A 122,880-nucleotide genomic window follows, 5' to 3' on the forward strand; every position below is an offset into this window, starting at 1 on the left:
CAAAATAAGTTAAAATATGAACTTGTGAAGAAATTTATCATAGGAATGATATGATGTCTAAATGTAAAATTAAATTATTTTGTGCCTTGTATTCAGATAAAATTAACCCCAAATTAATTTGAATTTGTTTGCTATGGAAGTCCCGCATATTTTGTCTCTTGTAATCAGATAGAATTAACCCTAAATTAATTTGAATCTGTTTGCTATGTAAGTCCCACATATTTGTTGCTAGTAACTAGTGACCAATTCATACTAAGATCATCAAACATGCACATGAAAATTTAAAAAGTCTGGTATGAACTGGCTAAATTCATACTACGGTCAGGAAGCATGCTGTATAATAAAGTTGAATGTTGGAGTGCAGCTGCTTCTCCTTCATCATCGAACTACCTCAACAATTTAGTTTTCTTGGGAAGAAAAGAAAAACCATCATCTTTTTCTTCTTGATTTGTGCAACTTACTATCGCCAACTTCCTCTTTCTTGAATCAAATTGAGAGGGGGAGTGGTGATGATCATTTTCTTCGAACCGTGTTGGAAATTTATGTGGAGATAAATGAAACAAGAACAACAATGTGAATACTTTGTGTAGAAAACTCTTGTTGAATACTTGAATGAATAATGAGTACAAGGATCATCCTATTTATACTAGCGTAGGAATGAACTAGTTGGATGAACCTACACAAATACATGTATCATAATTAAAGTAATACATAGAATTAATAATAGAAGTTGGACCATTGGTTCATGAATCTAGGAAATACATTTATCTTCAATACTCCTCCTTAATGTTATCCCAATAACTCCAAGCTTCTCTCTCAAAAGCTGAAATTTTGCTTTCGGAAGGACTGCAATACCTGAGTTGGTTTCTCCACTTTCATCCACTTCCCTTATATAATGATACATGATAGAGATGTGCTTAGTTCGACTGTGATGAACCGGATTCTTTGTGATTGCAATGGCCGACTTGTTGTCACACAGTATAACTCTATCGAGCCTTGTTTCTTCTTTCCCATGTCATTCAGAATTCTTTTAAGCCAAATTGTTTGTTTTGCAGCCTCTGCAGCAGCAACATACTCAGCTTCAGCAGTAGATTGTGCTACACTATCTTGTTTCTTTGACATCCATGAAGTTACGCTTGATCCATGACTAAAACAATATGCGGATGCAGATTGTGGAAGCTCTAAGGCTACAAATAGATGGTCCATGAGTAAGTAATGTCGTACTTTGTTGGGCTATTGAAACTCGCTTTTTACGCGTTCTGTAAGTAAACAAGTAGAAATGCAAACATGTCAAGCAGATGTACCAAACCAAATTGGTCAAGCAAACCCAGACCTACTCGCGTGTCGTCGGACGCGCTATAAGAGCTGCTATCAAAACCTTACCCATAATACTATTAGCTAGTATATGGAAGTAAGGATCGATCCCACGAGGAAGATGATGTTAAGCATGTATTCGGATGTCTTGGGAAGGTTTTTGGCTGCTGCCACGCAATCTAAGGGGGTTAAGCTTAAATCTACACGACTAGTCGGAATGCTCTAAACTCTATCTAACTGACCTACTAGACGGATTACGTACGGACACTTGCATGATGACTACTCAAGGTAACATGTGAACTGAAGTTTAAACAACCATGAACAGCTGCATCTAAAGGGGTATGCTGGCACTTTCCTAAAATGGATAGACAATATGCAAAAGTAAAGTGGGGACCATTTTTTCCCAATCTGGCTAAGGTGGCAGAAAAGCTGAAAAAGCGAAAAAGTGTAAAGCAAATTGCATATCCGAATCCTAACAACCAACTACTTCATCTTCTTCATGTAACTCATCTAAGAACAAAGAATGGAACTATCGTCAATAAGAAGAAACAAAGCATGCTTCAAAACAAGAGTGAAAACGAGAAATTAAATTGCTAATAACTAGATCTAAGCTAACGGAGCAAGCAGAATAGTGTACGCACAACAGACCATAATCATGCAGATCTGAAACTACGAACAACAGATCCGAGAAATCAAAACTCGAGCAAACAAGGATCCATGGAATCGGACGTCAAATAAGCTAGATCTACTGGATCCTAACCACTAATAGTTGCGAAAAGCGCCCAATCAACACAAATCAACTCAGCATCAAGAGATCTACATAGAACTTCAACAAAATCTTCCATAGCATAGGAAATAAACCAAATCCAGCAAGGTTCAACACCGATATTCAAAACAACAGCAAAACCAACTACAAAATTCAATATTAAGAGTTTCACACACCAACAACTTGCAAACGAAATTAAAAGAGTAGCAAAACAGTAAATGAAATTGTTTCTTCGCTCCTTAGAGCGGTGGGACACGATTACAACTTGAGAAAGAAACCAGCCGGAACAAGAACCCCCTCCTTCCAAGTGTGCGGCAGAATGGGAACATAGAGTATTGAAGTGGAGTGAGCTCGGAGCTAGGAAAGACTAAGGGAGCTCCCTTCTTCTTCTACCTTCATTCCTTTTTATAAGGAGGCTTGTGGCTCAAATCCCTAGGGCACGCTTCCCTTGATTTGACCATTGTACCCTCAAAAGTAAGGTTATCTTCAGGTTTTAGCTCCTCTCTTCCCACTCCATGCTACAGTCTTTATCTGCTTCGATTCTCCTAGGTCGGCTTGGTGGCATACAACAATTTCACTCCAATTCCACTCATTTCGCATCTACTCGAGCCAGTTATCACGATATTTTGGACCTAGTAGATTTCTACACACCTAAACTCAAATTCACGCATTAGCTCCCAGAAAATATAGAAATTCACCCAATAACCAATGCATGAAACGAGCCTTATTAGCTATCTCATCCACATAGTACAGTCTGTTTTGTTCAGTGCCACGCCCAGCTATCATCCCCATTTTGATATCCCGTAACATGCAAAAACGAGGTTGCATTAGTAATTTACAATTAAGTTCCCTCGCTGACAGATAGCAACTTATGAGATACGGTAGGTAGTGGTGGCTGTTCTTGAGTTTTTGGTGGTATATTGATCTTCATGAGGAACTTGGTCAATTGGGCAGCGAATTACCATGAGAAATTCATCAATGGTTGGTTGATGTTTGTAGCTTCTGAGTCAGATCCTAACATGGCTATTTTCTGATTTTTTTTGCAGGTTTAAAAAGGGTCGGGAAAGGTTTGACTAGGACAATGATGAGAATTTTCTGAGTCCCACACCGTTGCAACCTGCTATGATACCATTTTAAAGATGGTAATCTAGAGAGGCATTGTATAGAAGATAGAACATGGTGGTTTAAACCCTAAAGTAGGAAAAGTGATTTGATTGTATTTTCTATTGTGTGTAAAAGAGTTACAAGAGCTCCATTTTATAGGATAATACAACCATGGAAAACATCCTCTTTCACTCTAGGAACTACCAATTGTTTCATGGTCCTAGGTAATGCAATATTATTTATTTTTGTAATAATTATCAATTAGCTAGTTGGTAAATGGTACTAGCCGTTAGGTGCTTCTTGACAACGCCGTCGTCTTCGGCAGCATTGTCAAATTTCACAGAAGGAGACGGTGATTTACTCATGAATTTGGGGAGCTCATAGAATATATCCTCGTCGTATACGGGCTTATCATACACCGACATCAATAATATATCCTCATCGTATACGGGCTTATCATACACCGACATCGACAATATATTGTTGTTACTATTCTTCGGTGTTTCGGCCGCATCAGATGATGTGAAGATTGAATCTTAGTCAAAATTGCTATGCTATTAATGCCGAAGAAGTTTGAGTTGGACTTTGATTGGCCACCGCAGACGTCCCTACTAAGTTGAGTCGTATTTCTTTTTGGGATGTCCAACTAAGTTGAGTCGTATTCCTTTTTGGGATGTCCCAACTAAGTTGAGTAATTTCCTTTTATGACAAAAAAATAAAACATCCAATCAATCTTACTTTATTTCATTACCTACTTTACTCTCTCTTTATCTCTTGTATTTTATTCTTTCTCTCATACTTTTCAACACGATTTCTTAATCTCCGTGTCCAAAAGTTTTGTACCAACCTACTTGGGACGGAGGGTGTAAGAGTGATAGATAGAGTAAAGTAATAGAGAGAATAAAGTTTTTACAAAAAAAAGAAATGACTCAATTACCTTGGGACAAATGAAAAAGGAATACGACTCAACTGCCTTGGAATGGAGGGAGTATCATTTTTGTCTCGACTCAACTTAGATTTCTATTATTTCAAAATTTAATTCAATTCCCGAAAAAAGTTCTTCCCTCCATCTCTTAGTGTTTAGTTCATCATTTTTATTTTTGGGATGTCTCTACAGTTTGTCCAATCACTTTTATTATTTTTAATAACGAATTATATATTTTATTAGCTTATTTTATTCATATTTTATTACTATAAAATTAATAGCTAGTATATAAAAGTAAAATTAATTTTTTATTATTACCTCTTAAAACGCTTGCTAGGTCCAAGTAAGATAAATTTTAGGGGAGAAAGGAACCATTATTTTTATAAGATAGATACTACCTCTATTCCATTATTATTTCTTTGCATGTCCCACTAATATATTGAATTATATTTCTTTCTAGATATTCCATTATAATCGAATTATTTTTTCTATTCAAGATCCAACACAGTTATTTTAATATAGGAGTAGTATTCTGAGTACTAGTATTTTATTCTCTTATTATTTGTCTATTTTATTTTTTACTCCTATGTATAAAATATCAAGAAAGCGGGGACTAATGAGCTTACAATCACTTTTATTATACGGTTTATTTTTTATTTGTCTATTATTTGGGATGTCTATACGGTTTCTCCAATCACTTTTATTATTTTTAACAACGAATTATATATTTTATTAGCTTATTTTATTTTTTTACTATAAACTTAATATATAAAAGTAAAATTAATTTTTTAATTATTTTCTTTTATAATTCTTGAAACTCGTGCTAGGTCCAAGTTTCATAAATTTTAGGGGAGAAAGGAACCAGGGGAGGGGATTCGGTCGGTTCGGTTAGAACCGGACCGATAAATCGGTTAACCGAATCCATTTTTTTCCAAATTCAAGAACCGGAACCAAACCTTAAGTCGGTTGGGTTATTTGAGGAACCGATCGATCCTAACCGACAGGTTATTCGGTTCTACCGAAGGAACCGAAATTCAGTGACAAGCAATAAAAAATTTGTTTGCATTTGATCCATAATGTTCCATCTTCAAATTAAGACTTAAAATTGTAAACATTAAATACAAAATTCCTAAATCGTAATCACATATTCATATTGGTAGAATACTAATGGTTTAAATAATAGTTAAACATTAATATCATCACAAACATAAACTACAAAATTTAAATACTAAAATATTCATATTGGCAGAATATGCTAATTGCCTAATCGGGCGACGAACGATTCTACTTATATAGGTAGGTTTTTAATTTTTCATTTCTTTTTTTACTTTTCAAAACTGAAATAACAAAACTAAAATCAATATATAAAAAGTTATATATCAAATATTAAAAAATATCGGTTATTCGGTTCTAACCTCTCGGTTCTCGGTTAGAACCGATAACTGAGATCAGCTTAAATCTACTAACCGAAGCCGAACCCTAATATTATTTTTTCGGTTCAAGGTTAATCGAGAACCGAAAAAATAAGGTTCGGTTCTCGGTTAACCGAGATGCGAGAACCGTTTCCCCATGCCTAAAAGGAACCATTTTTTTTATAAGATACTATCTCTATTCCATTATTATTTCTTTGTATGTCCCACTAATATTAAATTATAGTATTTCTTTCTAGATATTCCATTATAATCGAATTATTTTTTCTATTCAATTGAATATCCAACATAGTTATTTTTATTATAGTGGAGTAGTATTCTGACTACTAGTATTTTATTCTCTTATTATTTGTCTATTTTATTTTTTAGTCATATGTAATATGTACTCCATCCGTCCCATTGAAGATGACCCATTTTCCTTTTTAGTTTGTCCCAACCAAGATGACTTATTACCAAAAATGGAAACCCCTTTATCTCTATTGTATCCCTCTCTCTTACTTTACTTTCTCCACTTAACATACAAAATAAAGTTGCATAAAATCCCGTGCCGCCCAAGAAAGGGGTCATCTTCCTTGGGACGGAGGGAGTATAAAATATCAAGAAAGCGGGGACTAATGAGCTTACAAAATACAATTTAAGTTGACTAATCTGTGGACTTACAACAATAAATAGGGAAGCAATGTATAGAGTTGTGAGAACATAAACAAAGAAATATGGAGTATTTTGTTCTTTTAATCGTGGCCTTGATAGCAGCAGCATGGTCTACCGTTGTACTCTCACGGCGGCGGCGAGGCCCCGGTGTCAAGTTCCCTCCAGGGCCTCGTCCCCTGCCGATAGTCGGCAACATCTTCCAACTCAGCGCCGACCCCCACAAGTCCTTGGCCAAGCTCGCCAAAACCCACGGCCCGCTGATATCCCTCCGCCTCGGTAACCAATTCACCGTTGTCGTCTCCTCGCCGGAGATGGCGGCAGAGATACTCCAGAAGCATGGGAACTCCTTCTCGAACAGATCCATCCCAGCCGCAGTCTACATATACGGATTCGACAAGGCCTCGTGGAACACCATGCCCACTGACTCGGCCGGGTGGAAAAAAGTCCGCCGGATCGGGCGAGAGCAGCTCTTCTCTCACCAGGCGCTTCAGAAAACCGAGGGGCAGCGCCAAGAGACGCTGCGGAAGCTTGCTAAACACGTGCGCGGGTTCAGCGAGCGGGGCCAGGTGATGAACGTCGGGGAGGCGACGTTCACCACCATGACGGACCTCGTCTTCTCGACGCTCTTCTCTATCAATCTCACCGATTACGGCGCTGCCGATTCGCTAGCGAATAAGGAGTTCAGGGAGCATGTTAATGGCTTCACCAGGTATATTGGGGTTCCGAATATTTCTGATTTTTACCCCTTCTTAGCGCCGTTGGATCTGCATGGGATCCGACGGAAGATCGGGCATCATCTCCGGAGCTTGCTGGGTTTAGTCGAGGGCATGGTCGAGAGGCGAATGCGTCAACGGAGGGACTCCGATTACAAGAAAATGAATGATTTTCTGGATACGCTTCTTGACATAGCGGAACAAAATCACTATGAGTTGACCATCAAAGAAATCGTACATATATGTTTGGTGAGCATATATATATATATAATATATATATATATATATATATATATATATATATATATACTAGGGGTGCACTAGGGTGCCACCATAGATAGGATAATACCATACCACCAATATAGTCCGTTAGATCTCGTTTATGGACGCCTAGGATTAAGTTTCGTGAAAAAACACGGGTTTGCAGTGTACAATATTAGATATTGCAGTCTATTGTATTAGATATTGCAGTCGTGGTAAACTGCAATATTGCTATGGTAAGACTGCAATATTTAATGAACAGCACTGCAATCTGGTAACGTAAAATTAGAAATTTCCTATTTTACCCCTCCGTGTTTTTACACGTGGCAGCATGACAAGCACACGATTTTCAGATCCAATGGCCTAAAATGGTGGTATGGTGTTACAATAAAGAGGGTTGTCATCTTAATACATCCCTATAATACTATATAATATCTCCATAATATGCGAACTAATTTTAAAGTGATATCGTACAACCAATCACGTGGTGCCACGTGGCACGAAAAATGCAATATTGTAAAACTGGATTGATATTTTTTGCTGATGTTATTTTGTCATCTTTTGACATTTTTTAATGGTCCAGATCATAGTTTGGAGAGTTTGGAGGTTGTACAATATATAGAGTTTATATTTGATCACATCCACATACACATATAATATATAGAGTTTGTATTTGATCACATCCACACACACATATATATATATATATACTACTCCCTCCGTCCCAAGGAAGATGACCCCTTTCTTGGGTGGCACGGGATTTTATGCAACTTTATTTTGTATGTTGAGAGGAGAGAGTAAAGTAAGAGAGAGAATAAAATAGAGATAAAAGTATTTCCATTTTAAGTAATGGGTCATCTTAGTTGGGACAAACTGAAAAGGAAAGTGGGTCACATCTTCAATGGGACGGAGGGAGTAGTATATATTCAAATACACTTCTAGTTACTCATTTAATTTACTTTCCTAGGACATAATTATTGCCGGATCAGACACTACTGCAGCCTCAACGGAATGGGCGATGGTAGAATTACTACTCAACCCTGACAAATTGGCAAAGCTTAAAGCAGAACTTAAGAGTGTTCTTGGAGATAAAAGCATTGTGGAAGGATCCGACATCTCCAGACTCCCATATTTGCAAGCCACAATGAATGAAGTGTTCCGGTTTCATCCGGTTGCACCTATACTAGGTCCACGTGAGGCTGGTGAGGAAACGCAGGTAAATGGCTACACAATTCCCAAGAATGCAAAGATAATCATCAACTTTTGGGCAATTGCTAGAGATCCAAATACATGGCAGAATCCCGAGTCATTTGAGCCTGAAAGGTTTCTTGGCAAGGATATAAATTTTGAGGGCCAACATTTCGAGTTGATTCCATTTGGATCAGGAAAGAGAATTTGCCCTGGCATGCCACTAGCTAGTCGCATGCTGTTCTGCATGTTGGCAACATTGTGTCATAACTTTGATTGGGAACTTGAGGGAGGGACCGACACTAAAGCCAAACTACTGCAAAGAGAAGATGTGTTTGGACTAGCATTGCAGAAGAAATCACCACTTTATGCCAAACCCATCAAGGTTTGATGGTTTCGTAAGATTTGAATGATTTCGCTTCTCGTTGTGTTATAAATAAATGTACGAATAAAAAGTGAAATATTGTTGTAATAAGTGTCCATGAATGTATAATAAATGTATTCTAAACAAATGTGTAAGTGTCCATGAATGTATATCATGCAAATCTTTTTTCTTTTTAACGAATCAGATTCTTATTATAATAGGGAATATGGAGATGCTAACTGAGACGCATTTTAACACGAAATGCATAGCTGCAATTTATGAATTATTTCCACGAATTATATATGAAATCTATCGCAGATGTAATTTGAGAGGAGAACGTAGAAGATTCAACAATGAAGTGTGAAAATTTTGAAAACTTCGAGACAAATACGTATACAGTATACTGCCTATCTGCTATAGCAGAGAAAAATGAACTAAATACCAATATCCAGCGGCGGAGACAGGATTTTGACATCGGGAAGTTCAGTTCTAGGATATATTTTAAATGTCGGTGTTGCCAAAAAGTTTCGACATTATAAATATGCGAAAGAGATGAGTAATGAGATAAAAATAATTAAGCAATATGGAAACTAGAGATATTTATGGATTTATTATTATTAATTATGAATAATATTTTAAATAAGTTAGTCATGAAGTAGAAGCAAAAAACATAAACTTTTTTTTACCTAATTGATTCACTTGGATTTTACATTGTTTTAGAGGGTAGTTTTACTTGGTTTTGATCATATATTATATACTCTGAGACATGGTTATAGATACTTCTCTATTATGTTGGTATTTAGACCATTTTATGAAGATTGTGTAGAAAAACGTACAAAATATGTGGATTTGCAGCAGCTTTAGTTCGAGACAGTTTTTCTGGAGATTTTGAAGTCCAATTCGCCTATAATGCATACCATTCTCTTCTTCTTCGAAAGAGCTTCGCGTGGATATCTTAAACATCTCATTCGGAGTTTGGTAGAAGAAGTTATGGCCATTTTACCAAGACTGCACAGAGTAGTGACATAGCTGGCGACCCGCCAGCAAAACACGAAAAAAAATGTTATGCAGCGGCGACTTGCCAGCTTCGACGCACACCCACCTGGCAACCCGCCAGCTTCGTCGGACAGCTTACTTCAGGACCAAAGTCAACCCTAGGTATATATATGCCTAGGAAACGCCTCTCAACACAACTTACACGCCACCTACCCCAAAAATACCACTTTTTCACCTAGGAAGAAGAGAAGAACGAGCAGAGGACGAGTATTCATCGCAAGATTGAAGACGAGGCCTCCAATCCGCCCAATCCAATTCTAGGAGTTTCTACTTTTAGTTTTATTCATGTTCAAACAAGGTTTTTTTATATTTCTTTGAATATTTCTTTGACTTTTGTGTTGAACATGAGTAGCTAAATTCTTTGTAGAGTTCTACGGGGGAGGTGCAATGATTCTTATGTTTAATTGATTTCCTTTTTCTATGTCTTGGCTCATGTGATTATTTTGATTTCTTTTGTGCTTATACATTTATTTGTCTGATCACCTTATAAATGCATGTGGATTTTACTACAAGAACTGAGAAGTGTGTAGTTTAATTTGAAAGAGAAGAAATTGTCATCTTTGCCAATATAATCGAGAGATTTGAGCCTTTGAATGAAGCTAAGTATCTTAGGAGCTATTAGGAGTTGTTTCCTTAGTTTTAGGAATGAGACTTTGGTTCTAGGTAGCAATCTACAAATTATATGCTTTGAGAAAAGATATAGTTTAACCTTAGTGATAGCTTAATAACCCTTGAGACCCTTTGTTGGCATAGTTTGGAAGTTAATTGATGCATAGGATAGTTGTTATCAATCCCGTAGGATTCTACCCTTCTCATCCTTGATCTACATCCGTTTCCTCTTATTTAATTTTAGTTCTCTAGTTGTTTTTAATTGCTTTTACCTTGCTTTTAAGTAGATTTATAAAACAAAAACTTTTCGAATCATCTAGATAGTAGTTGAGGTTGATTCTGTAATTAGGTTGACACTCATTGTCTCTGTGGATACGATGCTCTTTGCTTACTATTTGCTACATTAGCCATGTACACTTGCGGGTATACTTGTGTTAAAAATAAGTTGAGTCAAGTTTTTGGCGTCGTTGCCGGGGACAATTTTGTGTTACTATAGCCTAATATCGTGATAAAAATTAAGATTACTAATCTAGATTTACTTGCTTTATTTTTTTTCTTTTTTTTTTTTAGTTATTCTCACTTTTGTGTTTTTCTTTTCAGGTTGTATGCTCACTCGCTCTAAGGGGCAACCATTAGAGTTATTCGATGCTGAGATCGAAGCATCCAACCGAAGGAGAAACGCTCAGAGTAGGCTCAACCAAAGGCGATCACTTTCGCCTCTTAAGAGAGAACCGCCTACTTCTGTTGTAATAACCATGGCGAACAATGAAGAGAACAATGCACCACATCCAGATCCGGTAGTCCAACATCTCCAATTACAACTTGCAGACGTGGTGAAACAGCTGAAAGAAAAAGAGGAACAACAAGCCACAATGCCATTGCAAAACATGTACGCTTACAAAGATGTGGAGGACCCACCAATTGGCAACGATGGGATCGATGCCAATCATTTTGAGCTCAAGCCAGGATTGCTTATTATGGCTGAGGCTAATGCTTTTGGGGGGAAGGCCAATAAAGATCCCAACAAGCATCTCACCAAGTTTATTCAAATCAGTAACACGGTTAAGCTTAATGGGGTGAGAGATGAGCAAATCAGACTAAGGCTATTCCCATTTTCCTTGAGAGATGATGCTAGAAACTAGTACGACAGCATGGGGTCAGGATCTGTTAAAACGTGGGATGCCATGGTAGACTTATTTTTGGAGAAATACTTCCCACCCAGCGAAGTTTTAAAGAGGCAAGCAGAGATAATTCAGTTCCAGATGAAACCTCATGAGACAATCCGAGAAGCATGGGCTAGATTCAAGACACTGCTGAAAAGATGCCCCAAGCATGGTCTAAGTCCGGGACACCAAGTCATAACTTTTTTACAGGGGGTGTACTCCAGATGCAATGCGTGAACTGGATTGGAGTGCAGGAGGAGCACTCCTTCAATTAGGAGAGAATGATGTCATGCAAGTGATTGAGAGAGTAGCTTCCACTGATGAAGGATGGAATAATGAAAGAAATAAGTCATACAGGGTGGCCTCTGCTACAGAAGATGATAGGATAGACAGAATGTCAAAGCAGCTAGATCTTTTGACCACTCAACTGGGGATCAAGGAGATGAGACAACCTGGACTAGAACTGCAAGGAGGAGTTGAATGTGTCAACTATGTGCACCAAGGAGAGAATAACATGAACTTCAACAACTATCACCCAACCAAGGTGGTGGTAACTATAACAACTATGGTAACAAAGTGCATCCCAATCTGTCATATGGGAATCCAAACAATGCTCTTAAACCACCGCCAGGATTCACAGTGTCTAATGGGGTGGTAGAACAGCAGAAAAAGCCTACTACTGAAGATATCTTGGCAGCATTCATGAATCAAACTACCAAGTACATGGAGAAAACTGACAAGTACATGGAAAGCACTAGTCAAAGGTTGGGGAAGGTTGAAAACGATGTGCAAAGCCTGAATGTGCATATGAAGAGCATTGATACTCATATTAGTCAAATTTCTCAAGCTGTAGGTGTCCAACATCAGCCAGAGCAATTTCCAGCACAGACCATAAACAATCCCAAAGACAACAAGGCCATACACTTGAGAGGTGGTAAAAGCTATGAAGGACCTTCCATGCTTGTAGAGGAAAAGAAGAGTACTCTAGAGGTAGATGTCAAAGCAGATGAGAATTCCAAGGGAAAGAATAAGGTGGACATTCAGACCAAGAAAGACGCAATACTAGAAAAGTTTCCCCCTCCCTCCATTCCTACGACAGTTAGAGTGCCCTTCCCATTTGCGGTGAAAAAGAAGAAGAAGTTGGATGAGCAATTCTCCAAATTTCTCGTTATTTTTAGGAAGGTGCACATTATTATACCATATGTGGAAGCTCTGCCAGAGATGCCTACGTATGCAAAGTTCCTAAAAGATGTGCTCTCCGAGAAGAAGAAGTGGATTGATTATGAGACGGTGCACATATCTGAAAACTGTAGTGCGATAATTCAAAAGAAGCTACCTGCCAAGCTTAAAGATCCTGGGAGTTTCAATATCTCATGCGTCATTAGAAATGACAGACAGACAAAGGCACTGTGTGATCTGGGGGCGAGCATAAATTTGATGCCATTATCATTTTTCAGAAAGATGAAGATCGACACTCTCAAGCCGACTACGATCACACTGCAGATATCAGATAGATCAGTCACCTATCCTAAAGGAATTGTTGAGGATGTTCTGGTGAAGGTACACGAATTCATATTTCCCGTCGATTTTGTAGTGTTGGATATGGAGGAAGACATGAATGTGCCGCTTATCCTAGGGCGTCCATTCATATCAACGGGAAAAGCATTGATAGATATAGCAAAGGGAGAGCTCACTCTTCGTATGGGCAACAAACGACTATCTATAATGCTATGAAAAGTCGTGAAGATGAGGAACTTGTTATGAAGATGGAGTGCGAAGCTGTGCATGTTGTAGAGGTCCAAAAGACACAAGAAATTGAGTCCACATTGGGGGATTTTTCATTGCCGCGGTGGATGTTTGGTTCATGTGGTGGATCACTTTCTAAAGAAGAGACTGCACCAAATTCTAAAGTGAAAGAGAAGAAAACAAAAGCTGCAAATTAACCCAAAGTGGAAATCAAAATTTGTGATGGAGCTTTGAAAACTACTTGGTGGAAGAAGAGATTAGCTAGATCATATGCTTCCAAGATTGATAGAAAATCCAACACCACCATTTATGGCGTGAAATGATTGAAGGGGTTGGCAGCGGAAGCGCATGCATAAATCAATTACATAATAATCAGATCTATTTAGCGGATTATTAGACAAATTCTATTCGCGTAATCATCTCACGTATCATGCTCATAACTCAAATAATCACATGCTTTAAATTAAATGAAATCTAAAACATGCTGTTCCAGGGTTTAGCCATTATACCTTGATGATTCTCCAAAGAATCGAAGATAGCTAGCGCCTTCTCCTCGTAAAGATCTTTAGTACAAAACCACGGATCTTCTGACTGGTTCCCGGACTGTGAACTGATATCAGGGTGGGCTGATCTCACCAGCGCACTAGGACTTAAATAGAGAAGACAGAAATCCTTTCCCCGGTAGGAGAAGAATTCGACCACTACAAGAAGTAGGAGGGGCCGAAAATTTTAGATAAAATTAAGTGTTAATTCTGTCTCCTCTATTCTCCTATTTATAATAAGTCACATATTGGGCCCAGACAGGGATCTATGGAAGGCTTTGGATATGGGCTCCTCCAATTAGCTTTTTACTAATTAAATTAAACCCAATTTAATATAAGCTTAAAATTGGAATATTACGAGCAGCCACTACAGAAGTAATACTGCACTCCCCATCCAAATCCGAAATTACAAGTACTTCGGGTTTCCAATACTTTATATTTATTTCCCGCACTTAAGATAGAAACATCCATTAATTAATTATTGTCTGCTATGGACTTAATTAATTAATATCTTATTTATTCCAAGAGAGGACTCAGCAAGAAAATCTTATTTATTATTCATAGAGTAATTAAACTCCAACTAGCTAGGTTCCGAATAATAAAACCTTATTTCAAGCTTCTCTTGAGGATGTTATCAAACGAGACTCACCTCGCGCAAGATTCAACATAATAGCAATCCTAGCACCGCTAGATACTAATCACCACTACCCAATATACCAGGCTTATTGGGTTACGAAAAACCCGCACCATTTGGTAAGTCAAAGTAGTACATAATCAATACCGTATGCTCAATGCTAACGTACATTGATTTAGAAATAATTTACGAGACCTCGTCTTTCAGTAGATAGCATAAAGACTGTCTCGCTGTTAGATCCATTCAGTGCTATACCACACCAACGTCATCTTATTTCAGTAAGGCTTAGAAATAATCGGACTGACATTGCAACCTTTCACGATAGGTAGTCTAAGCCTATCTAGGTTGTGAAATTCTTCTTTTTCTTTGTTTAGAACTGACCGTGTTACCTTAAAGTGGACGACGCCCACAACCGGTCTACTAAAACAAAGACTTAGACTTTGTTAAATTACTTATACATTTAAATATGCAATTAACATCCATTAAATGTAAAATATAACAACATTATGACAAAAATAATCTGTTTATTCATTTGAAAAATAAAATAAGAGTTTTAACAGTATTCAATCACTCGAAAGGTGATTTCTAGTATACAAACTCTAACAATGATGCAGCTCATAGAGGACGTCGAGCCAACGACGATAACCAAGGGCACTGTAGGGGAGGTAACCCCTAGTAGGTAACTTTTAATTTTATCGTTTCTTTTTGTTTTTGGTATGTTGTTTGTGTTGCTTGCATACCATGTAAGTCTTCATTCTCCACCAACTTTTCAAACTTATTCTTTGCTTAGCTTTGAATAAGTTTGTGGGGATGATATAGTGGATAGGGACACTAACGAGGTACGTATCTTATTTCTTTTGTTGCTTTATTTTGTTTTAGGATAGAATTATTTTGTTAGAACTCCTTGAATGCTTGCTTTGATTGGTTGGGTTTTGAAATTGAATTGAAAAATTTGGTAGTAATTTGGGTGAAGACTAGTCGTCTATGATAAAAGAATCATCCACTTTGAGCTATCACTTGACCATTGACTTAAGAGTTTGAGTAATAGGATGCATAAGTAACGAAATGCTTGTTTGCCTTGATTCATGCTATTTGCCCAGTGAGGTTTGAGCTTTTAATTATTTCATGTGTGATTTATCATCAATTGTGATGTGTATCTAGAACTTGCTCCTTGTCTTCTTGAGTTTACATAGTGACCTTAAAGATAGGGGAAGATGTTAGGCCATCGTTGTTAGCCTCATTTTTACCTAAACACTAACCTTATTATATAATACCCTTGATAGCCAAGTTTGAGCCTATTGCCCTTTCTTTTGTCAGGCTAATCAAAGGGGTTGGGAATCCTAGACTCTAGAATTGTTGAGCTATGAAAAGAAGAATTTGGAGAGTTTAGTTGTTGAAAGAAATTGGTTGTGTTTAGCTTATCAAGTTGGTAATTGGTTGTACTTTAAAAAAAAAATTGGTAATTGGTTGTTGAAAGAAATTGGTTGTACTTAAAGAAAAAAAAAAGAAAAAAAGAGAGAAAAAGAAAAAAAAAGAAAAAAAAAATTGTACACGGAGAATAATTTGAGGTCTTTGGAAGTTGAGAAGAAATTAGACAAAGTCTAGTTATTATCGAGAAGTGTTTTGAGAATGATTGAAGTTAAAAGTTGAAGGTTGTGATTTCTTGGGATTTTAACTTATTGGGAATTTAGTCACTTTAGCCAAATATTACCCCACCTTACCAAAGAACCTACATTATAACCTAAATAAAAGACCTTTCAGACTCTAGATTTATTGTCACACGAAGTAGATGAGAGGTTAGACATTGAGCAAGCCTATGGTAAACCATGCATTTTTTATTGATTAGAGTGTTACTTGATATCCTATACACTTTGAGTGAGGTGAATATGCACACATATACATCCCGAGTGAAGCATGAATCCAAGGTAATATACGAGTTAGTAGTAAAAGTGCATTCGACGGCTTAACTTGATGGAATTTGTATTATGATATGCTCCTTTATTCCGTATTATTTGAGATGATGATGATGTCTAAAACTCTTTTGAATCCAAGTTTCTTCTAGTTCTTTTTCTTCATTGCTCAAGGACTAGCAATTGTTTAAGTTTGGGGGAGTTGATTCACTTGGATTTTACATGGTTTTAAAGGGTAGTTTTACTTGGTTTTGATCATATATTTTATACTTTGAGACATGGTTATAGCTACTTCACTAGTATGTTGGTATTTTGACCATTTTGTGAAGATTGTGTAGAAAAATGTACAAAATATGTGGATGTGCAGCAGCTTTAGTTCGAGACAGTTTTTCTGGATATTTTGAAGTCCAATTCGCCTATAATGCATACCATTCTGTTCGTCTTCGAAAGAGCTTCGCATGGATATCTTAAACATCTCAGTCGGAGTTCGGTAAAAGAAGTTATGGCCGTTTTACCAAGACTGCGCAGAGCAGTGACATAGCTGGCGACCCCCCTGGTTCGCATGCAAACAGACCTAGCGACCCGCCAGCAAAACACGCAAAAAATGTCGTATGCAGCTGGCGACTCGCCAGCTTCGACGCACACCCAACCTGGCGACCCGCCAGTTTCGTCGGATAGCTTATTTCGGGCCCAAAGTCAACCCTATGTATATATATGCCTAGGAAACGCCTCCCAACACAACTTACGCGCCTCCTACCCCAAAAATACCACTTTTTTACCTAGGAAGAAGAGAAGAACGAGCAGAGGACGAGTATTCATCGCAAGATTGAAGACGAGGCCTCCAATCCGCCCAATCCAATTTTAGGAGTTTCTACTTTTAGTTTTATTCTTGTTCAAACAATGTTTTTAAATATTTCTTTGAATATTTCTTTGACTTTTGTGTTGAACATGAGTAGCTAAATCCTTTGTAGAGTTCTACGGGGGAGATACAATGATTCTTATGTTTAATTGATTTCCTTTTTCTATGCCTTGACTCATGTGGTTATTTTGATTTCTTCTGTGCTTATACATTTATTTGTCTGATCACCTTATAAATGCATGTGGATTTTACTACAAGAACTGAGAAGTGAGTAGTTTAATTTGAAAGAGAAGAAATTGACGTCTTTGCCAATATAATCGAGAGATTTGAGCCTTTGAATGAAGCTAAGTATCTTAGGATCTATTAGGAGTTGTTGCCTTAGTTCTAGGAAGGAGACTTCGGTTCTAGGTAGCAATCTACAAATTATATGCTTTGAGAAAAGATATAGTTTTACCTTAGTGATAGCTTAATAACCCTTGAGACCCTTTGTTGGCATAGTTTGGAAGTTAATTGATGCATAGGATAGTTGTTATCAATCCCGTAGGATTCTACCCTTCTCATCCTTGATCTACATCCGTTTTTCTCTTATTTGATTTTAGTTCTCTAGTTGTTATTAATTGTTTTTACCTTACTTTTAAGTAGATTTAGAAAACCAAAACTTTCCGAATCATCTCGATAGTAGTTGAGGTTGGTTCGTGGTAATTAGGTTTACACCATTGTCTCTGTGGATACGATACTCTTTGCTCACTAATTGCTACATTAACCCCGTACACTTGCGGATATACTTGTGTTAAAAATAAGTTGAGTCACTAATAGTTGTAAGAAAAATAAAAAATAATACGAAAAAATAGCCAAAAGACAAATAGAAATATTAAAAGTCAAAGAGGACTCAAGTGGCTAGGCCCAATGACTAGCCACTTGTGCTGATTAGCGAATTTTGATAAGCCATGACTATACATAGTATAAATAGTGAAATTGTTGGGGGTTTCATGGGACCTCTAGACCCTTTCGTAGGTCCGCCTCTGCCAATACCAACCATCAGTATCAACATATTACTATCTATCATATTATAGCAATATAATACCCCATCCGTCTACGAAAAATAGTGCACATTTGTCATTTTTTGTTGTCCACCAAAAATAGAGCACATTTAAAAAAAGAGAGTTTTCAATAACTTCTCTCTTACTAACAACTAGTATTGACCCACGTGCAATGCACGACCCAGATAATTCTACTTGCACTAATTTGTATTTGAATTCACATTCATAAAATGAGGAACAATATTGTTATATCAAGTTCTAAACTCATACAATAACCATTTACTCTACCACTAAAAACTCGTATAGTCAAATAAGTTTTTTAAACAATAAATTGCTTCCATAACACGTGTCAATAAAATACTTTTCTTTCTCTTCTACAAAAATATCAACCACGAACACATGTTAATCACAATTTTATACTCCCTCTGTCCCCGATTAAAAATCACACTTTTCCATTCGTTCCATCCCCAATTAAGAGTCATACTTCATTTTTACCATAAATAGTAAGTAGGTCCCACATTCCACTAACTCAATTTACTCACATTTTATTATAAAACCAATATAAAAAAATAGGTCCCACATTCCACTAACTTTTTCAACCAACTTTTCTTTACATTTCTTAAAACTCGTGCTCAGTCAAAGTGTGACTCTTAATCGGGGTACGAAGGGAGTAGTATTTAATTTTTCACATTAGTATATTTTACATTTTAAGAAAACAATAGTTTTATTTATATTTTCAATTTTATAATTTTTATTTAGAATTTGTATTATAAATATATTAAATTATATATTTTGTCTAAACCCTAAATTATGTGTGCATGTTTTATACAGGGAGATATATAATTATACATATCGACATTAATCTTATTTTATAAAATATCAATTTAAAGAATAAATAATTAGTATGTGTTGTGTTCATGTCATATACTTTAGATATATATTTCAACATAAAAATAATACATTATAACATTTGTAACTGTGTGCAAAATAGGAACACAAATAAGCAAAAATAATAATAAATCAATATATAAAATAATAAATTTACAAAAAAAAAATCAAATAACAACCTGATATTCATCACCCTTAATATTATTTTTTTCACCCCACTATTCCCGTCGATATCGATATTCATCATCCTTATTGGGTAGTGATAAAATGCAAACTTATATATTGTACAAACTCAAAACTCCTCAACACAGCTTCAACACAGTTTCAATATAATATCAACACAGTGTAAAATTTAAATATTTTAATGTCAACACAGTATCAATACAATATCAACATAGCATCAATCATTGATTACCGTTGAAATTCTGTTGACATTGGTCTGGTGATCTGTTGACATTTTTCAATGGTTCAGATCATAGTTTTGAGTTTGTACAACATTTAGAGTTTTCATTTGATCACATCCCCATCCTTAATATTTATTTTTTTTCACCCCACTATTACGTCAATATACAACGATTACCAACCTATTCCGACTCGCAACACAACAACGAAGTAGCCGAAGCTATAACTCCCAATAAACACACGGACAATGCCGATAGTCCTACCTAAAGTCCATCTTCACCATCTGATCAATTGGAAAACAAAGTCAAAGTTTAATATCAAAAAATAAAGAACAATTCACAGTCACAAACCAACTGTGAATGCGAATCGAGGACACAAAACAAAAAAAGGAATCATAAAATAGAAAATTGACTTCATGATATATATAATAATATAGATGAAGAAGGGGAAGAATACCAAGTGAATAAATTTCAGCAGAAATTTCAACGAATAGTGTAATGAAAAAAAATGTAGGAACGTGTGGATTATAACGTAACAAATACCATGTATTTATAGTAAAAAAAAAGTTACGTAAGTCTTCTAAACTTTTCACTTTTACCCATTTAGAATTAGAATACGAATAAAATTAATTTTTTTTAACTTTCCTAATATCAAAATTTGTAAATATCAAAATGTAAAAGATGATATTAATATTGGGTCCAATTAGTTATACGACATAAGTTAAATATTTATGAGTTAATAACGGTTACATGTCTCTATACATAACAACATTTGATAGAATTTTCAATTTTATGATTGTGCATTAAATTTTAAAATTTATGATTATACATTAAATGTAAAATTGGCATTTTCTAATTTTTTACTCCCTTTGTCCCATTAGAAATGAAACGTTTTCCTTTTTTATTTGTCCCATTGATAAGGCTAATTTCATGCATTGGTTACGGGGTTAAATTCTATAATTTTCCCAGTCTGACAAGGTTTTGTAAGCTAGGTGTGTAGAGAAAATGCCAGAACCAGGAAGAAGGAGAAGATCGCCTGGAGACGGAGGCTGGCAGAGAAAGTGAGCAGGAAAGAAGAAGAATGACAAAGGAGCGTCCTAGAAAAGGGCAGAATGGGGATTACAAGGAAGAATCTAGAAGCTCCATTACTTATAAATAAGAGCACGCGGCGTACATGAAGATCATCATCCATCATCTTTAGCTCTTAGCTCATTTTTCTCACACTCTACACACACACTTGGGGAAATCGATTTGGGGGGGTTTTACGGTTCAAAGTTTCATCAGAGTTGTGCAACACCGTCTCTACGAGAGGCGAAGATACAATCTACTTTCTGTTTTAAATTTATGTTTCTGAATTTCCTGAGACTTCGCTGTTCGAAACTCGGCCGTATTTTGTTAAATATCTGTTGGATCTGCACTCGTTTAGCTATGAAAGTTATTTGCTACGGTTTTGTTTCATGTTATTGATACTTTTCTGTTTACTTTGGATGCTTTTAGCGATTGATCTGATTTTTGAGTTGAATTGTGTGGAGATCGTAGTTGATCGGTTGGATCTGGTTGAATCTGTGTGATCGAAGATGAGATTTGCCGTGGTATGTTGTGGATGGCTTGGATCCGGAGTGGATGAAGCATCCAGTGTTTGGATCTGTTCATATCTGCATGGTTTTGATGTTTAGTTTTTGTTTTCTCATTTACCTCGTGTAGGGATAGTAGATCTGCTTAAGTATCAGTAGTTAATCGGTTTAATTTAGCTTGCTTTGTTTCATTTTATAGTTTGCTCTGTTTTCCTCTGCATTTTGTGATTTAGGATCGCTAGAGAAGATGAAGCTGGTAATTAATTGAACCTTTAGTTAGTTATTTTGCAGCCTTTCATTCGTACTTTGCTAATTTGGGAAATGTCCACGATCTGTTATTCCTCTGTCTAGGTTAATTTTAGGAAGTCGTTTACTAGGTCTGGTAAATTGTTTTCGCTGGAGAGTGATCTTGTGCGCGTATTGTTTTCTAGTCATGCATGTTTCCGTTATATTCACCTAGGTCTAGCTGTTAGAATAGAGCATTTCATTTCCCAAGTCTAGTAGTTAAGTCTCAACCCACAAAATGTGTGGAAGCAGCCAAAACAAGTGTCCAAATTCTCTTGCATGTTTACTTACGCATCCATCTCTGTCGGATTCGATCCCTACTTCCTTATGCTATTTTTAGTACAGTGGGTTGAGGGTTTTGAAAAACAAGGGTAAGATTGTGTGCCCAACGACCGAGGTTTCAACGATTCTCTGAGTTCCTGGACCTCGTGATCTAGTGGATTCTCTGGATCTGAGAAGTCTGAATATTTTACACACGACACTACTTCTTACTACCACTTTTCAAATGGCGCTGTTGCCGGGGATGGATGGCGTAGTTTGTTTGCGTGTTTAGAGATTTGGCGTATATAGTTTAATTTCCTTTTATTTGTTTTTCCTTTTCAGTTTATGAACAGAGGCTCACGATTTGGAAACTGGAGTTACTCATCTGGGTCAAGGAACGCTCAATTCAGGTGGCAGGTTAAGGAGTCAACATCCACAGTCACCACCAGATCGGGGTTAACAACCGGAGATCCATTTCCGTTTGGCTCAGAGAGTGACGAGGACTGGAATTCGCCAGGCAGAGAGGACCCGAAGTCATCGTCAGAAACAAAACACTCATAAACAGAGGAGGAAGCAGACGTTGATATGGCAAACCTAGTAGATCCTGATCCTGAGATCGGTTCGCTCACTGCACATCTAGATGGCGGACCAGCCCATGCTATTGTCTCGAATCAGCGTCAGAGGTCCATCGACATTAAAACGAACGTGCTAGGCGTTCTACCCAATTTTTCAGGACGGAGGAATGAATGTCCCTATGAGTTCCTAAATGAGTTCAGGAAGCTATGCAGCATTCAAAAGAGGCCAAATGATGCGACTAAGGAGGACTATCGCCTGCACCCAGTCCCATTCGCTTTGAAAGGAGAGGCTAACACATGGCTGTTGAGGTTACCACTGGACTCAATTCATACCTGGAAGGATTTTAAATTGGAATTTCTGGACTACTTATTCCCGTCAAACAAAACTAATGCCCTCAAAAAGGAGATCCAGGAGTGTAAACAGGACTATGATGAGTCCTTAAGTCAGTATTGGTCACGGTTTAAGGGGCTACTCGATGCTTGCCCAAATCACAGGATGATGGAGGCTGAGATCTACTACCTATTTTATGAGAGAGCAAATCTTGAGTCTAAGGATCTGATGAATTCCTCGAGCGGGGGAAATTTCACCAAGAACAAGGCAAGTGAAGCACGAGAAACCCTGGGGAGATTGATCGATGCAAAGAAGGCTTATGACAACCCGCACACTCTTATGAGAAGAAGTTCAACAAATGCAGTGAAAGAGCAAGAAGGAGAAGGAGTTGGGGACAGGATAGATCGATTGGAGAAGGCATTTCTAAGCGCGATTGAAAAGAAGAATTCCCCTGCCTCGCAGGAGAAAGAGAAGCCGCCTGGTCAAGAGGAAAATCAACTCCAACTCTATTATGGTCCACCACCCGATGGAGAATTCCAAGCCCAGGTGAACGTTGTGGGGAATTGGAATCAGAATAATCAGAACACAAGCTGGAACTAGTGGAAGATTAAAGAGGCCCCAAGGAGAGACAACCCCTGTTTCAGATGGGCTGATGGGAACCAACAGCTTCAACTGCAAAAGTCTGCCATGGACATGTTGTGGTGCATAAAATTCTAGCCAACAATGATGTGGTGCATAAAATTCAAGATGCACAATAGGAGCAAAATTCTGCCATGGACATGTTGGCTAAGCAAATGTCTCAATTAGCAACTTCGTTGAGTGAGATGAGGGGAAACGAAGGGAGGATACCAGCCTCGGTGAAACTACCTGACCGGGCAAACATCAGTCAGATCACCCTGAGGTCAGGACGTGGTTATGAAGGTCCAGTAATGAAGAATGATGAGAATGTGCCCTCCATGATAAAAAAGGAGGATGAGGGTTTTGTCCCTGACCAAAGAAGTACTGAGATTAGAAGCACCAGAGTAGAAGACGATTTTTGAAAGGGTGATCTGGAAAAACTGTTACCCCATATGGCTGATCCATTTTTCCTAGACCCAGAGCCAAAGGTGGAGAGTGAGGAGACTAGGAAAGAAACTGGAGAACCCTCAGCTCGAGGTTCCGTTGGAACATTGAAGCGCATTAAGCCGTTTCCTTACCGAGTGGAGGCCAAGAAGAAGAAGGATGATACCAAATACTTCATGGAGATTTTTAGAAAATTAGAGATAAACTTGTCGTTTCTGCAAGCCCTGAAGCTGCCTACCTTTAGCAAGTTTATCAAGGAGTTCATTGCTTGAAAAACCAAACCTGATGGTAAGATAGTGATTGGAGAGAACGTGTCAGCTGTGATACAGAAGAGGAGAATGCCTTCAAAATGCACAGACCCAGGTATGTTCACCCTACCTATTTCTCTGGGATACATAAAGATTGACCATGCTATGTATGATCTAGGAGCATCAATAAATGTTTTACCGCTATCAATATATAAGAAGTTGATAGGGGTAAGTCTATTTGACACGAAGCTGGTAATTCAGTTGGCTGATAGAACATGTATTTCACCCGAAGGTGTGCTGGAAAACGTGATAGTTAAAGTGCATGATTTCCCGTACCCAGCTGATTTTCATGTGATAAAAATGAGTGATAATGAATCTGCTGAGTCTAGCGGAGTGCTTTTAGGGAGACCGTTTTTACGCACTGCTAAGACTATAATTGATGTGTTTGGTGGGACCATATGTCTTGATTATCATGGGGAGAAATACACATTTAGCATTGATGAAGCTATGCAAAAACCATTGGATGTTGAAAATTTGCATGCTATCGATGTTATTTACCCCCTGGTCCAGGAATATCTTGAGACTGAGTTAATGTAGGAGCAGTTCAACAATTCGGAATTGAGACACTCTATTGAAAAAGAGGTAGTAGGGTGGTCTGAAACTCTATTGACTCGGGCATGACAGACGAGCAGATAAACAAAGCGATCATGGCATTCTTCCACCAACCATTATCATTCAAGTCAACTTGTTCTGTTCAAGCAAAAGGCCCAGACGAGGCAACCGACTTCGGGGAAATGGCAACCAGGATCTTGGGGAAAAATCCCCTGCAGAAGCCATCACACCCAAGAATGAGCTAAAGAAATTGCCCGAGAGTCTTAAGTATGCCTACCTTGGGGAAGATGAAACTTTCCTAGTAATAATAAACAACCAATTGACAAAGAAACATGAGAGTGAGTTGCAGGGGGTAATCAAAAGGAACAAGAAGGCCATAGGATTGACTCTCTCAGACCTAGTAGGAATTAGTCCCGATCTGCATGCACCATATCAGATTGGAAGAAGGTGCGAAGGCCCATAGGGATCCGCAGCGTAAGCTGAATCCGAACATGAGGGAGGAAGTACTGAAGGAAGTTTTGAAGCTGCTGTCCCTGGGGATTTATTTACTCAATTCCAGATAGTGAATGGTTCAGCCCAGTCCACATGGTACCCAAGAAGTCAGGGATACAGGTGATCAAGAACGATAAAAATGAATTGGTGCCGACTCGGCTGTCGACTGGATGGAGAATGTGCATTGACTATCGGAAGCTGAATGAAGCCACTAGAAAGGATCACTTTCCATTGCCTTTCATCGATCAGATGTTAGAGCGACTGGCTAGGAAACATTATTTTTGTTTCCTTGATGGATACAGTGGGTACTTTCAAATCTATGTAGACCCCGACGACCAAGAGAAGACTACTTTCACATGCCCGTTTGGTACGTATGCATACCGTAGAATGCCATTTGGCTTGTGCAATGCACCTGGCACCTTCCAGCGTTGCATGATGAGTATCTTCTCAGATCTATTGGAGGTGTGTATTGAGATCTTTATGGATGATTTCACTGTGTATGGGAATTCTTTTGATTCTTTTTTGGCCAACCTAGACCTAGTGTTGAGAAGATGTCAGGAGAAGAATTTGGTTCTAAACTTTGAGAAGTGCCATTTCATGGTGCCAGAGGGAATTTTCCTAGGCCATGTAGTCTCGGATAGAGGTATTCAAGTGGATAGAGCCAAAGTTGATGTGATCTCGAAATTACCATACCCTACAAACCAGAAAGAAGTCAGAGGATTCCTGGGCCATGCAGGATTTTATAGAGATTCATTAAGGACTTCGCAAAAGTTGCTCAGCCACTTACTCATCTCCTGCACAATGATGTGGAATTCGCTTTTAATGAAGTCTGCAAGAAGGAATTTCAAATGTTGAAGGATAAGCTTGTCTCTGCTCCAATAACCAGAGCACCAGATTGGAATCACCCCTTTAAGGTGATGTGCGATGTGAGTGATTTTGCGGTAGGAGCAGTCCTGGTTCAGAAGATCGAGGAGAAGAATTATGTCATCTTTTATGCCTCAAAGACCCTCAACCAGAGAAAAAGATGTTGGCCATGGTGTACTCATTTGAAAATTTTCGACCGTACTTACTGGGGTCGAAGGCGATAGTTTACACTGACCACACAGCAATCAAATATCTCCCAGCCAAGAAAGAGTCAAAGCCAAGGTTGATGTGGCCACTCCCCAGCACAGGAAGTCACAGAGAATCTCTTCCGTCAAGGAAGCAGAAACACTGTCCCGTGCACCATTAAAAGTTCCTGCACCTGGTAGCCAAGGGGTTGAAAGCGAACCGGATGACGAGTCTGAAGAAGAGGAGGTCTAAAACTACGGAGGTATGGCTTACCAAAAATCTTTTGGGATCGATGGCCAAGTTCAACGACTCTAGGCCAGCACAAACCTACAAGGAAAGAAGCGCAGTGGGAAAGCTGGCAAAATCTTGAAAACGTTATGACCTGGAGTCCTTGCAGCACATCGAGTCAGAGGAGGAGTTCATCGCCCATATTAGGGACATAGGGTTTCAGTGGCTACTGCACCACAGCGAGCAAGAGGTGCCTCTAGTAGCAGCAAGGGAGTTCTTCTCCACATTCTGCTTCAAAGAAACCACCGACCCAGACGCCGACTCGATCTCATTCCGCCTCTTCAACATCGAGCACACGATGAGTGTCAGAGAGTGGTCCCTCAGGATGGGATTGTTTACAAACGCCGAGGATGACGAGGAGATCTGGAACGACGGGATGTTTGGCCCGCCAAGGAATACGCCAAGATTCACACCGCAGACAGCATGGGAGGCCATAACGCATGGCAGAAACGGATATTTTAAGACCAGTGTGTCCAAGGGAATCCACATCATGAATCACCTCCTTCGGTTCGCGCAAGAATTTATCGACTATAGCCTCATGGGTACAGCCAGTTCAAGCCTCAGTACCACCGAGCTCTATTTTACCTGGTGCATGTCGAGAAGGATCAAAGTCTACCTTGGCTACTGGCTAGCCCAAGCCTGCCACCTAATGTATGCCAACCCATCACGCCACATGTATACCTGCCACCTGCTAGGCGCCTACATTCAACGGAATTTTATAATGAAATTTGGGAAGGCAGAGCCTGATGTGATGATGTGCGAGCCTCCAAAACTGTTCAGTCTGGAGTATTTCTTGAATAAGGGGCTCCTCTTCATGGAAGGGTAGGATGTGTGCTTCTACAATGTGGGGGCAGTGGTGGAGAAAGGCTTGGCAGGTGTGAAGAGAAAAACAGAGGAGGAGGTGTTGAGTGCAGATGTGGAAGAATTGAAGAAGGAGGTCGCCGCGATGCGTGAGGAGCGAGGAGGGGCCAGGAGGGAGTTGCAGGCCATCAGAGGAAGTATCAATGTCCTGGCCGAGAGGTCATCAGCCCAAAACGAAAGGATGACCGATGCGGTCAGGTTAATGAAAAAGATGGCAGAATGGTTGGAGGAGAAGCTTTCCCAGACCCAGTAGAAGCTGCCCTCTGGACCCGGTAATGCAGCCAGACAGCCCGGTCATGGAAGCTCGTCACTCCAGCGACCCCCAGCCCGTTGGTAGCCCCACTTACATCACCGTCCCTTGCGTCTGTATCAGTGAAGAAGCCCCTGTCAAAACAACCCATGGTAGAAGAAGGAGAGTCGGCGTCACCGGCTAAAAAAAAGTGAAGTTGAACCGCCCCAACGTACCATCCAGGTCTGTCTCCTAAGGGGGCCAGACACTGAATTGATACCCCCCATTGACAAAGTAAATTTTACAATTCAGTTTTTTTTATCAGTATTTTCTTTCTTTTGTATTATTGTGTTTTATTCGTGCTGAGCACGTTACAGTTGTTGTTATGTGTATTCTCCCACTTAGCCCAATCCTTGGTCTAAGTGTGAGGAGTTTTTGTTTAAGTTAAGCATGCTAATTTTTTTTTTTTTGTAATTCTGCTTTCTCCCACTTTGCCCAATACTTGGTCTAAGTGTGAGTAGTTTATGTTTATATTCAGCATGTTGTTTTTATATCTTTGTCTTCTCCCACTTAGCCCGGTGCCCGGTCTAAATGTGAGAAGTTTTCTTCTTGTGTTTTGAATGCGTTTGTTTTCTGTGTTTTGTTTTGATTGTGTGCACCAACTTCCCTATTTCCCCCCTTCACTGGGATGACTTGGAGACAAGCTGGAGTGAAGTGGGAGGGGGAAGAGAGTTAGTGCAATATGTGCTCAGCATGCGTAAGAGTCATTAGGTCTAGGAGTTAGTTTTTATTAGGATTTGTGTGTTATTGTATGTTTTAAGAATGAACTAGCAAGGATAATAAGGCAAGATTCCCTTAGGAAGATTAATTGAAGATAGGATGCACTATAACTTTGAGGCCTCTTTCCTTAATAAGCTAAAATTGGTTTGGAAGAAGTAAGAAAGATAGGATGCACTATAACTTTGAGGCATCTTTCCTTAATAAGCTAAAATTAGCTGACCTAGTTGAGAAGCCCCATAATATAAGTGACTTATAAGCCTGAACACTGAGTGCTAACATGTAAAAAAGCTGATGCTTAGGGAGAAGAATATAGAAAGGAAAAATAGTGGAAGAAAAGAAAAAATATATATCTGGAGGAATAAGCTGGACGAAGTCCAGGAAAACAAGGAGGTATAAGCTGGACGAAGTCCAGGTAAACAAGGAGGTAAAAGCTGGACGAAGTCCAGGAGAAAAAAAAAAGAGAGAGAGAGAAAAGGAGGTTAGAAGGAGGAATTCTCATAACCCAAGGCATCAGTGGCAGAAAATAACTTAGAGTGATTGATCCTAACATCCATGGTGAGGAATGAGTGATCGAGTGAATCCAACAACTGGTAAGGCTAAAGGCTATCTGGACGAGATGACAAATCGACTAGGTGGACGAAGGGAAGGGGAGGATTTGGAGAGTGTAGAATATTTGATTGACCTTAAAATTGTGGGGACGACTGCTTAAAAGTTTAAACTAATTCATGCCTATGTGTTTTTGTTTTCTTTGAGTTTTTCTTGTGAGTCAGTAGAATGTCTAGGTCTAGGTGTCTAGTGTCTTAGGGGTCGGTCATAAAATAACCATGCATTGAAATTCGCCTTATTTCTTTTTCTTGTCTTTATACTTGAGGACAAGTATGGTTTAACTGTGAGCAGTTTGATAAGGCTAATTTCATGCATTGGTTATGGGGTTAAATTCTGTAATCTCATGGGTCTGACAAGGATTCCTAAGCCAGGTGTGTAGAGAAAATGCCAGATCCAGGAAGAAGGAGAAGATCGCCTGGAGACGGAGGCTGGCAGAGAAAGTGAGCAGAAAAGAAAAAGAATTTACCAGACGAAGGAGCATCCTAGAAAAGGGCAGATTGGGGATTACAAGGAAGAATCTAGAAGCTCCATTACTTATAAATAAGAGCACGAGGCGTACATGAAGATCATCATCCATCATCTTTGGCTCTTAGCTCATTTTTCTCACACTCTACACACACACTTGGGGAAATCGGTTTGGGGGGGTTTTACGGTTCAAAGTTTCATCAGAGTTGTGCAACACCGTCTCTACGAGAGGCGAAGATACAATCTACTTTCTGTTTTAAATTTATGTTTCTGAATTTCCCGAGACTTCGCTGTTCGAAACTCGGCCGTATTTTGTTAAATATCTGTTGGATCTGCACTCGTTTAGCTATGAAAGTTATTTGCTATGGTTTTGTTTCATGTTATTGCAGCTTTTCTGTTTACTTTGGATGCTTTTAGCGATTGATCTGATTTTTGAGTTGAATTGTGTGGAGATCGTAGTTGATCGGTTGGATCTGGTTGAATCTGTGTGATCGGAGATGAGATTTGCCGTGGTATGTTGTGGATGGCTTGGATCCGGAGTGGATGAAGCATCCAGTGTTTGGATCTGTTCATATCTGCATGGTTTTGATGTTTAGTTTTTGTTTTCTCATTTACCTCGTCTAGGGATAGTAGATCTGCTTAAGTATCAGTAGTTAATCGTAGTTAATCGGTTTAATTTAGCTTGCTCTGTTTCGTTTTTTTTGTTTGCTCTGTTTTCCTCTGCATTTCGTGATTTAGGATCGCAAGAGAAGATGAAGCTGGTAGTTAATTGAACCTTTAGTTAGTTATTTTGCAGCCTTTCATTTGTACTTTGCTAATTTGGGAAATGTTCCCCACGATCTGTTTTTCCTCTGTCTAGGCTAATTTTAGGAAGTTGTTTACTAGGTCCGGTAAATTGTTTCCGCTAGAGAGTGATCTTGTGCGCGTATTGTTTTCTAGTCATGCATATTTCTGTTATATTCGCCTAGGTCTAGCTATTAGAATAGAGTATTTCATTTCCCAAGTCTAGTAGTTAAGTCTCAACCCCACAAAATGCGTGGCAACAGCCAAAACAAGTGTCCAAATTCTCTTGCATGTTTACTTACGCATCTATCTCTGTGGGATTCGATCCCTACTTTCTTATACTAGTTTTTAGTACAATGGGTTGAGGGTTTTGAAAAGCAAGGGTAAGATTGTGTGCCCAACGACCGAGGTTTCAACGATTCTCTGAGTTCCTGGACCCCGTGATCTAGTGGATTATCTGGATCTAAGAAGTCTGACTATTTTACACACGACACTACTTCTTACTACCACTTTTCACCCATTAAAAATGAAACGTGTCTAAAAAAAGAATAAACACTCTCTACTTTTTCTTTTCTCTTACTTTACTCTCTCTTCATTAACTCACAAAACAACACTACATAAAATCTTGTGCCGGAAACCAAATGTTGCATATTTAATGGGACGGGGGGAGTATTTCCTAACAACGTTTGATTGTTTTAGTTCTGTTAAAACTAATTATCTAAATTAGATGATTAGAATTTGCCTTTATTTATATATTTATTGCGTATGTTGATCTAATCCACTCTGAAATAGAAATCTCATAGCAATTTGCCTATTTTTTATGTAATAACAATTTTATGGAGTATCTATCATAGAGGTTAATGGTATACATCTAGTTCAAAATATGAAGTTCATGGTCGTTACTATAGTTAAATCCTTGAGCTCATTATGTAAATATTCATGATAGCCCATTCAAAATTTCGGCAATTTCATCGTCAATTTCATGAAAAGAGACATTTATTCCCAAATTCCTCATGAAACATTAAAATAGACGCCATTAATAGCAAATTTTTTAACAGAAACACGTTTCATCAATTTTAATGAAGATGGACATTTCAAAATATATAAATATTTAAATTGATGCCCAAAACTTGTAAATATTCAAAATTAAGGCCAAAACTCGGTTTTTATATATGTATAGATATGGACCACATATTCCACTATCATTACTTCTTTCTTACCTTTTTTCATTTTCTCTTACTAATAATATGGACCAACATTCTACTAACACTACTGATGCACTATTTATTAGCACTAAAAATACCTGCAAGTATACAGTGTAGATCTAGTATAGCTGAAGGTCAGTACCGGATTGTCGAACATGGGGAATAAGATCACCGATTGGGTACCTCCTACTAAGCTTCTTTTACTATTTGGAGAAACAGAGAATTTTTGGAAAACAATTAAATTGAAAGCAGTAAATGGATGAATGCAACACAAACTAGAGGTCGAATAAATGAGATAAGAGAATTCCAGGGAAGTGCGTTCACAATTATGGTTATACAAATTCCTACTACAATACCCTAGCACAGTTTATACTTCGATAGAACGAGACACATAAGTTTTTCCCACGCGGTACAAGCGTAGATTACTAACACTAGGGTTGTCAATCCTAGATACGTAACTCCTAGAAGCTCCTAAGACCCTTGAAAAGTCCTCACTCTCAATTAACAGTGTCGTTTTAAGGGAGTTAATTGTAGTGTCTATTAAGTGGATCTAACTCGCCAACCTCCTCTCACGATTATGTAGCAAGTTATATTAAATCAACATCGAATGTGTCACTCAAGCATGCAGTATTACGGAACAACTTAAGGAAGAAACGAAGTATAAACAAAACGGATATTAAATAGAAAACGAAATTTGTATAAACCAAAAAGAGTTACTAATACATCTCTAGAATCCTATGAGTTTAGTTACACATGATAGAATAATCTAAAAACATAGTTTGAAGGGAAAACAATGTAAACATAAGAACTAAAGTGATAAAACCCAAAGGTAGAATCATGTAGCCTTGATCTTCACTTGACTTCGTCTTCAACCTCTTGCGCAGCGAAGAACTCTCAAATATCTTGCTCTAGAATTATGAGGCAAAGAGTGTAAAAAGTGTCTCTCAATGAAGAGGTTTAAGGGGGTATATATAGGGAGTAAGTCGAATCCTATGGATGGAAGGAAAAGGTTGGCTAATTTAGGTAAAATCTGGAGAAAATCTAGGTAAATTCGTGCACCGCCTCTTCGTAGCGGACCGCTGCACCTTGGCCAACGGCCGCTGTGCAATGTCCGAAGCCAATGCGGATTTGGGTAGCGGTCGCTGCATATCCTGCAGCGGTCACTGTGGATTAGTCTGGTGGCTACGGAATTTCTCGAGCGGTCGCTGCACACGTCCTAGCGGTCACTGGGCGTCTTCAGACTTTTCAGCACAACTTTTCCGGAGCGAACCGCTTCAGATGTAGCGGTCGTTGTGGGCCAGCGGTCGCTGCGACACACGCAGCGGGCCGCTGGGAGTCTTGAACGCTCTAGAACTTCATCTTTGACTTTTTCCTATCTTTTTTACTCAAATATGCACAATTCACAGAAAACATGTCAAAATACCAAAATAGATAAAACATGTGAAATATGGACATGAATTGCGATTTAGACACTAAAAACAGACCAAATAAGGGCCCTAAAACAGTGCAAAATACGAGCGTATCAACTACTTCTGTAACGACCCGCCCATTTAGGGTATAATAAATGCGGCGTTCGCTAACTAGGTAGACTTAAATGCATCAAAGAATCATAGGCTAGGGTTTCATTTACAAGGGATTTGGCCAAAGCATTAGATGAACAATTAAGTAGAGTAAGAATCATGCCTTAGCAAAGGAATCCAACAAAAGACTTATTTAAAATAAAAGCTTAACAAAGTTTTCAAGATAATATCTCTAACTGTTCATACCCCAAAATATACCCACGAAAAGAAAGAATAGAAGTATTTATCCCAACAAAAGATCACAGTTTTCATAATCAATAGCGGAAGCGACCAAGAAAGAAGTGAGGCTATGTATGAGGACACAACGACACCTTAAGTACCAACAGATCATTTTATTATTCTCTACTCAACACCGCCGCCCGCTCGTTTCCACTCAACCTGCACATAAGGAAAACACATGCAGGGCTGAGTACGATAAACATACTCAATGGGCTCATTGCCGAAAATAGTTTTATCACAAATATAGTCATTATCATGCCATTTTCAAGTGTCTGTCGGGGTTTTAACTTTAGAAAGACCCGAGGCACCAAAATATCTTCTTTCTCAAATATCACGGTCGCGCAACCATTTTTCTCATAGACGTTTACCATATCCTCATTCTACATGACAAGGAATGCGGCCGCAATCCAGGTCACTAGACCGGCCAACCCGTACGCTGACTCTCGGTCTAACATTGGTGTACACTAACCCAAGTAGAGTTTGCGGCTCTACAAGGATCCGAATTCGATTAAATCAATAGTGGCATAGCCACGAGGGATAGGCACGACAAAACAAATCAAGGCATGATAACACATCTTTCATTCTCATCAATATCATTTTAGGACAATGTCCTTATTTTAAAAGAAAGCCCACCTCGTAGGTTTAGCTCGATAGAATTCTCTTCTCCTCGTTTATCACGCTGAGAGCGCGAAGTATCACCTTTAAATTAGGCGTATCACAAATCAGTTTCAATCATGGATCAATATTATGCATGATCTCACGTTTTCCCTTTTTCCCCTCGATTATTTTCAAAATCATTACTATCAAAATCAAAGTATGATTAACATACCATTTTTATTTAAATAAACATTCCAAAATCACCAACAAATCGTGTCACGCATGAGTGTTCCACACACACAACACACGCACACGAACATCACACTTGTGCACGCACGCCGAGGCGTGCGCGCGCGCACACACACACGGTCATATACACACACACATCCATGCATCGCAAAAATCACCAATTAAAACCCCTTTCACTCGTTCTAGATGCATGTGGATTCAAGAACACCGATTGATCGGTAGAAGAAGAGAAGATCAATATTTAAAGTACCTTTTTCCAAAAGAATGAACGGTAGAAACAAGGAATTAGTCTTGATTCTTCAATAATCTCTTGAATTTCACTTGAATTCTTCTCAATTGATGAAGAAATCTTGAAGAAAACTTGAAGAAAACTTAGAGAGAGTGGGGGAGAGAATTTCGAAAATTATGAAGAGTGGGAGGCGCCGGTTTTGATCTCTAGGGTTAGGGTTTCTCTCCTATTTATAGAGTCACAAATAATAATATCCCAAATAATTAAATAAATCAAGATTTGGAAGATATGGAGAGATTTGTTGGTTGTAGAGGCCGAAAATTTGGAGGATGGTTAGGAGAGAATTTCGAATTCTAGGCTATTGACTTAGCCTATGATTTAAATTCAAATATTTCACGGAGTAGAATAATATATCACGGAGCAAGAAAATAATAATCAAATCTCCCAAGTATAGCCAAAAGTGGCGTGTAAAAATCAAATCTTCCAAGGGATTTGAATTTCAAATCCTAATTTAATTAGGATATGCAATATCTTCTTAGATTTGGCAAGATATTCTAGGATATTCTAGCATATTTATATTTATTCATGGAATAGAATAAATAAGAGGTCAAATAAATAAATAATTCCCTCTTCTCCAATATATGAGATTTTCGAAAATCTCATGGGAAAATCAAAGGTGGAGTTCGAAAATTCCATGTAGGAATTATAGAGTATTTGGACTTTGGATTTAATTTGGATAATTATCCCAAACAAATAATTAAATCCAAGAATAATATTATTTCTTCTCCAATAATCATGATGGCCGAAAATTCCACCAACAAATAATGAATAATCGGACTTTGGATTTAATTTGGAAAATTCTTCCAACCAAATAATTAAATCCAAGAAAAATAGGATTTCTTCTCCAAATAAAAATAGTGGCCGAAAAATTCCACATGATTTAAATAAATGCTCCTATTATTTTTCTCACTCATCCCTTAGCAAAATAAATAATAATTTCCCCACAATTATATTTCTCCGCATCAAAATATTCACATATTCCAAATCAATCATCTCTTCACTTTCACTTCATTTTCTCATCGCATTGACCTTTCAACGGCCACGTCATTTTTCCACATCTTTGACTATTCAATAGCCACGTCAACATTTCAACAAGTTGACTATTCAACTCAATTAAAATTCACATATGCAATTAGGTCACATAGACACTATGCAATTAATTACTCATCAAATAATTCACATATCATAGCATTTAAGGCATTTAATGCAAAAATTTTATAACCCGAAAATTAGGGTTTGAAAAAGTGGGGCGTTACAACTTCTCTCTTACTTTTTTCCCTTCTCTATTACTTTACCAATTCCACAATAAAACCCGTGTCATTCACAATGTGTCCTATTTTTCGTGGACGGAGGGAGTATGTTCACATATATATTATAAACATATATATACACACAAAAGTTATATTCTCTTTGTTCTAGAGTAGTAAAGTCATTTTTTTCATTTTAGATATCAATAGTAATATAATCATTTCCTTTTTTAGTAAAAGGTATTCCTTCGTCCGGCATTATATGCCCCATTTTTCCTTACTGTTCGTTCGGCAATAAATGTCTCATTTCACTTTTATTACATTTGGTAAGTGGATCGTACATTCCACTAACTCATTTCAATCACATTTTATTATAAAATCAATATGTAAAAGTACGTCTCACATTCCATTACATTTTTTCACCTACTTTACTTTATAAAGTCTAACAATTTCTTAAAACTCATGCCAGTCAAACAAGGGTCATTTAATCATGGACGGAGTTCTCCCTTTTACTTTTCTCTCTCTCCTTCTTAGTTTATTCTCTCTACTTTTTACTCTCTTCTAATTTATCTTTTAATTAATACTTTACACACTTTTTTCTTCATTTTCGTATTGAAAAGAAATGTCTCCATGAAGGTGACGAAGAGAGCACAATACATTTTTAGTATTTCACAGTCATGTTAGGTTTGGTATACTGAAAAGCATGTTTCGAGCATGTTTCGCTCGAATAGAATCTCACTTGTATACGTAAAACTCTATAATCCACTTTTAACCCGATTCAGTATTACTCGAGCAGTTTCGCACGAATAAACTCATTATATTATTACTTGCTTGTGCATTTATAAGATGTTTTATAAACATTTAAATGTATAAGAAGCAAACAAAGTCTAAGTGAAATTATTTTCTTCTTTTATGTGAAATGTTCTTCAATCCCACGCAGCGTAGCTAGTTTGGTACGTTGTTGTTTTCATATATATATATATATATATATATATATATTTATATTTATATTATAGAGCTGGCAATTTTCAACACGACATGATAATCCGACACGAATCCGCACGAAATTATTGGGTTGAGGTCAAGTTTTATTGGGTTAGTGTCTTTATCAGGATGCAGGTCGGATAAGAGTAACCCATTAAGAAATAATATTATTATTTTAAAAAATATATATTACTTTAATTTTTCAATTTCTTATAAATTAGGTTAAGTAGTATAAAACAAATTTTAATTGTGTAAATTAGGTTAAAAATTAAGGTTTAATCGTAATATCAGGTTTGGGCCGTTATCGTGTCGTGTCAGCCCATATTATATCGTGTCGATAACGGATTCGTGTTCGGATTTACGGTTTTCTTAACCGGTCGAATTCGGATTAGGCTTTATTGAGTTGGGTCGTTATCAGATTGACCCGATAACGAACCAATCCGCGCGATTTGTCAAATTTATAATATGATTAGCTTGCTATTATAGTCTATTGGGATTTAATTATATTATTTGGAAGGTGAGTCATATTATTTGCGAAGATAGTCGATTCTTCTTCATTAAAACTGGAATAAACTATCCAGATTTTTTATATGTTTACAAATTAATTTTGGCGATTGACTTTAATTGGTCATTTTCACATTTTCTTATATTTTTCTTCCAACTGCATTATACAAAAAAATGACTTTTTTACAATTTTTATATTTATTTTATTTTAAAAAAAATTTACAATAAAATACGAAATATTTAGAGGTTGTAGTAAGTATTAGATAAGTGTAATAAAAACTTTTTAATAAATAATAAAAATATTATTTATCTTATTTTAACTTTTATTATGCAAAAAAATACTCCTTCCATTAGTGAACTAATTTCACATTTTTCATTTTAATACACATATACTGCCTTTTTTGGACAAGTAAACCCCACATGCTATTCTATCATTACATTTATATTTATTATGAAATTAATATATAAAAGTGGTACATACTCTACTAATCATACTAGTATATTTGTTTTCCACTAACACAGTAAGCCAAAACAGGATTTTCAGTCATGGACGTGTGAGGTATACAGTAGCCAGTAGAGTCACTACCAAAATAAATTTTTGCGTCCGTGATTGTCCATGTAAAATGGTTGTAACTTTGTAATGCGAATACCAATAATTATGTAAATGCGTAAGATTTATATTGAATGCATTGTGTCAAAAATCACACATAATAAACAATTGAAAAAACAGAATTTGAACACTATTTAACATGGGACAATTAACATAAAAGTTTTTCTTTTATGTGAAAAGTCTTCGATCCCACGCAGCGTAGTAGTTTAGTACATTGACGTTTTCATATATCAGTTTTATAACTCGGTTAGCTTGCTATTGGAGTCCATTGAGATTTAATTATATTATTTGCAAGGAGGGTCATTTAACAAACTCTACATTTTTTAAGGACGAAAAAATCGAAACGCAAACTCTTGCATTGAAAATTTATAAAATAATACCCTCCAATCCCTAAAGAATATGCACTTTGGAGACAACACGAGTTTTAATGTAAAATTGGTAAAGTAAGAGACATATAAATCGAAAAAAGTAAATAAAGTTTTGTTAGTGGAGAATGAGTCACACCTCATTAGAGAGAAGAGACTTTCCAAATTTAGAAAGTGCATATGCTTGTGGGACAGACCAAATAGGAAAGAGTGCATATTTTTGTGGGACGAAGGGAGTAATAATTTATGACGCAAAAGAAAACGTTCATAAGTTAAGGATAAATTAACCTAATCATAATGCTTTCATTTGCAACCTCTAATTTTAGTTGTGACACCAATAATAAGGATGTTTTTTCAAGCGTTGGTGATATATATATATATATATATATATATATATATATATATAAGTTGTGATCAATGTCGAACCAATTTTAAAGACCGAACTAGAGACCAAATCTGGGCCATTAGATCTAGTTTTTATGATGAGATGTGCTGCTGTGAAAATTTTTTCTGCTTCATTACTAACCCATTTTACTTCATTGTATAGGTTTATTACTTCATTCTGTACCTAATACCTTGAAACTACAACATGTTTTTACTTACTTCCAGTAGGTTTTGAAATGATTCAACATATGTTTCATTCAAATTCATTGACGTGGGTTTTTGCTTGATTAACATTTAAAAATGCAATTTATTCAAGTGAGTTTATTACTTCATTCAGGAACGTTATTACTTCATTGGATAAGATTTTTACTTCATTCCAGTAGGACTTCAAATGCTTCTACACATACTTCATTCCAATAATTTATTACATTATTTCATGTGTTTATTAAACCAATATTAGCGCCATGGCGGTGGTGATAGATATTGTAGAGAGAAAGAACGGCACGCGACGGCGAAACCACATTTACGTACTGGAATGAAGTAAAAATCTACTGGAATGAAGTAAAAACCTACTAGAATGAAGTAAAAACCTAATAGAATGAAGTAATATATTCTGGAACGAAGTTAAATCTTCGTAACATGTTAGTATGACTTATTTACCTTCGGATGAATTAAAATAGGCTCGTGATGAAGGCGAAAATAATTTATAAATTTATGTATCTTATCCATAAAAAACTAGATCTAAAAGCCCTAATTTGGTAGGGTTCAGTGGTTCGGTCTTTAAGAGTGGATTTGTGGATAATGGGACCCTATATTTATATATATATATATATATATATATATATATATATAGGGATGTATTCACATCCTTACACTATATATTTGGAAAACGCAACACTAAATACAACCGTTGGATATTCCCATCTAATGTCCCTAATTATGCCAGGTGGAAATTACAAAAACAATATAAAAAAAACGAAAAGGGTGCTTTAGGAAATCTGCATTTGGAATTGGTTCAAATGTTCCTAATTTCACGCCACCCACATTAAAATCAGTTATTCTAATTACCATATCTTTTCATAATGAAGATCTTTCCACATCACGTATAATTTCTTTAATTATAAATCATATCAACAAATGATAATTCTTTCTTTGATTAAGTTGATTTTTTTATTATGATATACCATATCCATATGACGTATTATTCACGCCACCCACATTAGGCATGATTTTTGTTTTTTTTTTTTTTTTTTTTTGCATGAACCAATATGACATGTACATTGTTTCATGTTTTTTTCGTCTAATGTACATGTTGCGTTCTAATAATGTATATAAATATTTGATATGGATGTGAACTATTATGTACGCCAAATGGCCTTTAATGTACATGTGTAATACTAAATGATGTACATGTGCAAGTATTTAATGTTTGGCGAGAGTTGAATTCATATCCTTTGGGTTTAGCAATCCATGGGGCTAGGTTGTAGTACACATTCACAAAATAAACCATCACCAAGGGCATCACCAAGGGCAGGGAGTTTGAATCATTCCCCTTGGGTTTAGCAACCCATAGGGCTATAGTACCACCACATGAATTAAATTTTATTTTTTAATGTGTGTTTTAGATTTGGTACAGTAAATAACGTACCAATAGTATCTAATAATGTACATTCGTAACACTGAATAATGTACAGATTGAAGAGAATAATGTTGAAATGAACTTTAATTTAAGCCTTTTGGGTTTAGCAATCCATGGGGCTAGGTTGTAGTACCCACTCACAAACGAAACTCTCACCAAGGGTAGTGAGTTTGAATCATTCCCCTTGGATTTAGCAATCCATGGGGCTAATCATACATTAACAATCCGTATTCGTACATTAATTTATGTATGAAACCAAAAACACAAAAGTAAAAATATAAATTACAGGAAAGTGTTGGTAATACGCCCTAAATGATGTATCGCAACTTAAAATAAGCAAATAAACATTTCTTCAGGCATTTCTTGCCGCAGCCGATGCACTAATGCAATGGGAATGTCATCGTCGAAGTCATCGTAATCGACTTTGACCTGTTTGTACATATTCAGAAAATTAAACATTGATTAGTTATAATATTACATTACTAGCAAACACAGAATTGCATTACTCATCGAATTAGAGCTTAAATTAACAAGGTAACTCAAACAGTATAGAGATGTGTATTAGGACCATAATGCACCCCTATATATATATATATATATATATATGGATGTATTCAGGTCAGAACGCTAAGTATAAGTAAAACTCAAAACACTTGCAGTCCATTGGATCTTATGATCTAACGGTTAGATTAATGCCACGTGTCATCTAATGATGTAGAATTTTAGACTAATAATGTAGCTCGGATAATAATGTAGCATTTTAGTTTAATAATGTACAGTTTTAGTCTTACAATGTACATTTCTAGTCTAATAATGTACCTCGGCTAATAATGTAGATTTTTAGTATGATAATGTAACTAATCACAACCATCCAATCTAATGATCCAAGGGTTGTGATTAGTGCTGTGTTTTACACTAAGATGCTGTAAGGACCCTAACACACACACACATATATATATATATATATATAGATGTGTTAAATGATAACACCATACCACCATTTCTAGCCAATCATTTTTACACGTGGACGAATAATCAGCTGCCATGTGGCAATCATAAAAAATTCGTCAGGGTGAATTTACGCGGACTGCAATATCCAATATGCTAGACTGCAATATCCAACTGCAAGGTGACGCGGCTTGCAATATCCAATACACTAGACTGCAATCTATAGATTGTTGTAGATTGTTTTCTGGCGTTTGTACTATTGCAGTCTAGCATATATAATATTGCAGTCTAGCGTAATGTTACAGTGTCATTTTAAGAATGTTGTCATTTTAACGCACCCTTATATATATATAAACACAAATTAGCGTTCTTTGCATTAAAAAAAATGTTCTTAATCGATTTTTTGTTGTAGTGAATTAGTCTGCAGTTCACAAAACTAATTAAGAAAAACAAAATTGAAAAATTGCTATTCATTACTAAAAGATCATTTGATTTAAATATAACAAATAAAAAGTTGACCTTCAAGAATGGTCCAGCCTCTGTATTTAAATCATGAGCCCTCTGTCCTATCGTAAATAATCACTTCCCTTTTTAGTTTGTATCACTTAAGATGATCTATCACAAAAAAACAGAAATTAATATCTCTTCTTTATTTTATTTTTTTGACTTTGTTCTCTCCATCTAACACATTTACCATTTTTTGCCGTCCACAAAAAATATATCACATTCAGAAAGTTGTTGACAAATAATAACCTTACACATCATTCCACTAACACTACTTTTTACTTACTTTTTCTCCTTCTCTCTTAATTTTTTTCTCTTCTCTCTTACTTTATCAATTCTACATTAAAACCAATGTCATACATCACTTGTTCTATTTTTAGTAGACGGAGGGAATATATTGTACTGATCATGAAAGGGATCATTTTTCTTCGGACGGAGGGAGGAGTATATTTTAACACTTTCCTGATTTTTTTTCATAGTACATTGGGTATGTATTGTATTTTATCTTATCATTTTACATGGTCTCACCTTTCCGCATTTTTTTATATTATTGCACAGTTGCACTTAATACTCCGTATCTTATTTTCTTCTCTTGCACATGGACATAATACCTACTACCTATTTATATAGGTCGCTTAAACTGACTAGTGTATTATTAATTACTTTATTAAATTTGTAATGGACGTTGCTCGTTTAAAAAATAATCTCGTCATGGCCAGGTAATAGGCATGGAATATAAACCCAATTCACAATCACGACCAATTAAAAAATGTTTACTTTGTCGCATTAAAAATAGGGTTTTTGGCTTTTTAAACCAAAACCTTTTCCCGAATTCTGGTTTTTCCCATGAATTATAAGATTTATTTTTAAAACCACGAACTTTCATTTCGTTAGAATTTTCCCAACTCGACCCGAATAGCACATTTCCGACCCGAATAGCATAATTCAAAATGTTGAAGTTGTGTTTTGTTTATTCAAAAGTTGTCATTTGTTATGTAATAATTGTGACTGTATGTATTATTGTGCCAAATAGGATCCAAGTAATCAATTTAGTGACAAATAGGATTAACATTGACATGTAGACAACCCGGGTTTCGTCGTTGCCCCGCCGGGGAAAAATCCTAACGAAATGAAAGTTCGTGGTTTTAAAAACAAATCTCATAGTTCATGGGAAAAACTGGAATTCGGGGAAAGGTTTTGGTTTAAAGCCAAAAACCCTTAAAAATAAAGTATTTGTTTTTTAGTCAAAGATTTATAAGTATTGTTTTGTTTGTCCCATTAAAAGTAAAGTATTTGTTTTTCAATCAAAGATTTATACAGTATTGATTTGTTTAGGCCTGTAAATTTGGATACCCGCGGTACCAAAATTCGAAAATTCGGATACCCGAATCCGAAATCTTATAAATATCATATCCAATACTTGACCCGTATGTGAATTCGAGTACCCTAAACTTCAATTCTAATGCTTTAGCTTTCTTTAGAAATAGACCGTTTGGGATTGATACGAGTATATAATAGACATTAGTCAAGTAGACACTACTTAATTTTAAAATAAAGAAATTTTTGGCATAAATTTACATGTGATTAAATAATTTTACCCTACGGGTCATAGGTCCTATACTAAATAAAAATATTTACCACAAATACATAATTAATCGGGTTTAATCGGGTATTAGTCGGGTACCCTAACATGGATTTTGGGTACCCTAAACCCGAAAAATCCTAACATTAACTACCCAAACCCGTATCCGAACCCATAATTTCGGGTTTCAGGTACCCAAAACCCGTCGAAAATTTGGTCGGGATCGGGTATACCCGAAACCCGCAGACTAAATTTGCAGGACTAGTTTTGTTAGTTAATGAAGAGAGAATAAAGTAAGAAATATGAAAAAGTAGAGATGATGTTGTTTCCATTTTAGAACACGTTTCATTTTTAATGTGACAATTCAAAAAGGAAATGTTTCATTTTAATTGGAACGGTTGAAGTAAAAACTAAACAATTTTCTTATGATTTACTCCCACTACAAAAAAAAATTATCTTTTATTGACATAAAAATTGAGACGCAATTACTTGTGTTGGAAAATTTTAAAAATAACAATTTAGGACACAAAAGAAAGTGTTCATAAATTAAAAGACAAATTAACTTAATATTTTGCTTTTTTACGACGCTTCCATTTGCGTCCTCTAATTTTAATTGGGACACCAACAATAAGGACATTTATTTGAAGTGTTGATGGAATATTTAGAAACATAAATTAGCGTCCTTAATTGCATTAAAATCGCCACTCTCAAGCCGACTTGAATCACGCTCCAAATGGCCGATAGATCTGTCACCTATCCTGAAGGAATCATTGAAGATGTGTTGGTGCGGGTAAATGACTTTATATTTTCCGTTGATTTTGTTGTGCTTGACATGGAAGAAGATAGGAATGTTCCGCTTATTCTTAGTCGGCCTTTCTTGGCGACCGGGAAAGCGTTGATCGATGTGTCAGGGGGAGAGCTTACCATCCGCATGGGAACCAAAACACCATATCTTGTCCATCTACAATGCCATGAAGAGTTCTTAGGTGGAAGAGATTGCTATGAAGAAAGAGTCCAAAGTTGTGCACGTTGTAGAGGTTCAGAAGGCTCAAGTGACAAAACCCAAGTTCGAGAATATTTCCTTATCACAGTGTCTATTTGGCCCATGTGATGGATCAACTCATTGCAACGGAAGACAGAGAGAGCCCAAGAAGGCGAAGGAAAAGGAAGCAGGAATATCGATCACACCGTCGGATATTGGGTCGGGATCGGGTGTACCCGAAACCCGCAGACTAAATTTGCAAGACTAGTTTTGTTAGTTAATGGGGAGAGAAATGAAAAAGTAGAGATGATGTTGTTTCCATTTTAGAACACGTTTCATTTTTAATGTGACAATTCAAAAAGGAAACGTTTCATTTTTAATGGAACAATTGAAGTAAAAACTAAACAATTTTCTTATGATTTACTCCCACTACAAAAAAAATTATCTTTTAAAGACATAAAAATTGAGACGCAAGTACTTATGTTGGAAAATTTTAAAAACAACAATTTAGGACACAAAAGAAAGTGTTCATAAATTAAAAGACAGATTAACTTATTGCTTTTTTACGACGCTTCCATTTGCGTCCTCTAATTTTAATTGGGACACCAACAATAAGGACATTTTTTTGAAGTGTTGATGGAATATTTAGAAACATAAATTAGCGTCCTTAATTGCATTAAAAGTGTCTTAAGCGATTTTTTTTTTATTGTAGTGTCCCACCTCCATTATATTGAGAGGTTTCTTTCCGGAATGGTAATTTTAAAAAAGATATTTTATTGTGATAAGTGGATAAATAATACTAAGAGAGAAAATAAAGTAGAGGAGTTAAATAAGAGATGATAAAATTGAAGTGAGAAGAAAACAGGATAGAGAATACTACTCCCTACTTCCGTGAAAGTTTGTTACACTTCTTTTCTATACTCGTTTTTAAAAATAATACTTAATAAATAGTTAAAGTGGAGAGAGAGTAATTTAGTTTAGACTTCACTCTACATTATTCTCTCTCTTACTTTCCACTTTCTTCACTTTAACTATTTATTATTCGCTTTGTTTGATAGCCGTGGTGTCATTTTATCATTTTTGTACGTTCCATAGTAGTGGAGTCATATCTCTTTTTGGTAAAAGTCAACACATTTCTTATCATCTACTTTTCTCTCTCTTTTATTTTTTCCTTTCTTTCACTTTATTATCTTTTTATTTAATACATTAAACATTTTTTTTTAAGAGTAAATGCCATTTTTGGTCCTAAACATATGGCCGAAATACCAATTTGATCTAAAACATTCACTTTTGGAAAAACGGGTCCATAACATATGAAATTCGTGTCATTTACGTCCATTTTTTATGGTGCCGTCAATTTTTTACGGTCAACCGTCTATTAACACAATTTTGACCCGATTAAGCTAATTTTGACCCGAATAAGCTTATTATTATTTTATTTTTTTTAAATTGAAAATGCAAAATTGAATATGAAAACATAAAATTAAAACCGAAGTATCGCGATTTCTCCCTTTCTTTCTTCTCTTTCTTTCTCAAGAACCCTACTTCAGCTCTTTCTCTGCAACACCACCATACGTCGTCCGACCCATCGGATATGGCCAAGTCAAGGTGCAGTAGGGGTTCCGGCGATAGTGGTGACTCACGAGATCTTCGATTTAGTTACGTTTTCTACAATTGCAAGAAGGTGGCGTCACTTCGTATAGTCACCAACCAAGCAAAACCGACATGGGGGGAGCTTTACTTTGTATGTGAGAGCAAGTAATGTTGTTTCTTCAAGTGGTGCGGCCAATTCATGAAGTCGAAGGCTGTTCTTCGTCAACCTCAGTGGGTGGTTCCGATTTTGAGGGTTTAGCACTAAATTTATCCGAAATAAAGGATAAAATTGAGAAATTGGTGAGTGTTGTGTCTTATTGTCTATGGTTTGTTGTTGTTGTAACAATTGTTTGTGTATGCAAGTGTTGATGGATTTGAATGCAAAATCTTTATTTTGAATGATGAATTTTGGATTTTAAATGTATTTTGAATCTGAATTGAATTTAGAATTGATTTTTGAATGATGAATTTTGGATTTTGAATCTGAATTGATTTTGAATGCAAGAAAACATACAACTTCATAAATGTCAAACTAGTCCATGATATTCATAATCAATATCAAATCGATCCTGAAAAAAAATAATAATAAGCTTAATCTGGTCAAAATTAGCTTAATTGGGTCAAAATTGTGTTAATCAACGGTTGACCGTCAAAATTTGACGGCACCGTAAAAAATAGACGTAAATAACACGAATTTCATATGTTATGGACCCGTTTTTCAAAAAGTGAATGTTTTAACCAAATTGGTATTTCGGTCATATGTTTAGGACCAAAAATAACCTTTATTCTTTTTTTAATCTTCGTGCTGAAAATAAATGTCTCAACTACTATGGAATGGAGGGAGTATTATTTTTACAAAATGAGTGCAGAAAAGAAGTGTGACAAAATTTTAGGGACGGATGGTATGTTAATTATTAAGTATCATACTATAGTGTATTTTTCAATTGGATTTTTGAGTTTATTCCTCTTCTTAATTTAGGTTTTGACAATTTTGCAAGTATTAGTACTCCCTCTATTTTTTAAAAATAGCAACTCTTTGCATTTTAGTATGTTCCATAAAATAGCAATTTTCAAACTTTCTATTTTAAGAAATTTTTACATTCCTATTCATCAATTTATTTACAACTAATAAAGTGGACCTCATAATCCACTAACATTAATTCCATTACTTTTTTTTCCCTCTCTTATTTTACTAATTTTTTTCTCCCATTTTCTTACTTTACCAAATAGTGCATTAAACCCGTGTTTTTTTTTTAAATGTTTCTATTTTTGAAAAAGGAGGGAGTAGTATTCTATTCTTTGGCATTGTCGATGATAAAGTAATATCACCATTCTAGAAGCTTTATAAATTCAGTAAATATCAACATAGAGACCAAAAGTGAACCGGGCTTCAACTGGCCCATCGATGTAAGCAGTCTCCATTAATTAAGCCTCTTTGAAACCCATGACCATCCTAGACCCAAGCGAGCCCATGATAATGTCCACCACCGTTTACCTTGTATTTTAATTATTTATATCATAATTTAAATTATTTTTACTCTATGCATTTAAGTTTTATTCAAATACTCCATTCTTCAATTCCTTGAAGCCTGCTAATGAGAGGCCCGCCTTGTTCACACTAAATGGGCAAGAATTGAAATCTTGATAATAGGTTAGATTTATTTGTGTATTAGGCCCTCCACCAAAATTTGGACTTGATTTAACACATTTGACCTACCTTTCCTCATCATTACATTCTCTCTCACTCTTTCGGGGGTTAAATTTGTCAATCCCTAATTTGATTAGGTCAAAGTCAACATTTAGGGTTACTATCTCGGTCATATTTGAAATTAATTCTTGTACACTGAACAGTGGGGCATAGAATTACATATGTGTATAATTCTCCCTCAATTCGTGAAAGATTTCAATTCTTGGAAATGTTAGAATTATAATTTTTCTAAAGTGAACATGCCCTAAGGATGAAACATGGTCATGATAAAATGCATATAATATACAATCCACAACTAAGACCAATCCTAAACAATTAGATCTTAAAATGAGTGGATGAGATTAAAGGTCACGAGTTTCAATAAATAGTACTCCCTCCGTCCCTAAAAATTTGTCACCTATTTCTTTTTCCGTCCGTCCCTAAAAATTTGCCGCCTTTCACTTTTACCATTTTTAGTAGTGGACCATACATTCCACTAACTCATTCACACTCACAATTTATTATAAAACTAATATATAAAATTAGGACCCACATGGCACCAACTTTTTCAGCTCACTTTCTATTACATTTCTTAAAACTCGTGTCGGGTCAAATGGTGACGAATTATTAGGGACGGATGGAGTAGATAAAATATCAATAAAAGGGTAAAATAGCCAATCTGTTATAACATACTCCTTTCGTTCTCTCATAGTTGAGTCATTCTTTCATTCTTATAGTTGAGACATTTTTCACGATTTTTTTGTATCAACATAATGACATGAGAATTTCAACACAAATACCTGAAAATATCAACACAGTTTTATTGATATTGTACATGCATTATATTGAAATTTATTAATATAAAATCTGATAATCAATATATACAAAAATTGAAACAAAAATTATAAAATTTCATCATCCGGTTATCGTCAGAACATATGCAATTGAGATCTCGTTAGAATCTGCGTTATGAAAAATAATTTAAATCGATAATGTTACGTAAATTTAAAGTTTTAAGATAATTATGATGAGAGAGAAAGTGTGTTTTGTTATGACAAATAGGGCAATTGTGAATCGAGAAACAAAAGAACGTAAATAGACACAGAATTTACGTGGTTCACCAACATTGTGTTGGCTACGTCGACAGGCAAAAACGGAGAACAAATTGTATTATGACTGCAGTTTTCAGATACAGATCATGTGCTCTACTCTCATATATATAGGCACACATTAGACAGACTGGGCCTAAGAAACATAACCCTATCCCAATTAGGAAACCTAATCCTATACAAATTCAAGGCATACTAACAAATCTCCACCTTGACTTGAATTCTCCCTTGCAGACGCATCATCATAACACCAGACGAACAAACTTCTCCATTCTTGCCTCAGATTTGCCCTCCACGGGCAACTAACAGCTCATGACATTAAGCAAGTCCAAACAATGTTGGAACTTGCTCTGCTGGACTGACTTGGTGAACATATCAGCAGGATTATCAGCAGTACCTACTTTCTTCACCTCAATTCTCTTCTCATCTCTTAGAAAATGATACCTCACATCAATATGCTTAGTCCTCTCATGATGGACTTGATCCTTGGCTAAACAAATAGCGTTCTGACTGTCACAGAACACAACAGCTTGATCTTGATGTAAACCAAGATCACCAACTAGCCCTTGCAACCATATTCCCTCTTTAGCAGCTTCTGTCAACGCCATATACTCTGCTTCAGTAGTAGACAAAGTAATTGCAGCCTGCAAAGTTGCTTTCCAACTAACAATAAAACCACTAAGAGTGAAAACATAACCGGTCATAGATCTTCTACTATCAACATCTCCAGCGTAGTCAGAATAAGAATAACCAGTCACTAAACAGTGAGTATCACCTCCATCAATGAGACCAACATCAGACGTACCTCTCAAGTAACGAAAAATCCTCTTCACAGCCTGCCAGTGCTCCTTTCCAGGATTTCCCATGAACCTGCTAACAACGCTGATAGCATGCGCTATATCTGGCCTAGTACAGACCATGGCATACATCAAACTCCCTACTGCATTAGAGTACAGGATTCGAGACATGTACTCCTCCTCAACTTCGAATTTCAGTGCAAGATCAGATGACAAATGAATGTTTGTGTCACTTGGAGTATCAATAGCCTTAGATGCAGACATGCCAAATCTTGACAAAATCTTCTCAATGTAGCTCTTCTGTGACAGAGAAAGCTTTTTCTTTTCTCTATCTCTAGAAATCTCCATGCCCAAAATTTTCTTCGCAACACCCAAATCCTTCATATCAAACTCAGCACTAAGCTGAGCTTTCAACTTCTGTACTTCAGACTTCGACTTCGCAGCTATGAGCATATCTTCCACATATAGAACAAGATAGACCATAGAACCATCGTCAGCTTTGTTGTGATAGACACAACAATCATACGGACTCCTGCTGAATCCCAGCTTGATCATGTAACTGTCAAACCTCTTATACCACTGCCTCGGAGACTGCTTTAGTCCATACAAGGGCTTCTTCAACTTGCACACATAATCCTCCTTGTCCGGAACCACAAATCCCTCTGGCTAAGTCATGTAGAAATCCTCCTCAAGTAATCCGTGTAGGAAAGCCGTCTTCACATCTAGTTGCTCAAGCTCCAAATCATAATGTGCAACTATCGCAAGTAACACTCTGATGGAAGTGTGTCTGACCACTGGTGAGAATATCTCATTATAGTCAACCCCTTCCTTTTGCGTGAACCCTCTTGCAACTAGACGAGCCTTGTATCTAATGCCCTCATCTGGTCTAGTGCCTTCTTTCTTCTTGAAAATCCATTTGCAAGTGACAATCTTTCTCCCCTTAGGTCGTGGAACCAATTCCCAAGTCAGGTTCTTTAAAAGTGATTCTATCTCTTCTTGCATTGCAGCGAGCCACTTGGCACGCTCACTGCCTGAAATAGCTTCCTTGTAGGTAGGTGGTTCATCTGCCGAAGGCTCATCTTCGACCTCATTGGAAACCTGCAATGCATATGCCATCATATCCTCAAAACCATACCTCAACGGAGGCTTCACATTTGTCCTCCTAGCTCTGTCAATAGCAATGCTTCTCTGACGAGCTTGTGGATGAACATCCGAACTAGAAGTATCGGCGGCTTAAGCAGTAGTGTGTTGATCTTCTCCACCTTGGAGTTGTGATTCACTCACATCGTGAGTGACTTGCAGCTCCACCTGTTCATCAAGACCATCCAAATCCTCTGTAGCAATAGTCTTCACAGTAGAGTTAAGCATAGAATTTTCATCAAATACCACATTCTGACTGAGAATAATTCTATCCTCTGAAGATGACCAAATTCTGTACCCCTTAACTCCATCTCCATAACCAACAAATACTCTCTTCTTAGCTCTTGGCTCCAATTTACCTTCACTCACATGATAGTAAACAGTACTCCCAAAAACTCTCAACATAGAGTAATCTGCATGTGAATCAGACCATACCTCGTACGGTGTCGTGCAGTCAATGCCAGTGTGAGGTCCACGGTTGATCAGATTCAAGCCGTGTTTACTGCCTCTGCCCAAAACTTCCTAGTCAAACCGGCTTGGAAGAGCATGCATCTCTCTCTCCAACAACGTCTGATTCATGCGTTCTGCCACACCATTCTGCTGTGGTGTATGTCTAACGGTGTGATGGCGAACGATCCCTTCACTCCTACAAAACTCATCGAACTCAAACGAACAAAATTCCAGACTGTTATCTGTTCTCAATCGCTTGATCTTCTTCCCAGTCTGGTTTTCAATTAGAGTCTTCCACTCTTTGAACTTCTTGAATGCCTCACCTTTATGCTTCATCATAAACACCCAAGTCATTCTCGAGTAGTCATCAATCATCGACACAAAATACTTGTGTCCTCCAATAGACTCAACACGTGAGGGACCCCAACAATCCATATGAATGTAGTCAAGTGTCCCCTTCGTTCGATTAACACCCTTCTTTGGAAACTTGCTGCGATGAAGCTTCCCCAACACACAGTGTTCGCAGAAATCAAGTTTCTGCACCTTATGGCCCGAAAAAAAATCACGATTCAGCATGATTCTCATGCCACGTTCTCCCATATGACCGAGCCTCATATGCCACAGCTTGGTCATATCCTAGGTTGCAACCTCGGATGATGCAATATCAGCAGAATTTGCCACGATGGAACCTCTCAGAACATACAAGGTACCTCGTTTCAAAGCTGTCAGAACCACCTTCGAACCTTTCAAAATACGCATTACTCCACCTTCACCTTTGAAACTGAACCCCTTACTATCAAATGTACTCAGGGATATCAGATTCTTCGTCATCTGTGGAACATGCCTAACATCATTCAAGGTGCAGAAGACCCCATCATGAGTCCTAAACCTGATTGAGCCGATGCCAACCACCTTGCAGACAGCACTGTTGGCCATGGTAACGTTGCCCCCATCTATCTGCTCATAAGTGTTGAAATACTCCCTGTATTTCATGTTGGTTAGAGACTTCGTCATGTATAGACTCTCCAACTTCGCCCAAAGAGCAGCAGCCGTCTCCTAATCCGCAACTTCGATGATAACATCGTCAGACAGGCTCAATATGATGGTCGAGTGGGCCTTTCGTCTAGGGTTGTCCACTCCATATCATCCTCCGTAGCCTTCTTTGTTTTGAGCGGCTCCCACAAACCCTGCTGCTTCAGCAGAGGTCGCATCTTGATCTGCCATAAACCAAAACTATTTCTCCCGGTGAATTTGTCAACCTTCACGTTCAGAGCAAACATCTCGATTTACCAGAAAAAACCCTCGCAGCGGAATTCAAAACCCTAGTTCGAAAACCAAGGCTCTAGATACCAGTTTGTTATGACAAATAGGGCAATTGTGAATCGAGAAACAAAAGAACGTAAATAGACACAGAATTTACGTGGTTCACCAACGTTGTGTTGGCTACGTCCACGGGTAAAAACGGAGAACAAATTGTATTATGACTGCAGTTTTCAGATACAGATCATGTGCTCTACTCCAATATATATAGGCACACATTAGACAGACTGGGCCTAGGAAACATAATCTTATCCCAATTAGGAAACCTAATCCTATACAAATTCAAGGCATACTAACATGTTTAGTTTTAACTACCATATATAAGAATCGACAATAATACCCTTTAAGTTTATTTAATAATTTTTTTTAATATTAAATATAACTTGGCATTATTTTAACCACCAGATCTTCTAATTTAATGACTAAGATTTTGTCTTAATTTAGAATTATTAATTAGTTAGCAATTGATCACAACCCGAATGAAACAATATACACATATAATGTATAAATAAATTCAAAAAAGTTTTTACTATATGAGATATATACATAAAAAAAATTTAAAAAAAAGAAAGAGTTATTTATAATACTCCCTCCTTCCCTTAAATTTTCTCACATTTTTCCATTTCAGTCCATCACATAAAATTTGTCACATTTCACTTTTTACTATTTTTTATTGTGGATATCATATTCCACTAACTCATTACAACTCACATTTTATTATAAAACTAATATATAAAAGTAGGACTCACTCTCCAATGACTTTTTCAACTCATCTTGTTATTATCCTAGAGTGAAAGGGAAAGGGAATGTTATTAATTATCCTAAAGCAAAAGGGAAAGGGGAATTAGAACTCCCCTATATATTAACCTTAATTAATCTTGAAATACCTTCATTAACACAATTCATCATAATACATTTGAAGCAAAGCATCAATCACGTTGACAATCGGCTAGTAATCAACACAATTCATATATTAAGATGTTGCGCGGAATTCCAACCGGTTGCTCACGTAGATCTGATTGGTTATTTGACGAAAGAGGAGATAAGAAGAGAGTATAGAAGAAGAAATTTTCTAAGGGTGGTGACGAGGGAAACAAATAACATATTGCACTTAAAGAGGTGCCCTAGTTTTTGTTGGAAAGAAATCAAAGGAGATCAAATTAAGGGAGAATAAATTAAGGATAATTGTAATTGATTATGTGAATATTTTTACCGTAAATTAGGCTAGCAAACTAGGGTAAATCTTTACCTTAATTATTGTATTCCTAAGCCTATTTAAAGGCGTGTAAACATTGGAGAACATAAGTTGAATGAGAATGATAATTCGACATGGCATCAGAGTAAGGCTTAGAAAATCATCATAGCCCAAAAAAATATACAGTTCTCTCGGCCATTAAACAATGGCAGACGACGAGATCAAACCAAGAATAGATGATTCCAAGTTGAAGGTGAGCAAGAGTGTTACAGTTGCAATCAGGCTCGAAGGAACGAATTATCCGATATGGGCCTGATTGATGAAAATCCAGATCGGAAGTAGAATGGTGCTCAAACACATCACCGCCAAACCACCACCACCAAAAACAGGGGAGGCTGAATACTCCGACTGGGAGGAAATGGACTTGATCGTTTTCTCATGGATATTAGATACCATCGAACCTAATATCATGATCGACTTCGCCCATCACCAAACTGCCCAAGCTTTGTGGGAAAGCTTGGCCGTGACTTTCGAAAGCTCCTCCGATCCCTACTTGTTGTACGACCTAGAGGAGAAAGCAGGACAAATAACAAAAGGAGAACAAGATCTCGAAACATATTGGCGACACTTACACGGGACATGGATAGATGTGGATCGATGCCAACATCAACCCGTCGACTGCTGCTACAAGGGAATCGGGAAGTTCCGACGGTATATTGGAACGCGGCGATTGTTCAAGTTCCGAACCGGCCTCCACCCACGATACAACCCGTTAAAACGAGACATACTCAAAGACACTCCTTGGCCCTCAGCGGAGATCGCATACGGAACGATCAAGAGGGAAGCCGCTCGGCTCAAACTTATGCCGGCAACGACCACAGATCCAACCGGCGCAACCAACGATTCCACTACATCATCGGGCGGGATCGGTCTCGGTTTTGCAGCCCGAAACCAGCAACGGATGATAACTCCGCCTCTACGCCCCGGAGCGACATCCGCCACCCACCGCCGCCCGTTCAAACAAGACAAATCGAAGCTTTGGTGTTCCCATTGTGGAAAACAGAAACATACAAAGGATTCGTGCTTCCTTCTCGTCGGATTCTCGGAATGGTGGGACGAGAATCAAAAAGCCAAGGCAACATTGGCAATTGGGGTGAACGACGGCGGAGGGGGTTTATTTCCAGCAACCGGAGCGGGCAACCAGGAGGTCGCCGACGCTCCTGGACGGCAAGGGGCAGCGGTCAGAGAAGTGGCATTCGCCGATTTTCAAAGAGGAGGCGGTGGGATTCATGGAGGCGGCGGGAGTCATGGAGGTAAGTAAAGGATTAGGATTAAAAAATCCTAATCCTATTTCCGAATGTTCATTTGAGTCCCAAAGTTCTGGTTACCCCATGCTTTGCCTACATGTCCCTTGAAATCTGAAAAATTATATTTTATCATATCGAATTGTCTTTATGTGCCGAAATTGTCTCACAAATTAATGTCTATTAGTCATGTGACTAAGAAGCTAAATTGTACTCTTTGATGCAACCAAATTTTTGTGTTTTACATGATATGAGGACGAGGAGGATAATTGGGTGTGGCACTAAGCGTCAAGGCCTCTATTACGTGGACGAGATAGCTCACCAAGGTGGCGCCGCAATGCTTGCTCACGGATCTGTTGACAGAGAAGCTTGGTTGTGGCACTGAAGAATGGGTTATCCATCTGCAGGTTATTTTAAATTGCTTTTTCCCAAATTTTCCAGTTTAAAGACATTTCTTGTGAGTCTTGTGTGTTGGCTAAAAATCTTAGACAGTCTTTTAAATCCAATGATACGCGTGTTAAAAATATTTTTTCTCTAGTTCATGCTGATGTGTGGGCCCTGCGCCTATTACTGGTGATCATGGCTTTAAATATTTTTGGTTATTCGTTGATGACTGCACTAGTATGTCTTGGGTATATTTTTTGAGAAATAAATCTGAAGTTTTTGAGAAGTTTGTCATCTTTTTTCAAAATGATACAAACACAGTTTCACAAAACCGTCTCTATCCTTAGGTTTGATAATGGTAGATAATTTGTTAATGGGAATATGGAAACCTTTTTTAAAACACAAGGGTTGATTCATCAAACAACTTGCCCCTACACACCTGAACAAAATGGGGTAGCTGAAAGGAAAAATTGGATTCTTCTTGAAATAACTCGGGCCTTATTTTTTGACTCAAACGTCCCAAAAACCTAGTCGGCACCTCAGCCAAGTAACTCCGAGGCGGAACCAACAGAACAAGCTAGTGCCACCGCCGAGCAGGTCACGTCCACTATAGAACCTCCTCAATCAACCACGTCACAATCTAATTCTCCTCCAGTGATATCCGAGGTAAATCCTAGACCCGATCATGAAAGTACAGTTACTGCTTCTGACGATTCTGGTGTAGATGAGATCACCGCAATTGATGGTGATATTGGTCGGTATATTGACATACTTGGATTTTACATGGTTTTAGAGGATGGTTTTATATGAATTTGAGCATATTTCGTCTATTATTAGGCGTGTTTATATCTACTTCTCTATTATGTTGGTATGTTGACCATTTTGTTAAGAATGTGTAGAAAAAAGTATAAAATATGTGGATGTGCAGCAGCCTTGGTTTGAGACAATATTTACTGGTGATTTTGAAGTCCAATCAGCCTCTAATAATTTTCAATCTCTTCGACTTCGAAAGAGCTTCGCGTGGGTATCTCGCACGCCTCAATCGGAGTTCGGTAGAAGAAGTTATGGCCGTTATACGAACACTGCGCTGTCCAGAAAATCTCATGCGGCCGGGTGGAATTATTAATTAATCTTGAGATATGAAAAGAAGAGTTGGGAGAGTATAATTGAAGAAGGTTGGTAGAGTTTGTACTCAGAGAGAAAAAAAAGTGTGGATGAAAAAAAAAAGAAAAAGAAAAAAAAGAAAAAGAGAAAAAAATTGTATATAGAGAATAATTTGAGGTCTTTGGAAGTTGGGAAGAAATTCGACAAAGTCTAGTTATTATCAAGAAGTGTTTTGAAAATGGTTGAAGTTAAAAGTTGATTGTTGTGATTTCTTGGGATTTTACATTTTGGGTTTCAGTCAGTTTAGCCAAATATTTCCTCACCTTACCAAATAGCCTACATTATAACCTAAATAAAATACCTTCCAGACTCTTGATTTATTGTCACACGAGGTAGAGGAGAGGTTAGACATTGAGCAAGTTTATGGTAAACCATGCATTTTTGCTTGAGTTGAGCGACTACTTGATAACTTATACACTTTTGAGTGGGGTGAATAAACACACATATATACATACGAGTGAAACATGAATCCAAGGTGATATATGAGTTAGTAGTAAAAGTGCATTCGACAGCTTAACTTGATGGAATTCGTATTGTGATATGCTCCTTTATTCCGTATTCTTTGAGACGATGATGATGTCTAAAATCCCTTTAAATCCAAGTCTTCTTTTAGTTCTTTTTTCTTCATTGCTCGAGGATAGCAATTATGTAAGTTTGGGGGAGTTGACATACTTGGATTTTACATGGTTTTAGAGGGTGGTTTTATATGAATTTGAGCATATTTCGTCCATTATTAGGCGTGTTTATATCTACTTCTCTATTATGTTGATATGTTGACCAATTTATTAAGAATGTGTCGAAAAAGGTACAGAATATGTGGATGTGCAGCAGCCTTGGTTTGAGACAATATTTACTGGAACTTTTGAAGTTCAATCAGCCCCTAATACATATCAATCTCTTCGTCTTCAAAAGAGCTTCACATGGGTATCTCGCACGCCTCAATCGGAGTTTGGTAGAAGAAGTTATGGCCGTTATACGAACACTGCGTTGTCCAGAAAATCTCACGCGGCCGGGTGAATTATTACCCTATAGTTCCACCTGGCCGGGTGGCATGCTTAAGCCTGCGAGAGTCCAGAAACTTTCACCCGGTCGGGTGAATTTCCAGTGGATTAATTCCACCCGGCCGGGTCCGTCATTTTGGCGTGTTTTAGAGATGAAACGCAATTTTCTGAAGAGGAAATAAAAAGGAAGAATTAGGTCAATTCTAGGCATTCTCGACAAGTGACAAAACACACGCTCTCTCTTTGTGAAGAACTCTTGGAAGAAGATTGAAGATTCAAGTTTCAATTCCTCCACCAATTGCGATTCGCATCATGATTTCCATTGTTTTCCTTAGTTTAGACTTGTTTTCTTCCATGAATATAACTTCTTTTATGTAGAATTCTTGGTGAAGATGCATTGATTCATAGTTTTAATCCAATTGATTTCATTTTTATCTAACTCTTTTAATTGTTTGGTTTATTCCTGTGCTGTTTCCTATCAATTGCTTGATCACCAATTGGTAGTGTTAGGGTTTCTTAGAGTAATCGGGAGATGAAATAATTAATCTTGAAATAGGAATAATTCACAGCTTTATTCAATAAAACTCGGGAGAGTTGAGATTCTGAGTGGGGTCATTAATCTAATCGATCTGTTAGGAGTTAAGTCTAAGAATTAGAAGGGGACTTCAATTGTTACACTTAATCTGCGGATTTCTCACCTTGGGAAATGGTTAAATTCATATATGTTACTGATTCAGCAATTCTAGGGACTTTAAATGGTAATTTATTTTCAATTAGGTTAGGCTATAAGTTTTGCATCGGATCATTGAATTTTGCATATTTCTTCATCTCTGTCTGCAACTTGCTTCTTTGTTCTCTTGTTTAAGTGTTTTATTTCAATCTCTGAATTTATATGCTTTCAGTAGTTGATAGTTTCAAAACCAAAATTGATCGTCTGGATAGTAGTCGAAATTGTTTCGTGGTACTTAGTTCTACATTTAATTGTCTCTGTGGGATACGATATACTCTTGCTTGCTATTTTCTACAATAACCCTGTACACTTGCAGGTATTATTTGCAATAACTATGTGGGATTGATGTATTGCTTCAGAAAATTTTTCAAAACAAGTTCGAAGGTAGGAAACATACACAAATCAACCAAACATTAATTGAAGCTACTGTCTCGTACATCACCTGGTACCAATGCTCTCACGGGGTTTTAGGAGTGTGATTTTCTCCCTTTTTCATTTTCCCTCTCACTCAAGTGTATAAGAGGTGATATAAACACTCAAATCAAGTAACATGTAATGCTTACAATAGGCTTGCTCGACGTCAAACATCTCCTCTGTTCTGATGTGAAAGTGAACTTAAGATCAAAAAGGTCTTTATTTGGGTTGTAATGTAGGCTCTTTGGATGGTAGGGTAAATTTAGGCTATAGTGACTAAAGAATATAATGAAACACACATCTCCAAAACAACCATTCGCCAAAATAATTCTCTATCAAAGCTTCCTCCGAACTTCCAAGACCCACTTATTCAAGAGCCCCATCACACTTTTCATTTAGTTACACTACTTATCTCTTTTTTTTTCTTTCTTTTTCTTCTAGACTTCGTCTAGTTTAACCTCCATTTTTTTTTGTTTTTTTTTATTTTTATATTTATTTTTTTATTATTTTTATATTTATTTTTTTATTATTTTTTTTATCATATCCCTTCCTATCTTTTGTACATTTTGCTTTTCTCCCCTCTTATAGGTTTTCATTTTAGAGAGTGGTTTAGAACATTTCTCTTCAACTATCAAACACATTTTTGGCTATGAAGGCTAACTAGGGATATTGTAAGTGTATGAGGATAATCAAAGAATGCCTAACTTCATCCCTTAAGTTCACATCCACTATATAGACTCGATATGACGAGGAGCAAGTTCTAGAAACAAAAGCGAGTACCCAATCAAATCACACATGAACAAAGTATGGCTCAAATCTCACCAGGATTAGCATTGACCAAGCAAACAAGCACTTCACTCGCAATTAAATCATGAATTGATCACGCAAGTCCCTAACCATACTAACCACAATTTTTAAGATAAAAACAATTATCATCATAAGCCATCAACCCCCGTACTTAGCATCAATTATCTTACATTCATCCATATTCGAATTTGAGTCCCACATGCGGGACTTACACCAAATGACACCAAATAAAACAATAAAAAGAAAGCTAAAAATAGTCTCAAGAACACAAGTACACATCATTAGCAAGTGGAGAAAGGAGCAATCAATCCACATCAGAATCCCCCCCCTAAACTTATTCAAGACAGAGTATAGAATAAGTTTGAAGAGAAGTGGATGGTTGAGATGCCTCTATTCGGCCAGCGGCGGGAACCTCGTGTAGTACGCATGGTAAAAGGCCTGGCGCTCGGCATCACTAGTATCGAAACGAGTCTGCAGCTGTTGAAGCTGCTCTCCATAATGATCCAGCCGAGTACCAAAGTTGTCAAGTCGGGTGTCACACTGGGCCCCTCCATGCCATGGCGTCCGCGTTCCACTGCTGCGCCTGGATCCACCGGGCCTCCTGTTGGTCTTGGTTCACCTGAAGTGATCTAACTCCTGCCGCAATTTTCGCCAAGTAACTGTCCTTGGATGGCCTCCCTCGTGGTCGGCTCCTCTTGGCCCGGCTGCCCTGGCCTTCTTCATACTCCGTGGCGGGCTCTTCGTCATCCTCGTTCATAGTTGCTGGAGTAGTCTCTGTCTGCATGGGCTCCTCGGGGATATGCGGTTGCGGAAGATAGTCGGGGTTGACATAATTCGGCACGGCATCAGCGGCTCCTTCCCCTTGAGGGTGGTCATTCTCGATCTTCTCCAAGTGGTCTGAAGTATCCATCTTCCAATTGGTCTTGTAGCCCCATCCGCCGACCGCGAAAGTTGTGGGTCGGGGAACCTAATGCACGTGTTTGGGTCAATTCTGAAGTACCCTGCGCCCCATCTATCAACCAGAATGATGTTGGACCTCTTAAGTGTGTCCCAGTCCAATATCATGGGACCGGGATCTGGGGTTCTTCCCCCAAAGCTTACTCCAAATTTGAAGGCCAAAGCTGCTACAATTCCGCCGCAACACAGCTTGCCGCCCTGTTTCTTTGACTGCCTCTCCAGGTTTTTGATTATATAATGGCTGATGTTGATCCTCCTTCGTTTGAGCATTCCCCACAATACAAATAGTATTCCATGGACATGTTGCCTGTTTCTGTGTGCGCTAAAGGGAAGTAGACCAGGGCCTTTGCCATGTACCGAATGACAGAATAATCTGATTGTGTTAATCTTGGCTCTGGATGGGGTGAACACCGCTTCGCTGCTGATCAAGCTCCAGAACTCGTTTCTATTATAATCCTCAGACTAGGGATCCTTGAGAATGTCTTCCTCACCTTCTTCCATCAGTTGGAAAAGTTCATTGAACTCTTCGACAGAAATTGTGTGTTCTTCGTTAACGAGGAGGAAGGACATTGACTTGATGTTCCTCCCCGAGTACTCCACTGTGAGGGTAGTGAAGAACTCCACCGTGAGGGCCTTGTAGGACCCGAGCTTCAAGGAGAACAAATGTTGAAGGTGTCCAGCTTGGACAAGGACATCCCAGGATTGCTGGATTCCGAGCCCGTTGAGAGTGCCCCAATTTGGATATCCGGACGGTAGGTTGTCTAGTGCTGCCAAAGCCTCCCATTTTCTGTTTTCCCCTTTCGAAGAGTGACGCCAACCTTCTGTTGTTTGAGAGTCTTTGGGGCCATTCGGAGTAGGTACCTAGAATAAAAATGTTAGTAGCTCCCCCAAACTCAAGTCACAATCAAAAGTGTAGGAAGATAGACTCAATTCTAACATCCTCAATATCAATCACAACATATAGGGCACACAAGCAATCTAGCTAGAAATTAGAAAGATAAACTCGATTTCTAAAATCTATAAACTTGACTAAAGTAGGGAGATAGACTCAATCCCTATGCCCATTGTTCACCAAAATCCTTGTAGGGAGATAGACTCAATCCCTAAACTCACAAAAATCATCAATTTCACCCCCCATCATGTAGTCAATGCTCAATCAACAAATCCAACAACATTATTCTCACAACTAAAGAATAGCAACAATTTTCATGCCCAACCTCAACTTCAACTCAAGCAAGACAATGTAGTCTCTCCACTCAACAATGCATACTTAATGGCTTCACCACAAGCAAAATTCATACCAAAACCCATACAATTTCACAAATTAAGCACAAGACTATCATCAATTCAACTTGTAAAGGCTATAAACTTGATACCCATCACACATTGCACATCATATCCATGGATAGAGAGGATTAGAGGTGAAGAACATACATTTGTTGCTTATAGTGAGAGAATTTCAAAATTTAGGGCTCTTTCCTGAGTTTGTGAGCACAACTCCTCCAAATACACACATTATCGGACCAAAACATTCTAGCAAGTGGGAATTGAAGATGGGTGGATGGAATTTGTGTTGGGTGTGAAATTTGAGTGAATTTGTGTGTGTAAAGTGAAGAAATTCGAGGGAGGGGGGGGGAGACGGGTGAGAGAGGCGGGTAAGAGTGGAAAACAAAACACATGTACCTGCTTTATACATAGGGCACGCGTCGACGGACCGGCTGGGTGGATATTTTCAGCTGGAAATTCACCCGGTCGGGTGGAGGAAATTTTATGCTCACTGGACACTCGACGTTGTTTGGCTCAGACCCGGCCGGGTGAACTCTTTCGACCCCTCTCTGGAACATTCCTTCACAACTTGGACGACCCGGTCGGGTGGAATTTTTTTTTTGGCAGTAAACTCACCCGGCCGGGTGAGCCTTTCTAGGCAGATTTTTTTATTCTCATTCCGAGTTTACACTCCCTTTTAACTAGTGTTTACAACTCAATCCTACAAAACGTCAGTTTCGAAGCAAAACCAACTCCACATTCCAATGAGATACTTGAGAAAAAACAAAGAGACTAAAGGTACAAGAACCAAAAGAATGAAGGAAAAACAAACACACCCAAAAATAAACGAAAGAAAAGTCACACAAAAAGCGATAAAGTTACCTACTAGGGGTTGCTTCCCCTAAAGCGCTTTTGGTTAAAGTCGTTAGCTCGACATCTCCATAGTGCGTCACTTCACCTCCAAACAGAGCCGGAACACCTCTTCCTTTTGCTCCATAGAGTGGAACTTCTTCACATTCTGACCATTGGTCGTGAACACTCGTCCATCATCAGCTTCGAGCTCCAAAGCTCCATTCTTCATTACCGTTTTGACTTTGAAGGGGCCGGACCACCTTGACTTGAGCTTTCCGAGGAAGAGTTTTAGACGTGCATTTAACAGTAGCACCAAATCTCCGGAGAAAAACTCCATCTTCTCTATCATCTTGTCATGGTACGTCTTAAGGTGCTCCTTGTAGATTGCCGAGTTCTCAAACGCCTCATTCTTAAACTCATCAAGCAAGTTCAGATAGGCTTGCCTATAGTAGTCAGCATTCAACTGCTTCACCGCCCAATATGATTTGTGCTCAAGCTCCACGGGAAGATGGCAAGATTTCTCAAACACCAACTGATAAGGTAACATGCTGATCGGCGTTTTATAAGCCGTTCTATATGCCCAAAGTGCATCATCGAGCTTCAAAGCCCAATCCTGTTGGCATTCACCGTCTTCTCCAAGATGCCTTTGATTTCTCGATTGGCCAATTCAGTTTGACCATTGGCTTGAGGATGATAAGGGGAAGTGATTCGATGCTTGACACCATATTTTCTCAACACAACTTCCAGCCACTTGTTCTTGAAATGAGACCCCCCATCACTAAGCAAGGCTCTCGGCATCCCGAACCTCGTGAAAATGTTCTTTTTCACAAAGTTGATCACCACCTTGGAGGAATTGACCAGAGTAGGGATTGCCTCGACCCAACGGGAGACATAGTCAATCGCCAATAGGATGTATTGATGGCCGGAGAATGGCAGGAAGGGACCCATGAAGTCGATCCCACATACATCGAAAAGCTCTATCTCCATAATAGTAGTCATCGGCATTTCCTTCTTCTTAGAGATACCCCCCGTCCTCTGGCATTCATTGCAGTGGAGAACAAACTTCTGACAGTCTCCATAAATGCTTGGCCAATAAAATCCACACTGGAGCACCTTCATCGCCGTCCGGTTTGCTCCAAAATGACCTCCGGTGGGGCTTGAATGGCAGTTACTGATCACAGCTTCCCATTGTTCATCAGGGGTACACCTTCTAATGACCATGTCTGCACACCTTCTGAATAGGAGCGGCTCATCCCAAAAATAAAATTTAATATCATGAAAGAACTTCCTCGTTTGATACTTGTTGAGGCCTTCTGGGACCACCTTGGCTACTAGGAAATTCACGATGTCCGCATACCATGGCGACGAGCTTTGAGCATAGAAGAGGTGCTCATCGGGGAACTCCTCATTTATCGGCTTCTTCAAATTCTCTCCTTCGAAGCAGTGCTCTAATCTAGACAAGTGGTCGGCTACCACATTCTCACACCCCTTTCGATCCCGGATCTCCAAGTCGAATTCTTGTAGCAAAAGAACCCAACGAATCAGTCGAGGCTTGGCATCCACCTTAGAAAACAAGTAGCGGATGGCGGCATGATCAGTGAACACAATAGTTTTCGCTCCAATGAGGTATGGGCAAAATTTGTCGAAAGAATACACCACAGCCAGCATCTCCTTCTCTATGGTGGTATAATTCGCCTGAGCTGGATCTAGAGTCCGGCTTGCGTAATAAATCACTCTCAACACCTTATCTCTTTTCTGCCCTAATGACGAGCCCACAGCCACATCACTGGCGTCGCACATGATCTCGAAACGTTGAGACCAGTCTGGAGCTATAAGCATGGGGGCACTCACCAACGCCTTCTTCAGAATTTCGAAGGCTTGTAAACACTCTGCGGAGAAATGGAACTTGACATTCTTGGCTAGCAGGCTGGACAGAGGGCGAGCTATCTGAGAGAATTCCTTAATGAATCGCCTATAAAATCCCGCGTGCCCCAAGAAGCTCCTCACAGCTTTCTCATTAGACGGTGGTGGCATTTGCTCAATCGCCGCTATCTTGGCTCTATCAACTTCTAGACCTGCAGCGGATATTTTGTGCCCAAGCACAATACCATCACGTACCATGAAGTGGCACTTCTCCCAGATGAGCACTAAGTTGGTCTCCTCGCATCTTTGCAATACTCTCGTCAGATTATCCAAGCACTGATCATAAGAAGACCCGAAGACCAAGAAGTCATCCATGAACACTTCCATAATATCTTCCACCATGTCATGAAAGATAGACGTCATACATCTCTGAAATGTGGTCGGGGCGTTGCAAAGCCCAAAAGACATCTTTCGGAAGGTATAGACACCGTACGGACAAATTAAGGCCGACTTGTACTGGTCCTCTAGGGCGATCAAGATCTGATTGTATCCAGAATATCCATCTAGGAAGCAGTAGTACTCATACCCCCCCCCCCAATCAGTCAAGCATCTGATCAATAAACGGGAGAGGGAAATGGTCCTTCCTCGTGGCTGCATTAAGTGTCCTATAGTCTATGCAAACTCGCCACCCGGTCACCAATCTTGTGGCTATCATCTCATCATTGCCACCTTGTATAACAGTCATCACTGTCAGATATCGCGTATATGATTCCGGCTTTCAACCACTTCAATACCTCCTTTCTGACCACCTCTTGCATTATCGGATTTAGCCTCATTTGATTATGTGCCTTAAGCTTGGATCCTTCCTCCAATAAAATTATGTGCATGCAAACAATAGGGTTGATTCCTTTGAGGTCCGAGATGGACTACCCTATAGCTCCCTTATGCTTCCTAAGCACGCGCAACAGCTTATCGAGTTCAATAGGAGTAAGTGATGAAGAGACAATTACCGGATACGTCTCATTCTCTCCTAGAAAGGCATACTTGAGGTGTGAAGGCAACGGCTTAAGTTCCTCCTTCTTCTCTTCTTTCTCTTCTTCCTCCGCCGGATCTTTGAGTGATAGAAATTTGTTGTTCCTTCTTGGAATCTCTACACCAAAATCAAGGGCTCCCACAAAATGAAGTAGCTCCTCAGTGAACTCGGGCGCTTGCAGATAGTCTGAAGCTAGCATAGACTGTGATAGGCATTACTCCAATCTGTCCTGACACGAGATAACATGGGCTACTCATCACACGCAATCATCAATCACCTCGATCATTTTGCACTGCCTGAACCTCCAAGCATCCTCATCATCATATCTCAGCATTGCGTCATAAATGGAGAATGTGATGCTCTCCTCATTCAATCGAAGAGTGAGTTCTCCCTTGTGGACATCAATAAGTGTTCTCCCTGTAGCTAAGAAAGGTCAACCAAGGATAAGTGGGACGTGCTTATCTTCTTCCATATCTAGAACCACAAAGTCGGCTGGAAAAATAAATTCCCCGACCTTGACTAGGATGTCTTCAACAATCCCTTTCAGGTACGGCACTGTTCTGTCCGCCATCTGCAGTGAAATAGTAGTGGGCTTGAGCACTCCAATCTTCAACTTCTGAAAGAAAGAATACGGCATCAGACAGATGCTTGCACCCATATCACATAGAGCTCTTCCCTCTTGACAATCTCCTACTATGCAGGATATGGTAAAACTCCCGGGATCCTTCAACTTAGCCGGCAGCTTCTTCTGAATAATGGCGCTGCAGCTCTCAATCAGATTAATCGTCTCATAGTCCATCCATCTTCTCTTGTTGGAGACCACATCCTTTAGAAACTTAGCACAACTGGGCATCTGCTTAATGACTCCACCAGTGGGATGTTGATCTGCACCTTTCTGAATATATCCAAGAACCTCGAAAATTGTGCATCTGTCTTCTTCTTCTGCACCCGTTGAGGATAAGGAATCCTCACTTCAGTAGGAGTGTGAGCTGCAGGTGGTGTAGGTGGAGCTGGAAATGCGTTCTCCTTAGGTGGAGTGGTGACCTGAATCGTCCCCGTTTCATCTTCCTCAACTAATCCCTCCTCTTCAATAAACTTCTCTGGTACTTTCCCTTCATTTCCTGAGGGCATTGAGGGTCCCTCATAGCTCGTCCCACTCCGCAAGTTTATAGCTTTGCAGTCCTTGGGATTGACAATGGTGGTAAAAGGGAATTTTCCTGGTTGAGTAAGAGTACTCACAGTCTGGGAAATCTGGCTAATCTGAACATCAATGTTCTTCAAATGAGTGGCCATTCCGTGTACATCCGTCTCGACCTTCTCCATCCTCTGATTGTTCTGCTCCATGACCTTATTAGATTGTAGCATGAAGGACTTGAGTATATCCTTTGTGGTCATCTTCTTTGGGTCGTTCACCATCCCATCAGAAACTGTGAATCCCGGAGGAGGCTGCAGAGCATTATTGGGGTTCCCATAAGAGAGATTGGGATGCCCCTTGTTCCCATACTGGTTGTATCTTGCACATAATTCGCATCCTCCATATTTCTTTGGGGCTCTTGAGACGGTTGCCCCATCGCCATGCAGTCGAACTTCATGGTTAAGGTATCCAGCTTGTCAGATAAGGTGCTCATTGTATCATGATCCGTGGTAGAAGCCACCCTATGCACCTTACTTCTTTCGTTGCTCCATCCTTCATCACTGGATGCAAGCTCTTCAATCACCTCCATCGCCTCCTCCTCTCATTTCATGAGAAGATTACCTTCCGCGCTAAGATTTAACTCCTGTTGTGCTTCAGGTATACATCCATTGAAGAATGTAATGACTTGCACTGTTGGGGACAGACCATGATTGGGACACCTCTTCAGCAAGGCTTTGAATCTCCCCCATGCATCTCTGATAGTCTCCGCAGGAATCATCTGAAAGGCGAAAACTCTTGAAAGCCATGAATGTAATAGGATATAGAGTCGGACGTAATTAAGTCCCTTTCCGGGTTTTCTATGTGGTTCTTTCCCGGATCGCAAAAGAGAGTCGAACCACCCTAGGGTCCTTAGTATAAATAGAGACTTAATTTGTATGACTTATTCCTTTAAGAAATATTAATTAAGCTCTATTTTTAATTCTCTTGTGTCCTCACTGAACCAAGTTGATCGACGCTGCTGGACTCACATTTGTTAGCAGAATATGATAAAGGTGGCTTCCTCTTTCTTGAGTGATAGAGTAATATAAACTCTTTTCAAGCAGAAATTCCTTATCTGCTTCCTCATTTATATCCATTTCTTGTTTGTTCTCGCCCTTCAATCTGTTTTTGACTCATTTCTATTAGTTGGAAGCGTGGCTTCCTCTTTTCTCTAGTACAAGATGCTTTTTTTGTATTACTAAAAATGAAATTAACTACAACTCAACGTCGGCTGATTGTTCAATTATTTTTATGATGAATTAGTTAAAGAGAAGAGTAAAAGAAGGGAATAAGCCAGTCTTGGTGGTGTAATCGGTTATCACGCTAGTCTCACACACTGGAGGTCCCCGGTTGGAGGCTTAGACGTTTTTTTTTTGGTTTTATAACTTTCATTCAAACTACTGTTGATAACTTGGTAGAGCCCCGATTCAATCCCGGGTCAGGCATTTTCACTTTCATTTATTTTTCTTCTCCTTTTCTTTGCATTATTGGTAGAGTTTCACTGGTTTTTAGTAATTAGTTTAATTTAGCTATAACTTAGTTGAAAAATAGGTTAAAGTATGAACTTATGAAGACATTTAATTTGTTATAGGAAATTAGGAATTATATGATCAGATAGAATTAACCCTAAATTGATTTGAATTTGTTTACTATACATACTTGTTGGTAGTAACTAGTAAACAATTTGATGCAGAAACGTATGAGAATGACTGAACTGGTAGATAAAGAACTCAAACTAATTGAGAATTTCGGAGTATAAAAACTCAATGCAAAATTATATATTCAAAGTCTGTCTAATAAGTTCAACAATGAGGCCTTTATATAGGCAAAGAGAAATCCTAAACTTATAGAAAATAAAACTAGAAGGAAAATAACTATAAGGAAAATAAGCAAAATAGTAAAACCTAATTTGTAAAAGAAAAAATAATTACTTCTAATATTTTTCCATCTACTAATTATATTAACTAGGAAATAAATAAAAAACCAAAAATATAACTCTTCCAATACTGCATCATACTCCCCTCCTTGAAAAGGACTTGTCCTTGAGTCCGTCCTTGAGTCTGCTTTATTGAAATAACATCTTAACCCATTCAAAATTTCTCCAACTACAAACCGATCATCGTATGCACCAAGCCCCTTGAGCTTATCATCTTCCAACTCCATATACCAGGCGGGGATACGATGGATCAACCAAATCTGCCTTAAAATGCACCAATCACGGATGTTTTCAAGCCATCTTTGCCATTCAACAACATATTGTTTGGGTACAATCCGGAACTCTAGATGTGCATCACCAATGGCAGCATTCAGACCATGTTCTGCCATGCCATTGCAGTTCACATACCACTGCAGCTTTACAAAGTACTAGTGTTACCACCTGTGCTATGCACGGACCAAATAAGTTTCAAAAAATAAGAGGAATTAAATCAAATTAAAAAGTATATAGAAGAAAATGTAAAAATTATGGCAAATCAAGAATAGAAACTATTTAAACTTTGTATTCATAAGATTATAAAGATTTAAAAAACATACTTCTACTTCTACATCTATCAATTTATCAATCCACTATAACGAAAGGACATGAGGGAAAAAATATAAATAGAATCGGATATACAAACAAACGATTGAGAAATACTAACATATAAAATTGAGATATAGTTCACAATTTTTATTGAAAAATTCACATAATCACAATTAACATAAATAATTATGAATCCCCGTAAAAAGCCATACTTGATATTGTTCTTAAATAACTTAACAAAGAGAATGTGTCAAATGTTATGTATGATTCATTTAATTGAGATACGCATTTTTTTCTCAAAACTGTAATGCAGAAAAAATGATACTAACGTGCTCCAACTTAACAAAGAGAGACACCACGGTTATGTAAACGATTACACTATTAAATAATTTAATACAATAAATTTATTATTATATTTTTAATGTTAGATTAGTAACTTAACATTCTCAATTAATCAACTAAAATGAGGAAAATGTTATTTGCTTGAAAACCCTCCATTATGATAGTTGGCATGTTTCCCTTGGGAATGTTTGAGTCATGTAAACATTTTATAAAATGAATTTTGAATTGTAAAGTAAAAATTATAAGTTTATATAAATATCATAAATTTGTAATGGTTATGCTAATTACTCTCTCGTCCATGAAAAGTATGAATTATAATTTTTTTAGTCCGTCTATGATAAGTATGAATTTTCTAGTTTTGAAAACTCATTTCTCTTTAATAATGAGACTCATTCTTCATTAACAGTACTTTAAAAAAAATCGATCTTTCTCTTACTTTTCCAGTTATGTATTAAACCAGTGCCAAATCAAATGTTTATACTCTATAGGGACGAGGGATGAAGTATTTATAATAAACATCATCCGAATATTACAATAAAATAAAATAAAAACAATTTTATAGTAATAGTAATAAAGAATACTAAATTACATTTATAACTTAATAATTAATATCATACTTACTTACTAACTATCCTACGTGCGCATGTAAACAATCACAAAATGATAACAGTAGAATCTGAAAATAAAAAGTTTTTTGGTAATGCAAAGCGTTAATTAGCATTAATATTGGTGATAAATATATTTATGTACAATGAGTAACGTTTCCATTTTCAAATGTATGATTATATTATCGGCTTTCTCCCTATTTAGTTTCCCACATCAAGTTCTAATATATAAATCAAAATTTGAAAAGAAAAGATTTTGTGAAAAATAATTGGAAGTGGAAGGTTTTCAAGAAAAATTAACTATTGGAATACAAAACTTTAAACATTAAAATTAATACTTAGTTTTAATTCATATATTTCATAATTAATTAAATTCTACTCCTTATGTTCTAGCACACATTAATGTCATTAATATTTTATACTACCTCTTTCAATTTTTATTGCTCTCTAACAATCACAACTTCATACGCACACTCAACAATGAAGAATTTGATCGAAATTCTTCGTTCGCCCACAAATATCATAGATCGGCGACAAACATCACATGTTATTAAGAGTAAAAACTCAACTAATATAAAAGAAATGGAGTTTATAAATTTTTATAAACTTGCTTATACATAACATTAAGAGTGGTATTTTTAATACTTAATGTGTGATATAATATGTATGTTTAAAGCATTATATTTTTGGTAACCTTGTCATATCTATTTAATTTTATTTGATATTTTGCACAAAGAGTACAATTACAACACAAATTATTTTGTTATATTATTCGATGAGTACCATCTCCCAAATAATATCATTTTGTTATTTATTTGAAAGAATTTCATTTTAAAAATGCATATGCAAAGTCTAATAAATGAAGTTTTGAAATTGAACCTATAAATTATGACATAGTAACAAAGCAAAACACCCAAATTAAACTCTATTTACCATTAAACTTTAAATATAAAAAATAGAGTACATTTAAAGCTTAATAAAGCCCAAATATTACTCCCTCCGTCCACAAAAAATAGATCACCTTTGTCATTTTGAGACGTCCACAAAAAATAGCACCATTTCTAAAAATGGAAAGTTTATCTCTCATACATTTTCCACTTTTTCTTCCCTCTCTTGTACTTTACTCACTTTTTCTCCCTATCTCTCTTACTTTTTGTTTTTTGTACTTTTTCTCCTCTCTCTTGTACTTTACTCACTTTTTCTCCCTATCTCTCTTACTTTTTGTACTTTTTCTCCTCTCTTACTTTACCAATTCTACATTAAAACTCGTGCCATACACAAAGTGATCTATTTTTTATGGACGGAAATAAATCCTTAAAGCCCTAAATAAAGCCCAAATACTAACATAAATTAATAAATTCTCAAACCCTAAAAGTGGCGCCCCATCTCTCTCTCCTCTCTATCTTTCCCGCTTGCCCCGCATCTCTCTGTTTTATCTCCCTAATCGGCGCCGACACGCCATCGCCGTGCCTCGCCATTTCTTCAGCGAGCTTCACGCCCGCCCGCCCGCCGCCGCCCACTGCTATCGGCGCCGACACGACCACAACGCCCGCCCCGCCCTACCTCACCAGCTAGTCCGCGAGCTTCATGCCCGCCTGCTGACCTCGGTCAAACGCTCGCCGCCGTCCACTGCTCTCTCTTCTTCTCTCTCAAATCGGCGGCCTCCACAACCACCGCTCTGCCTCACCAGTTCTCGATCAGCCACCCACCACCCTGCCTCATCAATTCTTCCAGCTCTACTGCCAGTTCTGCCACCGTCAAATCGCATCGACAAATCGCACCGACGGCGATGCGGAGAGGATTCCGGTGACTGCATAGCCGGCGTCGCTGGCTCTCTTTTTTCTTCCTCTCATTTTTCTTCTTCTCACCTTCTCTCTCTCATCTGCAATCAAAAATCACAAAATCAATCCACAGCAATAGTTCTCAAAATTGCAGATTCAACTAATGATTTATCAATATATGTTTAATCTCTACAAGAAGCCACCATTTAATTGCACCAATTTTTTATCCAATAATATTTCTTATTATTTTGTCAATGAATGATTTTCCCGACCAAACAACTTTTTAATGGCATTTTTGTTAATTTCTCAACTGCCCCTTTAGTTATAGATTCCACCACTTCTTAGCTTCTCGAACAAATTTTAAGGAGCATCTCATTATTTTTACCACTTCTATAATGTCCCTTTGCTTTTAAAACTTGGAAACGTGGCATTCCTTCTAATTCTTCACCACCACCGCTATTTATTTTCCCATCAAAACTAAATGTTGTCTCCCAACTCCAAGATTTGTTGGCTGCTGCCTGTGGCCTAACGTAATTAATGAGCATAAAACACTTGCATGAAATCCAACTTATGAGCTCTCTTAATTTTATAAAAATGAAATGAGTGCGTCGACGCGCAGTGCTCAAACAACGAACTGCACGAACGGTAAACTGAGTCGTAGAAGAGACAAAGCAGGTCTGAACAATCCTCCTCTGCATCGTCATCAATGGCAAAGCCGCCGCCGTCGACTTTTAAAAACTGCCCATTGTAAAGATATTTCAAACAAATAATTTTCAAAGAATCAGCAGCTGGCCCAAATGCATCAGCCGCAGCTGCGTCAATCATTCCTTGCAATAGCTTGACCGAGAGCTCTTCCCGCAATCCGCAATTCTCGATCAACGCGTTCATCCCTTTAGCCCCAAAAGGGTAAGACCCACACGAGAATTTATGCAGATTTTTGCAATTTGGGGAAAAAATCGACATCACTTCATTGGTGAGCTCGCGGTAGTCGCAGAGCTTAGAATCAGCGCCTCGACATCGCCGATGCTGACGGATCTGTGGTCGCATTTAAGCGCGAGCTTCGTGACAGATTCGAAGCGGGGGAAGGCTGTGGAGAGCTCCTCATCGTCATCGACAACATCGTCAAATTTCACGGACGGGGGCGGGTATTTCCTTAACCCATATAATGCAGAGTTCACCGCATTATGCTCATTAGTCTCTGCGATCTCTTGAATCTCCAAGGATGTATCAGTAAGCTCAATTAAACACTCCCACTCACACGGTTCCCTCCTCTTCTTCTTCTTCTTCTTTTTCTTCTCTATAACCCAATATATTTCCCGGTTAGTCTTTTGTGATTTTATAGAAACGTCAGCAAGACTCACGCGGCTCAGCCCATTCCATCCTCGTTTTCTTGACTGTATAGAATCCTCAGATCCCGTGATGAACCTCGCCTAAATGCATCAGAATTCAGAACCAACAGTCGTGCACTTATTACCTTTCAATAAATCCACATCTTCAGAAAAATCAACAACCTCAATGTCTGTGACCTCTCTTTGCGGCATAGCCACAATTTCCTCCAACTCCTCATCGTCATTGATGGCAACATCCTCAACTTCGGCAGCGTCGTCAAATTTCACGGAAGGAGGTGGAGATTTGCTCACCAATCCAGGGAGCTCATAGAATATATCCTCAGCTTATCATACATCGGCATTGACAATATATCTCCGTCATCAGTGACGGATCCAGAAATTTAAACAAGCCGGTGCTAAAATATTACTCGCTCCACCCCCTATTAATTGTCCACTTTGGTTTCGACACAGATTTTAAGAAATATAAAGGAAAGTGGATTAAAAAATTAGTGAAATATGAGTCTCACTTTTATTTATTAGTTTTATAATAAAAAGTGAATGAAATAAGTTAGTGAATGCGGGACCTACTTATCATTTATGGTAAAGTGAAAGTGGACAATTAACGAGGGAGACGGACGAAAATGACAAAAGTGAACAATTAATGGAGGACGTGGGGAGTATCAAAATATTAATACTTATAAAGTATTCCACTTTACATATAAAATCTTTACAAAATTAAAACAAACCACAATATAATATTTCCTCATATGACACCATCCCAAAACTTTAGGACACGTTTTGGTAACAACAAAATTTTTAATATTATCATTCAATGTAAAATTATAAAATTTATAATTTATTTTATTGTATTTATTTAGTGAAAAATTTTCTCTCCAAGGATCGTCATTAATATTCAACATAAGGCAATTTATATAACAAATAGAAAATGAAAGAAAATGCCACCTAATAATACACGTAATAAATACATAAATTGATGTTATGAATTATTAAATTAACGCACAGATATATGGATTGGAATTTAGAAATGAGTGCTGATAAACAACTAAATTTGTACAACCAAAATAAGGCTATATTAATAATTTGATGTATTAATTATATATTTAATAATAAATATAGTAAGTGAACAAGTTAAAAAGACTTTTTAGCATTTAACCTCATTTTTTATTTTTATATTTAAATTTCCTTCCTATTTTTTTAAAAATTTGAATAAAAGTATGCACTAATTACATTTATAGTTCTTAAAAATTAAAAAAATTATACACAAATCATAAATATATGACCACAATATTATACATTTTCCATGTACTATATATGCATACATATACTTTAATTAAATGCATAAATAAACCTATTTTTTTTTCAAATAAACTAGTTTTTGGTTGTACAAAATTTGGTCACATAGATTTGTTGTTTAGGAATTGGTAGTATAAAACTGTAGCAATTAATGAAAAAAAAGAAATAAATAAATGGCTTAGAGTTAGAGAACTGTAGACGCCTAGTCTATTAAATATTATTGGGCTCTGGGCCTTTTAGTTTTTTATTACTCCCTCCGTCCCGGCTAAGATGACACATTGCTTAGCCGGCACGGGATTTTAGGAGTTTTTGGTTAAAGTGTTTAATTGGACAGAGAGAAGGTGAATGTAAGTATTAAAATAGAGAGATAAAGAAAGATGGATATTTTAATAAGAGTGAGAAAAAGGGGTTGAGTGTATTAATTGGAGAGAGAAAGTTACCAAAAAAGGAAATGTGTCATCTTAGTTGGGACAAACTAAAAAGGAAAACGTGTCATCTTAAGCGGGACGGAGGAAGTATTAAGTTCACCAATCAAATTTAAAACCCAAACTGCTCATCTTCTTCTTCATTTAATTTCTGCAACAGCTTCTTCAACCTGAGCGTGGCGCCCCTATAAGGTTGTAATCTCCGGTAGTCTTAGCAGTCTGGCTCCGGCCAAGCCCCCGCTGGAGCAGTGGCTTGGCCTGAGCTGGATCTGTCACTGCTCGTCATAGACGGGCTCATCATACACCAGCATGACAACATATCCTCGTCGTATATGGGCGTATCATACACCGGCATCGACAATATATTGTTGTTACAATTCTTCGACAGTTCATCCGTGTCAGATGATGTGAAGATCGAATCATGGTCGAAATCGCGATGCTTGTTAAAGCCGCTGAAGTTTGAACTGGACTTTGGCTGGCTACTGCAGACGTCGTCAAATACTGGATCACCCATCAAACGACGTTACGACGCATTAGACCTCTTTGGTTTGGATTTCTGATGACGCTCTTCCTGTCGCTGGAGGTCTCGAACCTGTCGTCGCAGATCATCGATCTCGATGTCGCGCTGGAGTCTCAAACCTGTTGTCTCAGATCATCAATCTCGATGTCGCGCAGATCACGTTTCCGTACAGCCTCTTCGTTTGGGAGATCTACATGTCCCCCACCACGACCGCTACCACGAGCATCGCCACATCTGCCGCCATGTCTACGTTCAGCCATTGATAATCAACCTGGATCGTGATACCAAATGATGCAAAAACGTATGAGAATGACTGAACTGGTAGATAAATAACTCAAACTAATTGAGAACTTCGGAGTATAAAAACTCAATGCAAAATTATACTCCCTCTGTCCCATTAGAAATGAAACGTTTTCCTTTTTGGTCTGTCCCATTAAAAATGAAACCTTTCCTAAAATAGAAACATCTCTATCTCTACTTTTCCATCTCTCTTACTTTCTCTCTCTTCATTAACTCACAAAACAACACTACATAAAAACCTGTGCCGATTCTCAAATGTTGCATATTTAATGGGACGGAGGGAGTATATTCAAAGTCTGTTTAATAAGTTCAACAATGAGGCCTTTATATAGGCAAAGGAAAATCCTAAACTTATGAAAAATAAAACTAGAAGGAAAATAACTATAAGGAAAATAAGCAAAATAGTAAAACCTAATTCGTATAAGGAAAAACAATTACTTCTAATATTTTTCCATCTACTAATTATATTAACTAGGAAATAAATAAAACCAAAAATATAACTCTTCCAATGCTGCATCACAATTCATACTAAGATTATCAAATATTCACATGAAAATTAATAATTCTGGTATGAATAATTGACTAAATTCATACGAGAGTCAGGAAGCATGCTGTATCAGTATAATATAAGTTGAATGTTGGAGGACAATGCAGCTGCTTCTCCTTCATCATGCAACTGCCTCAACAATTTAGGATTCTTGGGAAAAAATGGAATTTTCTCCATGTCTATTTCTTTCTTCACAAATAATACTAGTAGTATTTGCTATTCTTATTTGCGTGTTAATTTTATGTGATAGTATTAAACATAAAATGAGAATGTAAAAGAAAATAAAAGAAGTGCACTTTGAGTTATGGAGTACTACTATAATATATGAACCTGTTGATGTTTTTAAAAAGTTTATTTTTCCCCATGATATTATTCGATAGTGGAATATTGATTGATCAACTGGCGGAATTTTGAAATAGTACATTAATTAATAATTCAGTTGAAAAGTTTAATCAAATTTAATTTTCTATCCAAGTTTCGTGTTATCCTTTCAAAGAACCTCCCATTTTGGAGGAAGTCTTATTTATCTTTAATTTGTTGGGGTATTTTTTTGAAAATGCTTAAAGTTATGAACAATTAACTGTATAAAACAAATGGAGATTATACTCCTACTATATTATTAGGAGAACTTCGATTAAATTTTACTTATTGTACGCGTCTGGCGCGAAGATAGATAATTTTTTAGAAAATTACCACGCACTATTTTATTACCCATTTTTTTAAAAATACTAATAAATACCATAAGGATGAAACAATATACAAATATAATGTTTTAATAAAATTGTACTAAAATAGATATATTTCGTTTAATAAATAGGGTAGCAAGCAAATTAGTCTCAGCAATTGGTTATTTGGGTTTTTAATTTTACGTGATTATTATACTTATACTACTATAAATAAAATAATGGAGTAGTATAAAAAGAACTGAAGTTTGTGTTAAATTTCTTAAAATTTATCATATGAATTGAAGATGTCGTTATTTTCGTAAAGCAAATTAAAATAAAAATAAAGAAGATTGAAATTTTAGTTCATCATGTTATTATCCTACAATATGAAAGGGAATTGGAATGTTGTTAGTTATCCCACAGCGAATGGGAAACGGAATTGAAATTGAAACTCAAACTCCAGCCCTCTATATAAATCTAATCAATCTCAATCAATCTGCAAGTACCTTTCATCAACACAATTATTCATCTTAATATATTAATTCCTACGGTGGGAAGAATTAATCAATTATATCTATAGCAGATTGAAGCAAGAATGAGAGCAATGATGTTGTTTGGAAAATATGTTCGTGCTGAATCTGATGGTAATCTCTCCCGCTCTCCAACTCACGATGGCGATACGGGTTCGATGATGGACGAGTCTTCAACTTCAAGGAAGAGAAAGTTAGCAGCGACAACAAGCCCTAATCAACTCAATGGCTTATCTCTTGGCCATGTTGATATGGGCGAGAGTTCACGAAAAAAGAGAAAGTTGACGACAACAAACCCTAATCAACAGGATGCCTATTATCTTCTTGAATTATCTCTTGAGCCATTTGCCAAAATTGAAAGAAATTTGGCGACAAGAAGCCCTCCTAATGATCAAGAGGATGGCTTATCTCTTGGCTTGCCCATTGCATCATCTACACAAGAAGATCAACCACCTGCTATGCAAAACCCTAATCAAAAGGATGGCTTATCTCTTGAATTATCTCTTGGCTTTCCCACTGCTTCATCTACACGAGAAAATCAACATGCTATGCAAAACCCTAATCAAGAGGATGACTTTTCTCTTGAGTTATCTATTGGCTTTTCCACAGCTTCATCATCTACACAAGAAGATCAACCTGCTATACAAAACCCTAATCAAGAGGATGGCTTATCTCTTGTCTTGTCCCTATCTTCTTCTACACAAGAAGATCAGCCTACTATGCAAAACCCTAACCAAGAGGACGAGGAGGTGGAAGAACAAGAACAACAACAAGAGGAGGAGGAGGAGGAGGAGGAGGAGGAGGAAGTAGAACAAGAACAAGAACAACAACAACAAGAGGAGGAGGAAGTAGAACAACAACAACAACAACAACAAGAGGAGGAGGAGGAAGTAGAACAACAACAAGAACAACAACAAGAAGAAGCTCCAGCTCCAGCTCCAGCTCTAATTCCAATTTTCATGTTTGAAAAGAAGCTTACTTCATCGGATGTTGGGAGGAATCACAACCGGTTGCTCATCAGCGGACGCGTGAATGATCTGATGGCTTCTTTGACAGAGGAAGAGAGAACAAGAGTGGAATCGAATGGAAGAAGAGATTTTCTGAGGGTGGTGACGATGACTGCAGATATTAATTATGGAGTTGAATACATATTGCACTTAAAGAGGTGGGCTGGTTCAGGTGCCTTAGTGTTGAAACATGAATGGGGGAAGCTCGTGCGAGCAAACGAATTGCAGATAGGGGATTCCGTTGAGGGACGGGGATATCGCGTAGATGATGAGCTCCGTTTGGTTCTCGATATAATCAGGAATCATCAAGTTCATTAGAAACTGCTCATCATCATATCATCTTAATTTTATTAGTCTTTTTTATTTCTCCTTTTTATCTTTCTCAATCAAAATTTGACCACATTATCACAATCTTTATTATCTGCACTCTCTCTCATCTCCTGAGTAATTACATCAACCATTATTCATTGCTATTCTATCAAGTCGTCAAAATTTTAAATCAAATTAATTAAACAAATCCGACTGTACCACAAATTCAATCTAATTATAATAATAAAGTACTAGTAAACCACAATTGAAAGGGAAAAAATCTGAGACAATAGACACTTCAAATTTTAATGAATACTTGTTGTCACAATCAGGAAATAGAATCAAGAGTAGAAAGTTTGGAACAGTGCTTCCTAAAATCTGGTGCCCAAAAGGAACATCGATCTCATTAGAAAATCAGAAGGATACATGATTATTTTTGTTATACTATATAATCCCATATGGATTTCCCTCAAAAAATTAGTTACATATCGATACTATTCAATAGAGAAATAAACACATGCCTAATAAAACTTTATATTAGAAAAATCATACTGTACTATCTGATTACGTTGTCTAATATAGGTGTCTATTTTGTATATATTCAAATTAACGAGAGACATAAAACAACAATGTCTGGGTGGTGTAGTCGGTTATCACGCTAGTCTCACACACTAGAGGTCCCCGGTTCGAACCCGGGCTCAGACATATATATTTTTGTATTTTAAAAAATTAATGTCACAACCAATTTTCTCTGCTAATGGACCACTATTTGTTGGTTTGTGTTGTGACCAAGCTTGAGCAGCAGCAGGCCTCATACAAATTGACTAAATTCATACCGGGTCCAGGGCATGTCTAAAGGTTGTCCTCTCATGCTCAGAATTTGTCGCCAGATGTTCACAGCTGTAGCTCGAACAATCAAGAAGCTCCGACTCCACTGCTCCAAATTCCGGCTCAATTACTTACTATCGAATATCCGACCAGAAGATTTACCACACAAAAGGAGAAAATAGATAATACCATCTGAGTTTTAATATCAGATGGATGCCTCTAAATTGACATGCTGAGACATACTACATTGAGTCACCATATGGATCAATGAAGAACCATTCTTGATACAATACAACCTTTCTATCATGTGATAACGTTCTAGGGTTCTAATTTGAGGTTAATTTATGTAAACGAAAATGTATGTTATATTTTCGACGAAATCATACAAGTCGCTGACAATAAACTTTAAAGCTTAGCAATGGCATAAGCAGGCAACCTAGAGTTTACAGGGAGTTTCAGATCTTCCCAGTCAGCATCATCTACCTTGGAGAAGTAACGGTCCACCATTTCGTCACTGATCGACTCTAGCTTTGAGGGCACCCACTGCAAAACCAGGAAACAAGAAAAGGAGGGTATCAGCAACAAGTCGTGAGATAATTCTTCGTTTACAGATATAGAAATGAGCGTGCACCTTCGGATTTCTATCCTTGTCCACTAGTATAGCTCTGCATCCCTGAATTATGCGTAGTTTTTTTTTTCAGACGTTAAATTAATGGAGAGCGTATAGAGTTGACGAGTTAAGAGTAGGTGCATAGGTACCTCAACAAAATCCTTGCTGACTTCTCCCAGCATCACGTGACAAACCATTCTAAACTCTCGGACAAGGCATTTACCAATGCCCTGGAGCCTTCCTTCTCTAATCTGGAGGGGAAACGTCAGACGTTAGAATCATGTAAAAATTTTGAAAGCAAACAGAAGTTTACGTAGGTTATTAGCTATGCCAGAGCCCAACAGATATGAGTAATCTGAAACTTCTGAGATGTCAAATAATAAAATCTAAGAAAGCTCACTGAAGCATACCGATCTCAGAGAAATTTTAAGGCTCATAGGGGAAGCTTTCTTCAGTGACTGAATGGTGGAAGAGATCCAATCATCCTTCTTGTCAGCGGACACCCTTTCCTAAAAACATGAAAATAAACAACATGATGAGAAAATGTAAAACTAGAAGTAGCCTGGGCAAAAAGCACTTGATCAAACAAGTATGCATTGTCCCTCACAAGAGCTTCAATAATATCTTCGACTGTTCTTCGAGAAAAGCATTTGTTGATAACGTCCAACCTGCAGATACCGGTGCATCATAATCCGATTGAAAAAGTCTGGTCTGTGGCCAGACTACTAAAGTAATCACTCATAATTTGTTGATGGACTACTGAAAATTAAGTCGATCAAAGACCATGTATGGTATGATCCATTCAGTTAGTAAAGTAGGGGTGATATTCAGAATATCCATATCGGGAAGGATTTTCTAGTTGTACCAAGAAAAAGTAATACGATGCTATAGTTCAGCATAACGAAATTGTTCCAACATAAGTGGTGTTCGAAATTGTATATACCTGTGATAAGCACTATTCTTCTTCAAATTCGGAGCATGTGAAAATCCTTCAATTATAGAAGATATAACCGTAGGATCACTGCTAGCTGCTTTTACAAGTGCTTCTTCTAACAATGGCAAGCTCTGTCCAGCAATGGAAGCATTTAAAAAACATTAAGACATACCCTATGACCTCCAACGCTAAAATATTCTACAACTACACGGTAAAGACAAAATTGTGCATCGGTCAAAAACGGTAGCCTGAAAAGGGAAAGAAACATTGCATAGGTAAGTAGTCAGAGCATATCACTGGAAAATTGCTCAGAAGTTGGTTGACATAAATTAGAAAACAAACTAACAGTTGTCCAACTAAGAGATGAGGTCTGTTAATATCATAGCAAGGAAATGTGCTGGTAGACAATCTGAATATGGTAGGCACTAATCAGAATAGATGCACTCGGTGCTTGGCTCTTGCAGAAGGTCTGCCAGCATATTCTTGTTTTCTCCCAGTTTGCTTCTCCATTAGTTTTTTATTCCTCTCTCTATAAAGTTATGTTCGAATTATCTTCTTCTCTAAATATTATTCACTCCACCATACCACACCTTTATACTGGACATGAAATCTCTTTGTTTTATACTAAAATGAGAATTTGAATGGACTATCAAAACAACATAGTAACTATCAAGGGACTATCAAAACAACATAGTAACTACCTTAACCCTAAACCCTAAACCCTAAACCTTTGCTAGAATATCAAGGGACTATCAAAACAACATAGTAACTACCTTACTCGTTCAGAAGGAGTTTGAAAAGGATAATACCTCTGATTGAACAAAGTGAGTTGCCAGACCACATGCAAGCATTTCAGCCCCATCTAACCTTGCACCTGTCAGACCAACATACTCTCCTGCCAGGGAAAATTCCAATTTCCAAGAAATTAAACAAATAAGTGCTATTGGAGCCCATGCTTTTCCCACATAAGAACAGTAGAGAATGCAATAGGTATTCACACCGTAAAACAGTAGAGAAAATGAAAGGAAAATGCGTATGCATTCACGTGTATTTTCTCGCGAAGGTAAGACATAAATACAGTAAACTAAAATTTGGAACCATCTAATCGGAATGTGAATGCATGAAAACAACTCATATATTTGACTATACAATTCCTTCTGGTGATTTCAAGCAAAAAAGATGCAGATTTATAAGAAATTTCTGGAAAGGTACTGTGTTCTGTATACTATCCTCAAAAATGATAGTGGAAAGAGAAGCAAAGAGAAGTTACCAAAAAATCCAGGGAGTCTTGACAAAAAGTAGGAAGCACCAATATCTGGAAAAAGTCCCAAAGCTGTTTCGGGCATAGCAAAAAGCTGCATGAAGGTCCGAATGTCTCTTAATAAAACAGCAATTTTCTAGACTATCTACTATACAAACTTACAACCATGTCATATCAGATGCACCAATGTAAAAATACATCACTCAGTTTAGATTTACGATGGTTCCTAAAATTCAGATGCTAATTTTTGTGGGCATAGCAAAATGACAACAATGGATTTTTTTTAGGGATGGGGAAAGTAGCTTTTATTAAGATATGCATGCTAATAATGATGAGCATCTGTCATATGTGATAAAGTAACTATTGTCAACAAGTATCACGCAAAGATTCCAAATTCTTTAAAAGTTAACATCAAGATAAGTACCGATTTCTCCGTGGCAATGCGGAATCTACCATGTACAGAAACGCCTGCTCCTCCTCCCATGACAATTCCATTAAGAATTGAAACCTTTTTAATGCATTTTTAAAGGGACAGTGAGTCTTGCATCATTGTTCAAATAAGAAAGGTAGCCAACAACCACAAATAGTTATGACAAACATAACAAACCAAAATGTATTTTTTTCTAAACAAGCACCTGGGGTTTGATGTATGTAGCTATGACATAGTTCAATGTGAATTCCTTTCGGAAATATTCGGCACCCGATTTCCAATTACCTGATGCTCAAAGGAAAGTGTCAATCATTATCAAGTATAAGGAAAGAGCTTTTAGTTATTAACTCAAAAATGCTGACAGCATAATTCCACAAGCAACAATTCCAGGAGCAAATGCATGGAACAGGAGCAGACAAAAGAATTTCAAAGACAAATATCACTCGGATTCTAATGACTAGTCAAAACCTGGTAGCAGCCATATTAGCTTATAAAATACCGGTATCCCAGAAGAACCAAAGCATGCATTAACTTAGTTAAACCAAACTGACTGGAATAGACCATAATCAGAAACAAAGGGGACCTAATGGCCATCAAATCAAGAAAATGTTTCAAATTACTAATATCCATTATACTTACCACCAAAAATTGGATGCTTGTATTAGTCTCAATTATATAAAAAAAATCTAATTCATCAACTTCTTAGCATTCTAAAATTATAGCTAAGATAAGTTACACATAATCCACCATTTTGTGTCAACTTATATGCATACAACATATTCAACTAATAATCAGGTTTTGTACGATAGCCTCCAAAGGCAAGTTGCAACCTAACATTGTTTATTGATCGACTAAAGGAGTTCATGAGGTGTACCACTTATGGGGAAAAGAGACTTTTACCTCGATTAATATCATGAACAACTGCTGCTACATCACCTCCGGCACAGAATGCTCTCCCCTTTCCCTATCATTATTTCAAAGAGAAAGAGAAGAGAAAGATTAACAAAGTACAGACTACAGCATAGGAAAATCAGAACACTAGAGGCCACATCCTTAAACACTTCATCACTGGTCTTGGAGACAAAGACCAATTTTATGGAAACATACCTTTACAATTATGAATTTGACAGAAGAATCTTCTGCGCATGAAAGAAAAAGCTCCAACAAACGAGACACCTAGAGAAAGATCAGAAACAACTTCAGCACCTTATCAAACTATGCTTAATCAGCAAAGCAATTCATCTAACCAGTAAACATTAGTTACTAAGGAAAATGAGAATGTAAGCACAGGAAATATTAGACAATTTCGTGGCATTAACAAAATACTTTCACCGACTCAAAACTTTCTTTCTAGAGATGAGTTAAGTCCAAAAAGATATCAAAGTGGAAAGATAGATGCAGCACTGAACACATGCTGTAAACAGAAAAATGCAATCCCTAAGGCCTAAAGGATACAAGAGCGTAGTGCAGAATACAACTAAGATTAAAAGGGAAATTATTCGTTTTGATATAGTTTTACCAATTCAAGGCAATCCGAATTCCTATATTCTTAGAATAATGAATGGCTCTCATCAGTGATAGCCGGTGATGTTCTATAATTGCATCTATTCATTCAGCTAAACCTATAAAACAACCAAATCCAGAAACACTTGGAATTCTTTGCACAGTCTTCAGTCCACCTTATTCAAACTAGTAACTACTAAAAAAATCTATTCCCTAATCAAAAGTTGAAGAAACAATCTTCAATTGCTAAATCATAATCTAAAACAGTTAAGCATCAACTACAGTCAAAACACTCCCACAAGCTCCCAACAACTTAACCGAGCAGCCATTGATCGACATAAGACATACCATTACAGCCGAAAGTGCATTAAGCTGCTTAGGCCTGTTCAACATAAAAATCCTCCCACATGACCTCTCTTCCACCAAAACCTGCAATTTCAACATAATTCATATATATTCAAGTGGAAACTAAACGACAAAACAAACCCACTATACTTATGACTGCAAACAGGAAAAAAATTCAGCACAAGACACAATTTTTAGTTGATCGGAGCAAACGAATCTAGTAAAAGCCCATTTCTTGATTGTATACCGAAGCAACAAAAGATTAGGAACAATATCAGAAATTCAGAATCGAAGAACTGAGTGGAAATTGGTGAGATTTCACATACCTGATCGGTTTCTCCATTAGTTGAAGCCATTGTATTGCCCAAGGTGGTTTGATGAAGAGGATAACAATCAGCAAATGAAATATTAATACGTCTCTGTTTTTCAATAAGCTTTCACTGAATTTCCAACCGAATAAATCAACTAAAACCGGATCCATTATATGTAACCGAGCCAATCGATTCTAAAATAAAAAGGAAATTTTCACATAAATATATTTCTCCCTCTTTTTCTATTTTTCTTTTTCTACTGTATAAAATAATTAGGCTAGATTAGAGATCAAAGGATACCCGTCGAACTAAAAATAGAGTACTAATTAACTCGAATCTCAATTTTATTTTAGCTCAAACGTATGCTAGTATGCTACTATCAAAGTTATTATTGATCTCCTAACTCAATGCCAAATTATGAACAAATCGAGCTATCTTTTTTATTACTTAATTATTTTCTCGTATTAAACTATTCAATATTCATTAATTAATTAAACATGTTGCTAGTTTATTTTAGAAAATTATTTTGTCATGAGTTTTATAGTTCCAAACAATTATTTATTGTACTGGAACAAATTCCAAATGATAGTTTATGGTCATAACAATACTAGTACATCTAGTCAAATTCAATAATTATTACTCCCTCTATCTGCGAATAGGAGTCCATTTTTTCATTTCGGTCTGTCCGAACAGGAGTCTCGGTCATTTTTACTAGAAATGGTAACAGGTCACCATTACACTAACTCATTTCTCTCACATTTCATTTGAAACTAATATATACAAGTGAGACTCATATACCATAACTTTTTGACATCCACTTTTCTTAATATTTTAAAACTCTTGTCGAAAAAAATAAGAATCATATTCGCTGACGATGGAGTACTACTCCCTCCGTTCCATAGTAGTAGAGTCATTTCATTTTGCGCACTCTTTTTTAAAAAATAATTATAAATAGTTAAAGTGGAGAAAAAATAAAATAAGAGAGAGAATATTGTAGATAAGACTCTTCTGAACTTTACTCTCTCTCTAACTTTACTCTCTCTCCACTTTAACTATTTATTATAATTTTTTCAAAACGAGTGCAGAAAATGAAATGATTCTACTACTGTGCAACGGAGGGAGGAGGAGGAGGAGGAGGAGGTATATGAGTTAAATTTGTTTAAGTCTATGCTATGGAGGGAATATCTCGTAATTTTCGTAAAGCGAATGGAAATGAGAAATCCTACAAGTGTTTGGTGATAAGAATCATAAGATATGGATTGACCCTCTCATCCTATCCTTTTATTTTCCTAAATTAAAACAAAACATTAATCTTCAATTTATCAACACATTCATCTGACTACAATAAATATTCCTAGTTCCTACACTACGTTGTTCAAAATATATATAGCTTAGAAGCAGAATGAAACAAATCAAGCTATTTGGAGTTAAACAACATGATCATCAAGATACTATTAAGATCAACGAGGGTGGAAATGAATGGACGGATAAATACTTTTTGATTGATGTTCTTGCATCAATGTTTAGTTGCCTTTTTCATTACTAAAAGATGATTTGATGTACAAATCAATTTAAATGACTCCATATTATATAGATAACAAATGAACTACATAAATGATTCTTAAATTTTATGTTTTGCATGTTCACGGTCCTTGGATAAAAATATTGTAGAAACGTTGCACCTATACATTTCAAATAATACTTTTATATTATATTTTGTTCTTTTTCCGTCCTATACCGTTAACACAAGCTATAACTAGGATGCACAAGGTAAACGGTACACAACATCGCCCAACATACCTCATTTTGTACACAGAACATACATGGATGTGAAGAAAATATAGTCACCTTGGTTTCCGAATCCCGCTTGGCTCCCTTCGTTCGTGCGCATTGAATTTTCCATCACAAATGAATTGAAAATTACACAATCTATGCAGCTTGCAGTGTGAATCGAAAAAGAAACCACTCCATAAAAACTAAATCGACAATCAAAAATAATAAATTCGAACGTATAAATCTAAAAATAAACCAAAATTCTTCAACAAGATGCTATCATAAATAACAATACTTAAAACTAACATGATTAGCAAAAATTAAAATTGATGCGAAAAAACTGACCTTTGCCGTCTTGGGTGTTTCTCAAGGATGCCAAGAGTTAGTAGGCGGGAATTGTGAATTGTTAGCTGGTGACTTTGGTGCTAAATAGGGTTTTATCTCATTGAGGACAATATAGGAATAACAATATTTTAGCTAGGACAGATTGGTCATTACAGAATGTATCCACATAGGGGATTACTTGTATAAAACGTGTGTTAGACTAAACTAGTCCATTTATCCTTTCTACTCCCTCCGTCCCGGATAATTCGGGTCACTTTGACTGGGCACGGGTTTTAAGAATTGTAATGAAAAGTGGGTTGAAAAAGTTAGTGAAATGTGGGTCCTACCTTTATATATTAGTTTTATAATAAAATGTGAGTAGGAATGAGTTAGTGGAATATGGAGAAAATGGTAAAAGTAAAGTGGGACAAATTATGTGGGACGGACCAAAATGAAAAACTGAGACGAATTATCTGGAACGGAGAGAGTATAAAGCACGTGGTATGATTGGATGCTAACGTATCTAATCCACATTTATAAACCATATTTTAATCCACACCACACAAATCCAAACCACTCCATAAAACGCATGCTTAGATTAAAATGTCTCTCAAACCATAAAGAATATTTTAATAGTTTCATACTCTGAAGTAATAAATCAAGTACCAAATATATGTAAAAGTACTTATATCAAAATTGTGCATATACTCTTTGCCTTTTACCCTAATATAATATACTAATCCAATCTACTCCTATAATGACTCGAATTTTCAACATATTATATGGAAGAAGCTGCCACAATTGAATTGCATTTCGTCATAGTTTTTTATCTCCAGTTGATGACGCATCAATTCTCAAATATTATATTTTCATATTTAATCTCTACCTCCTAAAAAAAATAGACTTGTTTTATCATTTTTGATCGTCCACCAAAACTAGACCAAGTCTAAATATTAAAAGTTTTCAATAAATAATAATCACCCATAATTTATAATATGGATCCCACAATCCATCAACACAAATTCCACTATTTTTTCTCTCTCTTTTATTTTTTTTCTCATCTCTATCTTAATTTACCAATTGCACATTAAAATCCGTACTATTTACAAGTATCTATTTATTAAGGATGGATGAAGTATTATTCAGTCACATCACTTCTAGATTTAACTTTATGAGACAATTGCAAAAATTAAAACTCCATGGCTTAAATTTTCAGTTTCAAACATGGGGGTATCAAAGGCCAAAAAAAATGGAAACGTGCAAAGTATACATATAATGTGTAGTAAAATGCAAAAATCATAAACTTCCATAACTTTTTTAACAGACAGCTAAATTAAAGTGCAAACAACAAAGTTCATTGACCATTTATGTAATCCACGATTATATAAATGTATGAAATAATGACTGTATTTATCTTGCATCGTAAAATTCGAAGATGCGTCATTAAAATGTTACTCCTTAATATATAACCTTTATAAATTAAGCTCGCGAGCCTCGAAGTATTGGATAGACAAAATCTAAGATTCGGCTTGCTATTAAAAGAGCTAAGATTGAGTGTAACGCCGTTTGATTCGATTCGATTCGACTACTCCTTATCTAATAACAGTCAAAATTACAATATATCCTTACCCACGTCAATTGAGAAATAACCTAACAAAATTGGAATCTTAGAGCATCCGCAATGGTCGGCTAGCGACCAGCTAGCCGATTCGTCGCGCTAGCCGATCGGCTAGCCGAACCATTGCAATCGGCGAGGACGATTTCGGCGAGCGGATCGGCGTGGGCTGGCCGATCGCTCGTCGCTGGCCGAAGCGCTGGCCGATCGGCTAGCCGCCATTGTGGCGGCCCGATCGGCCAGCGCCGATTTTCGATTTTTTTTTAAATCATATATAAACGCGATTTTCGTTTCATTTTCATTTGCACCACTTGTTTTAACGAGTTTTCTCTCTCTCTAACTTTCTGTACAAGAGCATCATCGAGCGATGGATCACAACAACGAGTCCAGTCCAGCGACGAGTGGATTTCAGACTCCCACGGTACCTGTGGGATCTGGATGGGGGCAGATGGGCCCGGGGTTTAACATCCCTTGGAATCAGATGATGGGGATGATGGCTGGTGCGCCGGGGGGGGGGGGGGGGATGGGGGGGGAACCAGGGGGTATGCCGGGGGGTATGCCGGGGGGGATGCCGGGCGGCGGGCAGTCAGCGCCCGGGTGGGGGGGTATGCCCCAGCTGCAGCAGCAGATGATGCTGCAGCAGATGATGGGGATGATGTGGCAAGGGGGGATGCAGCACGGTATGCATCCCGGGATGCCGGGGGGGGGGGGGGTGCAGGGGTCACCGGGAGGGGACGCGGTATATCGGCCCTCGCTTGATTTTTTGACGGCTTCGTCTCACACGTCAACCCCGGTGGAGACGCAGTTCTCTGGCGATGACCTTCTGTCATTGCATGATATGGGGATCGATCTCGGGGAAGATGATACTCCCGTTCCAGCGACGCCGGCCGCGCCGAAGAAGAAGACGAGGGGGAGGGGGAAGGGCAAGGCGGTCGGCGAGTCATCGCAGCCCGCTGCCACTGGCCGGAGGAAGTGGACGGAGGATGAGTACGCCGGGGTGGCCAAGGGGTGGTTGGAGGTGTGCGACGATCCGCTGGTTGCGAACAACCAGCGAGTCGTCAACATGTGGGCGAAGATCAGAGCTGCCTATAAGAGGCACTGCCCGCACGGGAAGGACTTCAGCAACGAGGAGGTCCGGAAGGGGTGGGAGCGCACCAGGGCCGCGGTGGGCCGTTTTGCGAATTTGTACGCCAACGCCCTCCGTCAGCTCAGAAGTGGGCAGAATGAGGACGACGCCCGGAGGATAGCCGCGAGTCAGTTCCCCTTGGAGGGGAAGTATAAGGAGTTCACCTTCTGGGAGTGCTTCTTGTTGTTGAAGGACTCCGAGAAGTTTCGGGCGGGGTGCGACGCTGGGTGGCCGAAGAAGCAGCGACTGTACTATAGCGGCGACTACAGCGGCAGCAGCGGCGGATCCCACGACCTCCCCCCGGATGCTGAGGAGTTTCCATCCCCTCCTTCATTTACTGGTCGCCCCCGCCCGGTTGGACAGAAGCGGGCGCAGCGGGCTGCGAGGGGCGGATCTCCGCTATCGCCCCGCGAGGTCCAGTCCTCCGCCCTCCCACCCGCCCCACTCGAGTACACTCTCCATTCGCGTAACCAAACGGGGGCTCAGATGTTACAGGTCTTCCGAGAGTGGAAGAACGCCACTGACCCCACGGAGAAGAGGTTTCTTCACGAGATGCTCGAGAGCATGCGTGCTGATTTAGAGATCGCGAGGTCACGGCTAGGGGGTTCCGACATGGGCTCAGATACCACGGGTGGCGGCAGCGGCGGCGGCGACGACAAGGACGACGGCAACGGCGATGAGGAGTAGAGAGTGGCGGGGCTCTTGAAGCCCTTTTTTTTAAAAAAAAATCATGTACTTTTTTTTTAATGGAATGGATTATTTTTCCCGTATATGTGTCGTAAATTTAATTCCGTATTGTAATCGTAATTTTAATTCCGTAAATTTAATTCCGTTAATGTAGTATTTTTTGAATTACTTTTATTGCGGCTGGCCTAAATCTGATGTGGCAGGTGGTTTTTTAATGTTGCTGACGTGGCAGGGGAGAGAATGGCTGGCCTATGGCTAGCCTAAGCACCATTGCGGGCTCTTAAATTATGTCTCATTAGAGCATCCGCAATGGTTAATAGGCCAGCCATAGGCCAGCCATTCTCTCCTCTGCCACGTCAGCAACACTAAAAAAACCACCTGCCACGTCAGATTTAGGCCAGCCATAGGCCAGCCGCAATAAAAACAATTCAAAATATACTACATTTACGGAATTAAAATTACGATTAAAATACGGAATTAAATTTAGACACGTGTACGGGAAAATTCATTAATTGCATTTTAAAAAGTTACATAGATAAAAAAAAAGTACATGCATAATAAAGAAAAAAAAACTATCGTCGTGCAGTCCTCCGTGCCCACAACTCTTCAATTATATCCTTTTGGAGTTGAATATGAGCATCCACTTGGCGCATGCTGGCAAATTCCTTGAGTCGACCGGCTTCATCGAGGGGTACCCCCTGTCGTACACTAGGGGTGGCCGTTCCGTGGCTTGGACCGGCTTCATCGTCACTGACCCAACTAGTCAGTTGTACGCCTTCGTCTTCGACGATCATGTTGTGCAGGATAATGCAGACGTACATTATCTCGGAAACGCATCCGACATCCCATAAACGCGTTGGGCCCTTGATTGCCGCCCATCGAGACTGGAGCACACCAAATGCGCGCTCCACGTCCTTGCGCGCCGACTCCTGTCGTTGCGCAAAGTAGGCCTTCTTTTCATCACTTGTTTGTCGGATCGTCTTCACAAAGACCGGCCACCGAGGGTATATCCCATCCGCCAAGTAGTAGCCCATATCATGCCGGTTGCCGTTGGCCACGAATGAGACGGCTGGACCGACGCCCTGGCACTTCTCGTTGAAGAGGGGAGACGAGTTCAGGACGTTGAGGTCGTTGTTCGACCCGGCTACCCCAAAATACGCATGCCAGATCCATAGCCGGTAATCAGCTACGGCCTCGAGGATTATCGTGGGGTTCTTTGACTTGTAGCCGGTCGTGTAGGCCCCCTTCCAGGCAGTCGGACAGTTCTTCCACTCCCAATGCATACAGTCTATGCTGCCTAACATCCCGGGGAACCCATGCTTCTCCCCGTGCATCTGCATCAAATTCTGACAATCTTCGGGAGTAGGGCTTCGAAGGTACTGCTCACCGAAAATGCTGATCACGCCCCCACAGAACTCCTTCAGACATTTCAGGGCTGACGACTCACCGATGTGGAGGTACTCATCCCACATGTCTGCCGCGCCTCCGTAGGCCAACTGCCTGATTGCCGCCGTGCACTTTTGGATAGGGGTGTGGCCGGGTCTGCCAGCCGCATCGTGCCTGAAGCGGAAACACATATATTGACGCTCCAATGCCCTAACGATGCGCATAAACAACTCCCTGCGCATTCTGAAACGCCGCCGGAACATGTTGGCGGGAAACCGCGGGTACTCTGCAAAGTAGTCCTCGTACAGCCGCTGATGTGCAGCTACGTGATCCCGATCAATCACTGCTCGGTGGTGGACAACTGGTGGAGGAGGGCGAGGTATCGCCTGCTGTTCCACCATACGCATGTACCGCTCCATCCCGCGGTTCATGTAGGCCTCCATAGCCTCGTTCATCCTCCGTTCGTACTCCTCAGGATCCCCACCACTACCGCTACCGCTACCACCCGCGTGATCCATCGCTCGATGATGCTCTTGAACAGAAAGTTAGAGAGAGAGAAAACTCGTTAAAACAAGTGGTGCAAATGAAAATGAAACGAAAATCGCGTTTATATATGATTTAAAAAAAAAAAAAAAATTGAAAATCGGCGCTGGCCGATCGCTGGCCGATCGGGCCTCCACAATGGCGGCTAGCCGATCGGCTAGCGTTTCGGCCAGCGACGAGCGATCGGCGAGCCCACGCCGATCCGCTCACCGATTTTGCGCTGGCCGACTGCAATGGTTCAGCTAGCCGATTGGCCAGCGCGACGAATCGACTAGCCGGTCGCTAGCCGACCATTGCGGATGCTCTTACTCGCTTTATTCTTTTTCATGGACATCTAGACTTTTTATTATTCCATATTCAATTCTTTTTTCCATCTAAGAATGCGGCAATGATGATGGGATAACAATATTTGAAATTCAGATGAAAAATAACAAAATATTTTACCTGGGCAATTAAAGTACAAACATTATTGTCCAAAACTCCAAATTAATTGCTGGGCTTTTGTCGTAGATAGCGTTCTTAATCCATAGACATGTAAAATACATGTCCCAATTTAGTTAGTTGACAAAATTTTCCATCATCATTTAATTAAGAGGGCTAATGAATAAACATCAATTTTCCTCTAATGTTCAGTACAGTAATTGCGAGGGTTGGCAATTGGCTGGCAGATTCTATTAATGCATTAAAATAAATAAATCTTACTATTATAATTTAGTTTTTTAAGATTCTCTAATTGGCACATTGTCAAATTTTGCTCATGCAATAAAGAATTTCATAGAAATCATACTCATACACATGAGATGTTTGACCTCGTCCTATCACTCATACAAATTATCTTTATTTTCTAATCATTTCAGATTAAATATATTCGACCAAATAAATTTCAAATATTTTTAGTAATAATTAGTTGGAAATAATATTTTTGTTAAATATCAAAAATTGATTAAATATAGTTTGATTTTACTTCTGTATAAATTATAAATTTCAAATCAATTGAAATATAGCTTAGTTTATAGCATTTTTTTGAAAAATAGTTCCAAAATAGGTGTCGAATTAGTTCAAACGAATATGATTTATTTAGTAAAACTTAAGTAATTTCCATAATTAAAACATAAATTAAATTTATGTCGCAAAATTGAAAACTAAAATCTTATTACAATCTTCAATGTAAAGTAATTAAAAAATAGAAAGTAGTAGTAACATTTTTCAATTTTTAAAAGATATATAATGTTATTTTTTATTTTGTGTAAATAAAATATGTGGAGTACTAAACTCAATTTTCGAGGTCAATTTAAACTCAAATTATTTATAAAGATTAGGTGTAGGTTCAAATTGGTATGACCCTATCACCTTTGTTTTATTACCTAAAAAATTTAATATTTACTCTGTTGGTGTATGGTTTTTTATTAAGAACTAATTTAGAATTTAAATTGTACATTTATTTTAGTTATAGGAGATATGATTAAGTCGTGAAATTTAATTTCAAAAATCAGATACAATACTATATATTTAATTCCGAAATACAGTGTTGCAAACCGAAAAGCCTCGTAATTAGCATACGACTCGACACACAGTAATACACACACTCTCTACAGTGTTGCAAACCGAAAAGCCTCGTAATTAGCATACGACTCGACACACAGTAATACACACACTCTCTTTATATGTCGAACCTTCAATGATCTTTTGATGATTCAATTTTACGCGCTTCACACTTCCACAATCAAACCAGCAAACTGAAAACCCTCGATTCGAAACCGAATTCGCAGCGAGGCAGAGTTTGAGGGATTTTGGAGTAATGGATTTGCCGAGTGAGAAGGAATGGCTGGCATGCTGTGGGAGCACCAAATTTGCACAAGAAATGGCGTCCGCCGCTCCATTCTCCAATTACCAACAAGCCGTCGATGCTGCCAGAGATATCTGGTTCAATAAAGTATCCATCTCTCTCGCCGATCTCTCTACATATCATTTCGCGCATATATTGACTCAATTTTGTGCTTCTGTAGGTGGATGTGAATGGATGGCTTGAAGCGTTTTCTGCGCATCCTGCCATCGGCGAAAGCCCTTCCAAAACCGTCAAGAGTCAAACCAGTGCTCAGTTCAGTTTCTAGCCCTCATTTTATACCTAATTTACCTAGTGTTTGTTCGTGATTTCTGATAAACCATTGCGATTGCAAAATGTAATTTTGCCCTATTTATATTTTGATTTATGTGGTTATCCTGTGTTTATAGCGGAAAGAATAGAAAAAAGGATAATCTTTGATTGAGAATTTTGATGATTTATCAGTGTGCTTTAGATATAAAAATCATCTTATTGAGGAATTTACGTATCTTAAGCAAGAATCCAATTCATAGACTTCTCACTAAACAGTGGCTTTTTTTGGTTTAACGTCTCTTTTGATGTTTAAGCCCTGTTTGAACTTCTGTATTTATTTTATAAAGCAAACTATTATGTTTTGAGAGAAGTAAAACAAAAAAAGATTGGGAAATTTCTGATTGTAGCTTGTTCGATGTGGTGAGATTTTGTCTTCTCATCTCTAGACGCAGATGGTTTTATTATAAGCCTGGAAATGATAAGTTGTTTCTGTAACAGGTGGAGCAAGGGAGAGCAATCGACTGCTTTAGCAACTGCTACCGATGCTACATTGCAGGTATATACAGTTTAATGAGTGTGTTGTTATGTTTTTGTAAGTTATCATCTGTGGATGGTTTTGAAACCAAATTGAACAACTTCCCGTCAGTTATAACTTATAATCCCGAGTCTTAAACTATTTTAGTTCTCAATATTGCCCCAGAATGGTCGCAGAACAAATATTCCCCTATACTTTGGCATTTCCTGGATTATTGGGTCAACTCCCGAGATCTTTTCTTAGTGCCTGTTTGTGCAGTTGTAGGCGTTTTGTTTGTATTATACTTGAAGTAGAAGCCCTTTCTTATTTCTTTTGTTTCAAACATTCTTATAATTCCTAATGACATTTGGTGAAGTGGAAAATTTACAAACTGAGAATCAATGAGATGTAAGTAAACATGAACTGGATGCGATAACATAGACATGCTGATTATGCAGAAATATAAATTGTATCTCGGCATGCCTTCTTCAGTTATAACCTGCCAAGGCTACATTATTCTCTTAAATAACATTTTTCTTTCGTTTAGATGTTTGACCGACTGTATTTTCTAGGAGCTATATGATTGGAATGCTCGCTACAGGCAAAAGTTTGGTTTTGTCTTTCTCATATTTGCATCTGGAAGAAGTACCCCTGAGATACTTGCTGAGATTAAGGTAAATATCCCGTTAACCTTTTGAGATCGTTGTCCATGTAGGAAGATAGCTCTTATCTAGTTTATAATTTGGTTTGATGCTAAAGTTTTTCTCTAGGTCTGTATCGTACAACTTATATTCATATAATAGTGGGAAATGTGAGAGATGTCATCTTCTTTTAATTTTTCCCTTACTTTATGTAGTTGGATTATGAAGATTGTAAAACTTTGTAGTGTGAATCCATATTTACTTTATCAGACAATTTTGCGTTGCACCAAGTGTTTCCTTGTCTCTGTTGAAAAATAAATAAATTTGTTATGATTTATTATTTTCAAATTTTCAATTCATAAATTGATAGTAGTTTTTATTTTTCACATCGTAAATTATGAGATGATCTTTCTTTCGGGTCCTAAATCTATAACACCCCTAGTGTTCATTGGCTTCTTTTGTCCTCTTTTATAAATTTTCTCATAATTGTCATTTATTACTTTTATTGGGCAGAAACGGTACCATAACAGGCCAATCATTGAATTTGAGCTTTCGGCCAAGGAACAAATGAAGATCACTGAACTACGTATGTCCAAGCTATTCCCAGCTAATGCAACTGTTGCTTCTATCACCAAGACCCCTCACAAAGCAGATGTGGCGACAAAAGCAGGAGGTTCTGTGTCAGATTGGCTATTTCCATTTCTAATCTTTAGTTTATGCTGGTCTGTGTTTTACCTGGTTTTTTCTCGTGGTTTTGAGTTTTCGGACCCTAATTTTCTGGAAAAGGAGGAACTTTAAATCGACTAGAAGTTGCTCTCTCTTCACTTGGAAGTGCCATTGCAGTGCGCAGGTTGCGGTAGTAGATTGTTCCCAAAATACCACCAATGTAGTTTTTCTCTAAATTATTTTAAAGAAAGTTGATAAAGGATTATAAACACTCTCCTTACAGCTACTATTTTTTCTCATGTTTTGACTATCAAAGACTGTTTGCTTCTCCTTAGAACCCTAATTGTTTTTTGAGACAATTACACATTATTATAATAGATGAAACACAATAAATACTTAAAAAGGAGGAAAAAAGAGAGGTAATACAAACAGAAAAAAAGATTACTATATGTATGAAAATTATTGTTGCCTATATGTCTGCCTAGATGAATATGCATCTGTTGTAAATTCTTCATATGTTATATGGATTTTTAACACAAGATTTGTGTACTCTGTTTTAAGATTTGAAGTTATGGTATCAGATCTGATGCTCTCTTCTTAACTGTAGAAGATCGCATAAGTGTGATTGGAGGCCATTTGTCCACTGCAAAGGAGACTCCTGCAGCCGAGCCCCCGAGAGCATTCACTAGAACACGTCCACCAATCACAACCCACATCCTTGATATTGCTCGTGGTGCCCCAGCTTCTGGCGTTGATGTGCGTCTGGAGATATGGGCCGACAAGCAATCACGGCCAATGTTTGGTGAGGCGGATTCGGGGCTTTGGAAACTCGAGGGTCTGTCAAGTACAGACAGAGACGGGCGGAGCGGTCAGTTGATGAGCATGGTGGATGCTCTCAGCCCCGGGATATATCGGATTAGTTTCGACACGGGGAAGTACAATCCTGAGGGGTTTTTCCCTTATGTTGGAATAGTGTTTGAAGTGAAGGAATCGCAGAAATGGGAGCACTTTCACGTTCCTTTGCTGCTTTCTCCATTCTCGTTTTCCACGTATCGTGGGAGCTAGATTCTAACATCTTTGATAATGGGGTGTGAAAGTGTAATTTTCCATGTCCAAATCTAATGTTTTTATGGAGATTTTGAGGTGTATTTTGAACCTTAGTTATTGTGTATCCACGTCTTGATGCAGCCTTTGCACATGGTTAAAACTCAAACATAATAAATGAAATTTGTGCAATTTAGTACTTACGTTGCTCTAATTTTGTTTTGTTTGGAATACTTGTAATTTGTAACTTTTATGTATATAGTAACAATCTTTTTCAGTTAACTTTTAATTAAAAGGATATTTATATAATTGTCACATTTAAATTGTTTTATCCATCTAAATTTAAGAAATACTATATGATTTTACTTAAATCTTGTACTTACTGAAACTCTTTAATTTTGAGTTCAAGTTAATATGAACACTTTATGAAATAATTGTACGATGCACATTCTGAAATTAGATATTGCCATAAATAACCATTTTATGGTGTCCACTATTTTAATTTCAACTTCATGGACATGAAATAAACACTCTAAGCCATTTATAGGAAAAAAACTAAAGAAGTCATAGTCCAAATAATTGCCTATAAAATGATCATTTGAATGCATTTGCTGCAAATTCAGAAAAAATAAACGGTGAAATTAAATTCAAAGTTTCAAAAAATGCAGGCCATCAAGGAGAAGATCAATGACTTGAAGGAAATCCGAAAAGCTAAGGCTGAAGCAAAAGAAGATGAAAGAGTAAGGACTTTTCCATTTCTCAACAAGGATATATAATTTCACATTATATTGACAATTGTTGACACAACACGAACCTAATCAAATCGACATGATAATTTCTTATTGTACATGATATACTATGTCCGTGTTCGAGTCCTTATCGGATTATGTTATATCGTACCGACACAATAACATGTAACAATTGAGGTGTGCAGGCGGAGAAAGAAATGGCGAAATCTCGAATCGAGGTGGCTCATGAGGTGAGGATGGCGAGAGAGGCGGAGGCAGCGATGGATTATCACGTGCAGAAAGCGGCAGAGAAGGCGGCTGAGCACGAGAAGAAGTACCCTCTGCCAGGGCACGCCGGGGGTGAGCAGGCCGACGATAGCCTCTCTGTTGGATCTCAGGGCCGGACTAATTCCTCTGGACCCGCATCTGCTGGTTACAATTCATCATCAGCAGAATTGTCTAATAATTACAGCAGCAGCGCCGCGGCTGAGTCCGGCCACAACAAGGCCACTTACACCGACGCGCCCTCAACCCTCGCGGAGGAGGACGCCGTCTACCCGTCTAACAATCCGCAATAGATTCATCCATGTATATTATAATTGCAGATGCATTGCTTTTTGCAGTCAGCTGCTATTTATTTTTTTAGTGTGATTGGGTGTGTTTCTGAACATATTGGATTTTAGTTTTTTGTGGTTAAATAGTTAGTTATGCAAAAGAGTAGAAATGAAGTTGTAATTGGATTAGAAGAAGCATTTTATTTTGTCATCTATGCTATCACTGTATTTTTTGATCGTGTCATTTATTTTGTCATCTATGCTATCACATTTATTTTTTGATCCCCGTACCTCTCGCATGGTATCGATCCCCGTACCTCTCGCATGCTAAGCGAGCGCTCTACCATCTGAGCTACATCCCCATCACATCTGCTACTCCATACAGTATATATATCTTGTTATCATTACGAGATAAACTAACAATCTAAGACGCTGAAAATATTGATGTGGATTGCAGATCACCATTATTTGAGGTGGCTTTTGTTCGTATTATAAGGATGATCCTGCTTAAAGTAAATAAGATTTTATTTATTGGGCTAGAGATATCAAATATATAGCCACCAACTGTATCGGGACTGCAACAATACAATTGAATGATGGTTTGAGCTATCATATTCCACAAATATTTTTGAGACAGGAGATTAACGCTTGCATATCAACTGTGCCTAAACTAGAGAGGCAACCTTGGGAGCCACGATGTCAAGAAGTCCTTTAGGATTGTCTACATGAACCCAGTGCCCCGCGTTTGGAAGGACGTGAACAGAGACTTTCCCCTTGGTTGCATGATCTCGTCTAGCAGTAACATGTTCGAGCTGCTCTATGATATCTGAGTCCCATCTATCGCTCTTCTCTGCACGTACAATGCCTACCTCCATGCCATTGGGTGGGTTTTCCAATAGGGGCCAATAGTCCATCTCACTGAGAGATAATTCAAAAGGAAATATGCATATCACAGCATTTCGTGTTTCAAAACAGCCTATATTGAGTGCCAAATTGCAGAATATTACCTGTAAGATTTAAACATCTGGACAGCGCCATCTAGATTGAATGCCCAAGTCTCATGTTCTCCTGATTTCTTGAGGTTGCTTCCTATCCATTGTGATAAAGACTTTGAAAAGCCAAGTTTCAGCATATGGTCCACCAACCACCTGCACACAACACATGTTATGACTGATAAGCAGACTTTAAAGAATAAGATTAAAAAGTTAAGTGCATACAAGATGCATCATAGCTTTTTAAGTACAAGCACATTAAACAGCTAGAAGCTGGTATCATCATCACAAATAGCATCTACTCCAAATTAACAAGCCATTATGCAAACATACACTAATAGATCGCATGTGACTCAAAATAAAGCAAAGCTCAAAAGTTCAATCCTCCAATTCCCACTATTCAGTATTGAGTATACATATAAAAAAGAACCTAGTGCAGAAAGAGTGATTTTTTTGAATGAAGTAATGTAGTATAAAGGATGAGGAAGTACGTCCTGGATGGTATTTCTTGTGGTAGACTCTGCAAGATCTGCAGAACTTTCTCGACTTCACCTTCATCATTTCGTGGGATCAATTTTCCAGGAACAGAGTCAAGTACCCACAGCTGCTCTACAACAGTTTTATACACATCCATAAGCCAATAAACCATCCAAAGAACATAAAGCTTAAGATTTTGCATATACAATCAGCACAAAAAGAAAAAAGAAATGGAAGATGCACATAGCAAAAGCAGACTCGCAGTTTGTTTTTTTGACATACCAATTTCCCCTAATTAGGAGCGAACCATAAGTAATTGAAATACAATGATAGTATGGTAGCCTAAACTGTGCAAGTAAATACCTGTCTAGGCAAGCTGACATTATCCCCGTAATCCCCGTTAACACAACTTTGCACGAACTGCAACGCAACCTTTCCTCCCATGGAGTGGCCCATAACAACATCAGGCCAATCCCAGCCCTCTGCTTTCACCAAATTAGCCAGATCTTTCGCAGCATTTTCCAAATTATGTGGAGGTGGCAGTCCTATTTCAGCCGATTTTCCATGATTCCTCAAATCAACCAGAACCATCCTCCAAGCTGCACATGCAAAATAACCATGATTTTCAGTATGAAAATGGGAGTGTGTGATCTTTCCATTGTTTTCTCATCTCCCAAATGATCACGGATACATAAATTGCCATTCTATGCATAGTAATAACTAATAATAGAAATTAAAAAGCTTCTACCACGATAATCAAACAATGTGTTAGTCCAACAACCTTGAGCACGTTAAATCGAAATTCACATTCAATTGCCGAGTTTCACTAGCACAACTTTGTATTCTAGGGAACAATTTCTGGAAATGTCACATAAATTGATGAGGAGAATAGCCTACATAGAAACGGTGCAGCACTTACCAGACTAGAATTGAAGGTAATTTGAGATAGGAAAACGGCGGAGAATATAAATTTACGTACGAGCTGGGGAGAGATATGAAGCGAGGGAGCGAGAGAAGGAACGCCAGTTCCGACCGGATCCGAGGAGGCCGTGTAGCACGAAGGCCGTGAATTCATAGGGTTTCTCCGGCGACGATTTGATCTCTTCATATGCTAGGGTTTGCAAGGATCGGCCAGTATGGTGGCGGAGCAGTGCCGGTCCATGGAGGAGCCGGTTCAGACTGTCGCGTAAACAGATTCCTCTTCGAGCTGTCGCCATTTTTGGGGGGATGGAGGAGAATTACAGCAGTGCAACATTTACAATCAACAAAATTTATCGGCCCATTTACAACATGTATCAAAATTGAACCCAATATGTCAATCAAATGTGGCCCAATAATAAATTGAGAATAAGGCGGCGGCGCATCCCACTCCGATCAAATTATACTTCTACTTGACATCCCTCCGCCGCCCCAAAATCACCATTTCTTCAACAAAATTCTGCATTTTGCGAAGAATCGATCATCATTTTATTCCCCTTTTGATGAAAAATCCACCACAATGTCATTTAATTCACCATAGAAACCTAGTTCTCCTTCATCTCTAATCTCCAAAGAACCGCATTTGACGTTGGTACTGATGATTCGGGTGATATTCCGGTGGGCGTTGGTGCTGGAAACTGTGGCGGATGATGCAAAGCGAGGTAATCAGAAACCGAGCGTTATATTATAGCCGGCGTTGAGCTTGCAAGATAAGTTTTTGAGTAAAATATCTAAAGTTATTTTTGTCGGTTTTTACTTATGAACCACGCTGTTGCCTTGCCGTCGCAGTCTCGCCATCTCTTCGTCGGCCTCCGCCGCTTTACCGAGCAGAAAAACATCACCCATGGAAAATGCATCCACGCCCATCTCCTCAAAACTGGGACACTCCCCACATGCGCACCCTTTTCCATTGGACTCCTCAACTTGTATGTCAAATGCCACCTCATCTCCGACGCCCATCGCTTGTTCGACGAAATGCCACTGAAACATGAAGCAGTTCCGTGGAACATCCTTATAAATGGCTACTCTCAACTGGGCCTCTCCCGCCACTCATTCTCTGCTCTCCAACTGTTCAAAGAAATGCTCCAAAGCAGTATCCTTCCCGAGTCACATACTTTTGCCGGAGTTTTCTCCGCCTCCGCTGTTTTGGAGGACGCGGTTATGGCCCATCAGGCGCACTCTTTCGTGGTGAAGTTGTGTGATTATTGTGACGTCTTCGTGTATAGTTCTATGCTGAACGTTTATTGTAAATTGGGTTTTCTTAGTGAAGGTCGTAAAGTGTTCGATGAAATGTCTGAGAGAAATTCGATCACTTGGTCTACTTTGATATCTGGCTATGCTTCACAGAGGCTTGGGAGTGAGGCTTTTGATGTTTTCAGAGCGATGATTTCTCAGGGGGAGGAAGTGGTTAATGAATTTGTATTGACTAGTGTTCTGAGTGCTTTCACTTCGCCTGATTATGTGATTATGGGAAACCAAATTCATTCTTTAGCACTTAAAAATGGCTGCTCCCAAATTGCTTCTGTAGGGAATGCGGTTATCACTATGTATGCCAAGTGCGGAAGCTTAGAGGATGCGGTTCGTGTGTTTGAGCTTTCCACGGATAAGAACGAGATCACGTGGTCTGCCATGATTACAGGGCACGCGCAGATGGGAACTGGTGAGAAGGCGCAGGCCTTGTTCAAAGAGATGCATTCTTTTGCGATGAAACCGAGCAAGTTCACCCTTGTAGGAGTGCTTAATGCTTGTAGTGACACTGAAGAAATTGCTGTAGGGAGGCAAGTGCATGCTTATTTGGTAAAATTGGGATTTGAGTTTCAGATATATATAATGACGGCTTTGATTGACATGTATGCTAAATGTGGATTCATAGTGGATGCTCAACGGGGGTTTGACACGCTGGATGAAGCTGATCTCGTGCTGTGGACCTCCATGATTGGAGGGTACGTGCAAAATGGTGACAACGAGAGTGCTTTTGGTTTGTATTATAGAATGCAGAGGCAAGGGATTCCTCCCAATGAATTAACATTAGCGAGTGTGCTGAAGGCCTGCTCGAGCCTTTCAGCTTTGGAGCAAGGAAAGCAGATGCATGCTCATGTGGTCAAGAATGGTTTTACTCTTGAAGTTCCAATAGGAAGCGCTCTCTCGACTATGTATGCAAAGTGTGGGAGCCTGAATGATTGCCATTCCATCTTTAGGAGAATGCCTGCTAGAGATGTGGTGTCGTGGAACGCAATGATTTCTGGACTTTCTCATCATGGCCGGGGAAATGAAGCTCTTGACCTTTTCGAAGAGATGTTGCTGGAGGGTGTCAAACCCGATTATGTTACCTTTGTGAATATCCTTTCTGCCTGTAGCCACATGGGGTTGGTGGATCGAGGCAGGGAGTATTTTCAGCTGATGTCGCAGAAATTCTGCATACCTCCGAGACTGGAGCACTATGCTTGTATGGTTGATATATTAGGCCGTGCTGGGAAGCTTCAAGAAGCCAATGAGTTTATTGAATCAGCGACTATAGATCATGGTCTCTGTTTGTGGCGGATCTTGTTAAGTGCTTGCAGAAACCATCGTAACTATGAGTTGGGTGCTTATGCTGGAGAAAAGCTGATGGAGCTAGGCTCAAAAGAGTCATCCGCCTATGTGTTGCTCTCGAGTATTTATTCAGTGTTGGGGAGATTAGATGATGTTACACGAGTTAGAAGAATGATGAGCAGCAGGGGGGTCAACAAAGACCCAGGATGCAGCTGGATTGAGCTCAAAAATCAGGTTCATGTGTTTGTTGCTGGAGAAATGCTGCATCCAGAGATCAAGGGCATACGAGAAGAGCTGTCGAGGTTTAGCACACTGATGAAGGATGATGAGCTTTACCAACTGAAATATGATCCGTTTTTCGGGGGATAGAAGCTAGGGTAACAATCCAAACTGAAGAGCTAGAATAGATGAATTCATACAATGAGATTGTGACTGGAACACCTTTCTTTAAAACCATTGTTTGACTTTGCAGTTGGTCCAAATATATTGGCCAAGCAAATTGCAATTCATGTAATGATCTGTATATCAATGTTTGACTACAACATTTTGGTGAAAATCAGAAGTGCAATCAGCTAGCTTGTTGTAGGATTTAATCACTTGTATCAAGGGAACTGAGATTTTCACTCCTTCCTATACTTACAGATGAAATATTCATATGGCCTTGGTGGTGTTATTGGGACCAAGTTTTCTTTGGTTTCTCCTACTATATCCTTGTGATCATGCTACCAAAATTTCTTAAATTTAGTGGATTTGTTATGTATCTAAATCGTGTTTGATTTCTGTCAAAAGATAAACATATATGACTGCTTTATCGAACTCTCTTCCATATACTGGAAGGTAGCCTTTATGCAGAAAAAAAATGAAAATGATGATACATCACTAGAGGGATGGGGAGGCCGGAGGGGTATGGGTTGTCGATGCTCTAAAGCCCACAACAATGTCCTCTCTCTTATGTGGTATTTTGTGTGATTTAGTTTCTTATTTTTTTTGCAGTTTAAAAGATTCCAAAGTTCACATATCTTATGTAAAATTTCATATTTTTAATGTACTCCCTCCGTCCACGAATAAGAGTCCCGTTTTTCCATTTTTGTCCGTCCACGAATAAGAGTTTCGGTTCATAATTACCATAAATGGTAAAGAGACCCCACATTCCACTAACTCATTCCACTCACATATCATTTAAAACTAATATATACAAGTGGGACTCATATTCCACTAACTATCTTCTACCACCCACTTTTCTTAACATTTCTTAAAATCGGCGCCATTTAGAAATGAGACTCTTAATCGTGGACGGAAGGAGTATCATTTAGGTTAATATTAATATATTTAATTTCATATTTTTGTTATAACCACTTTTTGAGTAATCACATTTCTTTGATCGTTCTGTTTTATTAGCACCACTTTTAGGTAAATCACAAGTATGATTGGGATTATCATCTAAATTGGCCACTAAAGGAGAATAAACCAAAACTGTTTTATCACTCCTATTGGCTATTACTGTATTTTCTGCATCTAAAAAATCTTTCTTCATAATTATTCTGTCAGAGAGAGGGCCTTACGGATATAAGTAAGTGGAGTACATATATATACTATACATGAATGATTCCCATCCTAAGCAATTATTAGGAAATAATCGAGTTAGAGCTGTAGCTATAGTGCTACAGATGGTCTGATGAGAGGAATTGAAGTGATTGATACGGGAGCTTCTCTAAGTGTTCCAGTCGGTGGAGCGACTCTAGGACGCATTTTTAATGTGCTTGGAGAGCCTGTTATTAGATCGAATAAGTACATTCGATCTAATAAGTACCTTGTATCAGAATTGAGAAATTCTATGGCTTGGATCTTTAGTATTCTCTTATTTATTACCTGTGTCTACTATTTAGGCAGAATACCGTCACCCCTTTTTACTAATGTGACTTTTGATTTCCTAGATAAAATAGTCCGTATAATTTAGGATTAAGTTATAAGATTATTTAATAAGAGAAGATTGACTATGACTAATTATCACATAGCTATTAATTTAGATTAAGTCATGAGATTCAATCTCATGCACCACACATAATACAAGTTTAATCATGTGATATCAGGGACGGATCCAGAAAATGATCATTGCAGGGACAAAAATACATGTGGGGATATTTGAAGTATTTGAGGAGGGGCATTTAAAGAAGAAACTAATATTAATTTTTTTCTACAATAAATTTTATACATAGATATGAAATTTTGAGGGAAGGCATTTGCCCCTCCTGCTTGCACATTAGATCCGTGCCTGTGTGATATAATCTTGCAAACCAAACAACCCTAAAATGTAGGTATTGAATTCTGATGGTTAATAATCCATCTAACTGTAATTAATAAATGAACAGTTTGGAAAAATAACGCACTAATAAATAAGCTCAAGAATTACATAGTGGTGGTGATTAATTAGGGGTAATATATACTTTATCCACCTGATTGCATTAATGAATATACAGATCTTGAAGAAAATTCATCCAGAGCTTGTAGTATTTTATTATGTACAGTACGTAATTCCCAAAATGTTTTTAAGATAAATTTAGAGAGTTGGTGGAAAGCCGCTTTTGTTATTCTTGGTAAAGTATATATTCGCTTTCATCAACTAACTTGAAATGTACTTTCAATTGGTTGATCAGTTTTTCCACAACCCCCAACCGAAACCATTTCTTTGCTAAAACAATTAATTGTATTTTACACATAATTAGGAACACATTACTTCGAGATTCAAAACCGCTTAACCAACATTTTATTTTATATGGTATCTTAAAAAATTAGTACTCCATTCACTTATTTTCATTTTTGTAAGTCTCTAAATATTTGTCACCTTTTTACTATTTTTGAAGTGGATTCCACTTTGCACTAACTCATTTTCACTCGTATTTTATTACTACGGTAAAACTAGTATATAAAAGTAGGATTCATATACCACTAACTTTTTTAATCTACTTTCTATTACATTTTTTAAAATCCATATCAGGTTAAATAGTGACACATTATAAGGGACTAATAGAGTAAAACGTTATTATTAATATTAAATAGACATAACTTAAAAATACTTTTAGCATTTACACGATCAAACTTATACGTATGTCGATAAAGAAACAAAAGTAGACGAGGCCCATATATAATGTAGTTGATGACGAATAAATACGTTTAAAATTTAGTATAAATAATTCCAATAAATAACAAATTACATAGTATCCAAAATATATGGAAAGACTTTATCCATACATCATCATCGGGTAATTTTCCTTTATCCATAAAATAAATTATAATATAATATATATCTAAAATAAAAGTAGAATTATGAGTGAGAATGTAAAAGATTAGAAGACCCTATTTTTCTTCCCTTCTAAGCTCTCTTCGCTTACAATCGTCTCAACCAAATCGATCCACCAAAACTCAATCCCAAAACCACGAAAACTCATTCATAGAAACATCAGACGAATTAATCCGAGATCAATAGATTTGGATTTGATGAGATGGGATCGGATCAGAGCTCATGGACGCCATACAACTACAAGGATTGCTCAATAGGAATGTGCAGCATCTACTGCCCCCAATTCTGCTACTTCATCTTCCCTCCGCCTCCGCCGCCGGACTCCGCCTCCGCCTCCCCCTTCACGCCTCTCATCATCGCCGTCATCGGCGTCCTCGTCAGCGCCGTCGTCCTCGTCAGCTACTACACCATCGTCACCAGGTACTGCACCAGATCCCGATCAGGCGACGCCGAATATCCTCCGGCGAGTAATCAGTGGCAATCGGCGGCGGCGAGCGGGCTAGAGGAGGCGGCGATCAGATCGATCGCGGTGAAAAGGTACCGGAGGTCGGAGGGGCTGATCGAGGCGGCGGAGTGCGCGGTGTGCCTGAGCGAGTTCGAGGAAGAGGAGCGGCTGAGGCTGCTGCCGAAATGCGGCCACGCATTCCACGTGCCGTGCATCGACGCGTGGCTGAAATCGCACTCCAATTGCCCCTTGTGCCGCGCCGCCGTCGTCGCCGCCGCCTCTCCGCCGCTGGATTCGGATCCTTGCGAATTGCGTGAGGTGATTGTGGTGGTGGAGGAGGAGCAGGAGGTGCCGAAGAGTCCGAATCGGAATGCGGAAGGAGAAAATGGCGCGAGGCGTTTGAGGAGATCGGTTTCGTTGGGGGATGTTAGGGTTTCGATGGGGGATTTTGGTGATGATTTGGGGAGGAATAGATGTCGATCTTCGAGGGGATTCAATTTCGCATGAACATACAAAGCCAATCTGTAATTATTTTATTTTTATGATTCAACATGCATGATCAATTTTTCATTTTGTACATATTTATTAACACAACAAAAATTAATGAATACTATTTGGTTTTATTTTCAGTTTCGATTTCCCAGTTTTTTTACACAATGCAAATTGATTAGTTTTTGGAAACGTCTCATTATTTTGGTATGATTAATGACTTGATATTAATTATTTTAGGTTTGAGAAATAATAATTACTAATAGGTAAATAATGTAAGCTACCACCTTTGGTGATTTTATCAGTTTTATCAGTTCTTTTCAAAAAATAAAAACTAAAGTAAAATATTAATATCTTTGTATACTCCTATAACTTAGTATTTCATAACAAAATTATAAGCCCGCATGCATCTAATTACACGTCACATATGTATAATTTGGACTACTGAAATTTTGATAATAAAATCCATACATGTTAAAGATTAGTAGTACTACGTATAAAAATTAAAAAAACTGAGATATAACTGATACAATTATTAAACATTGGGATAGCATGGACAAATTCCAAAGATTGATATAGGAATAATAAAGTCACTATAGATTGAGGAAAACTTGACCAGTATTTTAATTATTTAAATAAGGTGCAAAACAGATAATAAGTGATACACATACATGCATTTATGGAGGCCTTAAATTAAAGCCTTTAAGTTCATCTTAAATTCTAGTACTATCATTTTATTTTTCTTTCAAATTCATGTGGGTTTTAGGGTTGTTGTGAAATGTACTTAATTCGAGCTTTTACATCCATCAAATATTAGGTATAATATTGCTTAGAGGCTTGGAGTGATTTGGAACTTTATCACATCATTTTTTTTCTTCAATTTGTACTTAATATGATAAGTTGAATTGTGGTGTGATTAGGACGAAGATATTAAAAAGGTGACACGTACCTCTCACATATTCACTTTCACCAACTAACTTGAAATGTACTTTCAATTAGTTGAGCAGTTTCCTTCACAACCTCAAAGACAACATTTCATTGGTAAACAAACAATAATTCAGACTCTAAATCACAACTTAATTCACTCAAATCTGTTTAAGTAGCTTTTAATTGGTTGAATGCATTTTTGTCAATTTTGATGATAGTATGTAGTAGTGGTTATCATGTAACTCATGTTAACCCAACCTACATTACGTTTGTATAAATGTATATATACAAGCAAAAATAATGTTAGCATATCCTTATTCCCTTTTTTAATATAATTAAATAAAACATGTCTTAACCGTGGGTTACTGGGTTTTTGACCATGCATCCTAAAAAATTCATTGTGATAGCGGTTTGTGGATGAGGCCCATATGTAGTTGATGATAAATAAATACTCGAAGCATAGAAGTATGTGATATGGAATAAATGGATAAATTATTACAGAGGTTTCAACTTCAGTGTTGACCATATTTCCTTCCCTTATAAGCCCTATCCTCTCAGCCCAACAAATTATTAAGACACATTCAGTTAGATAAAATTGTCCAGAGATAATTAAATTATCAAAAAACTAACAAAGTTTTCCATAAATTTGTAATTAATATAACAATTAAGAAATTATACGTGGACGTTATCATCGATGAGTTAAATTAAAACCTCTATTCACAAATAATACAAAGTTGTATTGTTAAAAACCATCAACAATATATATTACACATAGACTAAATGGTATTTTTGTCATAAACAATTGCGAAAAATCCAAACTTCATGATTCTCCGGACTAATTTTTAAAGTTGTAGGACCCACCATAATTTAACCAAATTTCATGTTTAACAACAATCATTGCTATATATATATATATATATATAGAGTAGTGATATGTGGCAAATGCCCCTTAAGTATATAACTAGAGAACAAATCACAGCCACAAGATTAAGAAAATCAAGGGCTAGTTTTAACACATGTGATTTTCGAATTTAAAGGAGAAATCAGTTCACTCTAACACAAATTTACTTCTCTAATAAAATTAGGTTAACAATTTTAATTACGCAAATCAATCGATCCCGCCTTCACTATTCTTCCCGTCGTCTCCATCCATCGTCGCCGTCTTCTCGTTCCTGCAATCGCCGCCGTTTCCATCCATCGCGTCTGCAATCGCCGTCGCCTTCATCCATAGTCGAACAATGAATCCAAATCAGAAAGATTTTTCAAAATGCAAGTTGTTCTACTAGTTTATGATTTAGATTTCTCATTCTAATTTAGATTTAGTTTTAGAATAAAAGTTAGTTTTGAGAATTCTGCAAATTCAAACATATGAACATCTGCTTACAGTTAATCACTACAGTTAACTACTTCTATTTTTTTGTGTAGGTTTTGATCGAGAGAAAAAAAGAAAAACAACAACCGTAGACTCCGATCGTGAGTATTACATTATTAGTGAAGTATTACATTAACAAATACATACTCTGTTTTTCATTTAGTGAAGTATTACATTATTAGAGTGAAGTGTTTGTGAAGTATTACACTATTCTAGTGCTATAGTGAAGTGGTTGTCATCTATTCTTGTAGTGCTTTGTTTTTCCATTTCAGTGAAGTAAAACATGGTTAGAGTGAAGTAAAACATGGTTAGAGTGAAGTAGTCCAGTGTTAGAGTGAAGTGTCTGTCATCTATGCTTGTAGTGCTCTGTTTTATCAATTCAGTGAAGTAAAACATGGTTAGAGTGAAGTATTTTACTGTTATAGTGAAGTTTCTGTCATCTATGCTTCTAGTGCTTTGTTTTTCCATTTCAGTGAAGTAAAACATGGTTAGAGTGAAGTAAAACGTGGCTAGAGTGAAGTAGTCCATGGTTAGAGTGAAGTGTTTGTTATCTACAATGAAGTAAAATTTTTTGTATTATGCTTGATATTTCAGTGGAAAAAAGGTTAGCAGAAATTGCGGCTGAGATTGTACCAATCGACATACTTAAAGGTTTCATGAAATAATTTCAGTCTTTTGATTCTATATGCATATGAAAAGAAAGAATATTCTAATTTTATGTATTTCTATAGAACAAATGAAAGGTCATAAAGATTCAGCAAATGAAGCAATTGTTGTCGAGAAAAGAATGAAGAATCGGGAGGATGAAACACTTAATGCCGAGAAAAGGATGAAAAATCGGGAGGATAGACCTTCCAAACAAAAAACTACAGCTTCTACTACAAATGAAGCAGATGTTGCAGATGTTGCAGATGTTGCAGAGAAAAGGATGAAGAATAGGGAGGATAAACCTTCCAAACAAAATACTACTGATTATTCTGAAAAGAGGTCGAAGTATATTCATGATAGACCTCAATGTGAGTTATTTAATTATTTAGTATCTTAATGAAATATATTATGTATATGGCACAAATTAGAGTTAAGTGTCTGTAATCTATGCTTGCAGTGCTTTGTTTTTTCATTTCAGTGAAGTATTCCAGTGTTAGAGTGAAGTATTCTAGTGTTATAGTGAAGTGTCTGTCATCTATGATTGTAGTGCTCTGTTTTTCCATTCAGTAAAGTAAAACATGGTTAGAGTGAAGTAAAACAAGGCTAGAGTGAAGTATCCCAGTGTTAGAGTGAACTACAATATTTGCTTACAGTGAAGTGTATTATGCATGCTTGTATTGCTTTGTTTTTCCAGTTCAGTGATGTAAAACATGCTTGTAGTGAAGTATTCCAGTGTTAGAGTGAAGTGTCTGTCATCTATGATTGTAGTGCTCTGTAATTACATTTCAGTGAAGTAAAACATGGTTAGAGTGAAGTATTCCAGTGTTAGAGTGAAGTGTCTGTAAACTATGATTATAGTGCTCTGTAATTCCATTTCAGTGAAGTATTCCAGTATTAGAGTGAAGTGTTTGTGATACAGTACAGTGAAGTAATTTTTTTTGTATTATTTCTTCTAGGCTCAAAGAGAAAAGGTTTAAATGATGACAATGAAGAGTCTGCTGCAAAGAAGCAGAATAAGGCTAAAGGAAAGAAAAAAATGGTGTCGCATGATTTTGAAAATATTAAAATCAGGAGACCGAAACTTGTTGTCAAGGTAGGAATTAAAAATCTAGTTGATGCCATAGAGAAGATGAACAAAAGACAACTAGCTGCGCTGGAAGAGATGGGATTCGGGCAGCTTGTCCATCTAAAGATCAGAAGTATTCCTGCGGAAATGGCATTTTCACTCCTGGAGAATTTTAATCTAGACAACTGCACAAGAATCAAGTTAATTGATGATGAGCCGTTGCATATCACTGAGGAGGATGTGCATGCGACCTTGGGATTGCCAAGAGGGGAGTGGAAGATAAATATTGAAAAGAAGTATTACATAAACGATGATATGCAGAACATTGCAAAAGCTTTGAAGAAGGACAGAAATTCAATCTACGCAACTGATTTGCAAGACCAGCTTGATACTGATGTAGATGGTGGTGAGTTGTTTAAAAAAGTTTTTCTTGTACTGTTGGACTCTGTGCTGATCTCACCATCTGCAAATGGGATTTGTGATGGAAGAATATTGGACTATATAGACAACATTTCCAATGTGAGAAAGTACAACTGGTGCAACTATGTTTTGAATGTGCTAATCACAGCACATGATAGCTGGAAAAAAAAAGAACAAATCCACTCTATTCACTGGACCCATCACTTTCTTATTGGTGAGTTTTCTAATTTAAGCACAACTTATAGTGAAGTAAAACATGGTTAGAGTGAAGTATTCCAGTGTTAGAGTGAAGTGTCTGTCATCTATGATTGTAGTGCTTTGTTTTTCCATTTCAGTGAAGTAAAACATGGTTAGAGTGAAGTATTCCAGTGTTAGAGTGAAGTGTTTGTCGTCCCAGCTTATAATCCATGTTTGAACCTTTTTGCAGGCATGCTATGTTGATAGGGTTGTCTACAGGACGAGGATGGTGGTTCGAAGATTTCCCACTGTCCGGAACTGGACAACCACCCTTCTTAGGGAAAGAGGTCAGTTGGAATTCAAAAATGGTGGTGTTATAGGCCGAGGAAGCATAGAAAGCATTATTGACCCGGTCTCCATTGAAGCTTTATATGTCAATAATGATTCAATCATTGTCACTGCCCCTGTCCCTTCTACCACTGAGAATACTCTCCCACCAAATGATGAAGCTCCTGTGAAAACTCTTCCAACAACCGAAGCTCCTTCAACTAATGAAGCTCCTGGGAATACTTTGCCAACAACTGAGGAAGCTTCTTCAAATGATGAAATAAAAAGTTCAATAAGGGAAGCTACAGCTTCTATTAAAAAAATGATGAACTGTATAAAGAATGCTCCGGCAACTAGCAAAGACATCAATTGCTTCAAGGTTGTAGCAGTAACTGCCCTTAGAATGGTGGGTGTCGAGGTTGCTCGAGTCGAACAAGCTGTGTCAAATCCAATTGATAATATGACACATGCTATGGAAGTCGATCAAGAGGATAATCCAGAGTGGATTGATCTCATGGAAAAGATGATGGAAATCTATGATGAAAAGAGCAAACTAGTGGCTGAAGGCACATCAATTTTTCCTGATATTAACTTGGAAAAGAAAGATGTAAGTTGAAGTGTTGGAATGATGCAAACAATTTGATTTTGATTTTGGTCTGTTGTGTTTTAAAACTTGACATATGATTCAGGGTGAACTAAAAAAATTTCTATGATGCTGTATTTTAATTTATAATACTTTTTTACTTCTTGTTTATATCTACCTTTTAAGTTTTTGTATTTATGATTAAATACATATCACTATATGCAGGTGACAAAAGAATTTTGTGCTGATCTAACTAAAGGAGGATTAAAAAACACACAATTGAAGGTAATACAGATATCTAGTACATTTGTATTGTGGTATTTATATTTGATATTCTTTTCTTGTTATGAAAATAGGATGACAATGTGGATGTCCAAATTGCGTCTGCATTAGAAGCGTTCATGGGGATAGGTGGTGATGATGAATGCATTCAGTCAGAATTGAAAGAAGCTGAACAAAATCGTACAACCGAATTAGTAGTTTACGATCCGGATATTGTAAGAATTGATAAAATGCTTATTGTGAAGTAAAACATGACTAGAGTGAAGTATTCAAGGGTTAGAGTGAAGTGTTTGTCATCTATGCTTGTAGTGCTTTGATTTTCGATTGCAGTGAAGTAAAACATGGTTAAAGTGAAGTATTCTAGTGTTAGAGTGAAGTCTCTGTCATCCATGCTTAAAGTGCTTTGTTTTTCCATTTCAGTGAAGTAAAACATGGCTAGAGTGAAGTATTCTAGTGTTACAGTGAAGTGTCTGTCATCTATGATTGTAGTGCTTTGTTTTTCCATTTCAGTGATGTAAAACATGCTTGTAGTGAAGTATTCCAGTGTTAGAGTGAAGTGTTCCAGTTATAGAGTGAAGTGTCTGTTTATCCATGCTTGTAGTGCTTTTTTTTCCATTTCAGTAAAACATGGTTATTGTGAAGTAAAACTTGCTCTATTTTTCTATTTCAGTAATGTAAAAATACACATCCAGTGAACTATGTCTTATAAAGTGAAGTATATAAACAATATAGTGAAGTTTTCATCTCATTCTTGCCCTGACAGGCAAGTGCTAGGATTGAACAAATGGCAATACGTTCAAAAGCTGAGAAGAGAAAAGCCGCTGCTCTGCGATCTCCATTCTATGAAAGAATGGTTCAGGCAAAAACAAAGTTTACCTTGCAAGAGTCACAAATATTTTTTTGGATTATGACAACACCTAAATTAAATGAGTAAGATTTATATTATAGTTCTTATTTAGAAGAAAAAATATACAAAAGAAATCTTAACACACATACATGTTTGAACAGGGACAACATATTGTATGATGATGATGTTGTAATTGTAACAAAAAGAGAATTTTGTTCACTGTTGCCGCATGAGCTAGTAGAAGTGGGTGTGATCAACGCGTGGGCATCTTATTTGAATAACATGGAAGAATACAGGGCTCTATCTTCATCGAGGCGCCTGTTTTTTACAACATACCTATGTGTAAGAATAGTATAAATTTTGAAAAATGAACTGATGGTATATGTTCATTATAAAGCATGTTTACTTCACTATATGTTCACTATAGTGAATTATTTATATCCAGATTTGACTTGTCTCATCTTTCAGCTGTATACAGTTGTACAACGGCCTGATGGGGCGGACATCAACACCACAATTGATAGATTCTGTAGCAATCTAGAAGATGAGATTAAACAAATTCCGTATTTCAAGTGGGTCGACGTAGATTTGGTAAATATTGAATATAAAAGATTCTTTGTTATATTCACTGTTGTTTTTATTCTGAAATTGTTATCATCTTTGTAGGTGTTCTTTCCAATTTGTGCTGCGGAACATTACTACACCATATGCTTTAGATTTAGCACTAAAAGCATAGTGGTGATTGACAATTCAAAGAATGGTAGTGATGAGGACATCACAATCAATTATGGTAGCATACCTGAAACTGTGGTAAGTATACATGATATATAGTGAAGTATTTTGTGATTACAGTGAACTAGAATACTCTTTACAGTGAACTACCTCTGATATTCATGATAATATATTGCAGAGAATGTATTTTTGTCATTATTTGACAAAAATGGGTTATCACGTGCAATGCAAATCAATAAAGGATGTTACCATAAAGAGGCTAAAAATGTCTTGGAGAACAACATCAAATGCAGAAGATTGTGGAGTTTTTTTGATGAGACATATGGAATGTTATTATGGTGAGCGGGAACAAGATTGGAAATGTGGATTATCTACAAGGAGCAAGGAAATACTCCAAAGACTAAGAGCAAAGTATTGCAGCGCATTAATGTTGTCAGAAATAAACCATGAGTCATTAAAAAACATGGTAACAATATCAAAGCATTATAAAGAATGTGAGAAAAACATGGACATAGATGTGGAAAACATGATTGTAAACTTCAAGCGTTCATGAAATATTGTACAAAACTTCATTTAAATTCAATAGTTAGTTCCTATTTACTGTCGAGCTATTTACTTCACTATATGCACAATATAGTTCACTATATGCACAATATAGTTCACTATATACACAATGCACATCATTGGAGTGAAGTAAAACAAAGCTAGAGTGAAGTATTACAGTGTTAGAGTGAAGTGTCTGTTTATCCATGCTTGTAGTGCTCTGTAATTCCATTTCAGTGAAGTAAAACATGGTTAGAGTGAAGTACAACATGGTTAGAGTGAAGTAAAACATGGTTAGAGTGAAGTGTCTCATCTATGCTTGCAGTGCTTTGTTTTTCCATTTCAGTGAAGTAAAACATGGTTAGAGTGAAGTATTCCAGTGTTTGAGTGAAGTGTCTATCATCTATGATTGTAGTGCTCTGTAATTCCATTTGAGTGAAGTAAAACGTGGTTAGAGTGAAGTAAAACATGGTTAGAGTGAAGTGTCTGTCATCTATGCTTGTAGTGCTTTGTTTTTCCATTTCAGTGAAGTAAACCATGGTAAGAGTGAAGTAAAACAAGGCTAGAGTGAAGTATTCCAGTGTTAGAGTGAAGTGTCTGTCATCTATGATGGTAATGCTTTGTTTTTCCATTTCAGTGATGTAAAACAAGTCTAGAGTGAAGTATTCCAATGTTAGAGTGAAGTATTTGTCATCTATTCTTGTTTATTACACGATAATCAATATTACATCACTATAAATGAACCAAAACATGTAATAAGCAGTAAAACGAACACAAATAAAATTGAATTTATTCGCAATTGAGCTTAACATAAAAACAAAGTTTGAATTGAGATAAAAATCACTCAAAAGTGTAATAAAAATGAGTCATTGGTGCTCTAAAAAGGCTACAAAGTGAACTGTTTCTTTCCAAATACTCACTGCCTCTGTTTTGCCTTCTCATTCACCTTTTTGCAGTTCCTGGAATCATGGTGTCCAATCACATGACAATTTCCACACTTTCGGCCTGGTTTCATTGCTAACTTCATTGCCGACTCCTTCTTGGATTTTCTCCTACTACCACTTCCCTTTGTACTGACAACATTAGGAGGATGAACTTCAATAATGTTTGGAACTTGTGAGCCATAGAAATTCTCAATCAATGCTCTCTTCTCTGTCGAAGACAGAACAACACTTCCGAGAAGCTGCTTCTTACCTTCTTCAATAATTGCAGTAAATGCATTGATTTGGTCAATGTTCCCTTCAATACTTTGTGCTATTTCAAAGAATAATGCATACAAGTTTTTAAATGCAATCTTCTTCTCGTCCACAACAGAGAGTATTTCTTCATCATCACAAAAGCCTCCATGTATTGGCTTCACAAACTGTGACTTCAACCATCTCCATCCACGCAAATTCTCGGGTATCAACTTAACAAACTTATATTTCAACACACAAAGTATATGGCTGCACAATAGACCAAGTCTCTCAAACTTTTTACATCCACACAAATAGGTGTCATCGCCAATGGAGTAAGTCACTGTCCATGAGTTTGAATCCTTGTCATTTATGTTTTATACTTCATTCTCTCTATTGGTAGACATTCCTAGAGTTGAACAAGACAAAGAGAAACATGCATAAACTATCTCCTCTTGAATTGCATTAAAAGCACTACCACTATATATTGTTGACGCATGTTTCTCAATTTCCAATTCTGTTCGCAATATAGGCACTTTTGTTGAATCATAGTATTCAAGCTTTGTGCTATTACTTCTCTGAGCCTCCAAAGCATGGTTATAGTTAATATAAAATAGCATAAGGTTAGCCCGACACTTTGAGTACCTTTTAAAGAAGTTATTCTGTGATTCAGACAAAGATGTTGTCTTTATCAACGAGCTCATCGGAAAATCACGGAAAAAGGCTGGAACCCAAAACTTTCTAGATGCAAACATTGATGAAAACCAGTCATTATTGGCCAGCCCATATCTTTCCATTATAGCATGCCAAGATTCTTCAAATGCATCAGGCTCTATCAACTCCGACCAAACACATGCATTCAATTCCTTCTTTAGTTCTTCACTACCAAGCATGTCTTTGGCAATTTGTCAGCAACTTTATTCATTATATGCCACATGCACCACCTGTGTCTCGTACTAAGAAGAACCTCTGCAATAGCAACTTTCATTCCTAAATCTTGGTCGGTTACGATTAGCTTTGGAGCCACACCCATACATTTCACAAATTGTTTAAATAACCATGAAAAGGAGTCGGCACTTTCCTTGGATAAAAGGCCAGCAGCAAATGTCACAGGGCGACCATGATTATCCTTGCCCGTAAATGGAGCAAATATCATGCAGTACCTACATGTTAAAATCACTATAAGACATAAATAATAATCACTTCACTCTAACACTGGAATACTTCACTCTAACACTGGAATACTTCACTGAAATGGAAAAACAAAGCACTACAATCATAGATGACAGACACTTCACTCTAGCCTTGTTTTACTTCACTCTAACCATGTTTTACTTCACTGAAATGGAATTACAGAGCACTACAATCATAGATGACAGACACTTCACTCTAACACTGGAATACTTCACTCTAGCCTTGTTTTACTTCACTCTTACCATGTTTTACTTCACTGAAATGGAATTACAGAGCACTACAATCATAGATGACAGACACTTCACTCTAACACTGGAATACTTCACTCTAGCCTTGTTTTACTTCACTCTTACCATGTTTTACTTCACTGAAATGGAAAAAGAAAGCACTACAATCATAGATGACAGACACTTCACTCTAACCATGTTTTACTTCACTTTAACCATGTTTTACTTCACTGAAATGTAATTACAGAGCACTACAATCATAGATGACAGACACTTCACTCTAACACTGGAATACTTCACTCTAGCCTTGTTTTACTTCACTGCAATCGAAAATCAAAGCACTACAATCATAGATGACAGACAATTCACTCTAACACTGGAACACTTCACTACAAGCATGTTTTACATCACTGAACTGGAAAAACAAAGCAATACAAGCATGCACAATACACTTCACTGTAAGCAAATATTGTAGTTCACTAAATGCTCATTATACTTCACTAAAATGAATAAAAACAGTACAATATAAGCCATGCTCAATATACTTCACTGTAAGCTTATTGTAGTTCACTAAATGCTCAATAAAGAACAAGGCATGTGAATGTAATTAGTGTGCACGTACCTATTTATTGAGTATGTCGTATCAAAAGAAACAATATCACCATACATATGATAATTTCTCTTGGCAGTTGGATCACACCAAAACAAACGTGTCAGTCTATCCTTTGAGTTGACCTCAAATTCATATGTAAATGCTCCACAAAGTTCCTTTTTCCTGCGCATCTCATTTAATAGCATTTGTGCATCAGCTCCTTCCACGTATGCTCTAAGGTCGCGTCTGTAGTTGCGTACTTCTAAAACAGTACACCCTACATAATCTAATCCACCAAGTACTTCCTTGAGTAAGCTAAAACTTAAAGTTGGACCGATATTTGCATTAGCGCAATCAAGTATGAATTTCTGATGGACTAAATCCAAATTGCGGTTCAACTTCATAAAACGCTTATGGCGTTCCTCAACCATCTCGTGATTATGTTCTTCAACAAAACTTTGTATAACATAACCAACACCCATAAAAAACTTCCAAGACACTTTAGCATTACAAAAGCACTTAATAGAAGAACGCTTGCGTTTCACCTCATGTTGTTCATTTTTTCTTTGCTTTGTACCTTCTCGGCTACAAACCACATAAATCCAAGTAATGACATCTTTTTCCTTTTTTGATCCCTTCTTATGGGTGTCAAACCCAACATATCGAGCATAATTGTTGTAGAAGTCCAATGCACGATCAAGGGTCATGAAACTTTGTCCAATTTTTGGTTTCAAATCATCGGGACATTTTGGTACGTAAACCACTGTAAGAAATATATACTTCACTGTGAGCAAAAATATACTTCACTCTAACCATGTTTTACATCACTGAAATGGAAAAACAAAGCACTACACAGACACTTCACTCTAACCATGTTTTACTTCACTCTAACCATGGACTACTTCACTCTAACCATGTTTTACTTCACTGAATGGAAAAACAGAGCACTACAATCATAGATGACAGAAACTTCACTATAACACTAGAATACTTCACTCTAACCATGTTTTACTTCACTGAAATGGAAAAACAAAGCACTGCAAGAATAGATGACAGACACTTCACTCTAACCATTTTTTACTTCACTCTAACCATGTTTTACTTCACTGAAATGGAATTACAGAGCACTGCAAGAATAGATGACATACACTTCACTCTAACCATGTTTTACTTCACTCTAACCATCTTTTACTTCACTCTAACCATGTTTTACTTCACTGAATGGAAAAACAGAGCACTACAATCATAGATGACAGACACTTCACTATAACACATGAATACCTCACTCTAACCATGTTTTACTTCACTTTAACCATGAATCACAAACACTTTACGCTAACACTGGAATACTTCACTTTAATTATGTTATACTTCACCGTAATGAATAATATACTTCAATACAAACAATATTTACTTCAATATAGAGCATATTTACTTCACTGTTCGTCACATATAGTTCACCTTAACGTTTTTTCACATCATACACGATCTAATCATGCTGAGCAACAACACTTAATTGATAATAATTGATAATTACCTTTAGATTCAGTTTCTCCTTCCTCTCCCGATGAAGAGGAATCAGAATCAAAATAATCTTCCGATGAATGTATCGGAATTGAATCCATTTGAAGGAGTCCAGACGTCGCGATGAAGGAATCAAATTGCGTTGGTTAATCGGGAGCGAATTTGATCAGTTGTGATGAATTCAATCAGAATCAAATCACGCTGATCGATCCAAACTAATTCGTGCTCATCGATCCAATCAGATTTGAGAAAATCGCGCTTGAATTCAATCAGAACGAAGCTGAATTTGATTCAGATCGGGAATTTCATATTTTTGGAAGAAATCCTAAGCTAAATTTGGTTCAGATTGGAGAATGATTTGGGAAGATTTTGACGATAAACTCACGATGGATGATTATAAATTTGATTAATTCATGTTGAAATATTGAATTCCCAAAATGCCCTTAGACAAGTATTTTCTCATAAAAATTTGAAAGTTTGTTTAAACCATAGGATTAATTTGGAGTATTAAGATGTGTGGCTGAGATTTGTTCTCTAGTTATACACTTAAAATTAGTTAGACCTTGATCACTTCTCTCTCTCTCTCTCTCTCTATATATATATATATATATATATATAGGGATGTATTCAAATCCTTTTCATATCTTTTGTCCTTTTTCCTTCTTAATCCTAGCCCCACGATTTTGTCATCATTCTAATAATGCACAGCGGCTAATAATGCAACATTATAGACTAATAATGCATTGATCACAATCATCCAATTCAAGGATCCAATGGTTGAGATTAAAAAGGAAATAAGACACTTAGGGTGCAAAGGAGCCTAACGCACCCCTATATATATATATATATATATGGAGATGATCAAAATAAGAATGCATTTAAATCCAGAAATGCAGCCCAAATCTTGGCCCTAGGATTAGATGATCTAATGGTCAATAATTAACTCAAAACACGGAAGGTCATAATTAAGTAGTTTTAGGTCATATTATAAGATTTAGGTTTATGTCATATTAAGATCATTTTAGGTCATGCTTTGTTAGCATGACCTAAAAATAAACTAACTATGACCTAAAGATGCCCTACGTATGACTTTGTTCTGCGTTTCTGTATTTAAATTTGGTCTTCGTAGATCAAAACCCTATATATATATTACTTCCTCCATTCCACAATTGTGGAGTCATTTCATTTTTTTTGCTCTCGTATCAACCTTTTATCTGCTCATTCAAGCTAGTAGGTCTTAAGATTTAACAACTTGTAGTACATGACATGAGCCCTCACTTTGGATAAGGTAAATGCTGCAACTGGTGACATGGTAGACTATGCCGAAGTAAATGGACAAACTATAAAAAAAATTATTGTCTTTAGCTGTTTTTTTGATGATATAATACTCCTAGTAATTACTTTGCTTACTGTTATGTATTATTTGAACATCGATATTTCAATAGTATTGTTTAAGTGTTGCTATTTATAAACCTCAAGATCCTGCCTTTTCTTTGTAGTTCTTATGTTTTACTCATCATAGTCTTATGTTTCAGCCTTCAGGTGAATTCTTATCATCATACATATATGGGTTAAATGAACACAGGTACAACAGTACTTGGCCTCATCCTTTTTTTTTTTTTTTGCATGTGCCTTAGGCAAAAGAGAACTATTGATGCTAGCTATGATTATTAGATACCAACCATAATACAAGTAATATTCTCCTTGTAGTGGATGCTACAAACAACTAGTCTCCTGCAAGTTTAGTGTATATGCAGTGGACTCGATAGCTAAGTGCTAGAGTATTTTCTACCACCTCCTAGATCTAGAATTATATATGCATGTGGTGTTGGTGAATAACAAATGTATGTCTGAACTTAGTTTTTTTAGTTTTCTCTTGAATTCCTTGCTGGTAATAATTTGTCTACTTGAATATGATAGCTGACTCTGTTTATTTGTCAACTATTGCTTCAACGAAGGTTTTAGCCAACTAATAGAAGTTACACAAATCGTGTTATATGAGCTAGGTAGTTTCTCCTATTTGAGTAATAGTAACAGTACTAAATTGAAAATTGTGGAGCATTGTGGCTTCATCAAGATAGAGCTTCAACAAATCAATCATATAGTATGTCTTACATTCAAGTTAAGTGATAAATAAATCTATAAATAATGATTGTTGTCATGTAACTTAGCAGGAGTTGTTTTGATGTTTGTATATTTAATTTTCAGATCATTAAGCTTTAGCAAATCAATCATATTTGTCTTACATTCAATCTATGTGATAAATTGATGTTTAGATAAAGTTGGTTGTAGTTAATTAAGTAGGAGTTGTTTTGATATTTGGATATCTGATTTTTCAGATCTATGCACAAGCTTTGCTTAATGATAATTGGAAGCATTGAAGAGAGAATGTAGAGATTTATCAATCAAAGAAGCAGCTTAGTGTCCTTCAAATCTCAAATCTCGATTACTGTTTATGAAGCTGTAATTTACTTATTGTGGAGGTGGAGTGTTTCACTTAATCAAATATTGTCTCAATAAATGTTTTCTTAATCTTTGATCAATAAATTTACAAATTTGAAAATAAAATTTGAGGTTTCTTTTTTAAAAAAAACTGGATTGATATTAGTGGCGGATTTTTTCCAACAGGAACAATAAGTTAAGTAACAAGCTTTTTACAACGACGCTAATCCGTCAGGAATAATTTACTGACGGATATATGGAAATTATTCCTGACGGATATATGGA

The 122,880-nt window shown here is 37.5% G+C and overlaps 9 protein-coding genes, 1 non-coding gene and 1 pseudogene across 12 annotated transcripts; 8 read left to right on the forward strand and 3 right to left on the reverse strand.

Annotated features, from left to right (window-relative positions):
* The first annotated feature begins 6,252 nt into the window (after positions 1 to 6,252).
* On the forward strand, positions 6,253 to 8,864 carry LOC125202147 (carnosic acid synthase-like). Its single transcript, XM_089064506.1, has 2 exons — positions 6,253 to 7,152; positions 8,132 to 8,864. Exons 1-2 carry the CDS (start codon positions 6,253 to 6,255, stop codon positions 8,741 to 8,743), a joined length of 1,512 nt encoding a protein of 503 aa, XP_088920632.1. The 3' UTR covers positions 8,744 to 8,864.
* A 2,668-nt stretch (positions 8,865 to 11,532) lies between these two features.
* On the forward strand, positions 11,533 to 13,487 carry LOC125198844 (uncharacterized). Its single transcript, XM_089065234.1, has 4 exons — positions 11,533 to 11,716; positions 11,799 to 12,026; positions 12,089 to 12,953; positions 13,139 to 13,487. The coding sequence occupies exons 1-4, from the start codon at positions 11,533 to 11,535 to the stop codon at positions 13,485 to 13,487; spliced, it is 1,626 nt and encodes a 541-aa protein (XP_088921360.1).
* Positions 13,488 to 53,450: 39,963 nt separating this feature from the next.
* LOC148932809 (uncharacterized) lies at positions 53,451 to 54,566 on the forward strand (annotated as a pseudogene).
* A 24,453-nt stretch (positions 54,567 to 79,019) lies between these two features.
* Positions 79,020 to 79,093, forward strand: TRNAV-CAC (transfer RNA valine (anticodon CAC)). The gene has a single exon. It is a non-coding gene; the product is annotated as a tRNA-Val (tRNA).
* A 302-nt stretch (positions 79,094 to 79,395) lies between these two features.
* On the reverse strand, positions 79,396 to 84,781 carry LOC125202525 (3-hydroxyisobutyryl-CoA hydrolase 1-like). Its single transcript, XM_048100934.2, has 14 exons — positions 84,626 to 84,781; positions 84,303 to 84,383; positions 83,559 to 83,627; positions 83,352 to 83,415; positions 82,657 to 82,736; positions 82,446 to 82,529; positions 82,031 to 82,115; positions 81,570 to 81,655; positions 80,770 to 80,891; positions 80,434 to 80,494; positions 80,237 to 80,335; positions 79,976 to 80,077; positions 79,848 to 79,889; positions 79,396 to 79,759 (listed from the first exon to the last, which is right to left on the reverse strand). The coding sequence occupies exons 1-14, from the start codon at positions 84,653 to 84,655 to the stop codon at positions 79,622 to 79,624; spliced, it is 1,143 nt and encodes a 380-aa protein (XP_047956891.1). The 5' UTR covers positions 84,656 to 84,781; the 3' UTR covers positions 79,396 to 79,621.
* Positions 84,782 to 93,645: 8,864 nt separating this feature from the next.
* Positions 93,646 to 97,223, forward strand: LOC125202850 (transthyretin-like protein). 2 transcript variants are annotated; one of them, XM_048101328.2, is made up of 6 exons: positions 93,646 to 93,997; positions 94,071 to 94,162; positions 94,658 to 94,715; positions 95,246 to 95,347; positions 95,828 to 95,987; positions 96,591 to 97,223. In XM_048101328.2, exons 1-6 carry the CDS (start codon positions 93,863 to 93,865, stop codon positions 97,043 to 97,045), a joined length of 1,002 nt encoding a protein of 333 aa, XP_047957285.1. In that variant the 5' UTR covers positions 93,646 to 93,862; the 3' UTR covers positions 97,046 to 97,223. The 2 variants fall into 2 exon arrangements, with proteins under 2 accessions (XP_047957285.1, XP_047957284.1); XM_048101327.2 differs by having other exon boundaries at positions 93,647 to 93,997; positions 96,588 to 97,223.
* A 437-nt stretch (positions 97,224 to 97,660) lies between these two features.
* Positions 97,661 to 98,590, forward strand: LOC125201851 (uncharacterized). The gene is made up of 2 exons (XM_048100127.2): positions 97,661 to 97,764; positions 97,959 to 98,590. Exons 1-2 carry the CDS (start codon positions 97,687 to 97,689, stop codon positions 98,328 to 98,330), a joined length of 450 nt encoding a protein of 149 aa, XP_047956084.1. The 5' UTR covers positions 97,661 to 97,686; the 3' UTR covers positions 98,331 to 98,590.
* A 223-nt stretch (positions 98,591 to 98,813) lies between these two features.
* LOC125201165 (alpha/beta-Hydrolases superfamily protein) lies at positions 98,814 to 100,992 on the reverse strand. Its single transcript, XM_048099136.1, has 5 exons — positions 100,755 to 100,992; positions 100,139 to 100,374; positions 99,790 to 99,902; positions 99,314 to 99,454; positions 98,814 to 99,224 (listed from the first exon to the last, which is right to left on the reverse strand). The coding sequence occupies exons 1-5, from the start codon at positions 100,990 to 100,992 to the stop codon at positions 98,972 to 98,974; spliced, it is 981 nt and encodes a 326-aa protein (XP_047955093.1). The 3' UTR covers positions 98,814 to 98,971.
* Positions 100,993 to 101,278: 286 nt separating this feature from the next.
* Positions 101,279 to 103,841, forward strand: LOC125201164 (Tetratricopeptide repeat (TPR)-like superfamily protein). 2 transcript variants are annotated; one of them, XM_048099135.2, is made up of 2 exons: positions 101,279 to 101,415; positions 101,543 to 103,841. In XM_048099135.2, exons 1-2 carry the CDS (start codon positions 101,401 to 101,403, stop codon positions 103,652 to 103,654), a joined length of 2,127 nt encoding a protein of 708 aa, XP_047955092.1. In that variant the 5' UTR covers positions 101,279 to 101,400; the 3' UTR covers positions 103,655 to 103,841. The 2 variants fall into 2 exon arrangements, with proteins under 2 accessions (XP_047955092.1, XP_088921742.1); XM_089065616.1 differs by lacking the exon at positions 101,279 to 101,415 and having other exon boundaries at positions 101,513 to 103,841.
* A 2,760-nt stretch (positions 103,842 to 106,601) lies between these two features.
* LOC125202421 (RING-H2 finger protein ATL52-like) lies at positions 106,602 to 107,657 on the forward strand. Its single transcript, XM_048100816.2, has one exon. It carries the CDS (start codon positions 106,786 to 106,788, stop codon positions 107,533 to 107,535), a length of 750 nt encoding a protein of 249 aa, XP_047956773.1. The 5' UTR covers positions 106,602 to 106,785; the 3' UTR covers positions 107,536 to 107,657.
* An 8,700-nt stretch (positions 107,658 to 116,357) lies between these two features.
* Positions 116,358 to 119,336, reverse strand: LOC148932810 (protein FAR1-RELATED SEQUENCE 5-like). Its single transcript, XM_089065236.1, has 4 exons — positions 118,660 to 119,336; positions 117,561 to 117,779; positions 117,262 to 117,498; positions 116,358 to 116,886 (listed from the first exon to the last, which is right to left on the reverse strand). The coding sequence occupies exons 1-4, from the start codon at positions 119,334 to 119,336 to the stop codon at positions 116,358 to 116,360; spliced, it is 1,662 nt and encodes a 553-aa protein (XP_088921362.1).
* Positions 119,337 to 122,880: the final 3,544 nt, after the last annotated feature.

The sequence above is a fragment of the Salvia hispanica genome, chromosome 2, assembly GCF_029641045.1.
Source record: "Salvia hispanica isolate PSC_SH4W2 chromosome 2, Shi_PSC_v1, whole genome shotgun sequence".
NCBI classification, from domain to species: Eukaryota; Viridiplantae; Streptophyta; class Magnoliopsida; order Lamiales; family Lamiaceae; genus Salvia; species Salvia hispanica.

Coding starts and splice junctions, on each gene's coding strand:
- LOC125201164 (XM_089065616.1), top strand. CDS start 101,513: ATGAACCACGCTGTTGCCTTGCCGTCGCAGTCTCGCCATCTCTTCGTC.
- LOC125202850 (XM_048101327.2), top strand. CDS start 93,863: ATGGATTTGCCGAGTGAGAAGGAATGGCTGGCATGCTGTGGGAGCACC. Junction 93,998..94,070: donor GAGATATCTGGTTCAATAAA/GTATCCATCTCT, acceptor GTGCTTCTGTAG/GTGGATGTGAATGGATGGCT. Junction 94,716..95,245: donor CTACCGATGCTACATTGCAG/GTATATACAGTT, acceptor TGTATTTTCTAG/GAGCTATATGATTGGAATGC.
- LOC125202147 (XM_089064506.1), top strand. CDS start 6,253: ATGGAGTATTTTGTTCTTTTAATCGTGGCCTTGATAGCAGCAGCATGG. Junction 7,153..8,131: donor AAATCGTACATATATGTTTG/GTGAGCATATAT, acceptor TTACTTTCCTAG/GACATAATTATTGCCGGATC.
- LOC125198844 (XM_089065234.1), top strand. CDS start 11,533: ATGGGGTCAGGATCTGTTAAAACGTGGGATGCCATGGTAGACTTATTT. Junction 11,717..11,798: donor GAAAAGATGCCCCAAGCATG/GTCTAAGTCCGG, acceptor ATTGGAGTGCAG/GAGGAGCACTCCTTCAATTA. Junction 12,954..13,138: donor GACAGACAGACAAAGGCACT/GTGTGATCTGGG, acceptor TCGATTTTGTAG/TGTTGGATATGGAGGAAGAC.
- LOC148932810 (XM_089065236.1), bottom strand. CDS start 119,336: ATGACCCTTGATCGTGCATTGGACTTCTACAACAATTATGCTCGATAT. Junction 117,499..117,560: donor CTTCTTAGTACGAGACACAG/GTGGTGCATGTG, acceptor CATGCTTGGTAG/TGAAGAACTAAAGAAGGAAT. Junction 116,887..117,261: donor CAGAATAACTTCTTTAAAAG/GTACTCAAAGTG, acceptor TCTATTGTGCAG/CCATATACTTTGTGTGTTGA.
- LOC125202421 (XM_048100816.2), top strand. CDS start 106,786: ATGGGATCGGATCAGAGCTCATGGACGCCATACAACTACAAGGATTGC.
- LOC125201165 (XM_048099136.1), bottom strand. CDS start 100,992: ATGGCGACAGCTCGAAGAGGAATCTGTTTACGCGACAGTCTGAACCGG. Junction 100,375..100,754: donor TTCATATCTCTCCCCAGCTC/GTACGTAAATTT, acceptor TTGCATGTGCAG/CTTGGAGGATGGTTCTGGTT. Junction 99,903..100,138: donor ATGTCAGCTTGCCTAGACAG/GTATTTACTTGC, acceptor GTTGTAGAGCAG/CTGTGGGTACTTGACTCTGT.
- LOC125202525 (XM_048100934.2), bottom strand. CDS start 84,655: ATGGCTTCAACTAATGGAGAAACCGATCAG. Junction 82,530..82,656: donor CTACATACATCAAACCCCAG/GTGCTTGTTTAG, acceptor TGCATTAAAAAG/GTTTCAATTCTTAATGGAAT. Junction 79,760..79,847: donor ACAAGGATAGAAATCCGAAG/GTGCACGCTCAT, acceptor CTGGTTTTGCAG/TGGGTGCCCTCAAAGCTAGA.
- LOC125201851 (XM_048100127.2), top strand. CDS start 97,687: ATGCAGGCCATCAAGGAGAAGATCAATGACTTGAAGGAAATCCGAAAA. Junction 97,765..97,958: donor AAGCAAAAGAAGATGAAAGA/GTAAGGACTTTT, acceptor TGAGGTGTGCAG/GCGGAGAAAGAAATGGCGAA.